This window comes from Sorghum bicolor, chromosome 5, assembly GCF_000003195.3.
Source record: "Sorghum bicolor cultivar BTx623 chromosome 5, Sorghum_bicolor_NCBIv3, whole genome shotgun sequence".
Taxonomy (NCBI): Eukaryota; Viridiplantae; Streptophyta; class Magnoliopsida; order Poales; family Poaceae; genus Sorghum; species Sorghum bicolor.
In genome coordinates, this window is record NC_012874.2 from 55512753 (window position 1) to 55649587 (window position 136835).

The 136835-nt window shown below is 46.2% G+C and overlaps 5 protein-coding genes and 2 long non-coding RNA genes across 18 annotated transcripts; 4 read left to right on the forward strand and 3 right to left on the reverse strand.

Moving 5' to 3' along the window:
• LOC110435959 (elongin BC and Polycomb repressive complex 2-associated protein-like) lies at positions 17081-17764 on the reverse strand. The gene has a single exon (XM_021462075.1). The coding sequence runs from the start codon at positions 17762-17764 to the stop codon at positions 17081-17083; it is 684 nt and encodes a 227-aa protein (XP_021317750.1).
• Positions 39140-39577, reverse strand: LOC110435960 (DNA-directed RNA polymerase 3, chloroplastic-like). The gene is made up of 2 exons (XM_021462076.1): positions 39489-39577; positions 39140-39362 (listed from the first exon to the last, which is right to left on the reverse strand). The coding sequence occupies exons 1-2, from the start codon at positions 39575-39577 to the stop codon at positions 39140-39142; spliced, it is 312 nt and encodes a 103-aa protein (XP_021317751.1).
• Positions 72760-77303, reverse strand: LOC110435363. 7 transcript variants are annotated; one of them, XR_002453017.1, is made up of 8 exons: positions 75937-77297; positions 74952-75001; positions 74610-74775; positions 74495-74524; positions 74308-74369; positions 73567-73659; positions 73394-73457; positions 72760-73056 (listed from the first exon to the last, which is right to left on the reverse strand). It is a non-coding gene; the product is annotated as an uncharacterized LOC110435363 (long non-coding RNA). The 7 variants fall into 7 exon arrangements; XR_002453016.1 differs by having other exon boundaries at positions 74610-74705; positions 75937-77296; XR_002453020.1 differs by having other exon boundaries at positions 74610-76095; positions 76877-77303.
• On the forward strand, positions 79637-86771 carry LOC8083121 (acyl carrier protein 4, chloroplastic). Of its 6 annotated transcripts, none has more exons than XM_021461299.1 (6): positions 80357-80736; positions 81339-83270; positions 83374-83501; positions 84038-84472; positions 85964-86065; positions 86178-86771. In XM_021461299.1, exons 4-6 carry the CDS (start codon positions 84407-84409, stop codon positions 86445-86447), a joined length of 438 nt encoding a protein of 145 aa, XP_021316974.1. In that variant the 5' UTR covers positions 80357-80736; positions 81339-83270; positions 83374-83501; positions 84038-84406; the 3' UTR covers positions 86448-86771. The 6 variants fall into 6 exon arrangements, 3 of the variants coding, with proteins under 3 accessions (XP_021316973.1, XP_021316974.1, XP_002449552.1); XM_002449507.2 differs by having other exon boundaries at positions 80404-80736; positions 85970-86065; XR_002453368.1 differs by lacking the exons at positions 85964-86065; positions 86178-86771 and having other exon boundaries at positions 79637-80736; positions 84038-84403.
• On the forward strand, positions 102009-102968 carry LOC110435537. Its single transcript, XR_002453255.1, has 3 exons — positions 102009-102371; positions 102473-102548; positions 102882-102968. It is a non-coding gene; the product is annotated as an uncharacterized LOC110435537 (long non-coding RNA).
• Positions 103656-104553, forward strand: LOC110435961. Its single transcript, XM_021462077.1, has 3 exons — positions 103656-104030; positions 104215-104277; positions 104455-104553. Exons 1-3 carry the CDS (start codon positions 103761-103763, stop codon positions 104551-104553), a joined length of 432 nt encoding a protein of 143 aa, XP_021317752.1. The 5' UTR covers positions 103656-103760.
• Positions 107646-113710, forward strand: LOC8083123 (RNA polymerase II C-terminal domain phosphatase-like 3). Its single transcript, XM_002449509.2, has 11 exons — positions 107646-108632; positions 108731-108875; positions 108952-109007; positions 109097-109157; positions 109246-110517; positions 110825-111394; positions 111481-111627; positions 111713-111981; positions 112065-112176; positions 112255-112559; positions 112686-113710. Exons 1-11 carry the CDS (start codon positions 107989-107991, stop codon positions 112744-112746), a joined length of 3642 nt encoding a protein of 1213 aa, XP_002449554.2. The 5' UTR covers positions 107646-107988; the 3' UTR covers positions 112747-113710.

Sequence of the window (136835 nt, forward strand, 5' to 3'; positions counted from 1 at the left end):
ATGAAGTCCTCATCCTTCACTTTCTCACCAAGGCCCTTGATATCATTGATGATGACTTGGAGCCTATAGAACATCTCCGGTATAGACTCATCATCCTTCATCTTGAAGTTGGATAGCTTGTCCTTGAGCATATACAATTTGGCACTTTTTACCGTTGTAGTGCCCTCATATGTTTCTTCTAGTCTTGTCCACACTTCACTTGCCTTCTCAAGATCTTTGACTTGTTCAAACACCTTTGAATCAATGCCATTATAAATTATGTTGAGAGCCATGGTGTTACATTGCTTGTTTGCTCTCTCATTGTCGGTGGGGTTGGCGGGGTCAAGGATCACAAAGTCATTCTCCGTGACTTCCCACACTCTATCATTGATTGATCCATGGTACATCTTCATTTTTCTCTTCCAATAGTCAAAGGAACTTGTGCCATCAAAGAATGGTGGTTTGCCCCCAACATGGTTGAACACTATTTGAGCCATAATTTGAGCACCGAGGTTGTTAAGCCTTCACAAACGGTGACCAAGGCTCTGATACCACTTGAAAGGTCCTGATATGGCTAGAGGGGGGTGAATAGCCTATTTAAAAATTCTACAAATTCACTAGAGCAAGAGGTTAGTAAATAACAAAGCGAAGCTTTTTGCTCTAGCTCTAAAGTGGTGTTTGCAAGCCACCTATCCAACAATTCTAGTTGATATGATCACTAAGCACACAAGAGCTATGTCACTACTTACACTAGAGTGCTATCTAAAGTTTCTATACAAGTAAGTAAGCTACTCTAGTTTGCGGGAATGTAAGAGAGAAGGTTTGATCTTTATACCGCCGCATAGAGGGAATGAACCAATCAATAATATGAAGTTCAATCACCGGGAGAAATCCAATCAATAAACACAATGGAGACAAGCATTTTTTTCTCCTGAGGTTCACATGCTTGCCGGCACGCTACGTCCCCGTTGTGTCGACCAACACTTGGTGGTTCGGTGGCTAAGAGGTGTAGCACAAACCTCGTCCTCACTAGGACACCACAAGAACCTACCCACAAGTGAGGTAGCTCAATGACACGAGCAATCCACTAATGTTGCCTTTGGCACTCCACCGAGGTAGGCACAAACCTCTCACAATCGTCGGGAGATGGCCACGAACAATCACCAACTCGTGCCAATGCTCCTCTGCTGCTCCAAGCTGTCTAGGTGGCGGCAACCACCAAGAGTAACAAGAAATCCGCAGCTAGAACGATCCCCAAGTGCCACTAGATGCAATCACTCAAGCAAATGCACTTGGAATCACTCCCAATCTCACAAAGATGTTTAATCTATGAAGGAGATGAGTGGGAGGTGTTTGCTTAGGCTCACAAGGATGTTATGTATGCTAGAATGCCAAGAGAGTGAGCCCTAAGCTGGCCAACACGTATTTATAGACCCTCACACAAATAGAGTCGTTGGCTCTTTCACTGGGCAAAACTCGGGGTCACCGGACGCTCTTAAAGGGGCACCGGACGCTCAACACCAGCGTCCGGTGTTCCAACATCAGCCGCGTGTCAGAGTCTAACGGTAACCTGCAGAGCACCGGACGCTGAGCACCGGACTCATGCGTAGAGAGTTCCGCAAACCTGTGGGTCACCGGACGCTAAGCACCGGTAGCGTCCGGTGCTCACCGGACCCATGCGCAGAGAGGGTCGCAAAAACGCCCGCACACCGGACGCTAACCACCGGACGCTCCCTCAGCGTTCGGTGCTTCCAGTCAAACACTCTGGCCGAAGTCAGATAGCACCGGACGCATGAACAGGAGCCACCCTGCGTCCGGTGAGCACCGTCTGGTGCTTAACCCTAGCAGCACAGCACACCGGACGCAAAGCCTCTGCGTCCGGTGCCTCAACGGCCAGCGTCCGATGAGTGTTTCTCAGCGAGAAACACTCCCGCGACTTCTCCAAAAAGTGTGCCAACACCAAAGCGAGGAACCCATCCTCTCTCTACCCTTCAACTTCAACTCCCTTCACAAAGTGTGCCAACACCACAATGTGTAAACCAACATGTGCACGTGTGTTAGCATTTTCACAAACATTTTTCTTTGAAGGAGTTAAGTTAGCTCACTAGGTTCTAAATGCATGCACATGAACAATGACACCTAGTGGCACTTGATAACCGCTTAGCCAAAGAATTCCCCTCTTTATAGTACGGCTATCTATCCTAAATGTGATCACACCCTCTATGGTGTCTTGATCACCAAAACCAAAACCCTAAGCAATACCTTTGCCTTGATCTCCATAGGGTTTTGTTTTTCTCTTTCTTATTTTCCAAGTTGAGCACTTGATCATCTTGTGGTCATCACCATGATCATCACTTGCTCCATCACTTGGCATGTACCAACCTTATTAAGTCTACACACACTTAGCATAGAGGTTAGTACTAGGGTTTCATCAATTATCCAAAACCAAACTAGGGCTTTCACCAAGTGGTGCCTCAGAGCTGGGCCCACGCCGCCTATGGTCGGATCTGGCGGATGAGTAGCCCCCCCCCCCCGCCTGGAGTCTTCTTCGAGGGTTCCCCAGGCCTTCTCTGGCAAATCCTCGATCGTAGTCCTAGGGAGTGTGTTGCCCTCAACGACTCGGAGGATCTCTCGGACCTAGAGGACTCCCTGTCCGTAGCTCCTTCATCGCCGCCGCTGCAGCCATTGGAGAAGGGGAAGGTGGTAGCGGAGACCTCCCGCAAGCGCAGCAGGACTCAACGTCACCGACCGCGAAAGCACAGTGCGGGCATCATGGTGGATGCAAGGGAGGCCTACTACACACAACCGCCGAACCCTACACGGATGCAGCCGGCTTCGGTCATCGTTGCACCACCACCGTCTAATACAGCGACTGAGGGGAGTCCTGCCTCGCCACCTGCGGCTCACCCACCCCGTGAGTATGGCGAGCCAGACGGGGATGGCTTCTTCAACATTCGCAGTAGGCGATTTGGGTGCCAACGTACTCTGCCGCACCCGAGATCCCCCAAGAAGGTGCCCCCAGAGCTACAAGGGAAATGCTTCCGCTACCTCCGCGACAACCACGACAGAGTGCAATGCACATTTTCGGCTAGGTGCTACAACTGCTAGGTCGAGGGACACCGAGCGGTGGCATGCCCCTTGCCACCGTGCCATGAAAGAATCGTGAGCGAGAGCGGCGCTAAGCGGCCGCGCTCTCCTCCGCAGCAGGCGCCACGACATGTTTTTCATAAGATCGAGCGTGGAGGTTGCAGCTAGGGCTTGGCGGACACTGCCTCTCCGACTTCGGCTTTGACAGACCGCTCCTTGTCGCCCCCTCCCTCCCCCAAGTGCCTGGAGTGTGCCCCACCCTCTGTCGCAAGGACATCCTCGACGCCCGACCCCAGAATGTCCTACTACGCCGCTGTCGTCGCCACGCTGGCCTGGCGGACCTTCAGTGACAAAGACATGTGCACAGGTTGGGCCTTCCGTGCCGACTCCACCGTCGCCGCCGCTGCCCTCACCGCCACCTTCGCCTCCGCCGCCACAGGCATAGCAGAACACGGAGGCCCAGGACAGAGACGGAGACGTCATCGACCCCCTTCTACCTTTGATGACAAGTCGGAGTTTCACAGAGATGGATTGGGACTCGAAAAGTCTAAAGGCGGGGCACTATGCGCACTTGCCAACCATGGTGGTTCCGTGCTCGCCTGCAATCCAAGCAGCCGATGATGAGCTGGGACACGCTTTCACGATTATGGTGGGGGGAACGAGGCCTATGGTGTCCGTGCTTGAGGTCGTGGACTTCCTGCGGCGCCACTTCGAGCTCAGCGGCGACGAATTTGATGTATGCCACCACTATCCTGAGGACTTCATCGTCCACTTCTGCCATGGGGTGAATAGAGAGTGGGTGCTCCAATCGAGGAGGAACATCACTTGGTCACCTCTCATCTGGAACCCTTGGCGGCACACCACGCTGGGGATTTATGACAAATTCAGATTCAAGGTGATTGTGGCCTTGGCCCGCGTTCCTCTTCAGACACGCAACCTCAAAGTGGCACAGATGGTTCTAGGGCCGGCATGCACCAAGCTTGATTTCACTGAGCTAAGGGACAGGCCTTTAATCGACAATCATGAGTTTTTCATTTCGACATGGTGTTATCATCCCCGTTTAATTCCATAAGAACAGATTGTCTTCATTCGTGACCCCACGGCTCGTGGGATTGCACCGCCGGACGACCACCTATCGGGCATCAGATATCTGGTGTGGGCAACAAGGCTGGTAGCCTATCAAGACTTCTTTATGCCACTGGGCTCGCCATGCAATGGCGGCCGTAGCAGCAGTGGGGGTGGACGGGATGGCATGGGCGGTGACGATGACGTTCCAGCCGTCTGTGGACCTAGGCCTAGTCATGCGGTGGATGCCTAGGCCGACGGTGAGGTGGATGATGCCACTACAAATGGGACATGAGGCTACCAGGGGAGGCACGACCCTCGCAGTCGGTGCTGTGGCCATGATTATAGTGGGAAGCGTCCGCTACTCTTGGCCCGCTCCCCCCGCAACTGGTGGCTTTGTCCGCAGGATAACGGACAAGCAGACAGCCATGCCGCAGGGGGTCACGGCGACGCCTCTGCGGCCGGTTGTCCATTCGCAGCTGTAGACATCGACCAGGCCTTCCTCGAGAGGGTGCCGTCTTCGACGATGCGGTGACATTGCCTCCGCTTCCCCGGAGCTGCTTCCTCCACACCACTAGAGCACCCCATGGCAAGGGTTGTCAACGGCTTCATCAACATCACACCTCTACTCCTGGAAATGGGCTGCAGCCGCATGTCCCCTCCAAGACCCATGCGTGCGGACTCGTGGGCTGACATGGCGGATTCTAAGCTTTCACTTCGCAGCACCAGCTGCTGTGTCCACCACCCCTTCTGCCCTTGACTGGTGGGCGGACATAGCCGTAGGCGAGATGGCATCTTTGGCGTGTGCGGCCCAGGGTGACGCCCGGTTCATGGCTGATTCACTGATGGCGCTAGACCTTCCTGATGTCCAAGCAACGACGGAGGAGGTAGACGTTGATGCCATAGTCGATGCCATGTGCCTGCCTCTATGCCATAGTCGATGCCATTTACCTCCTCGATGCCATATGCCTACCTCTACAACAGCCAATTTTGTAGGAGATGCCACGGCCGTATGTGCCGAGATCAATAATGGCCGAGAATGATGACGACTGGATTCCTCACTGGAGCAGTAGGCTGGCCGAAAATTAGCATGCGGCGACCCCAACCCAAAGTGACAAGCTAAGAAGATTATGCTCAGTAAGTGGACAGGGCAGCCGGTCCTATCCATCCACGAGCTCACCATCAACGAAGACTTCTGCAAGGCTTTCGTGGATGCCCCCCTATCAACCAGGAAATAGGCAATGAGGGTGTTGTTCCCCCAGCATGGTGGTCGCTACGCGCAGACGGCTGCAGGGCAGCACTGACCGCCTGACCGGCAAAGATGTGCATCCTTTCTCCATGAGTGCTAATCACTTGCTCATTTGGAATGCACAGGGTCTCAACAGCCGTGCACAGCGTAGTGTCATCCACTCGATTGCACCGGAGCAGAGAGCCTCCATCATCTGCATCCATGAGTCCAAGCTTGTACTATTTGATAACTCTCTAAACATTGACCTAGCAGGGTTCGACTATGATTATGCGTATCTACCCTCGGTGGGTTATTCCAGTGGATCGGTTTTGTGCTGGCACAGGACCTGTGGGGCTCCTCAGACATCACCATGCGGTGCTTCTCCATCTCCATGAAGCTCACTCTGCTCGGGTCATCTGGTGATCCATGGTGGATCTCTAATGTCTACGACCCACCTTCAAGAAGAGACAAACCGGCCTTCTTGTAGGAGCTTAGAGACATCAGGGCAGTGTGGGGATTTTAACCTCATTTACCATGCCGCGGACAAAAATAATGGCCGACTCCATAGGGGACAAATGAGGTAGTTCAAGAGCGTCATCGATGACCTACTCCTCGACGAGCTACACCTCCATGGTCGCCTCTTCACCTGGTCCTATCGGAGGGAGGTGCCGACCTTGGAGCGCCTTGATCGTGCTTTTGGCTCCATGGAGTGGATCCAGGCACACCTGAGTCACCATCTACATTGCCTGTCTTCTGATTCTTCAGACCATGCTCTGCTTTTGTTGATCCTATCCACCGATCCTTGGTCGGTGCATAGATTTCATTTTGAGCATGCTTGCACCAACATCGAGGGCTTCTAGGAGGTTGTGCAAGCGTATTGGGGTCTAGTAAATTGGGATTCTAGCCCGTGCCACGTGGTGGACTAGAAACTTAGGTTCGTGGCACATGCGTTGAAGAGTTGGCGCGCTACCTATGTGGGTGATGTGCGGCTACAGCTCACCGCCGCTAGGGCTGTGGTCTTTGAGCTCGACACGGCGCAATAAACAAGGGCGTTATCTCCTAATCAACAGGAATGGCATACCGAGCTCAAGGCCAAAATTCTGGGGCTAGCTTCCCTGGTGAGAACGATGGTACAGGTAGAGAGCACGATGCCATTCCCTGCGTAAAGGGGACGCCTGTACGAGATCCTTCCATCTCTAGGCATGCCATCGAAAGCGAAAGAACCACATGATGGTGCTACTTCACAATGGCCAAATCTTCACGAAGGAGGATGTGAAGCAAGGAATCGTTCATGCCTACTACAGCGCCCTAATCGACACGCCCTTCCACCGCACTAATGCAATAGACTTCACCCCGCTTGACATGCTTAGGTCAGATCTCTCTGATCTTTGTGCTGCCATTTTCTATGGACGAGGTGCTAAGGATCGTGCACGAGACCCTAGCAGACCGTGCTCCTAGACCGGACGGGTTCAGCGGTGCGTTCTACTGTCTTTGCTGGGAGACCGTGGCGCCGGACATGCTGCGTGCTTTCCAGGCGTTCTAGGAACTTGACTTCAAAAACCTAGGGGAGGTGAATGGGGCAACGATGGTGCTCCTGCACAAGACGCTGGCACCGGAGGGACTCAAGGATTATAGGCCGATCAACTTAATGCACTTGATTGGGAAGATGTTTGCCAAGGTCCTCGCCATGCGGCTGGCAACAAAGATGGTAGATATAGTGCGGCAGAACCAGTCGGCCTTCATCCATGGGCTGTTGGTCAATGGCCGACTCGGTGACATCCATGACAATTTCAAAACTGTCCAACTAGCATGTCGTTGGCTGTACAGCAAGCGATCCCCAGTGGTACTACTCAAGATCGATCTGGCCAAGGCGTTTGACATGGTCGCCTAGCCATTTCTACTAGAGGTCATGGAGCATCTAGGGTTCCCTCACAGGTGGATGGAGTGGATTTTGGCCTTGCTACGTTCGGCCAGCACTCGGGTGTTGGTCAATGGCCGACTCGGTGAGCGAATTTGTCATGCCAAAGGTTTGCGACAAGGTGATATGTTGTCTCCTTTGCTCTTCGTCATCGTGATGGTCGTACTAAACTCCATGATCACTGAGGCTGACCGTCGTCATACTCTCACCCCTCTGCCTGGCCCGGTGAGTGGATTTCGAGTGTCGCTCTATGCAAATGACCTCGTCGTTCTGCTGGTGCTACGGGCCTCAGACTTCTGTGCCATCCGACGGCTTCTTGAGGTTTTTGCAATGGCGTCCGGCCTCTGGACCAACATTGACAAGTGTACAGGGTCAGAGACAAAGACTTAGCCGCCGTCCTTTAGGTATTCTTATGTAGGGTGGAGGAGTTCCCTACAAAATACCTAGGGGCGCCATTGTCTATTAGGAAGCTAGCCCGAGACAAAGAGCAGGCTCTAGTTGATTCAGTGGTAGGCCAGATTCCTGCTTGGAAGGCCAGCCACCTGAACAAGGCGGGCAGAGCGACGCTGACGTGAACTACTCTTTCCGCTATCACAGTACACGTTTCCATCTGTTGTGCTTTAGCTGCTTGGGCCATCGACGCTTTCGACAAGGCCCGAATAGGGTTCCTTTGGTGTGGAGAAGCTCAGGTCAAGGGGGGCGGGAATGCAAGCTCGCATGGCCAGTCGTCTGCGCTAGGGAGCTTGGGCCTCCCTGACTTGCGGATCCTCGGATTCGCACGGAGCCTGCGATGGGAATGGAATCAGAGGGATCGCTAGAGGCCACCTGGGCGCAGTTGCCAGCCACGGCAGAGGCCAAGGTAGCAAGCATGTTCGACGCTTCCACTTCCTTTGTGATTGGCAACAGGGAACTCGCGCGTTTCTGGATGGACAGATGGCTTCTACAAGGATGTATCTCCCAGCTAGTGCCGTTTGTATTCAACGCCGTGCAGCGTCGCCTGCGTCAGCGCTCTGTCCTGGAGGCTTTGGAGGACAACCAGTGGGCTTGGGACGCGGTGGCTGCCTCGACATTGACGTTCATGTCTCAGTTCGTGCGCCTGTGGACTATACTCCTAGAGGTGCAGCTTAATTTGTCTACCCCGGATAGGATGGTCTGGAAGTGGACTCCCAACGGTGCATACTCTACCTCCTCAGCCTACCAAGCCTTTTTCATTGGCCGCGTTCACCTCGCCGGGGCTGTCGAGCTTTGGAAGGCTTCTTCACCTCCCAAGGTGAAGTTTTTCTTCTGGGAGGCGATGCATGGCAAGCTTTGGACCGCAGAGCGGCGGCGAAGGCACGGGCAGCAGCAGAATGACGCCTGTGCCCTCTGCGATCAGGAGCCTGAACGATCAGACCACCTGCTCATTTCGTGTTCTTTCTCTCAGGAGGTTTGGATGCGTCTTCTCAGCCGCTCGCGGAGTAGGGTTCCTACGCCGCAACGGCGAGGATTCAACGCGTTGGTCCTTTTGGCCTCCTAGATGCTATGGAAGGAGCGTAACAAGAGGACATTCGACAACGTCAGCGCAACTATGTCTATGGTTCTGCTCAGGATCAGGGAGGTGGGCGACGAATGGATCGCCGCCGGTTACAGGGCTTTGGTGAGAGTGTTACTACCTTAGAGCAACACCTGAAGTTTGATATAATTTACTTGGTAAATTAATAAATCTAGCAAGTTAATAAAAAATAGGTAACCTTTATATCTTGTCTTCTCCAACAGTTTTGTATAAGTCGCGTAGCCTTTTTCCAGTAGCGAAATTAGTTACCAACTTAGTACAGCCATCGAAGCTCCGCCGTTAAAACCGGTGTGCCTTGTGTGTAAGTGTGTTTCCAGCGTATCCTTAGGCATCTCGCCATAGAGAACGACGGGATGTAATTGACCATTCCTTCTTCTCTTAATGAGGTACGTGCGGTGCACATTTTCGAAAAAAAGATTAAAGTTTCCAGAAAGGACGAGTGCACTCTGCTTCTTACATGTGAAGGGTTCGGGAGGTTCGTGACGTTTATTTGATCATCATTTCTGTAGGTCATGTTAATCATTTGAATATGCCGACAGAACATCATCCATGACCATAGATTATTTTACTGAAAAATAAATTATTATTCTTCACAGTAGAAATGACAAAGGATGACACTCTAAAACAGTGATGAGAAAAAAACATTACAAGAAACCAATGACGACATTCCAAATAAACAGTGGTTGTCAGCACTCGGAACTAACTGAAGACATACAATTTATACATTCCAAATGCATTTGTTGTAAAACAAGCAACGGTGTAAACTAGAAAAATATATAGCAAGCATAATCACTGGCAAGGAGGTTGAAGATTTTACTGCAAAGGTCCTGACAAAAGGTTTCCTGACAAGTCCAACGTGGTCAGGCTAATTGGCATGGGAGGTATTGGACCAGTTAATTGGTTTGAACCAATCAAGAGTCGTTCTACCGACATGTGCTCCATATTGGCTGGCAACCCTCCGCCGATTTGATTGTTGGAGATGTTCAAATACCTGGCCTTTGAAAACGTACTGCAAAACCAGTGTGGAAGACGGTCGTTTATACCTGTGTTAGAAATATCAAGCCAATTAATATCCACCATCAATTTAAGCCAAGAAGGAAATGCAGGTCCCATTCGACAAGATGCAAAATCTGCTTGTTGTAATCTGAAGGGTGGTTGCCACTCCGAACTGATCTCAATCTTCAAGGAATTATAAGACAGGTCTAACCACCGTAAGCTCTTCAGACTAGCGAAGTGTTCCTCTGTGATGGTGCCATCCAGATTGTTACTAGTTAGGTCCAGATTTTCCAAATTTCTGAGCATGCCAATCTCACGTGGCACCTGTCCAGTCAGACGGTTGTACGACAGGTCAAGGTAACTCAAGCCGGTAAACTCCCCAACAAATGATGGTAGAGGTCCAGTAATGTTATTATAAGTGAGAGCAAGATATTCTAGGCCCGTCAACATCCGCAACGAATCTGGCAGCATTCCACTGATATTATTCTGTGACAGATCAAGGTAACCTAAACTGGTTAATTGCCCCATCCAGTTTGGTAGTGTTCCACCAATATTGTTGCCATACAGGTCAAGGCTTTCCAAGCTGGTCAATGGCCACATCTGGTTTGGTAGTGTGCCGCTGATGTTATTTGATTCTAGGTTCAATTCTTGCAATCTGTTGGGTGAACAACGTGGCAGACTTTCAAGGATCTCTGTTATTTCTCCGCATAAAGTATACCGTATGCATAGGGTTTCTAAACTACAAAGGTTTCTTAGGCTTGTTATGAAGATACATTTATTTAAAAACGATGAAATTGATGATGAAATGCGAAGGTCTTCGAGATACTTCATGCCTCCTAGTGCAAGGGGAAGTGGACCATACAAATCCGTGGATTCAAGATCTAGGTGCTTGAGATGTGTTATGTTCCAAAACCAACATGATGCAATTGGATGGCCAAGTAAGTTGCCAGAGAGATCGAGCTTCTCAAGGTTTGTAAGATTAAGGCGTGGGAGAGATTGCTCTGCATTTGTAAGTGAGCAGTAACAAAGTTCAAGGACCTTGAGAGAAGGAATCATGTTGACTGCAAGAGCCCAGTCACCAACTGCGCTGAGGTTTACTCCATAGAGCCTAAGATACTGAAGGAAGTGCAGGTGTGTTAGCCATGACAGATCTGTTGATCGAAGCAAACTGTCTTGTGTAGACGAAGAAAGGTGAAGATATTGCAGGTTTGACAAGTTGCCGAGCTGAGAAGGCACTCTACCAGAAAATGGTACATCAGACAGGTCCAGATACTTTAGGCTGTTCATAGAGCCCAAGAACTCTGGAATACGACCAGCCGATGAGCCATTGAGACTATTCCCGCTCAGATCTAGGTGCTCTAGATGCTCCAGTGAAAGCAAAGAGTGACTTATCTGGCCAACCAGAGAACAGCTTCCAAGTTGAAGCTTGAGGACATGGCCGGTGTGGTTGCTGCACACGACACCGTTCCACTTACAGCAGTCTTCGCCACCTCGCTGCCACAACGTGAGGTTGCCCCAAGGATCCCTGATGATGCCTCTCTTGAAGGCCAGCAGGGCCTCCCTCTCGTGAGGTATGCAGGAGGTAGAACCAGAACTAGAAGCTACATGGGCAGCAACAGTAGGGAGTTGCGCGGCTACAAGGACAAGCAACAAGCTGGCAAGAGTATTATGGACTATGGCCATGGGTCGTCTTGGTAGCCTCTATCTGTGTGAGGGCTCATGTGGTGCCACACCGTGGGGATTATAAGACGATCCAGTCTCCGGCCAAGTCATCGCCGTCCACTACCGGCTTTTTAAAGGCAAAGACGACCACTACATGGCCATGGGGGTGATGGTAGCCTCTGTCTGTCTGGGGGTGATGGTGCCGCCCATTATGGTGGCCATGGGGGACGAAGACGATCCAGTCTACGGCCAAGTCATCGTCGTCGTCGTCCACTATTGGCTTTTAAATTAAAAGGCAAAAACGACCACTAGGGTAAGCTACCAGAAGTCGTCAAGCCTTGGAGGCTTTCAAAACTTAAAAACAGCAGACTAAACCTATCTTGCCCAAGAGACCTTATTGATCCCGAATTAACTGCGTGAAACAATTTGTTGCCCGGTATTACTAATATAGAGTTCACCCATGAATAAGATGGTTTCACTAGAATTTAAATCCAAATGAAAAATTCTCGGTGAAGTCACACTATCAAGCGTTATTATATAGAGAATTTTTACAATGGCTGTCCAAAAATAGACGGCTCATGAGCACCGATCCAACGGCTACGAAGGTAGAGGAACCAAGAGGAACCAATTGGAGAGGCACCAAATGCATACTAAATGGTGAGACCATATGCACTACGCACTAAGTTCTTACTAAAATTGGTGGGATCGGTCTTCTAAAAAAAGATGAGATAATTCTATTTTTGATTTTTTTTATATAATTAAGGGTAGAATAATAAATGTATAATAGAATAACAATATGTGAGTAGTATATGGATGACTAAAATAATATAGTTGCATTATGTTTCGCTTCGAAGTTAGATTCAGTGTGTCACATCTTTTTTTTAAAAGTTAGGTTGGATGTTTGATTTAAGATGCGCGTGTAATGCTACGGCTTTGTGTTATTCTGTCATGGTTATATGTTGGTCATGGTTATGTATTGCTCTGTAGCTAGCAGAATCACCATGAGTGACATTTTTAGATCAAGCACAGGCAGTCAGAAAAATTTCTTCTCTAAAAGTTTTAGCCATGTATACCTACGGTTCTAGTTGATGTCTGCTTGTAATTATTATTTTTCTCGCCTGATGCGTTTTTTTTTTTTTGAAATGAGCTACTTTGGCCTGATGCTGATCGACGGCCAAGTGAAGTGGATTGGATTTTTGCAGAGGCATCCATCTTTTCGCACAAGCATGACCATCTTGAAAGTTGGGTTGAACTAGATGAACCTTTCAGTCTCTCCAGGTTTGCGTGTTATACAGGGAAGGAATAGCTTCTTCCGTGGCACATATAGAGGAATTTGTTACAACAAGAACTCTCCTATACTTAGTCTCCAAGATCTGCTAACAACCCAAGATTACATGCATGCCGTTCAGCAGTCTGGGCGCATGGCCTGGCCTAACAACCTAGGCTAACAATAAGCTAACAACTCTATCGTCTAACACATCTTTCACTTGAAATCTAGCATACAGAGTCTCATACACTGGGAAAATATGTATAATATGCCATCATGAGATGTCCTGACGCTTACAGGACATATATACTGCTTGAAACGACCTAGATTTTTTCCACAAAAGGGAAAAATCCACAGATTCGAATTATAATGTGATAATTTAAAAATTGAGCCATCACATTATCATATATCAGCTGTTATCATAGTCATACATCGTGAAAAATAAGATTACAACACATTTACTTTACAACTCTTGGTCAACAAGCCTACTACATCGTTTTTCTAGCGGAAAACACACACGGGTCTATATCAGAGTTGATGTAGCACGTCAGCGGTGAAGGCTCCTCCTTCACGGGCAATCATCAGAGTCGGCGTAGTTTATCAGCGGGCGTAGCCTTCATCTCCGAACCAAACTTGAGCGCAGGAACGAGACCACCTAATCCTTCTATTCTCCGTAGTTATCGTCATGAACCACGTTCAAAACCTGCTAAACAATTTTCAGTACGATTTGTACTGGCCACTGGCTCCCACCCTATGCTTTTGCATAAGCTTTGTGGTAAGTGGAATGCAAATGGTAGATTAAGAGGCCTATATATATGGTTGTAGTTTTCCCTATGCAAGTTCATCAATATTTAATAATAATAATTCATCAGGTTTTAATCCATCTCAACCACACATCCATCCATCCATCCCATCACACACATCTCACCACACTCTCACTCTCTAGGCGGCAAGTACGACTCCCGCTCGTGCCTTGCCTCAACGGCCATCGCCGGATCCAACACAAACCCAGGGGAAGGTAGAAAGGACTCCTCTCACTAGTCAAGTGAAGCTGTACTTAGGAAAGGTCCATAGCCGACGAATCAGCATATGTATCGATCGATCAACCAAAACTCTGCAGAGGTTTGCAATAACCACAAGATCACCATCATCGACAAAGGCCCTCGTCTAGGCTGATTCCGGGCTATCTTCCAACTAAACACGATGCCACCCTACCACTCAGAACTGGGACCCTACCGGAGTACCACAGGTACGCTGAGACTGTGAGGCGTAGTACCGGGCCCCAAAGGTCACTACGCTGTCTTAGGAGGGTGTGGGTCCTCATGCCCGTACCTCCCTACACTATCCGCTAACAACCTAGTAGTAGTGACACCGCTCTAGCTGGTCGTACATCCGTCTCCTCCCCATAAGAGCGAGTGGGGTGCAAGGCTTCCTAAGACCCGGTCCACAGAACATATCAGTCCTTAGGGTGACCAAACAGGACATCTTCACAAGGGGCCAACCGATGCACCGCTCGTCGGGACATCCGGCTACCCCATGCTAAACAGCACCTCCCATCCCGGTGCTTCGTCCCACGAAGACACTCCACTCCGGGACCTCTCCCTGTCACATGTACCCGCCACAGGTATCTCTCATGGAGAACGCCCAGGTAGCGTCCTCCGGCAAGACTTGTCCCAAGACTCGTCGTAGATCCTGCTCGGTCGACTCAACCCTCACCACACACCCAAGACACACGCCAAGATCTCCCCAAATCCATTATCATCTCCTTATCCAGTTATCGGCTCCACGTGCCTTATCCACTCACATCCAATCTCGCACATTGCATCACATCACAGATATAATGCGTAGTAGAAGCAGTAGCAAGTAGTATGCAGCTTCTGACCTAACAGCGGGTGTGCGAGGGTTATAGGTTGCAACAAGGCAATGGCTCACAAGCATTTCTACCATGCAACCTATCTCAGTTCATTTGCATAAAAGTAAAGCGCTAGCATCTACATTATTGCATGTCTAATAGGATTCTACGAGGTTGGGTGGGACGTGGCACCTGTCGAGTGACATTTCCAAGATCCTCAGTTCACTGGTAGTTGTACTCATCCAAGGTCCTCCTTTCCGCATGTCCTTTCTTCAACGGGTCCTGATCCGATCCACGTTAACCGAAGCAACTACCTCGAAAGCGACAAACAAGGCGAAACAATCAAACCACTAGCCCTATAAAGACTAAGAAAAGAGGCGACAAAACACTGAAGGACAACTACACTGAAAGAGCACCGAAAGGAAAACGGCTTAGCCCTCTCGGCGGATGTTCGATCCCTGGGCTAAAAGGAACGAGAATGGTTGTTTACTAAGTACCAGCTGGAGTCTTCGCCTAGCCGTTACTTCCCGGGTCGGTCGTGTCGACCTGTACGGCTTTAATAACAAAGGCGTAGACTCTAACTCATTTTAAGTAAACACCATGGCTTACGAACTTTCGATCCAAGCATCATAGAGATTGACGAGAACCAAACGGTTGTAAGCACAAGAACTCTGATCTCTCTCCACCCGTATGCCATTATGATTGACGAGAGTCAAGAGAGGGTGGAACAAAGAGAAAAAAAAAGGGGAGTGGTCTACTTCTTCCCATCCACTCGCCATGATAAGAGACGGGGAATTAGAAAGAGTGACACACAAAGAACACGAGTGCTCAAACTACTTGTAGGGTACCACAACCTTGGTGCACTAAATGCACTAAGACATCACAAGGGTTCTTAGCGGTGCGGCTGTCACCGCGAGAACCAAAGAAATGCTACAGTTGAATAGGTACAAGCATACAAGAGTTTAAACACGAAGAACTAAAAAGGCAGGAAAAGACACGGGTTTCACTTCCCATTGATCCACTTGCCAATGCGACGACGGGAATCACGGAATCGGAAACAAAACATCGAACAAGTAAAAGGGGCTCAATCCACGTCTTACTGGATCGACGGGGATTGAGAACAAGAGAGAATAAGAACGAAATCACACTCTTTCAACCAACTCGCCATGGAACAAACGACAGTTGGAGAAATAAACACGACCCCATGAACTACACCAACTCATAACACTTCTCGACCTAGGTGCTTCTGAATTGGCACAGGGTCATTCCTATAGTTTCAGGCGATGCGGTTGTCACCGCAAAAACTAAGGGAAATGTCCGGGTCTAGGTGGCATAAGCATATGAGACGAATAAGATAAACATGCGAGAAACTAGGTAAAGCCCGATGACCATGGCGAGGTGACTCGAGGCCATGAGCTCCACCTAACGAGTTGGCTTTCATAAGTCCCACGATCATCGTCCGCTAATCCTCCCACTAAACTAGGTCACGAGTGGCTCACCAAGTGCGGGTAGGAGGCACACCGACAATGAGTCCATGGTAACCACGCCTGTGGGTCGAAAAAGGGTCGCTAACAATCATAGCACTAGAGAGTCAATTAAACGTGGGGAAACGAGTTACGTTCAGCATCACGATCACGGTGGGACGAACCCACGATCAAGACGATCAAACAAACTATCATTTCTCCAACCGGCTCGAAGGCTCAGTCCTCAGGCAAATACCAAAAGAAAGAACAATGACTACACGAGAGAAGGGACATGCTTAGCATTACGACCATGGCAAGACGAACTCGCGATCGCAACACTCAAACATATCACTCTCTCAACTGGCTCGAAGGCACGGTCCACAGACGACGATAATCACACAAAGAATCATGACTCGACCGCTAACAACACAAAGACAACGATGACTCGGAGTAGCACATTCCAATGGCACAAGATAGAGATAGATAGATAGATAAATAGACCGGCACGAAGGCACGGCACAGGCATGGATATAGATAAATCATATACAGATGATAGATAATGAAAAGGCAAGTATGAATAAGATATGAATTAATATGAAGGAGTTTCGTCAACGTCGATTAGGGTTTAGGGGTTTCGACCTTGCAGTTGGTGGGCTTCGGGTCGCGGACGTGGAGGATGGCGTCGGGGTGGTCCTCCGCTCGGCGTCGGGAGCAGATCGACGGGCCCGTGTCGCGGTTCGGCTCGATGGTCACGGGCTCAAAGTCGAGGACGGAGCCGTGGACACCGAACGTGGTCGTGGTGCTTGGTCACCGCAGCGACGTCGCGGCTACCACGCTGCTGCCGGGGTGGTGACCGCGGCGAGCACGTGGCCAAGGGCTCGGGCGACGTCGGGGTGGCGCTCGGTGCTGCGTGGCTGCGGGCGACGTCGTGGTCGGGGCGAGGTCGGTGTTGCTGTCCTGCTGCTCGGCGTCGCGACGAGGAAGTGGACGGCGGTGTGGCCGTGTCAGTCGTCAAGGTGAGGGCGCCGTCGTCTCTGGCTCTCGATGGCACGGCGGCACGGGCTCCTGGTGACCGTGGCGAGGACAGGACGAAGCTTGGCGCGGCGAGCGGCTCTGGCGCATGAGCAGGAAGGAGCTCGGGGGAGAGCTCGCGGTGCTGGCTCGGCTCGACGTCGCGCACCACAGCGAGGTCCATGCGCATCGTCGGGGCACGTCGTCGTGGCGGACAGGGTTGGGTTGGTGACCGCGGCGAGCTCGGAGCCGCGGTCGGCTTGGTGGCACGGCTCGACGCAGAGGCAGACCGGGGCGTCGGGGATAGCCGGGCTCGGAGCAGACCACGGCGAGGACGTCGCGGAGGGGCGACACGCTCGTGGTGGCACGACGAGGACTGCGTCGAGGCTTCGCTTGCGGTGGCTCGGCGAGGTCGTGCACAGGAGCTCGACGCGGCGGGCGGTTCCGGTGCGAGGACGGCATCGCGGGGTTGGGGCTCTGCGCGGCGAGGGCGCGGAGCTCCTGCTCGACGGCGAGGGTCGCGGGCGGGGATGGGGACGCCGCGGGCTCCTGGGCAAGGTCACAGTCGAAGCTCGGCACGGCGGTGCTCGGCGTCGCGGGGCACCGAGGGGGCTCGGCAGCGCTGTGGCGCCCGTGCGGCCGGCCGTGGCCGTGGCCGCGGCTGATGCCGAGGTGCAGGTGCATGGGGGCGAGGGCTCCGAGGTGCTCGGCAGCGCTGCAGGCAGGAAAGGAAGAGGAGACGGGGGTGGTGGCGGTGCCATAGCTGGGAGCGGAGCAAGCATTGGCGGTACGATTCTTATAGCGGTGCGATGCTAGGGTTCCAGGGGCAGCGCGTCGATCCTCAGCGTCCGTGCAGTGGAGGGCCGCGTGGCACACATCCAAGAGGCGCACGGAGGCCAGGGCGCTGGCATCGGGGCGCTGGCGTCGGGGCGATGGCGCTCTCCAGCAGGCGGGCGGCGGCTGGGTGCTGGGGTGCGCGCCCCTGCTCGCTAGGGTTGGGGGAGCTCGCGCGCTCTGGGCCTGGCGACCTGGGCCGTGGAGGGGGATGGGGAGCAGGCTGGGCCGCGGGGTTTCGGGTGGGCCGACTGCTGGGCTTGGCAAGGCTCCTGCGCGAGTTGGGCCTAGCGAGGTGGATGGGCCAAGAAGCCAGGCCGGGTGGGTGGTGCAGGCCACGCAAGGGTGATGGGCTGGTGCAAAGCGAGCAGGCCGGCTGGGCAAGAGAAGAAGGAAGGTTTTTCCATTTTTGGATTAAGCACAAAGGAATATCACAAGATGGATTCAAAGAGGGGATTTAGGAAGGGAACCAAGTAGGTGAGAAAGATCACAAAGGGTTAGAAAGGAGTTTGGAAGGAATTCAAAGGAGTTTGAGACGTACTCCAATAGAAAGGTTGAGAAGGGATTCGCTTCGCCTTTGAGATAGGCTCAACGGAGATTCGGGAAGACTTTGCTACAGATTTTGCACTCCAGAAGAAACTCAAAACCATAAACAAGACCCAACTTAAGACGACTCACGAACAAGAGCACTCGTCTACAAACAATTCTAAATGAATGTGACGTTTTGTTAGCGGGTTAAGATCGAGTTAGATCTAAAAACTATATGCTTCTCACGATCATAGGAAAAAATTTAAAAAGCTCGTATTTTTGGTTTTCGTAAAAATCCGGGATGTTACAGTCCACCCTCCTTACAGGAATCTCGTCCCCGAGATTTAGGCGTTGCTCGGTCGGTGAAGAAATGAAGGTGTCGTTCCCAAAGCCTTTCTTACTTCTGAGTTGTTTCCTCTCAGTGTGATCGCTCCACAAACCTTTTCCAAAATAGGAGTGAGTCATATTCTGGGTGTATCCAAGGCTTAGTCGCGGGTGTTGGGTATCCAAATTTTTACATCGAGGCGATGGGTATCCAAGAATCGCATCGGGTTTATGAACATCTGGCTCTCAAGGGGTGCATGGCAGGCTTAAACATAGCTAGGGTTGTTGGCTTTCATCAGCTGTTTTTCACGCATCACCCTTTGGAAAAGGCTTTTGAAAGAAGGGAGTTTTGGGAAACAGGTTTCAAAAATAGAGGGAAAGCGCTTTTACAAAGTCAAGTTTTTTTTTGAGACTTCAAAATGAAGAGAGCCTTTGAAGAGGGTTCAAATCAATGCAAGTTTTGAAAACCACATCTTTTGAAGGTTTTGTGATAAAAGATTCTTAATCAAGAGATTTTGAAACTCTTTTAGTTTTCAAAACATGGCGTTGTTTATTTTTTTGAATTAAACAAACTAGTTTTGGAAATGATTAGAAATCATTCCTCAATTTTGAAAGTTAAAGTTTTAACAACAAAAGCATTTTCTTTTAAAACTTGTAAGTTCATTTTAGTTTTGCTAATTTTTATTTTATTATTTTTTTTGAAATGATACAAATAAAATCTTTTCACAATGGTTTTGTTTAATAAATCACTGTCAATTTGCTTTTTCCCTTTAAGACAAGGTTGCCTTTTGAAAGGAATTTGGCTCTCGAGATGAAATCAAAGACATTTAAAACAAAACTGGGCCAAAGATCTTTGGTTTGAAAACCACTTTGTTGGTTGAAGGTAAAACTTTTGATTTTCAGAAGAGGATTGGTAACACCTTTTGAAAGATAACTTGTTTTTAAATCATTTCATAGGTAGATTTTGGAATAAACTGGAGTTGAGAAAGGAGTTAGAATTGCTTTCTTTGTCAAAAGGAAGAACATCGAGAGAGTTTTGAAATACTTTTTCCTTCGCAATAGAGATGCTTTTGCTAAAGAGGGGACTTTTTCAATCGAAAGGAGGGGTAATTTTGAAGACAGGTTTATTTGTAAGCCATAAACAGTTTTGAAATAGATGGGCAATACAGGATGCAACAACTTTACCTTACTTTTAACTCGGTTAGTCAAGGTCGACTATCTAGTCTCGGGACGGTCTTAGGTTTAGCCGGCTAGGTTGGACGGGATCCAGAGTCTTACTCGCATAAAACAGGTTCTATGACTTACACTCAGACAACAAGAAGCCAAAGAAATGCAACAACATAAGATCCAAGCACTCAAATAGCGTTACAACTCCTAATGCATAGTGTTGACTTGAGGCGACTCACCGACCTTCAAAGTCTCACACGACTATCGATCTAGCGTGGGCGGGTATGGGAAAAGATTCCAACGGTCATCTTTATGAAATAGGGAGGTCAGTTAGCAGCAGAATTCAAGGCGGAGGGGGAAAACAAGTGTTAGCATCTATAACTCTACAAAAGATAGAATGTTTAGCTTCTAAACTAGTGTTTGGTACAAATGGTCTCGTCCTAGGGTCAAGTATGGCTCTGATACCAACTGAAACGACCTAGATTTTTTCCACAAAAGGGAAAAATCCACAGATTCGAATTATAATGTGATAATTCAAAAATTGAGCCATCACATTATCATATATCAGCTGTTATCATAGTCATACATCGTGAAAAATAAGATTACAACACATTTACTTTACAACTCTTGGTCAACAAGCCTACTACATCGTTTTTCTAGCGGAAAACACACACGGGTCTATATCAGAGTTGATGTAGCACGTCAGCGGTGAGGGCTCCTCCTTCACGGGCAATCATCAGAGTCGGTGTAGTTTATCAGCGGGCGTAGCCTTCATCTCCGAACCAAACTTGAGCGCAGGAACGAGACCAACTAATCCTTCTATTCTCCGTAGTTATCGTCATGAACCACGTTCAAAACCTGTTAAACAATTTTCAGTACGATTTGTACTGGCCACTGACTCCCACCCTATGCTTTTGTGTAAGCTTTGTGGTAAGTGGAATGCAAAGGGTAGATCAAGAGGCCTATATATATGGCTGTAGTTTTCCCTATGCAAGTTCATCAATATTTAATAATAATAATTCATCAGGTTTTAATCCATCTCAACCACACATCCATCCATCCATCCCATCACACACATCTCACCACACTCTCACTCTCTAGGCGGCAAGTATGACTCCCGCTCGTGCCTTGCCTCAACGGCCATCGCCGGATCCAACACAAACCTAGGGGAAGGTAGAAAGGACTTCTCTCACTAGTCAAGTGAAGCTGTACTTAGGAAAGGTCCATAGCCGACGAATCGGCATATGTATCCATCGATCAACCAAAACTCTACAGAGGTTTGCACTAACCACAAGATCACCATCATCGACGAAGGCCCTCGTCTAGGCTGATTCCGGGCTGTCTTCCAACTAAACACGATGCCACCCTACCACTCAGAACTGGGACCATATCGGAGTACCACCGGTACGCTGAGACTGTGAGGCGTAGTACCGGGCCCCAAAGGTCACTACGCTGTCTTAGGAGGGTGTGGGTCCTCATGCCCGTACCTCCCTACACTATCCGCTAACAACCTAGTAGTAGTGGCACCGCTCTAGCTAGTCGTACATCCGTCTCCTCCCCATAAGAGCGAGTGGGGTGCAAGGCTTCCTAAGAACCGGTCCACAGAACATATCAGTCCTTAGGGTGACCAAACAGGACATCTTCACAAGGGGCCAACCGATGTACCGCTCGTCGGGACATCCGGCTACACCGTGCTAAACAGCACCTCCCATCCCGGTGCTTCGTCCCACGAAGACACTCCACTCCAGGACCTCTCCCTGTCACATGTACCCGCCACAGGTATGTCTCATGGAGAACGCCCAAGTAGCGTCCTCCGGCAAGACTTGTCCCAAGACTCGTCGTAGATCCTGCTCGGTCGACTCAACCCTCACCACACACCCAAGACACACGCCAAGATCTCCCCAAATCCATTATCATCTCCTTATCCAGTTATCGGCACCATGTGCCTTATCCACTCACATCCAATCTCCCACATTGCATCACATCACAGATATAATGCGTAGTAGAAGCAGTAGCAAGTAGTATGCAGCTTCTGACCTAACAGCGGGTGTGCGAGGATTATAGGTTGCAACAAGGCAATGGCTCACAAGCATTTCTACCATGCAACCTATCTCAGTTCATTTGCATAAAAGTAAAGCGCTAGCATCGACATTATTGCATGTCTAATAGGATTCTACGAGGTTGGGTGGGACGTGGCACCTGTCGAGTGACATTTCCAAGATCCTCAGTTCACTGGTAGTTGTACTCATCCAAGGTCCTCCTTTCCGCATGTCCTTTCTTCAACGGGTCCCGATCCGATCCACGTTAACCGAAGCAACTACATCGAAAGCGACAAACAAGGCGAAACAATCAAACCACTAGCCCTAGAAAGACTAAGAAAAGAGGCGACAAAACACTGAAGGACAACTACACTGAAAGAGCACCGAAAGGAAAACGGCTTAGCCCTCTCGGCAGATGTTCGATCCCAGGGCTAAAAGGAACGAGAATGGTTGTTTACTAAGTACCAGCTGGAGTCTTCGCCTAGCCGTTACTTCCCGGGTCGGTCGTGTCGACCTGTACGGCTTTAATAACAAAGGCGTAGACTCTAACTCATTTTAAGTAAACACCATGGCTTACGAACTTTCGATCCAAGCGTCATAGAGATTGACGAGAACCAAACGGTTGTAAGCACAAGAACTTTGATCTCTCTCAACCCGTACGCCATTATGATTGACGAGAGTCAAGAGAGGGTGGAACAAAGAGAAAAAAAAGGGGAGTGGTCTACTTCTTCCCATCCACTCGCCATGATAAGAGACGGGGAATTAGAAAGAGTGACACACAAAGAACACGAGTGCTCAAACTACTTGTAGGGTACCACAACCTTGGTGCACTAAATGCACTAAGACATCACTAGGGTTCTTAGCGGTGCGGCTGTCACCGCGAGAACCAAAGAAATGCTACGGTTGAATAGGTACAAGCATACAAGAGTTTAAACACGAAGAACCAAAAAGGCGGGAAAAGACACGGGTTTCACTTCCCATTGATCCACTTGCCAATGCGACGACGGGAATCACGGAATCGGAAACAAAACATCGAACAAGTAAAAGGGGCTCAATCCATATCTTACTGGATCGACGGGGATTGAGAACAAGAGAGAATAAGAACGAAATCACACTCTTTCACCCAACTCACCATGGAACAAACGACAGTTGGAGAAATAAACACGACCCCATGAACTACACCAACTCATAACACTTCTCGACCTAGGTGCTTCTGAATTGGCACAGGGTCATTCCTATAGTTTCAGGCGATGCGGTTGTCACCGCGAAAACTAAGGGAAATGTCCGGGTCTAGGTGGCATAAGCATATGAGACGAATAAGATAAACATGCGAGAAACTAGGTAAAGCCCGATGACCATGGCGAGGTGACTCGAGGCCATGAGCTCCACCTAACGAGTTGGCTTTCATAAGTCCCACGATCATCGTCCGCTAATCCTCCCACTAAACTAGGTCACGAGTGGCTCACCAAGTGCGGGTAGGAGGCGCACCGACAATGAGTCCATGGTAACCACGCCTGTGGGTCGAAAAAGGGTCGCTAACAATCATAGCACTAGAGAGTCAATTAAACGTGGGGAAACGAGTTACGTTCAGCATCACAATCACGGTGGGACGAACCCACGATCGAGACAATCAAACAAACTACCATTTCTCCAACCGGCTCGAAGGCTCAGTCCTCAGGCAAATAGCAAAAGAAAGAACAACGACTACACGAGAGAAGGGACATGCTTAGCATTACGACCATGGCAAGACGAACTCGCGATCGCAACACTCAAACATATCACTCTCTCAACTGGCTCGAAGGCACGGTCCACAGACGACGACAATCACACAAAGAATCACGACTCGACCGCTAACAACACAAAGACAACGATGACTTGGAGTAGCACATTCCCATGGCACATGATAGAGATAGATAGATAGATCAATAGACCGGCATGAAGGCACGGCACAGGCATGGATATAGATAAATCATATACAGATGATAGATAATGAAAAGGCAAGTATGAACAAGATATGAATTAATATGAAGGAGTTTCGTCAACGTCGATTAGGGTTTAGGGGGTTTCGACCTCGCAGTTGGCGGGCTTCGGGTCACGGTCGTGGACGATGGCGTCGGGGTGGTCCTCCGCTCGGCGTCGGGAGCAGATCGACGGGCCTGTGTCGCGGTTCGGCTCGATGGTCACGGGCTCAAAGTCGAGGACGGAGCTGTGGACGCCGAACGTGGTCGTGGTGCTTGGTCACCGCAGCGACGTCGCGGCGACCACGCTGCTGCCGGGGTGGTGACCGCGGCGAGCACGTGGCCAAGGGCTCGGGCGACGTCGGGGTGGCGCTCGGTGCTGCGTGGCTGCGGGCGACGTCGTGGTCGGGGCGAGGTCGGTGTCGCTGTCCTGCTGCTCGGCGTTGCGACGAGGAAGAGGACGGCGGTGTGGCCGTGTCAGTCGTCGATGTGAGGGCGCCGTCGTCTCTGGCTCTCGATGGCACGGCGGCACGGGCTCCTGGTGACTGTGGTGAGGACAGGACGAAGCTTGGCGCGGCGAGCGGCTCTGGCGCATGATCAGGAAGGAGCTCGGGGGAGAGCTCGCGGTGCTGGCTCGGCTCGACGTCGCGCACAACAGCGAGGTCCATGCGCGTCGTCGGGGCACGTCGTCGTGGCGGACAGGGTTGGGTTGGTGACCGCGGCGAGCTCGGAGCCGCGGTTGGCTTGGTGGCACGGCTCGACGCAGAGGCAGACCGGGGCGTCGGGGATGGCCGGGCTCGGAGCAGACCACGGCGAGGACGTCGCGGAGGGGCGACACGCTCGCGGTGGCACGACGAGGACTGCGTCGAGGCTTCGCTTGCGGTGGCTCGGCGAGGTCGTGCATAGGAGCTCGACGCGGCGGGCGGCTCCGGTGCGAGGACGGCGTCGCGGGGTTGGGGCTCTACGCGGCGAGGGCGCGGAGCTCCTGCTCGACGGCGAGGGTCGCGGGCGGGGATGGGGACGCCGCGGGCTCCTGGGCAAGGTCACAGTCGAAGCTCGGCGCGGCGGTGCTCGGCGTCGCGAGGCACCGAGGGGGCTCGGCAGCGCTGTGGCGCCCGTGCGGCCGGCCGTGGCCGTGGCCGCGGCTGATCCCGAGGTGCAGGTGCACGGGGGCGAGGGCTCGGAGGTGCTCGGCGGCGCTGCAGGCAGGAAAGGAAGAGGAGACGGGGGTGGTGGCGGCGCCATGGCTGGGAGCGGAGCAAGCAGTGGCGGCACGATTCATATAGCGGTGCGAGGCTAGGGTTCTAGGGGCAGCGCGTCGATCCTCAGCGTCCGTGCAGTGGAGGGCCGCGTGGCACACATCCAAGATGCGCACGGAAGCCAGGGCGCTGGCATCGGGGCGCTGGCGTCGGGGCAATGGCGCTCTCCAGCAGGCGGGCGGCGGCTGGGTGCTGGGGTGCGCGCACCTGCTCGCTAGGGTTGGGGGAGCTCGCGCGCTCTGGGCCTGGCGACCTGGGCCGTGGAGGGGGATGGGGAGCAGGCTGGGCCGCGGGGTTTCGTGTGGGCCGGCTGCTGGGCTTGGCAAGGCTCCTGCGCGAGTTGGGCCGAGCGAGGTGGATGGGCCAAGAAGCCAGGCCGGGTGGGTGGTGCAGGCCACGCAAGGGTGCTGGGCTGGTGCAAAGCGAGCAGGCCGGCTGGGCTAGAGAAGAAGGAAGGTTTTTCCATTTTTGGATTAAGCACAAAGGAATGTCACAAGATGGATTCAAAGAGGGGATTTAGGAAGGGAACCAAGTAGGTGAGAAAGATCACAAAGGGTTAGAAAGGAGTTTGGAAGGAATTCAAAGGAGTTTGAGACGTCCTCCAATAGAAAGGTTGAGAAGGGATTCGCTTCGCCTTTGAGATAGGCTCAACGGAGATTCGGGAAGACTTTGCTACAGATTTTGCACTCCAAAAGAAACTCAAAACCATAAACAAGACCCAACTTAAGACGACTCACGAACAAGAGCACTCGTCTACGAACAATTCTAAATGAATGGGACGTTTTGTTAGCGGGTTAAGATCGAGTTAGATCTAAAAACTATATGCTTCTCATGATCACAGGAAAAATTTTAAAAAGCTCGTATTTTTGGTTTTCGTAAAAATCCAGGATGTTACACTGCAATTATAAATTTCAGGCTGATAAATGAGATCGGGAACCCCAACAAAAGAAAAACAATAAACAAAGCGAATTCTACTGTGAATCTGCAACAAAAATAAACAAAAAAATTAGAGTAATTAATAAGGGACAGGAAAAGGTGAGAGGATCAAGCAAAAGCTTTGTGCCAGCAATGGAGCAGAGGAGAGGCCTCTCTCTCAAGAATCAGTAAAAGAATGCTTTGCGCGGGAGGATCAAGCGAATGCTTTGCGCGCGGATGAGGGCAGGCCTGCGGCAGCACTGTGCAAGGCCGAGGACAGGCCTGCGGCGGCACCGCACAAGGCCGTGGGCAGGCCGGTGGCGGCTCTCTACCGTGGGTAGGCAAGCGGCGGCGCACCCCGCGCAAGGCCGAGGGCAGGCCGGCGGCGGCGCTCTGCTGAGCCCAGTCCAGCCCTGGATAGTTGAACAGGCAAGGGGTGCATGAGGGAGGTGAGCCACAATTACAATACTGACCTTCCACTCAAAAATTAATTAGCACTGATAATTTTCTTAGGAACCCATAGGAACCAAAAATACCCCCAACCACCGTAAAAGAGCTCATATAGAGACATTAACAAACTCATTTGGAAAGTAAAAACCTCATTAAAAAATAAATAAAATTCTTGTCATACCTATGATGAGAAGTTATGTTGACAAAGGATAACCTAGTAAAGTGTAATTGACAAGGTAGTAAAACTTGTTGCTTTTGTCACAAAGAAGAGACAATTAAGCACTTGTTTTTTGACTGCCAATTTGCTTGTTCAATTTGGTCTTTTATTCAGGTTGCAACGGTCTTTTAAAACCCCACAATACAAGTCAAATGTTCAATGGCTGACTAGGTGTCAACAAAGATGTCAAGCTTCTACTGCTGTTAGGAGGAGCTGCGACTTGTTGGTCTATTTTGGCTTAACAAAAATCCTGTGCAGGTTATCTATTTGCTTATCCACTAGTCATGCACTTGGACTTTCCTACACAAGTCAGATTTGCAAGATACAGGTGCAACAGTATCACAACAGTTGACGCAGGTGACTAAGAAACCCCCCCCCCCCTAAGGCACATGGGTGGTACCTGTGGTCAAGTTTACGAATTGATAGTCACTAGATTATGCCAGATTTCTTCTCTTTCTTTGGTTGTGTACCACTTCTTAGGTACAGGTCCGAAGTTGCCCTCTTTAATTTGTATCAACTCGAAATATTGCTTCTGAAGTTTTAATAAAAGCTTCTTTTATCCAAAAAAAATAGACCAACAGAATAAATTACCACAAGCCGTCCAATATCTGATGGAACTGCACGTACTCTAGCTCCATGTTTGCTAGGGCAGAGGATATGCTACAATGTAAACATCTTTGTCCTCCTTAGTATGCTATTGAATGACGCGTTGTGTAAAAACTACCTCCTACTTAAAAAAACTAGTATAGTGCCTGTGCTAATGCTGTGGTGGTATTTCAAGGATGCACATAAAGACTACCAAATGGTATTTTTCCCATAGTTCAAGTTTCACTCAAGGAGCTACAAGGTTCAGAAATCTCTCTTTCAAACTAAAACACGAAGGTTCAGTGAGCTTATGTGTTCTAAATCATATCTATCCATCACAAGTTAGATCACAAAGACTGTCAAGGGCAGCAAACCCCTGACTGGCTGGACCGCGGCTACGGAGCTCGTAGCCGTCGGCCGTCTTCTCCGGTGAGGTTATACCCCTCTACCGCAGGCTTACAGAGAATAGAGAGAGATTAGGGATAACTTCATTGCTTGATTAATCATGACCTCTAGTACAGTTTATATAGGCCCGTGGCCTGCCACACTTGGTAACAAGAAAATAGATAATAACTAATTAGGAATGAATCCCCTAGACTTAAGGCCAATCAATCATCTAATCAAATCAGCCACTTTCCCTAGCCGCACCTTCCTCCTGATCTCCTGCGCCTGCTGCCTCAGCGCGTGCTGCAGCCCGCCTGACATCACGGGCCCTCCGCTGACGTGCATAAGTGCGGCCCCACATGACATCGCTCCCCCCTCGAGAGTCAGCTCGTCCTCGAGCTGGAAGTCTGGAAACTGCTCGCGGAAGGATTCAGCATCTTCCCATGTGGCCGACTCTGGAGGTTCGCCGCGCCAATGGACGAGCAGCTGACGAACGCCACGCGCCAAGCGAGCACGCTCAACCCTGCTGGGTTCTGGAGGCACCGTACCATGGTGAATGTGTGGCAGAGCCGGTGGAACGTCTGGGGGGTGCCAACGAACTTCTTGAGGGTACCTACATGAAACACATCATGTATGCGAGCTTATGGGGGAAGCTCCAGACGCACAGCCACATCATTGATGATCTCGCAGACGCGGTAGGGCCCGATGTAGCGCGGCTTCAGCTTGCCGGTCTGCGCCTGAGGGAGAGGCGCCATGGTGCGCTGTCGAAGACGCAGTAGCGCCCAATCGCCGACCGGGTAGTGCACCGGGCGATGCTGCTGGTCGTAGTGGCGCTTCTAGACACCCTGCGCCTGCTCCAAGCCGTAGCGAACATCAGCGAGGAAGGCATCGCGCTCCTCCATGCCGCGCGCCACTGCTGCAACTCGCGTCTCACTAGGCTCGTATGAGCGGATGGTGGGCGGGTCGCGGCCGTACACCACGCGGAACGGCGTCTCCTGAAGCGAGGACTGATAGGCCGTGTTGTACACGTACTCAGCCCATGGAAGCCATCGCAGCCACTGCCGGGGTCGGTCACCTGTAAAACAGCGTAAGTACATGACAATGACCCTGTTGGCCGCCTTCGTTTGGCCGTCGGACTGGGGGTGGAAGGCGGACGTCATGTGCAGCTTGGTGCCCATGAGGCGCATCAGCTCGTGCTAGAACAGCGAGGTGAACACCGGGTCTCGGTCGGACACCATGGACTGCGGCATGCCATGGAGGCGCACGATGTCGGTGAAGAACGCCTGAGCCACGAACTCAGCCGTGTACGGGTGTGCCAGGGGTATGAAGTGGCAGTACTTGCTGAAGCAGTCGACGACGGAGAGGATCACCGACTTCTCATTCACCCGGGGCAGCGCTTCCACAAAATCCAGGTCAATGTCGGCCCAGACAACTGTGGGAATGGGCAGCGGCAGGAGCAGCCCGGCTGGATGAAGGTGCTCTGACTTGTACCGCTGGCAAGTGACACACTGGCGCACAAAGTCCTGCACACATTGACTCATGTTGGGAAAATGGAAATCGCGGCGGAGGCGGTGCAAGGTGCGCTGGACACCCTCGTGCCCATCGTCGTGGACGGCCACCAGGATCTCTTGCAGTAGTGGTGATGACGGCGGAATGTAGAGGCGGCCACCGTAGGTGACCATGCTGTCGGCCAATCCCCAGGGGGCGGCGCGGGTGCCCGTGCGCAGCTCGTCGTGGATGGTCACCAAGGCGGGGTCGGTGGCCTGGGCCTGGCGTAGGCGGCTGATGAAGTCGAAGCGAGAGCCCGAGATCGCCATGAGTGCAACCGCCGGGTCCTCGTCGGTGTCGCGGCGCGAGAGGGCATCCGCCACCGTGTTGGTTGCCCCCGACTTGTACTCGACAGAGAAATCGAAGCCGAGTAGCTTCCCGACCCAGTGATGCTGTGGGATCATCGTGAGGCGCTGGTCGAGGAGGTACTTAAGGCTGTAGTAGTCCGTCTTGACGAAGAAGCGACGTCCTCACAAGTACGGCCGCCAATGCCGCACAACCATGACAAGACCAATGAGCTCCCGCTCATATGCCGCGAGGGAGCGGTGTCGTGGCGCCACTAGGCTGCTGAAGAACGCAAGCGGATGCGCCTCCTAGATGAGGACCGCCCCGAAGCCGTAGGTAGACGCGTCGCACTCGACGACGAAGGGCTTGCTGAAGTCCGGAAGTGCCAGCACAAGGGCTGATGTCACAGCCACCTTAAGGGTGATGAAGGCGGCCGTAGCGTCGTCGTTCCACGTGAACCCCTCCTTCTTCAGGAGCGCGGTGAGGGGTGCGGCGATGGTGCCGTAGTTGCGGATGAACTTCCGGTAGTAGCCCGCCAGGCCGAGGAAGCCACGTACAGCACGCGCAGAGCGAGGCTGTGGCCAGTCATGTATGGCCTTGACTTTTGCGGGATCCATGGCGACGCCGGCCGCGGAGATGATGTGGCCGAGGTAGCTCACGGAGTCGACGCCGAACGAGCACTTCGACCTCTTGACGAAGAGGCGGTGGTGGCGTAGTAGGGCCAAGACGACGCGGAGGTGCCGGAGGTGGTCCGCCCAGCTGTAGCTGTATATCAAAATATCATCGAAGAAAACAAGCACAAACCGACGGAGGTAGGCACGCAGCACGTCGTTCATGAGTGCTTGGAATGTTGCCGGGGCATTGCAGAGGCCGAATGGCATCACCAAGAACTCATACAGGCCGTCATGGGTGCGGAACGCCGTCTTGTGGATATCCTCGGGCCGCATCCGCACCTGGTGGTACCCCGACCGAAGGTCGAGCTTGGTGAAGAAGCATGCTCCGTGCAGCTCGTCCAGCAGCTCGTCGACGACGGGGATGGGGAAGGCGTCCTTGATGGTGACGGCGTTCAGGGCACGGTAGTCGACGTAGAACCGCCACGAACCATCCGCCTTCTTGACGAGGAGTACCGGCGAGGAGAACGCCGAGTCACTGCTGCGGACGATCCCCTGGGCAATCATGGCGGCGCACTGCCGCTCGAGCTCGTCCTTGTGGGCCGTCGGGTACCGGTAGGGGTGGACGGCCCCCGGAGGGGTGCTAGGTTGGAGGACGATGCTGTGGTCGCGGGCGCGTGGCGGTGGCAAGCCCGTGGGCTCGGTGAAGATGTCGCTGAATGTGGCAAGCAGCTCCTCGAGGAGGGACGCGCTCGGCGCCTCTGATGTCGTGCTCAAGGCTGTCACCGAAGGACAGGCCAGCCGGTCCACGCGACGGGGCAGCCATGGCGCTGGAATGACATGCGCCGGCTGCCAAGGTCCCAGACGATGGGCCCCAACTCGCCGAGCCACCGGGTGCCGAGGACGACGTCGTACTCGGCCAGCGGCATGACGTAGAGATCGGCCGGGAACGCCTCGCCATCGACGAGTAGGGGCGCGTCGCGGATGACCCCTACGCAGGTGACCCGCTCGCCATTGGCAACCAAGGCGGTGAGGCGAGGCCGCTGGCGGAGAGGTAGACCGGAGCACCGAGCTGCCTCTTACGAGATGAAGTTGTGCGTGCTGCCGGAGTCCAACAGCGCGACGAGGGCCGCGGTACCGAGCACCACGGCGATCTGCATAGTGCCGGCCACGGGGACCCCAGCCACTGCCTGTAGTGAAAAACAGGGTGCCTCGGCGTCGTGTTCCGTGTCGTCGGCGACGTCCGGCGCGTCCTCAATCTCCACGCCTTCCACGAAGAAGATACGCCTACAGAACCGATTGTGGCCATGTGTATATTTTTCATTGCAATTGAAACATACACCCAGACGACGTCGCTCCGCCATCTCGTCCGGGGTGAGGCGCCGTTGATTTCCCTCACCGCGGCCCTGCTGGGCGGCCGCTGGTGGAGCCGGGAGCGCCAATTGCGCTGGGGGCGCCGGAAGTGCTGGTCGTGGCGCGGGCGCGGGCAGGCGGCCGTGCGGTGGCGCGCGAGCTAGGGCCGGCGCCGGGCGATTGGCCTCCATCAGCTCCACCTGGCGGGCCAGGCTCATTGTAGCCGCCAACGTCTCGGGGTTGTGGATGCGGACGGCGTTGCTGAGTGGTGGCAGGAGCCCGCTGGTGAAGAGTTGGACGCGCTGTGCCTCCTCCAGACGACCCGCACGTGGCAGGAGGGCCTGGAAACGATTGGAGTACTCCTCCACTGTACCTGTACGCCGGCACTCGGTGAGCTTGAATAGTGGAGCCGAACGGAGGGGAGGCCTGAACCGGAGGTTCAGGAGGTCCTTGAAACGCCCCATGGTGGCGTGCCCTCATCTTCTTGTAGCTGGATGTACCAGAGCTGGGCGACGTCCTCCAGGTTGTACGAGGCCATCCAAACTCGCTCCTCCGCCATGGTACACTGCTGGCGAAAGTATGATTCGCATTTGTTGATGAAGAGCAGCGGATCGGTCTTACCATCGTAACAGGGAAAATCCAATTTCTGGAATTCAGAGGGCGATCAAGATCGCAGCCGCCGACGCTGCTGTCTGTTGATGACGACGCCTTGTCCTTCATGGCCGCCACGTCGGACTTCATCATGGTCATCTCCGAATTGAGGGCCTTCAGCATCTCCATCACATCGGCCATGGTCGGCTCACTCATGGTGGCTGGGTGCGGCGCGGACGCGGTGGATGCTGCTGGTGATGGCGGGCTGCTGGGGTGGTGGGCGGCAGCTGTGGTGGATTGGGTGGAGCGGGTGGGCGAGGATTGCTGGGAACGGGAATGCCTGGAGGCTGATACCAGGTTGTCAAGGGCAGCAAACCCCTGACTGGCTGGACCGCGGCTACGGAGCTCATAGCCGTCGGCCGTCTTCTCCGGTGAGGTTATACCCCTCTACCGCAGGCTTACAGAGAATAGAGAGAGATTAGGGATAACTTCATTGCTTGATTAATCATGACCTCTAGTATAGTTTATATAGGCCCGTGGCCTGCCACACTTGGTAACAAGAAAATAGGAAATAACTAATTAGGAATGAATCCCCTAGACTTAAGGCCAATCAATGAGCCAATCAATCATCTAATCAAATCAGCCACTTTCCCTAGCCGCACCTTCCTCCTGATCTCCTGCGCCTGCTGCCTCAGCGCGTGCTGCAGCCCGCGTGACATAACGGGCCCTCCGCTGACGTGCGTAAGTGCGGCCCCACATGATAAAGGCTATCTATCATGAGTTAGATCACAAGACTCACCTCAGCAATCCTTGGGACAGCCCTGGCTTCTGCAATTTCAATAGTCACCAATGCGGTTGCCGGACCTGGTCACTTTTTAGTTTGTACTGAACACTTTTGTTCCAAGAATGCAATAATAGTCACCGTGCAATATTAATGTACACTGAGAAAGCATGGCTACAAAACACCACTATACAGATTTTTACTATCAGATAAAACAAATTGTTTACCTTGTCGAAGATGATATACAATCGTGCATTCATTGTTCAACAGAAAATTTAAAACAAACCAAATGAAAGGTCATGAAAAATAAATGTAGTATAAAAACACCAGGACATACATAGATGTCCAGTTTCCAGAAGGTCGCACTGCAAATCATGGACATAATAAATGTGTAACAAGTTATGCATGATTTGATCTTGTCGGTGAAATTAATAACAGCACTGAAGGCATTCTTACCCCCATCTGTGAATTTTGTTAGCTTTTCAAAATGTTTCACTACTGCACTAAAATCACCTGTGCTCTAATAGAGGAAAAAAATAGAACCTAATTACATATCAGGAAAACAACACAAATTTATCTTCTTGCAGCAGCACCATCCTCCTTCCAGCCTCCAAATGCATCACTGGCCTACAAACGCACATATAAGTCAAATCTTGACATACAAGGCAAGAGCACACAGATTTTAAACAATTAATAGATCTTTGCATCATTTGGCGCAGCTAGCCTGAAATGGTAACTCCTTAGGGAGTTTACCATTTAAGCCTAATTAGTTGAAGCATGTGCAGCACAATTCACCAAGCTAAGCTACAGGAGGAGGCTAGGCAATTAAAGTTCCCCCAAAAAGTTCAGATAATAATAGTTTAGATATTCAAGGCTTCAGGGGAGGTTGCGCAGGAAACAAAGGCAAAGAGTTTGGTGACCTGATCTCTCATCCAAACTTTAAAGCTGCAGAAATTATAAACGGTATGGACTCGACTCATCGGCAAGATCCTCCCAGCCACAGAGCAGCAACGTGCAACCTTGAATCACCAATCTGCGGCACCAAAAAAAAAAAACAGAGATCCATAGAGAGGAATCCTAGCCCGCTCAGCCTCTAGAGCTGGGCTGCAAGGTTGTTGTGGCCTAATGCGTGGTCGTCGTGGTGACGGGGTTATCCTTAGTTTTTTATATTTTGCAAGCGTCCCCTCAATATTTGGTTTGGCACTGAACTAAGGCCTTGTTTAGTTCCCACCAAAAACTTTTCAAGATTCTCCATCACATCGAATCTTACGGCATATGCATGGAACATTAACAGTTTGTCTGTAAATCGCGAGCCGAATCTTTTAAGCCTAGTTACTTCATAATTGGACAATGTTTGTCAAATAAAAACGAAAGTGCTATAATAGCGAAATCCAAAAAAAATTTCGCAACTAAACAAGGCCTAACATTATGTTATTGCCCAATACAATTATGACAGACTCATAAATTGGCATGCCTTGCATCAAATTTTAGGAGGAAACATATGTTATTTGTGTAAGGTATAAGATGTGCTAGAAACCGGCATTAAAACTAAAATCAGACAGAGCACATGTTTTCTAGTTTTTTAGCAGTAACATAGTGTATTAACTGTAGAAGCAGGTACTTGGCGTAGACGTGCTTGATCTGCTGTTAGCAATAGGCAAGGGAAGGAGAATTAGGGAAGCAGAAGAAGCAGACAGATTGGCGAAGAAGGATGAGTGCTTAGGCAGTTTAGAATTTAGGTTTACAACTTTCTGAATGATCCTCTCCCTCTCCCAATGCCAAGTCTTATACGGTCACACCCCGCTCGTGCACGCAGACACGCTACACCCATTCCGGGCCGGCTAAACGGATGTTGAGCTTTCTCACGCGGGCTCGAGTACTTGGCCCATGGGCTACTTCTCTTGTGGCATCGTCAGGTGGGGAACTGCTGACACCTGCTTCCATCGCTACACGTACCGGTCACAGGTGATGGCCTCCTGCAGTGACTCAAACCAGCCGACGAAGAGCGACTTGTCATAGAGCAGCACCAGCGCGAGCCTACGGTCGAGCTTCTCCCTCTCGATCTTGCGGTACTCCTCGGCGGTCCGCTCCCACGCCTCTGTCTCCACTTTAACCTGCCGCTGCCGTAGCCACCGGTGCTGCGCTCTTCGCGTCGGCTTCCGCCGCCAGAGAAATGATCTGCCAGGCCGAGGCGGGCATTGGTAAAGGCTGAAGTAAGCCAGGTAGGCGGGCGCAATCCAGTTTTGCTCGTTGACAAGTCAGGCAAGACTCAACAAAGGAACGGATTGAGGATTTCATGTCATGCCAATAGAACATCTGTTTCATGCGGCATAAGTGACTGGAAACCCAGAGTGACCGCCCAAGGCAGAAGAGTGAGTGGCTTGGATAATCCGTTGTTGGAGAGGAGGGTTATCACCAATCCACATTTGTGTCCCTCGGCGAAGTACACCATCCCTCAATGAAAAACCAGATACAGCCTGAGGATCAATCGACAACTTAGCAATCAAGTCCAGAGTGGCTGGGTCCTTATCATAGCCTGAAGTTACGTCCAGAATCCAGGAGGGCGTGACAACAGACACAGCAGCACAGACAGAGTCATGAGATGTCTTCCTGGATAAAGCATCAGCTGCACGATTTGAGGAGCCGGGCTTATAAACAATACGAAACTGAAGACCAGCCAACTTAGAGAATAATTTTTGTTCCCAAGGAGTATGTAACCGTTGGTCAGTGAGTTGAACCAGGCTTTGTTGATCGGTATAAATGAGGAACTCAGCCAGTTGAAGATAAGAACGCCAATATTGAACTGCCAAGAGTACTGCCATGTATTCTTTTTCATAAGTGCTGAGACCATGGCTGCGAGGACCCAGCACCTTGCTTAAGAATGCTAGAGGATGGCCATCCTGAGACAACACAGCGCTGATACGGTAATAGCCGGCCAAGCCAAGGAAGCCGCGCAATTCCTTGAGGTTGGTAGGAGAAGGCCATCTAGTGACTGCAGAAATTTTCTGAGGATCCGTAGCAACACCCGCCCCAAAAATCACATGCCCCAGATAAGCAATACTGCGTTGGGCAAAATCGCATTTGGACAACTTAATCTTCCAATCATGAACTTGTAACTGTTGGAAAACACACTGAAGGTGCTGCAAATGTTCTTCGTAAGACTTGCTGAAGATGAGGATGTCATCAAAAAAGGCAACGGATTTGTGGAGGAAAGGAACCAGTGTAGAGTTCATAGCCTCTTAAAATGTGCCTGGGGCTCTAGTGAGACCAAATGGCATTACCCTGAACTCAAAACGGCCGAAGTGTGTTTGAAATGCAGACTTGAATTCCTCCCCTAGTTTCAGCAAAATTTGATGGAATCCCGAGCGTAAATCCAGCTTAGAAAACCAGGTAGCTCCCCCTAATTCATCCAGCAATTCATCGATGATGGGTACTAGATATTTGCCTTTCATAGTGATAGCATTAAGGTGGCGATAATCAACACAAAAACGCCAAGAATGGTCTTTTCTTTTGACTAACAGCACTGGCGATGAGAAAGGATTGGAGCTCTTTTGAATAATCCTATAGCCAACATTTCCCTGACCTGACGTTCCACTTCGTCCTTGATAATTGGTGAAAACCGATATGACCGAGTATAAACTGGTGTAGCACCAGAAACAAGAGGGATAGAATGATCACAAGTGCGTGAGGGTGGAAGCTTGTTAGGTGTCTCAAACAAGGTAGAGTAATGCTGAATGAGGGCCTGGATTTCAAGAGGCCAAGAAGACTGATCTGGCTCGGTTGGAGGCGTAATCCCAACATACTCAGGTAAAATACCCACCAACTGAACTGAATGACCTTCATAATTAAATTGTATCCATGGGCTTCCAGCCAATCCAGGCCTAATATCATGTCATAGGAAGACAATGGCAAGACCTTAATGTCAGAAGTGAACTGACAATGTTGGATAGACCACTGAGCATCTAGAATATGAAGTGAGCATTGCAACGACTGACCATTAGCCACCTGAACCGTCAATGGAGTAGCCATAGGTTGTAGATTGGAAACTTGAGAGGCCACAACTGAGCTGATGAATGTATGTGAACTGCCATAGTCTAGAAGGACACGCACCGGCTGATTACCCAGATAACCCCAAAAACACATGTTACGAGGTGCTACGGATCCAGAGACAGCTACAACAGACAATGTAAGGAACAACTGCTCGTCTGACTGTTCAACAGAATCTGTATCAACCTCTGGAGCTTCATCCAGTTGCAAAACATCTAGGAGCTCCTGAACCACATGAAGTTGCACTGCTTGAGGACATTGATGATCCCTCGACCATTTGCCACCACAGCGCATACATAAACCTTGGGCACGCTGGGGCACACGAAGATCAGACCAACGCTCTTTGGTTGATGGAGCCCGTCCACCTTCAGTCATAGCTTTTGCTTCAGGGGCCGGTAATGCCAGCCGAGTAGGTGGTGGTGGCAGCGGCAACGCTGTCCTGAAGTTAGGACGCATCCCCACTATGTTATCCCATCACTTCACGCCGTGCCTCCTGGCAGGGTCCGCGACATCCTCCTGCAAGCGAGCCTGAACACACGTAGTATTGAACGTTTGGTGATGATGTAAAGCGACATCAGCTTTAATGTAATCTTTTAAGCCATCAACAAATCTCATAGTGTAAAACAAGGGATCAGAAGAGCCACCATGAGCAATAAGCTGGTCAATGAGAGGGGTGAATTGAGTAATGTACTCATTGACAGAAGCAGTTTGGCAAATCTGGAAAAGTTGTCTAAGCAAAAGTTCTTTCTCATCCTGGCCAAAATGTTCGAGGATCAAACTGGTGAAAGTGGGCCAAGAGCAATTTTGTAAGGTGGATTCAACGGATGAGTACCAACACTTAGCGTCATCCGTGAAGTTCGTTTTAGCAACTCAAACCCACAGATGTTGGTCAGTCCCAAAGAGTTCGAAATAGTCCTTGCACTAACTGAACCAGTACTTGGGTTAGGAACCATCGAACTTAGGGAAATCAAATTTGGGTAACTTAGGACTCTGGAAACCATTATGACCAACACCAGTAGAACCGCTACGAATACCATGATCTATGGGTGGTGGCATAACATGCGAAAGGGGTGGTGGCATAGAAGAAACGGGGGAAAATATAGATGGAGGTGGAAGCGTACCCGTGACTGCAGAATGAACCAGGGTGGAAACCACCACAAATCCACTATCCCAGTTACTGTTTTCAACGCAGTGCCCGTTGGGCGAAGTTGCTGGAGCGCCCACAGAGGGACGATCAGCGTTGCCGGAGCAGCAGCGAAGACACCCGGCGAGGTTGCCGGTTGGTCGAGGATTGCACGCTCCCAGTTGTAAGAAATCTTTGAGATCTCGAGCTTGGTCTTCGAGATCTCCAGCTTGATGTCGTTGACGGTGCCTTGAATGGATGGTTGCCACTCGTCTAGGGTGGCCATGATGCGCTCCAACTTCTCCATGCTGACCGCCTACACCGCCTCTAGATCCCCGATCTAGCGCGAGAGACGGGCCTCCTAATCCGCGAATCACGAATCCCACTTCGCATCGTGCTCGTTGAAGCGCTTGGTGAGTTCATCCAAGATGAGGTGCGTCTCCGGATTCATCATGCCGAGTCGATGCTGAGGATGAGTAAAATGATCGTGGGCTAGGGGTGGGGAAGTATCCAGATCGAAGGCATCCACAAACCGATTCATAGCGGGGATTGGAATTACAGCATTCCAATCGCTAACAGCAGCTCACTGCTAGCGATCGAATCAAGCCGACCAGATCCATTGCCAAATCTTGATGGATTGTGTGCGATCAGATTCAGAAGCAACCCCAAAATCGGTGTCTCTGATACCAATTGTTAGCAACAGGCAAGGGAAGGAGAATTGGGGAAGGGAACTAGATGAACAGCAAGCAGAAGACGCAGACAGATTGGTGAAGAAGGATGAGTGCTTAGGTAGTTTAGAATTTAGGTTTAGAACTTTGTGAATGATCCTCTCCCTCTCCCAATGCCAAGTCTTATACGGTTACATGGGCACTGCCCCGCTCGTGCACGCAGACACGCTACACCCATTCCGGGCCGGCTAAACAGATGTTGGGCGGTCTCACGCGGGCTCGAGTACTTGGCCCATGGGCTACTTCTCTTGTGGCATCGTCAGGTGGGGAACTGCTGACACCTGCTTCCATCACTGCACGTACCGGTCATAGGTGATGGCCTCCCACAGTGACTAAAACCAGCCGACGAAGAGCGACTTGTCATAGAGCAGCGCCAGCGCGAGCCTAAGGTCGAGCTTCTCCCTCTCGATCTTGAGGTACTCCTCGGCGGTCCGCTCCCAGGCCTCTTTCTCCGCTTTGACCTGTCGCTGCCGTAGCCACCGGTGTTGCGCTCTTCGCGCCGGCTTCCGCCGCCTCTCATCTCTCGGCGTGCTTCTCCATATCCAGTGTTCCACACTACCGACGATTTACTATATTCCCCGGTTTCAGATCTCGTGCTTCTTCGTGGTCGCGTGTGTTCGACATCGCCACGTCCAAGCCATGGGCGCCCCCTCACCAACTGCTCATCGCCAGCCATCTCACATCCGTCTGCGGGTGGCGGCTAGCCAGATGGCCTCCTTGGCTGCGCTCCCCTCGTCTACATGGTGGCTGCTGGCCAGGATGGATGACATGGCCGCGGATCCTGTGTGGGATGCGGGGCGCCGACTCCGGCCAAGATGGCTACGGATCCTGCGTGGGAAAAGCTGCAGCAGTCACGACCAGTGTTTTCTGGTGAGGGGTCTCGTGAGGGGAAGGAACGTGGAAGGGGTTGAGAGTTTGATGCAGGCTTCAAACTTTCCTCTATTGCCGTTGGATTCGGTCCTGGTTGATTTTGATGAAGACAAAACTCTGTATGTGTTTTCTTGGGTACACAATGGTTTAGACATTCTGTGGGGTCTTTTTTTTGGGGTGGACAGTAGGGGGAAGAAGTGTGGAAGGGGTCGAGCGTTTGATGCAGGCTTCAAACTTTCCTCTATTGCCGTTGGATTTGGTCCTGGTTGATTTTGATGGAGGCAAAATCATGTATGTGTTTTCCTGGGTACACAATGGTGAATGGTCCTAATATGGCTAGAGGGGGGGTGAATAACCTATTTAAAAATTCTACTAAACTCACTAGAGCAAGTGGTTAGTAAATAACAAAGCGTAGCTTCTTGCTCTAGCTCTAATGGGGTGTTTGCAAGCCACCTATCCAACAATTCTAGTTGAAATGATCACCAAGCACACAAGAGCTATGTCACTACTAACACTAGAGAGCTATCTAAAGTTTCTAAGTAAGTAAGCTATTCTAGTTTGCGGGAATGTAAGAGAGATGGTTTGATCTTTATACCACCGCATAGAGGGGATGAACCAATCAATAATATGAAGTCCAATCACCGGGAGAAATCCAATCAACAAACACAATGGAGACAATCAATTTTTCTCCCGAGGTTCACGTGCTTGCCGGCACGCTATGTCCGCGTTGTGTTGACCAACACTTGGTGGTTCGGTGGCTAAGAGGTGTAGCACGAACCTTGTCCTCACTAGGACACCACAAGAACCTACCCACAAGTGAGGTAGCTCAATGACACGAGCAATCCACTAATGTTGCCTTTGACTCTCCGCCGAGGTAGGCACAAACCTCTCACAATCACCGGGAGATGGCCACGAACAATCACCAACTCGTGCCAAAGCTCCTCCGCTGCTCCAAGCCGTCTAGGTTGCGGCAACCACCAAGAGTAACAAGAAAACCGCAGCTAGATCGATCCCCAAGTGCCACTAGATGCAATCACTCAAGCAAATGCAGTTGGAATCACTCCCAATCTCACAAAGATGAATAATCTAAGAAGGAGATGAGTGGGAGGTGTTTGCTTAGGCTCACAAGGATGTCAAGTATGTTACAATGCCAAGAGAGTGAGCCCCAAGGCGGCCAAACACGTATATATAGCCCCTCAAACAAATATAGCCGTTGGCTCTTTCACTAGGCAAAACTCGGGGTCACCGGACGCTCTTTAGGGGGCACCGGACGCTCAGCCCCTGCGTCCGGTGCTCCAACGTCAGCCACGTGTCGCCTTTTGAAACTCTCATGTCAGAGTCTAACGGTTACCTGCAGAGCACCGGACGCTGAGCAAGTTGGCACCGGACACGTCCGGGGCACACCGGTCTTAAACACAGAGAGGTCTGCAAGTTCATGAGGTCACCGGACGCACACCACCGGACGCTCCAAGCTGCGTCCGGTGCTCACCGGACTTAAACTCAGAAAGCTCTGCAAAATGCTCAGGGCACCGGAATCACACCACCGGACGCTCCAAACTGCGTCCGGTGCCTATCGTCCGGTGCCTAACCCTAACCGAGCCAGGCTGCCTGCTCACCGGACGCACAGGCATAGCGTCCGGTGCTTCTGGGCCAGCGTCCGGTGAGTGTTTCTTAGCGAGAAACACTCCCGCGAGTTCTCCAATTTTCCCACCGGGGCAATAGAAAATATGCACTTCATGTTCCCAAAAGCGCCCGCCGAGTGAACCAACATGTGCCAACACCACAATGTGTAAACCAACCTGAGCACGTGTGTTAGCATTTTCACAATCATTTTCTTCGAAGGAGTTAAGCTAGCTCACTAGGTTCTAAATGCATGCACAAGAACAATGACACCTAGTGGCACTTGATAACCGCTTAGCCAAAGAATTCCTCTCTTTATAGTACGGCTATCTATCCTAAATGTGATCACACCCTCTATGGTGTCTTGATCACCAAAACCAAAACCCTAAGCAATACCTTTGCCTTGAACTCCATAGGGTTTTGTTTTTCTCTTTCTTCTTTCCAAGTTGAGCACTTGATCACCTTGTGGTCATCACCATCATCACCATGATCATCACTTGCTCCATCACTTGGCATGTACCAACCTCATTAAGTCTACACACACTTAGTATAGAGGTTAGTACTAGGGTTTCATCAATTATCCAAAACCAAACTAGGGCTTTCAATCTCCCCCTTTTTGGTAATTGATGACAACCCTTTTTACGAAGATTTTCAATAAAATTTTCTTGGATTCATGTTGCTTGCCCAAGCATTTTACCATGTGAAAAGGTTATGGACAAGTTTCATAAACCCAAATTGGTAGCAATTGCTCCCCCTACATATGTGCTAAGAGTTTGGATTTGAAAGCTTGCACATATGCTTGAATAGGAAATATAGGAGTCAATTTCTACCAAATGATGCTAAGGTGTAAAGAATGGACCTTTGAAGCGTGATACCAATCGGAGTTGCCAATATACACCATCCTTAGCACCATTAGTAACTAGAAATTCACAAAACTAGAACACCCCGTGAGATCAATATTATAAACAAGGTTCTAGTACCACTTGTGAAGCAAATAAAGGTCTAGTTACACTACCTATGCATGCTAGTTCTTCATTTCATCAGTCAAACTTACAACTAGCATACACCACACAAGCAAGGCATTGGAGAGAAAGCTTTCTAAAGCTAATGCAAATGCAAGCGACCATATGTGATGCACATACAAATGCAACATACAAGTTTATGAGCTTGCTCCCCCTACTTGTGTGATTCAAAATTTTAATTGATCCCCTTCTTTTATCATGTTACTCCCCTATCTTTGTAGCTATATTTGTACTTCTCCCCTTTTAGCAAATCTTTGGGAAATTCTCTCCCCCTTTGTCATCAATGACCACAAAAGGTGAGCTCAAATTTTAGATAGGTTAGTGTGAAACCATGTGAAGTGAGATCATTTTACCAAATTGGTTCAATCTAGATTACTTGCCTAAGATATTTAACTCGGTTTGATCCAGGGACAAGCTTCTTCACACCTCCAAATAAGGGTTATCTTGTACCATGTTGAGTTAAACACTTATAGCTCATATTCTAGATCAAACACTAGGATTGCAAGCCCACAAACATGTCATATGCTACCACTAGATCAAGTCAAGCATAAAAGCAATAGTGGTACCATACAAGCATCAAAATCATTTGATTTTCATGAATGATCCTAAGACATGTAAGGAACGACTAGATGTACTAAACAAGTCCTTAGCAAAGATGGATGACATGTCAAACAAATTCACCTTGCTTTGCTCGAAGGAGAGGCATGTCATAAAGTGGGGGTGCATCAACACATATTTGAGAAGTCAAGTATGTTCAATTCATTCCTTAGCTTGCAAAACCTCTTCTCATCAAGTGGCTTGGTGAATATATCAACAAGTTGATCATCGGTTCCTATACTCTCAATGCAAATGTCCTCTTTTTGTTGATGATCTCTTATGAAATGATGGCGGACATCTATGTGCTTTGTTCTTGAGTGTTGAACCAGATTGTTGGTGAGCTTCACGGCACTTTCATTGTCACATAGCAATGGCACTTCTTTGAAATTGATTCCAAAATCCTTCAATGTTGCCTTCATCCATAGGATTTGTGCACAACAACTACCGGCCGCAATGTACTCCGCTTCAGCGGTTGATAGTGCCACACTATTTTGCTTCTTGGATGACCATGAGACAAGTGATCTACCCAATAGTTGACATGTGCCCGATGTGCTTCTTCTCTCAACTTTGCATCCCGCATAGTCTACATACACTAAACATGACATCCGGTCTTGATGCGGTCACATAGAGTAGGCTTCCAATCATAGACCAATACAACTTTTGATCCACCATATTTCCACTTGTATCACTATCTAGGCTTCCATTTGTTCCCATTGGAGTGCTAATTGATTTTGCATCATCCATACCAAATTTCTTGAGCATGTCCTTTATGTACTTGCCTTGACTCACAAATGTGTCATTCTTCAATTGCTTGATTTGAAGACCAAGGAAGTAACTAAGCTCTCCAATCATTGACATCTCAAACTCATTAGCCATCATGTTTCCAAACTCCTCACAAAATTCTTGATTGGTTGATCCAAATATGGTATCATCAACATAGATTTGCAACACAAACAAGTCCTTGTTAATCTTCTTGGTGAAGAGAGTGGTGTCAACCTTGCCCATCTTGAAATCTTTAGAGAGTAAGAAATCTCTCAATCTCTCATACCATGCTCTTGGTGCTTGCTTCAAACCATACAATGCCTTTCTTAGCTTGTAAACATGGATGGGTTTCTTGTCATCTTCAAAACCGGGAGGTTGCTCAACATAAACTTCTTCATTGATATAGCCATTGAGAAATGCACTCTTCACATCCATTTGGTATAGCTTGATGTTATGAGCCCAAGCATAGGCCAACAAGATCCTAATTGCTTCCAATCTTGCAACTGGGGCATATGTTTCACCAAAGTCAAGACCTTCAACTTGAGTATAGCCTTGTGCTACCAATCTTGATTTGTTTCTTACAACTATCCCATCTTGATCTTGTTTGTTGCAAAAGACCCATCTAGTACCAATGACATTGTGATCACTAGGCCTCTCAACTAATTCCCATACTTGATTTCTTTTGAAGTTGTTAAGCTCTTCATGCATAGCGTTAATCCAATCAACATCTCTCAAAGCTTCATCAATCTTCTTTGGCTCAATGTGAGACACAAAGGAGAAATGCTCACAAAATGATGCTAGTCTTGATCTAGTTTGCACTCCTCTTTGAATATCACCAATGATATAATCCAATGGATGATCTCTTGCAATATTGGTTGGTTGGAGTATTTGCACTTGATTGCTTGCACTTGGTTGATCATGAGATGATGTACTAGCTTGTTGATCTTGCACTTGTGTACCACTTGTACTAGCTTGATTTTGATCATGAGAACCACTAGCTTGCACATTAGAGGTAGGAAGTACTTGATCTTTATCATCTTCAACATCAATCACCTCTCTAGGCCTTAAATGACTAATATCCATATTCTTCATTGCATCTGCCAATTGAGTGCCTCTCGCATCATCTAGATTCTCTTCTTCCTCTTGAGAGCCATTGGTTTCATCAAACTCAACATCATGCACTTCCTCAAGAGTACCACTAGCCAAATTCCAAACTCTATAAGCTTTGCTAGTAGTGGAGTACCAAGCAAAAAACCTTCATCACATTTCTTTTCAAATTTACTCAATCTAGTGCCTTTCTTCAATATGTAGCATTTGCAACCAAAAATCCGAAAGTATGCAATGTTGGGCTTTCTACCATTCAAGAGCTCATATGGTGTCTTCTCCATCATTGGGTGACAATAGAGTCGGTTGCTATAGTAGCAAGCCATGTTGATTGCTTCAACCCAAAAAGAATAACTCACATTGTACTCACTCAACATTGTTCTTGCCATGTCAATCAAGGTTATATTCTTCCTCTCAACAAGACCATTTGATTGCGGAGTGTACTTGGCTGAGAATTGATGCCTAATGCCAAATTCATCACAAAGCTCATCAACTCTTGTGTTCTTGAATTCACTTCCATTGTCACTTCTCACTTTCTTGATGGTTGTTTCAAACTCATTGTGGATTCTCCTGACAAATGATTTGAAAGTTGCAAAAGCATCACTCTTGTCACTAAGAAAGAATACCCAAGTATATCTTGTGAAATCATCCACTGTCACAAATCCATATTTATTTCCACCAATGCTTGTGTATGTGGTTGGTCCAAATAGATCCATGTGCAACAACTCAAATGCCTTGCATGTACTCATGATGCTCTTCTTTGGATGAGTGTTGCCAACTTGCTTTCTGGCTTGACATGCACTACAAAGCTTGTCTTTATCAAATGTGACATCTTTGAAGCCTCTAACAAGATCATGCTTGACTAATTTGTTTAATTGTTTCATTCCAACATGACCAAGCCTTCTATGCCACAACCAACCCATGCTAGATTTAGTTAGCAAGCATGTTGACAATTGAGCTTCACTAGCATTGAAATCAACCAAGTATAGATTCTCATATCTAAAGCCTTTGAATATCAAGTTAGAGCCATCTACACTTATGATCTCTACATCATCAACTCCAAATATGCATTTGAAACCAAGATCACAAAGTTGATCTACGGATAGCAAATTGAAGTTCAAGCTCTCTACTAGTAGCACATTGGAAATGCTCAAGTCATTAGATATAGCAATTTTGCCAAGCCCTTTGACCTTGCCTTTGCCATTGTCACCAAATGTGATACTATCAACACCATTGTCATCATTTGGATTGATTGAATTGAACATTCTTGCATCACCGGTCATGTGTTGTGTGCACCCACTATCAAGCACCCAATGGCTTCCTCTGGCTTTATAGTTTACCTACAAAACAAATCAATGTTTCTTAGGTACCCATACCTGTTTGGGTCCTTGGAGGTTAGTGACTAAGCTTTTTGGTACCCAAATGGCCTTCTTCTTTGGACCCACAATTGGTGTACCAACAATCTTAGCATGCACACCCTTCTCACCCTTGGTAAGTACATAACAAGAATCAAAAGGAATGTAAGGTACATTAGCAATTTTCTTATTCTTGTTCATTTTGTTGCAATTAAGCTTTAGGTGCCCAACTTGCTTGCATCTATGGCAATATCGACCATTGCTCTTTACAAAGCTAGGCTTGTGAGTTGCAAAGGCCATCTTGCCTTTCTTGGGGGTATAGCCTAATCCCTCTTTGTTGAGAGAAAACCTTTGGCTACCCAAGCACTTTAGCAAGCGGGCCTCACCACCATAGGCCTTGCCTAGGGCGTGAGTGAGCTCATCCACCTCTCTCTTGAGAGTCTCATTCTCAACTTTTAGTGAGGTATCACAAGTGATACTAACACTAGAAGTAGAGTTAGAGTTAGTGGTGGTGGATGAAGACCTACAAGAAGAGTTAGTGGCAACAACAATAGGTGGGTTGGGTGATTCCTTAATTAAGTCACATGTTGTGCCCACATCACATGATACAACAACCTTTTCCTTGTTCTCTTCTAACAACAAGGAGTGAGCTTTCTCAAGCTTGGTGTGAGCCTTGCCAAGCTTCTCATGGGCTTCCACTAGCCTCTCATGATTAGCATTGAGCTCATCAAAGGATTGCTCAAGAGCTTTTAACTTCTTGGCCAATTCTTTGCACTTCTTGTTTTTAGAGTGAATAAGTGAATCGGCTTGTTCTAGCATGCCCATGAGTTGTTCATTAGTGAATTCATTTTCATCATCACTATCACTATCCTGTTCATGTTCACTTTCACTCTTATCATATTGTACCTTGTGGCCCTTGGCCATGAAGCATGAAGGAGTGTCGAAGAGTGATGGCTTGTTGATAGCAATGCTTGCAAGCGCCTTCTTCTTGGATGCCTTGTCATCATCACTAGAATCATCATCCGAAGAAGCATCACTATCCCATGTCACAACATAGGATCCACCCTTCTTCTTCTTCTTGAAGATCATCTTCTTGTCCTTCTTTTCTTTCTTCTCCTTCTTGTTCTTCTTTTCATGCTCATCATGATCACTATTGTATGGACAATCTGCCACAATATGATCAGGGCTCTTGCACTTGTAGCATAGCCTCACATATTCCATGTTCTTGGAGTTGTCCCTTCTCTTTCTTGTATGGTAGCCCTTCTTCTTCTTCTTGCCAAACTTGCAGACAAAGAGCGCTAGTGCTTCATCATCACTATCATCATTGGAGCACTCCTCATCACTTGATTCTTCTTTCTTGGCCTTGCCCTTGTTCTTGCTCTTGGATGAAGAGCTAGCTTTGAATGCTACACTCTTCTTCTTCTTGTCATCCTCATCCTTCTTCATGACCTCATCATCATCATTATCATTGTATTGATCTTCGGTCATGACATCTCCAAGTACCTCATTTGGAGATACACCCATCAATCCACCTCCAAAGATGATTGTTCTCAATGTCTTGAACCTCTTGGGCAAGCACATCAAGAACTTGTGAATGAAGTCCTCATCCTTTACTTTCTCACCATGGCCCTTGAGATCATTGATGATGACTTGGAGCCTATAGAACATCTCTGGTATAGACTCATCATCCTTCATCTTGAAGTTGGATAGCTTGTCCTTGAGCATATACTACTTGGCACTTTTTACCGTTGTAGTGCCCTCATATGTTTCTTCTAGCCTTGTCCACACTTCACTTGCTTTCTCAAGATCTTTGACTTGTTCAAATACCTTTGAATCAATGCCATTATAGATTGTATTGAGAGCCATTGTATTACATTGCTTGTTTGCTCTCTCATTGTCGGTGGGGTTAGCGAGGTCAAGGATCACAAAATCATTCTCCGTGACTTCCCACACTCTATCATTAATTGATCCAAGGTACATTTTCATTTTTCTCTTCCAATAGTCAAAAGAACTTGTGCCATCAAAGAACGGTGGTTTGCCCCCAACATGGTTGAACACTATTTGAGCCATAATTTGAGCACCGAGGTTGTTAAGCCTTCACAAATGGTGACCACGGCTCTGATACCACTTGAAAGGTCCTAATATGGCTAGAGGGGGTGAATAGCCTATTTAAAAATTCTACAAAACTCACTAGAGCAAGTGGTTAGTAAATAACAAAGCGTAGCTTCTTGCTCTAGCTCTAATGGGGTGTTTGCAAGCCACCTATCCAACAATTCTAGTTGAAATGATCACTAGGCACACAAGAGCTATGTCACTACTAACACTAGAGAGCTATCTAAAGTTTCTATACAAGTAAGTAAGCTACTCTAGTTTGCGGGAATGTAAGAGAGATGGTTTGATCTTTATATCGCCGCGTAGAGGGGATGAACCAATCAATAATATGAAGTCCAATCACTGGGAGAAATCCAATCAACAAACACAATGGAGACAAGCAATTTTTCTCCCGAGGTTCACGTGCTTGCCGGCACGCTACGTCCCCGTTGTGTTGACCAACACTTGGTGGTTCGGTGGCTAAGAGGTGTAGTGTCACACCCATATTTTAAGAACAAAATAGGATGCATAAAAGACTCATATGTGCCCCAGAAACAGTCGCACACATAAGTAGACAAATCTTAAATGTACCATTGCAGTGTTTATTACATAGCGGAACATAATAAATCACATAGTCTTATACAAGAATGATAATAAGATTAAACAACGCTCTCAACGGAAGCACCACACAGGGACACTATTGACTGGTTGACTCCAAGCCTAGTACTCATAACAGTAGTCCTCATTCCAATCATCATCATTAGCATAACCTGGGGTGCTGGGAAATTGCAAGAGTGAGCACATATCGTACTCAACAAGTATAACCAGGGGTTCATGAGGCTCAAATAAGCTGACACTGGTTTGACTGCATTTAGCTTTTATATGTAGATAGCATATTTATATTTGGATAGCAAATGTCAAGGTAGCATGAATAGATCCCATAACCACATGATCAATTGTATACAAGAATTATGAATAACACATATAAACAATATAATTAACCATCCTTTATCAGCATTAATCATGTTCATCAGTGTCCGTCAATTCCGTCAGATTTCCGGGCCACCCGTATCCGTGGGCACGGCTACTATACCAGATTTAACACTCTGCAGAGGTTGTACATCTTTACCCATGAGTCGTGATTTACCCTTTCGCCCGAGGTTGCAAGTCTCTTAACCCCCTTCCTAGGGAGGTCGACAGGGATCACTATGAAGCCTTTCAAAGGTTTCGTCTAACAAGTTAGGGCCATTAGATTCACTCGGCAGGCAGATATAGAGCCCCCTTCCATGGCACATAACCCGCGGCCTATACAAATGGACAGAGGCCGCACTATACCCAACGTGTCTAGCCATTCTTACGCCATTTAAGGTAACCGCTAATAAGCTAGAAAAGATCCTCATACTGAGCTAAAACCAGAGCCATGTAGCCCTCATGGTTGTACGAGTTGTCCCAGCTTTTGCCAAGGGATAAGTTCTTATGGAGGGTCAAGATCCATCTAGCAAAAGCTAGAGTTCTTTCCACCCTTTATATTCAAGTTGCTAGAAAGCTTATTTTATTGGTTATTGTACATTTAAATATTCATGTTACATGATCATGGATTAATAATCAAGCACTAGCAAGAACTACCCAAATGCATAACCAAAGAGGTATCAAGGAATTCAAGATAACAATCATCTATGATTTCACTAAGGTTGTCAAGGTGGACACATGCATATGATATATGTGTATTTATAAGTGTATAGGTAACAAGGATGATCCTAAGTTATACTTGCCTTGATCAAAGCTCTCCTGAGCCTGTTGCTGGTCGTCAAAAGCTTGACCTTGATCACCAACGTATCGCTCACCGTCTATACTCGATCATCAATCAACAAAACGCAATCCAATGTAGACAATCATACACGAAGCAAACAAGCTATAATTAGAACAATACACCAAATAGTGGTAAAACAAATATAAAAGTTTAGCAAAATATTCTACGCAGCGCTACGATCACATAAACGTAAAGTTCACGAAAATCGAAATCAAAACGTAGAAGTTATGAATTTTCTAAGATTTTCTATATAGAAATAATTAATTAAATGCTACTGCGAAAATAAAAAGTTTCAAAACAGAGAATTAATACTTCTAACATGTAGAGCTCATAAATACGAATCTAACAAAATTTGAATGGATCAAATCGGAGTTAAAACGAATATTTTATGAGCAAAAATACTTCCAATGGCAAACTTATAAATCTTGAAAACGAATTTTTGAAACAACCCGGCGTGAAATACGCTTTCAAAGTCAGAAAACGTAAAGCGGGAAGACGTGTTGGACTGCGGGTTCTATTTGGGAAAAACCGAGGGTCTCTTTAACAAATTGTGCACATGAAGGGGTAACTTCTTTTTAGAGCCGTTGATCTTGATCTGGACGGTCACGATTTGCTCCTGGGAAGGCAACGGCGGGCCGGCCGGCCGGCTCCCTGCTCCGGCGCGGTGGTGGCCATGGGCGCCGCCGCGGAGCTCACCGGCGCACGCGAAGAAGACGTTTCCGAGCTCCACTAACTAAACCAAGCACACGGGCGAGCAGAGAAGGACAAGGCGAGCTCACCCAGGGGTTCGGTGCGACCAGGGAAGGAGCAGAGAGGACTCGCCACGGTGGAGATTTTCGGCGGGATCCTGAGCCGCGTAGGTGACGTCGTCTAGGGCTTTGACTCGCGATTTAGATGCAAAAGAAGGTTGCGGCTCCGGGGAATAGACTTTATAGGGCCTCGGTTTGCGAAAAGGGCAAGGAAATCGCGACTCCCATGATTGATTTGGGTGGAAACGTGTTCTGCTCGAACACGGCGCAAGGAGGAAGAGAAGGCGCCCGCTGACAGGTGAACCCGCGCGGTCAGAGAGAGAGAGAGAGAGGAGGGGGCGCCTGGCTGGCCGCGCTCTGGGCCGGAACGGCTGGGCTGCTCGCGACGCGGGGGTGGGAATGACTGGGCGCGGGGCTACCTGGGCCTCGGCCTGGTTTTCCCAGGGGCTTCTCCCCTTTCTCTTTTTTTTCTATTTTATTTTTCAAAGCCCTTTCTAAATGGAATTTTGAACACAATTAACTTCAAACCAAAGTCTCTCAGCACAAAATAAGATATAACCCAACATGAATGCATAGACAAGTTTCTACCTCTATGTTAAATTTTAATTTCAACAAAAATAATTTTATTTACTAGATTAAATGCCCACAAAGTGCTTAAATAAATCCAATTAAATCCTATTAATTCAAAAGCAAATTTTTTGGGTGTTACAAATTCTACCCCTCTTAAAAGAATCTCGTCCTCAAGATTGAGCAGTGCATAAACAAACCACTCTGGATATGACCGTCTCCAATCATTCTCTCTTTTCCAAGTTGCTTCACTTATCACATTCTAATGATCTAACTTCTGGTAACGCTCTGTATTTGTCTCTTAAGTTCTTCTAACTCATTCATCCCATTCTGTAAGGCCTTTCAGCTATAGGTGCATTATCAGGTAGTAATTCGATAATAATAAATTCAATGTCTCTGGTCGGTTAGCATACCTGGCAACTTATCTGAAAACACATTTGGGAATTTATTCACTACACGATCCTAAAGATCAACATCATCATCTAGCTGGTTCACTGTAGCTGTGGGTGGAGCCTGCACTGTTACATCCACACTGATTCTCTCTCCCTTAGGTGTTGTCACAACTACTACTTTCTCTTTGCACTTAATCTTTGTAGTATACTTCTTCATCCAATCCAAACCCAAAATCACATCTATGCCTAAGGTTCTCATAACCATAGGACTGATCGGGAAATCTACCCCCCTTAAAGAAAGACTTGCTGAGGGGCAACAATAAGAAACTGATATAGTCCCTCCCGGTGAGTTTACTAGCATAGGTGTTTTCATGGCAACTAGTGGAATGCTATGAACTCTAACAAATGCTTGTGATATGAATGTATGCGAGGCTCCAGAATCAAATAAAACTGTAGCGGGGATAGAGTTGATACTAAATGTACCCATCATGATTTCTGGTCCCTTCTGAACTGTCTCTGCAGCCACATGGTTCACCTTTGCTCTATGAGAGTTAGACTTTTGATTGTTGTTCTGCTGGTTGAACCTTTCCGGGTAATCATATGACATATGACCTTCTTTCCCACAGTGAAAACACCTAGTAGGGGTATTGGGAGCACTTCTCTTCATAGAGGTGGCATTTGAATTTCCCGAGCGGGGAGTCTGCTGTCCACTCTGTTGTTGATTAGGATTACGCTGAGATTGTTGGTTGCGGTCCCATTGACCAACCGGTCCTTGGAACCTTGTTGATCACCCTGCTGAGAATTGAAACTGTTGATGCAAAACTGATCTGCAAACACAAAGGGCTAATACCCGATTCAAACGTTAAGGCGTGCCAGCCGATTTGACCTTACTATCGGCAAAGGTGATAACTCGAATACTTTAGTCCTGACAACAGCGATGCGCCCGGATGTCACGGCTAAGAGGTACTCACGCGGAACTCGAGAACACGCCGAGCTTAAGTCGACGAATTCCTAAGAACTCGTAATAAAAGGAAAAAGTGTGACGAAGTCGTCGAAAAGTAGATGCTGGAATATGAGTAAAAACGTGTGTTTGATTGATTTCTTGATTGATTATTACAAGACCCTAGGGTCTATATTTATACCCTGCTCAAAGAGCTACAACCAGACACGATTAGAATTCGAATTCCAAATTACACGGAATCCGTATACAAAACGATGCAAATAATTAAGGAAATAATAAAACTATCCCTCGTGACAAACCGAAACTCCTCCACATAACGACCGGCAGCTTCCACACTCCTCCTTTGCATCATCGGCAGATCCTTTGCCATAATCATCGGCAGACTTTCTTATCTAGCCATCGGCACCATATTACTGCCTGCCACATTCAACTTCTCCCTCATCGGCAACCATCCTCATCGGCAACCTGCTTTGTAAACATCGTACTGCTACCTTATCCTGCCATTCTAGACACGTGCCCAAAAACGGTGTCAACACATGCCCCCCAGTTTCAGAGTATAAAACTATTAATGCTCCGAAATTCTCTGCAGTAATGATGTCTTCTCCCGCAATTAATGCTCCTAATCTGGTAACCGACAACCTCAATCTGGACAACTCTGATCCTAATCCCCCGCAGATTCCTCGAAATCCCCAACTTCCTAAACGGGCATCTTTCTTGGTCGTACATCGGCAACAATACCGTTACAAAGATCTGCCGATGCTCTGACCAGGATATTCGCAAAAACGGTTACCTCCCCTCTATCCGCCCATCGGCAAGATGACCGTTACAGAATATCGCCGATGGACCGACCAGGAGATCTCGCACAGTAAAATATCTTTAGATAATGACCGCTTCCCGTCAAATCACCTGCACAATCCCTGGATTACCGTGCGAACAGTTACCATATCCACCTGAGTACCCTCAGGCTTCTCGGATGCGGCAAAGAGATAAGTCGGATTTGCCCTTGCCCATCTTGTCCTATAAATAGTTCCTTCTTGGGTACTCCTCCCCCATTACACCATTCTACTATCCAACTTTGCTTTTCCAGCGGCGGCGCCATTTACAACCCTCAAGATCTCCGACAAGCACTCCTCTTCATCAACTCCGGTGCCCTCCAACGTCCTCTTCACGACAAGATGGCCATTGGCTTCGTCGTCCCTGAGGTCAGACTTCCATCTCATCTCCTGTACCTTTTCTCGCATTCCTGTTCATCTGCGATTCATCTTACTGAATATCTTCCTTTTCCTTTTTCTTTGTATTTTTATTCCCCAAAACACTAGGAGTTGTCCAACAAAATTGTCATCCCTACCGATCAACCACACCTTCAGTGCCTCGGCCCTCTAGGGAATCCAGATCCAACCGACCTTATCAATGCAGAAACCAACAGGATTCCCTTTAGAGCCGAAAACTTTTCTTTAGATCTGTGGAAAGACACCTTTCGCTCTTGGCCCAGCCCTACTGTAGGGTGGAAAGATTGGTTCTTGAGGGTCAGCAATTCTTATGAAGTCCAGTGGAGTGAGAGGAAGCTAGCTCAATGCATTAGGCTATCCATTGCCGATATGCACAGGAACGAGTCGCTGCTGATAGCTGCATCCTACTTTTGGTCAGACACTCTCAATGCTTTTGTTTTTGGCCACGGCCCTGCTTCTCCTACCCTTGCCGATGTAGCCATGCTCACTGGGCTAGATATATCTTCTGCCGATAGCACCCACTTTTTTGATACTGCCCCTAGTGCCAAAGTGGAGACTCGCGCTATCGGCGGTTGGTCAGGGTACATCCAGAAGTACCGCGGGAAAGGGCCTGTCACCATAAAGGAGCAAACCACCTTTCTGAACATGTGGCTGGACAAGTTTGTATTCTGTGGTCGATCGGCAGGACCGACTTCTGTCTATCTATCGGCAGCAGAAAGACTGGCTAGCGGTGGCCAATTTCCTCTCGGCCGATATTTGCTCGGCGCTGTTTACCACCTTCTTCATCAGGTAGCCCAGAAACTCCTGCTTGGCCAATCCATCGGCAACTTAGGAGGCCCCTGGTGGTTTATTAATATGTGGCTCAATCTGCACCTGCATAAGCGCCTTGATTTCAACTTGTTCTCACAGCACTTCCCAAGAGATATAGCCGAAAATCATGTGTTGGGTGAAGAGGAATCGGCAACGCGTGCCCCCTTGAACTTTGGCGAGGCCGTTATAGTCTTACCCGGTTCAGGAAACAATTCGGATCAGATCGGCCGATTCTTCGAGATTCTGTATGAGGGTCTGGCCAGAGATGAACGACCATGGCTGGCTTATGACGACCCAGACAGTATGCTCCCTCTGACCTTCAATCCATTTGATGAAGCTCTCGACAGGGACAATGAGGTGATGATGGCAATTGTGACTCCCAGAGCCATACCAGTGAATTTCTTCGGTAGCACAAAAACCTCTCCCCAATCCTATGAATTTTATAATCCATCGGCATTAGCTCGCCAGCTAGCTTTCGGCCAGTTGCCGATTGCACTTCCTTATGCCGATGTGATAAAGCCCAGAGAACCCATCACCAACCTTCTCGAGTGGACTCGAGTAGCCCAGCTACCACCAAATGCCGATACAGATGTAGATCTGTCAGAATGGGTTCCAGCTGCCTTTATCACTCAGGCATACAAGCTATGGTGGGCAGAATGGAAAGAGAATCTATTCTGCAGATCGGCCCTCTCATACCGCAGCATGATCGACCCCGAATACGAAGTCCCTGATGACACTGTAAGTATTTTAAACCGATGTCTCATTTTCCAATACTATTTCCATCGATAACTTACCCCTGTATTCCTTTTGCAGGTTGACAACACCCCCCCCATCGGTTAGCAGGAGTGGCAAGCCGATCGACTTGTTCCCATCAGGCCCGATCTCCTCAATCGGCCACAATGCTCCCACTCTGGCTTCCATCGTGCATCGGGGTGCGCGCCTCAAGAAGGTTACCACCAGGAAAACTCAGACATCGCCAACGGTAGCTGCTTCTACTCTGGCGCAAGCTTTCAGGGCAATTTGTCAAACCCTTTTCATTTATGCTAACTATCTTTGTATCGGCTATCTGTGCTCATAAACTCCTTTTTGTTGTTGCAGCAAACTGGTGCATCGGCAAAAGCCAAACGCTAAGGTACCGATGCCCCCCAGTCTAGCCAGCCAAAGAGGAAGGGCACCCAAGGTGCTAAGGCTGGAACAAAGCGCCAGAAAGTGGCAACTCCCCCTCCTCCTCCGGTATTTCCAATCCTGGTGGAATCTTCCCCTTCTTCTCCAGAAGTCCAGACACAGCAAGCACCATTTCCCCAACCAATGCAGGAAGCACCACAGATGGAAGAACCCCAGCAGGAAGAACCTCAAACAGAAGGTACATCAGCTGACGTGGGTGAACAAGCAACTGGCCCGGCAGGTCCAGTTATATCATCGGCGGTTTCCCCGATTCAGATAACTGTTGTTCCTCCTCCGGGTAACATATCTCAACAATACTTCCGCCGATAAACTTATTCTCATTTAGTCTCATAACCCTTCCTGTCTTCTTTCAGGCGATATCGTTCCATCGGCAACATTTGCCGATCAACCTGTAGCTCCATCGGTATCTTTGAGTCAAAGGCAAGAAATTGCCTTGAAACAAGTAAGTCATCCAATGTTTCCACCAGCATCGTCTGCCGAAGCTTTGACCATACAAATGACTTATTTCATTCTCATTTTCAGGAACAAGATTTTCTCGATAGCTTATTCTCCTTCGCCATTGATATCTTCGAAGAAGAAGGTGAGGAAGCAAGCTCCTCTCGGGCAATTGGGACTGTATCGGCAGAAACCAGGGCTAAGCTGGAGGAGCTATCGGCCATACTTCATCAAGACACAGCTCAACTGGTCAACGATTCTGACCCAGCCAAGGCCCTGTTCAAAACCCTTAGAGGCCAAGTTCCTGCCGATGCTGAAGAAACCCTCTTCCATGCTGCACACCTAGAAAGCCGCCAGCTACAGTACCAGAGAGCCACTCGACGCCTTGCCGATAGAGCCGCTCAAATCCAGCTTTCCAAGGAGATGATGAAAGAAAAACTCTTAGCCGATGAGAAACATAAGAACATCGGCACCTTAAAGTCCTCAGGTGATGCACTGAAGCAGAAAGTATCTGATCTATCGGCAAAAAGAGAAGCTCTACTGGCCGAACTCAAGCAAGTAGAGGATGCTCTGTCCCAAGCCCAGCAAGAAGAGAGTCAACTGCCGGAGACCATCAAGCACCTTGAACAAGAACGAAACGTCCATGGTCGCAAAGCGCTGCAGCTGAAGAGGAAGCTGAAACCGATAGAAGGTTCTGCCGATGATGATATCAAAGAGATAGAGACAGCCAATCAGATTCGGCTGCGCGCCATATCAGCAATCCAAGCGCTGCTGAACATCTGAAGCTTTCATCGGCAACACACCTTTGTTTTTCCGCTTTTAGCTTTTAGTCTAGCCGATAAGACTGTTATCGGCATCTTTTGAAACATTAAGTCTGCCCCCAAACATTTAAATCCAGCCGATAGGAGTGTTATCGGCACTTAAACTTTTATGCATCGACCCATATGCTGGGGTAGTACTTCTTTAAATATTTGCCATTTAATGCTCTGGGAAATTCAACTCCTTCGAGAGTTTCTAGAATATAGGCATTACCAGGAGCCGAGTGTCTTATCCGATAAGGACCTTCCCAATTAGGAGACCACTTCCCAAACTTCGAACTTTTAGTCCCGACTGGCAAAATCAACTTCCATACCAAATCCCCATCGGCAAACTCCTTAGCCTTTACTTTCTTATCATACCATCTAGCAACTCTCTTCTTATTTTCTTCTATACTCATTAAAGCCTTTAACCGATGCCCTGCTAAATCATCTAACTCATCGGTCATCAAAGTGGCATAATCATCGGCAGCCAATTGATCTTGAAAAGATAATCGCCTAGATCCAGCCTTAATCTCCCAAGGCAACACTGCATCATGTCCATACACCAATTGATAGGGTGACACCTTGGTTGATCCATGACAAGCCATCTGATAAGACCATAGTGCTTCATTTAACAATGTATGCCACCACCTAGGATTTTCTTCAATCTTTCGTTTAATAAGCTTGATAATTCCTTTGTTAGACGCTTCGGCCTGCCCATTGGTTTGAGCATAGTAAGGAGAAGAATTCAACACTTTAATTCCCATACCGATTGCGAATTCATCGAACTCCCCCGACGTGAACATGGTGCCCTGATCGGTAGTAATCGTTTGGGGAATCCCAAATCGGTAAATAATATGCTCCTTCACAAAATCAATCATATTGGCCGATGTGACTTTCTTCAAAGGAATAGCTTCGACCCACTTAGTGAAATAGTCAGTGGCAACTAGAATGAACTTATGCCCTTTGCTAGATGGTGGATAAATCTGGCCGATCAGATCGATGGCCCATCCCCGGAACGGCCAAGGTTTTATTATAGGATTCATAGCCGATGCGGGTGCTCTCTGGATATTACCGAACTTTTGACAACCTTGACATCCCTTGAAATATTTAAAACAATCTTCAAGTATGGTTGGCCAAAAATATCCATTCCTTCGAATCATCCACTTCATCTTAAAAGCTGACTGATGCGCTCCACACACTCCTTCATGGATTTCCCCCATCAAACTTTTGGCTTCATCATCACCCAAGCATCGGAGAAGAATTCCGTCGACCATTCGATAATACAATTCATTTTCAAGGAGCACATACTTGATTGCCTGAAATCGAACCCGTCTTTCAACTTTTTTGGATGGATCTTTTAGATAATCAATAATTTCTTTCCTCCAATCACCGGCACTGACTGCCGATGTCGTATTAATCATTGGCTGATATCCCGAGGCATGCTGGGCTAACCGATTAGCGTCTTCATTATGCAATCGGGGAATATGCTCCAATCGGAAGTCCTTGAATTCCTTTAACAGTTGCATACTTCTCTCGAAATAGGTTATGAGAACTTCACTTCGGCATTCATAGCTTCCGGCCAATTGATTTATAACCAACATAGAATCCCCGAATATTTCAACAGCATCAGCACGAACTTCTCTTAACAACTCCAATCCCTTGATCAGAGCTTGATACTCAGCCTGATTATTTGTTGATGTAGCAACAATCGGCAAGGAAAACTCATACTTCCTCCCCTTAGGAGAAACTAATACAATGCCGATTCCTGCCCCCCGGTCACAGGTAGATCCATCAAAGAAGAGCGTCCAGGGTGCAATTTCCAAGGTTTCCACTAGACCACAATGCTGAGTCACAAAATCGGCCATAATCTGCCCTTTGACTGCCTTAGCCGATTCGTAACGCAAATCGAACTCCGACAGCGCTAAAATCCATTTACTGATCCTACCACTCATAATCGGCATAGATAGCATGTATCGGACCACGTCATCTTTGCAAACAACAGCACATTCGGCCGACAACAGGTAATGTCTCAGCTTGATACATGAAAAATATAAGCATAAGCACAGCTTCTCAATGGCCGAATACCTGGTTTCAGCATCAATCAACCTCCTACTCAAATAATAAATTACCCTCTCTTTCCCTTCAAATTCTTGAACTAAAGCTGAACCGATAACCGATCCATCGGTAGATAAATATAATTTGAAGGGCTTCCCTTGTTGAGGTGGAACTAAAACTGGAGGATTCACTAGATACTTCTTGATTTCATCCAGAGCCAACTGCTGTTCTTCTCCCCAAACAAACTCTTGATCGGCTTTCAATTTAAGAAGAGGACTGAAAGCACGAATCCTCCCAGATAAATTCGATATAAATCTTCTGATAAAATTCACCTTGCCGATCAAGGATTGGAGCTCGGTTTTATTGGTAGGGGCCACTATTTTATTGATGGCATCAATAGATCTTCGACTAATTTCAATACCCCTCTGATGTACCATGAAACCAAGAAACTGCCCTGCCGATACGCCAAATGCACACTTGTTGGGATTCATCTTCAATCCATGCTTCCTTGTGCACTCCAACACTTTTCGTAAATCGGCAAGATGCTTTGAGAAATCTCCAGACTTAACCACCACATCATCAATATAAATCTCTACGAGCTTGCCGATGAACTCATGAAATATAAAATTCATAGCTCTTTGATAAGTAGCACCAGCATTCTTTAACCCAAAAGTCATGACTATCCATTCAAATAGTCCAACATGACCAGGACACCTGAATGCGGTTTTTGGAATATCCTCCTCTGCCATGAATATTTGATTGTAACCTGCATTACCATCCATGAAGCTGATGACCCGATGGCCAGCCGCAGCATCAACCAGTAGATCGGCGACAGGCATTGGGTATCCATCCATCGGTGTAGCTTTATTGAGATTCCTGAAATCAATGCACACCCGAAGCTTCCCGTTCTTCTTGTAAACCGGAACAACATTGGAAATCCATTCGGCATACCGACACTGCCTAATAAACTTAGCTTCAATAAGTTTAGTGATTTCGGCCTTAATATCAGGTAGAATGTTAGGATTACATCGGCGGGCTGGTTGCTGATGTGGCCGAAATCCAAACTTGATGGGTAACCGATGTTCGACAATTGATCGGTCTAAACCAGGCATCTCTGTATAATCCCAAGCAAAGCAATCTTTATATTCCTTTAACAAACTAGTCAATTGTCGCTTACACTCAGGATCTAATTTAGCACTAATAAAAGTAGGCCTAGGCTTATCACCACTACCTATATCTACTTCTACCAAATCATCGGCCGATGTGAAACCCTGGCCTAATTTTCCATCATCGGCGAATCTATCCATTAAAAACCGTCGTCAGAACCGACTGCTTGGATCGGTGGAATCTCATAATCGGCAACTTTGAGAAAATCTTTCTCCCAAACTTCTCCTGAAATGCACCTAGTCCTTTCATAAGTATCCGCTTCTGCCGATGCGATAACATAAGAAGAATCCCCTGGGACGATCTCAATCTTGTCACCTACCCACTGAACCAAGCACTGATGCATTGTAGATGGGACACAACAATTGGCATGAATCCAATCTCTCCCCAATAATAAATTGTAGGCACCTTTTCCGCTGATCACGAAAAAAGTTGTCGGCAAGGTTTTGCTGCCGATGGTCAACTCTGCACATATCGCCCCCTTGACTGGAGACACGTTTCCTTCAAAGTCTTTGAGCATCATATCGGTCTTGGTCAAATCTTGATCCCCTTTCCCAAGCTTCCGATATACTGCATATGGCATAATATTAATAGCAGCTCCACCATCAACTAGGATCTTAGTCATTGGCTGCCCATCAACCCTTCCTTTGAGGAACAAAGCTTTAAGATGCTGCCTCTCGTCATCGGCAGGTTTCTCAAAGATAGCCGTCATCGGATCCAGAGCCAACTGAGCTATCTGATCAGAAAATTCCAGGTCATCGTCACTGGCTGGTGCAAGAAACTCCATCGGCAACATGAAGACCATGTTGACGCCTGCCGATGGACCTTCCCTCTTAGTGTCTGACGGCTGCCGACTTCCAGAGTTCTCTCCTTTATTTAGCTCTTCCTGCCTTTCACGTTGCAATCTCCTTTTCTGTGTCTTGGTTAATCCTTCAGGGCACCATGGAGGAAGTGGCTTCTGCCTTGCTGCCGGGCGTCGGTTCTCCCTTGACTCCATACGATGTGTGTTAGCATCTCTGCAAAATATGAACTCATCGGGAACCCGCGCATTAGCCATCTCCTCGAGCTCTTCCTGGTTCCTAGGAAAATACTGGACACGGTTACCAAGCCGATCGTGAACGCTAAGCCTGCCCCCCAGCCGATCATGAACTGACGCCCTTCCTCTGATTGGCCCATTAAATCGCCGTTCATCATCATGATAACGCCGATCGGTTCTATCGCACCGATCATAACCGTTGCACTCAGGGCAGTCTCTGACAGTAGGAAGCTTGATATTTTCCTCCCAACAATGGATGAAGAATGGACAATTCCAATGATCCCTGTGCCGATTCCACTCCTGTCGGCATCTTTCTTCTTCCAGTCGATAATCTTCCTGCTGGCGCCGATACCGATCTTCCCGTTGTTGCCAATTTTCTCGTGGCCTTCTATGAGTTATGACGATACCAGACCGAGGAGGCCTTCCTGAGCTAGTTCCTTCCTGGACCAAGCCCTTACTTCTTGCATCAGCAGTAGTAACTTGATGCTGAGGATCTACCGATGCACTCTTCTCAGCTGTCTCCGACGTTAAGACCTTAGCCTTCCCCTTAGCATCCAACATGTTTGTCGGGAAAGGATGTTGGTCTATCTTCATCGGCTTCTGGGCTTTGGAACTGTCAAACTTGATTCTCCCGGACTCTATAGCCGATTGCAGCTGCTGTCTGAATACTTTGCACTCGTTGGTGTCATGTGAAGTTGCATTATGCCACTTGCAATATCTCATCCTCTTCAACTCTTCTACCGATGGGATCACATGGTTAGGTGACAGTTTGATTTGACCTTCCTGAAGTAGAAAGTCAAATATCCTATCGGCCTTGGCGGTGTCAAAGGCAAACTTCTCTGGTTCCTTCTGCCCAAAAGGACAAGACATCGGCTTCTTGTTTTTTACCCACTCTGCCAAACCGATTACTGGTTCCTCATCGGAATCTGAGCTTGTTGCTTCATCAACAAATGACACTTTCTTATTCCATGTCCTCTTAGGCTCGAAAGGCTTGATGTCTTGATCAGATATCCTCTGCACCAAATGACTTAAACTTTCGAACTCCTGAGAGGCATACTTATCCCTGATATGTGGCAACAAACCCTGGAACGCCAAATCGGCCAGCTGCCGATCATCCAGAACCAGGCTATAGCATTTATTCTTGACCTCTCGTATCCTCTGCACAAATCCCTCAACCGACTCATCATTACGTTGCCTCAACTTGACCAAGTCGGTGATCTTCTTCTCATGAACCCCCGAGAAGAAGTATTTGTGGAATTGCTTCTCTAGATCGGCCCAAGTAATTACTGAGTTGGGAGGTAATGATATGAACCAAGTAAAGGCCGATCCAGACAATGATGATGAAAATAGACGAACCCTCAATTCGTCCCTGTTACCAGCCTCTCCACATTGAATAATGAATCTGTTGACATGCTCCATGGTTGACGTGTCGTCCTGTCCGGAAAACTTTGTAAAATCCGGTACCTTGTACCGATGTGGAAGCGGGATCAAATCATACGCTGGAGGGTACGGTGTCCGATAAGAATAAGTGTTGACTTTGGGTTTTATCCCAAATTTTTCCCTCATTACTTCAGCAATCTTATCGGCCCAATACGCATCGGCATCTTGCCGATGAGGCGGCTGCGGATCTGGCACTTGGTGGCGAACCTCCACGTGTCTGTTCGGGACGTGACCTGCATGGAACATTGTATTGGTCACCTGTCCTCCAATCTGCGGACTACCAAACTGCTGTCCACCGATTGGCTGTCCTCCGAGTTGCTGTCCAAAATTTATTGGCTGGTTGGGAATCCCCTGACCTTGGAACCCGGGATAGACCTGCCCTTGCTGGAACCCTGTAGTCTGATAACCCTGCTGGGGCGATTGTGGAAAGGCTTGCTGTCCAAGCCATCCATTATTAGCGTTCATCGGCATAGGTGCTGCCGATGATTGGTAATTGGGTACCGTCGTTGAATTGACATACCCCGACTGGGCCATAGGCCTCTGTTTGCATCAGCATTGACTCTGCCGATGCGTGGGGCATCTGAAACATTGAATCTTGAGGATTCCCAGTGTGAGGCCTTGCAGTAGTAGTTGTGGTATACCGAGGACTCTGGTTCACCGGCGCATTGGGAGGTGCCGATGTCATAGGAGTTTTGCCCCTCATGTCAGTTATTTGTGATGTTCCCGGCGTCAACTCTGGAGGCATACCATAACCCCACCAGTTGGGAGGAAGAGTTAACCCTGACATTGCCGATGCCAACATATCTGTTGTCAGTTTATGCTGCCCAACTGAAATTTGTGGGTTGGTTGCCATCGGCATAGATAGTGCACCAGTAGTCTCCAATGTACTTGGAGGGACGGCAGACTGTGCACTTGCATTCGTCAAGGCAGCCGATGGAGCCGTGACCTCTGGTGCCGTTGGCTGATGATGGGAGGGCCCCACATAATCTGGCGGGATTTGTCCTTCCTTGAAAGTTCTTGCCACGGCGTTGAAAACCGTATTAGACAGTACACCAGCTTGGTTGATCAACGCTCGATTGATGGCATTGTCAACCATATCTTGAAGCTTGCCAGGATTGGCGTCAAAGGTGACCTGCCGTGGTGCCGGCAGTGCATCTTTCTGGACCACTTCGCCACTCCTGTTTATGCTGAAAGACCTCAGGCATTGCTGCTTGAACTCTTCCATGGCTTGGGCAATAGCTTGCTTTTGCTCATCCTTGAGGTTGGCCTCCGTCACGGGGATGACGTTCTCTTGATCGAGGTCAGAGATCGACATGTTGATCTTGATCTTGAATCTGTCCCACCGGGCGTGCCAAAAGATGTGTTGATGCAAAACTGATCTGCAAACACAAAGGGCTAATACCCGATTCAAACGTTAAGGCGTGCCAGCCGATTTGACCTTACTATCGGCAAAGGTGATAACTCGAATACTTTAGTCCTGACAACAGCGATGCGCCCGGATGTCACGGCTAAGAGGTACTCACGCGGAACTCGAGAACACGCCGAGCTTAAGTCGACGAATTCCTAAGAACTCGTAATAAAAGGAAAAAGTGTGACGAAGTCGTCGAAAAGTAGATGCTGGAATATGAGTAAAAACGTGTGTTTGATTGATTTCTTGATTGATTATTACAAGACCCTAGGGTCTATATTTATACCCTGCTCAAAGAGCTACAACCAGACACGATTAGAATTCGAATTCCAAATTACACGGAATCCGTATACAAAACGATGCAAATAATTAAGGAAATAATAAAACTATCCCTCGTGACAAACCGAAACTCCTCCACATAACGACCGGCAGCTTCCACACTCCTCCTTTGCATCATCGGCAGATCCTTTGCCATAATCATCGGCAGACTTTCTTATCTAGCCATCGGCACCATATTACTGCCTGCCACATTCAACTTCTCCCTCATCGGCAACCATCCTCATCGGCAACCTGCTTTGTAAACATCGTACTGCCACCTTATCCTGCCATTCTAGACACGTGCCCAAAAACGGTGTCAACAGAAACGTTGGCGGTTGTTGCCTCCAGAACCTTGCGCTAGCATCCTCCTCTTCTTGTCCTAACCTTTGCGCACGTTATCCAACACAATAGCACGATTCACCAGAGCGTGGAAGGTAGGATAAGTGTTTCCAGCCAGTTGCAATCTAAGTTCGTAGTAAAGACCTTTCATGAATAGATGTTGCTTATCAGCATCTTCTCTGACTTCATTTGGGGAATAGCGGGCCAACTGCTCAAACATGTCATGATACTCAGCCACAGTCATAGAACCCATCCTAAGAGATCTGAATTCTTCCTGCTTGAGCTCCATCATTCCTTCATTAATGTGTCGTGCGCGGAAGTCTCTGTAAAATTCTAGCCAAGTGACAGGAGGAGCATTGTTGGGACGAGCAGCTTGATATGACTCCCACCAGGTCTGAGCTGCTCCCTGAAGTTGTCCAGAAGCATACAACACCTTCTCCAAGTCATTGCATTGTGCTATGTTCAATTGCCTCTCCACAGCACGTAGCCAATCATCTGCCTCCATAGGATCAGCTGAGTGTGTTAACACCAGAGGTCTTCCCTTCATAAACTCCCCACGCTTGTCCCTCACATGAACAGGTGGCGGTGGTGGTGGAGGTTGCTGCTGTAGGTGCTGCATGAAAACGTGCATCATCTCATTCTGAGTTTGCATGAGCTCTTCCACGGTAATTGGATCACTGGCACCCATGCCATGGCCTCTACCTCTGCCTCTTCCTCTAGCTGCCATCTGCATTCCAAGGTATAGAATCATATCTTAGTAACATTCGACATGGCAATTACAAGAGGTAATGAAATCTGGAATTTTTCTAGGTAATATCCACATCAGCAGATCAGAAAATCAGTTATATCTCGAATTCCAAAATCCAAATGGATACATGCTATATACTGTTCTAAATATAAAGGAATTATCTACAACTTTCATTTGGTTCATATTAACAGATTCTGTCTTTGAATTAGTCAAAACTGGGCATAACCAAAACTGTTCCAGAATTCCAGACTGCGCAGAAACCTCAACTTTGAACAGCCATAACTCACAGCTCATAACAGATAATAATGTCATTCTTGAGGCATTGGAAAGATATGAAAGTCTACTTGTTCCCAGAAAAATTTGGTGAACTTTGCACGAACATATTTTGAGAGGTACCAGATTTATTGCAGACTGCTCCAGAAAACAGCAAAGGACAGAAACAGGATTTTAACCAAACCCAACTATTTAGTTCATTAATCCTTATACCTTAGGCCTATAAACCAAATGAAATTTTAGAGGAAGTCCACAAGATCATTACACTCATTACAAATATCCAAATCAAGCATAAGCATAATAACAAACCAAACCAAGCATCAAAGGTTCACACTTCAACCATTAACTCAACTTGCGGTACTATCGTTCTCTTCCTATTAAGGGTAAAGATCCTATAACTCCTATTTCAATGATGCTAGAAGGTGGTAAGAAAAGGTTCTAAAAGAATATCAAGCAAGGAGTGGGGATGAGAACAAGTCTTTAAAATAAGCATCAAGGTGAAGATGAATAGCAATGAAAAGGATATAGTATAGGAGAAAATATCAAGGTTTATAGAACAAGGATTTAATAGCAATTTCAAAACCATAAGACGACCAATTTCTAACTAGGCTTGTGTCCGACAGTCAACCAAGCTTTGATACCAATTTGTCACATCCATATTTTAAGAACAAAATAAGATGCATAAAAGACTCATATCTGCCCAAGAAACAGTCGCACAAATAAGTAGACAAATCTTAAATGTACCATTGCAGTGTTTATTACATAGCGGAACATAATAAATCACATAGTCTTATACAAGAATGATAATAAGATTAAACAACGCTCTCAACGGAAGCACCACACAGGGACACTATTGACTGGTTGACTCCAAGCCTAGTACTCATAACGGTAATCCTCATTCCAATCATCATCATTAGCATAACCTGGGGTGTTGGGAAATTGCAAGAGTGAGCACATATCGTACTCAAGAAGTATAACCAGGGGTTCATGAGGCTCAAATAAGCTGACACTGGTTTGACTGCATTTAGCTTTTATATGTAGATAGCATATTTATATTTTGATAGCAATGTCAAGGTAGCATGAATAGATCCCATAACCACATGATCAATTGTATACAGAAATTATGAATAACACATATAAACAATATAATAAACCATCATTTATCATCATTAATCATGTTCATCAATGTCCGTCTATTCCGTCAGTTTTCCAGGCCGCCCGTATCCGTGGGCACGGCTAGTATACCAGATTTAACACTCTACAGAGGTTGTACATCTTTACCCATGAGTCGTGATTTACCCTTTCGCCCGAGGTTGCAAGTCTCTTAACCCCCTTCCTTGGGAGGTCGGCAAGGATCACTATGAAGCCTTTCAAAGGTTTCGTCTAACAAGTTAGGGCCATTAGATTCGCTCGGCAGGCAGATATAGAACCCCACTTCCATGGCACATAACCCGCAGCCTATACACATGGACAGAGGCCTCACTATACCCAACATGTCTAGCCATTCTTACGCCATTTAAGGTAACCGCTAACAAGCTAGAAAAAGATCCTCATACTGAGCTAAAACTAGAGCCATGTAGCCCTCATGGTTGTACGAGTTGTCCCAGCTTTTGCCAAGGGATAAGTCCTTATGGAGGGTCAAGATCAATCTAGCAAAAGCTAGAGTTCTTTCCACCCTTTATATTCAAGTTGCTAGAAAGCTTATTTTATTGTTTATTGTACATTCAAATATTCATGTTACAAGATCATGGATTAATAATCAAGCACTAGCAAGAACTACCCAAATGCATAACCAAATAGGTATCAAAAAATTCAAGATAACAATAATCTATGATTTCACTAAGGTTGTCAAGGTGGACACATGCATATGATATATGTGCATTTACAAGTGTATAGGTAACAAGGATGATCCCAAGTTATACTTGCCTTGATCAAAGCTCTCCTGAGCTTGCTGCTGGTCGTCAAAAGCTTGACCTTGATCACCAACGTATCGCTCACCGTCTATACTCGATCATCAATCAACAACACGTAATCCAATATAGACAATCATACATGAAGCAAACAAGCTATAATTAGAACAATACACCAAACAGTGGTAAAACAAATATAAAAGTTTATCAAAATATTCTACGCAGCACTACGATCACATAAACGTAAAGTTCACGAAAATTGGAATCAAAACGTAGAAGTTATGAATTTTCTAAGATTTCCTATAGAGAATTAATTAATTAAATGCTACTGTGAAAATAAAAAGTTTTCAAAACAGAGAATTAATACTTCTAACATGTAGAGCTCGTAAATACGAATCTAACAAAGTTTGAATGGATCAAATCAGAGTTAAAACGAATATTTTATGAGCAAAAATACTTCCAATGGCAAACTTGTAAATCTTGAAAACGAATTTTTGAAACAACCTGGCGTGAAATACGCTTTCAAAGTCAGAAAACGTAAAGCGGGAAGATGTGTTGGACTGCGGGTTCTATTTGGGAAAAACCGAGGGTCTCTTTAACAAATTGTGCACGCGAAGGGATAACTTCTTTTTAGAGCCGTTGATCTTGATCTGGACGGTCACGATTTGCTCCTGGGAAGGCAACGGCGGGCCGGCCGGCCGGCTCCCTGCTCCGGCGCGGTGGTGGACATGGGCATCGCCGCGGAGCTCACCGGCGCACGCGAAGAAGACGTTTTCGAGCTCCACTAACTAAACCAAGCACACGGGCGAGCAGAGAAGGACAAGGCGAGCTCACCCAGGGGTTCGGTGCGACTAGGGAAGGAGCAGAGAGGACTCGCCGCGGTGGAGATTTTCGGCGAGATCCCGAGCCGCGTAGGTGACGTCGTCTAGGGCTTTGACTCGCGATTTAGATGCAAAAGAAGGCTGTGGCTCCGGGGAATAGACTTTATAGGGCCTCGGTTCGTGAAAAGGGCAAGGAAATCGCGAATCCCAGGATTGATTCGGGTGGAAACGTGTTCTGCTCGAACACGGCGCAAGGAGGAAGAGAAGGCGCCCGCTGATAGGTGGACCTGCGCGGTCAGAGAGAGAGAGGAGGGGGCGCCTAGCTGGCCGCGCTCTGGGCCGGAACGGCTGGGCCGCTCGCGACGCGGGGGTGGGAATGACTGGGCGCGGGGCTGGCTGGGCCTCGGCCTGGTTTTCGCAGGGGCTTCTCCCCTTTCTCTTTTTTTCTATTTTATTTTTTAAAGCCCTTTCCAAATGGAATTTTGAACACAATTAACTTCAAACCAAAGTCTCTCAGCACAAAATAAAATATAACCCAGCATGAATGCATAGACAAGTTTCTATCTCTATGTTAAATTTTAATTTCAACAAAAATAATTTTATTTACTAGATTAAATGCCCACAAAATGCTTAAATAAATCCTATTAATTCAAAAGCAATTTTTTTTGGTGTTACATGTAGCACGAACCTCGTCCTCACTAGGACACCACAAGAAACTACTCACAAGTGAGGTAGCTCAATGACACGAGCAATCCACTAATGTTGCCTTTGACTCTCCTCCGAGGTAGGCACAAACCTCTCACAATCACCGGGAGATGGCCACGAACAATCACCAACTCGTGCCAAAGCTCCTCCGTCTAGGTGGCGGCAACCACCAAGAGTAACAAGAAAACTACAGCTAGATCGATCCCCAAGTGCCACTAGATGCAATCACTCAAGCAAATACACTTGGAATAACTCCCAATCTCACAAAGATGAATAATCTAAGAAGGAGATGAGTGGGAGGTGTTTGCTTAGGCTCACAAGGATGTCAAGTATGTTAGAATGCCAAGAAAGTGAGCCCCAAGCCGGCCAAACACGTATATATAGCCCCTCAAACAAATATAGCCATTGGCTCTTTCACTGGGCAAAACTCGGGGTCACCGGACGCTCTTTAGGGGGCACCGGATGCTCAGCCCCTGCGTCCGGTGCTCCAACATCAGCCACGTGTCGCCTTTTGAAACTCTCATGTCAGAGTCTAATGGTTACCTGCAGAGCACCGGACGCTAAGCAAGTTGGCACCGGACACGTCCGGTGCACACCGGTCTTAAACATAGAGAGGTCTGCAAGTTCGTGAGGTCACCGGACGCTCCAAGCTGCGTCCGGTGCTCACCGGACTTAAACTCAGAAAACTCTGCAAAACGCTCAGGGCACCGGACTCACACCACCGGACGCTCCAAAATGCGTCCAGTGCCTATCGTCCGGTGCCTAACCCTAACCGAGCCAGGCTGCCTGCTCACCGGATGCACAGGCATAGCGTCCGGTGCTTCTGGGCCAGCGTCCGGTGAGTGTTTCTTAGCGAGAAACACTCCCACGACTTCTCTAATTTTCCCACCGGCGCAATAGAAAATATGCAAATAATTTTCCCAAAAACGCCGAATCCCACCGAGCAAGCTCGGCGGGAGTGAGAGAGGAACCCATCCTCTCTCTACCCTTCAAACTCCATCTCCTTCTCAAAGTGTGCCAACACCACAATGTGTAAACCAACATGTGCACGTGTGTTAGCATTTTCACAATCATTTTCTTCAAAGGAGTTAAGTTAGCTCACTAGGTTCTAAATGCATGCAGAAGAACAATGACACCTAGTGGCACTTTGATAACCGCTTAGCCAAAGAATTCCCCTCTTTATAGTACGGCTATCTATCCTAAATGTGATCACACCCTCTATGGTGTCTTGATCACCAAAACCAAAACCCTAAGCAATACCTTTGCCTTGAACTCCATAGGATTTTGTTTTTCTCTTTCTTCTTTCCAAGTTGAGCACTTGATCACCTTGTGGTCATCACCATCATCACCATGATCATCACTTGCTCCATCACTTGGCATGTACCAACCTCATTAAGTCTACACACACTTAGTATAGAGGTTAGTACTAGGGTTTCATCAATTATCCAAAACCAAACTAGGGCTTTCAAATGGTTTAGACCAAGCATAATTTTATTAGGTCAATTATAGTAGAGATGTGCAAAAATTTTGTGCATTTGAGCAAAAACTCCCTTCATCAACACACAACTGACTCTGTACCTCACTTGTCTGAAAAGTTATGACTGAAACTACTGTTCGCTGATTTATTGTGAGAGAAAAACACCGCTAAATGGCTGGCAGATTCGACAGATAAGTTCAAGAACAAGCTCAGATAGGAAAAATAACCCTCAACAAAAGATAGAAAAACAAAGGAACAATGAAAACATAGAGCTGCCATATTTCTCTAAACCTATGGAAATTGAAAGTGAGGGCCTTTGGTAGTACCTCATGTAAATCAAAGGAACCTTTGATGCTTCCATTTTCTTTTTAATTTGAACGATGAGCCGTTGCAACTGGTGGTGCGTCTATATGTCTACACACATGCTATATATTACAATACGTTTGCATTTGCATTTCATAGAAACTCCACCGTAACGACCAACTCAACTCATGTGCGCGTCGAGAGACCTGACCAACCACTTCGTATGGTTAGTCATAAGTCTCATAATTTATCATTCCTTTGTGTATGCAATTATTGAAAGTGAAAGTTAGTTGTTTGTTGCACATTTCAAATACTACATCTAGTAGAAACATAAAATCTTGCGCAAGAAAAGTCGAAACACAAAATGATTTATAAGTTTATTTTATTTAGAGTAAAATGCACTAGTGGTTCTTGAACTTATACGCGTGTGCCATATAGGCCTATGAATTTTGAAAATGCATTTCTGGGTTCCAAAACTTGTCAAGCAGTGCACCACAGGTCTATTACAGCCATGTATACATTTATTTGCTGATGTGGCATGCTTAAAAGGTCCTAATGGCAAGAGGGTGAATAGCCTATAAGAAATCTACAATAACACTTAAACAAACTTGTTAAATTGGCCTTGTTTACTTGCAAAATATTTTGCAAAATGTGAATAGTATCAATTTCGTTTGTATTTGACAAATATTGTCCAATCATGGACTAACTAGGCTCAAAAGATTCGTCTCGTCAATTCCGACCAAACTGTGTAATTAGTTTTTATTTTCATCTATATTTAATACTCCATGCATACGTCTAAAGATTCGATGTGACGGAGAATCTAAAAATTTTTACAAAATTTTTTGGGAACTAAACAAGGCCATTGGCAAAGCTAGTGTTACACTAGCCTACTAAAGAGCAAGCACCTACCAACAATTCTAATCAATTAAAAACACCAAGCACTCAAGAGCTAAGTCTCTACTCTCTAAACTAGTTGAGCTAGCCTAGAATAAGGCTTTGTTTAGTTTCCAGAAATTTTGCAAAATTTTTCAGATTCTCCGTCACATCAAATCTTTATACATATGCATAGAGTATTAAATATAGACGAAAATAAAAACTAATTGCACAGTTTGGTCGGAATTGACGAGACGAATCTTTTGAGCCTAGTTAGTCCATGATTAGACAATATTTGTCAAATACAAACGAAAGTGCTACAGTATGTATTTCCCAAAAATTTTTGGAACTAAACAAAGCCTAAAGAGCAACTAGAAAGCAACTACACAACTAGTTACACAACTAGTTACAGCAACCACAAGCTAGGTACACAAAATAATACCAGTGGTAGTAGTAATATACCGCATCGTAGAGGAATGATGCAAACAATCACAATATAAGTGAACTAGTAGGAATGGCGCGCCCCTGCGCGCCAATTGGGAAAGTACTACGGTAATCTGTGCAGAAAGAAAGTGGAGTGTTGCTGTGTTAATGCATACATGCGTTGGTGAAAGTACTACGGTAATCTGTGCAGAAAGAAAGTGGAGTGTTGCTGTGTTGATGCATACATGCGTTGGTGTACTTACAGATCGAGCAATTCATGTAAACCAGATGCAGGTGCTCTTGGCACGAATACTCTTGCACATATCAGTAAACAACGACCATGGCAAAGTGTGCCTATTTCTGTTAGGATACAGGTAAGCAATCCATATACATCCCAGTTACTGTATACAATAAGAGTTTGAACTGCTACTTTTCGTTGATGTGTAAAGTTCTAGCAGTTCTATATGAGGAAATAATAGAGGCAATATTCTACAAATATTAGTTCATAAATAGGTGATGCCAATTAAAAGCTATGAAGTTCTTGAGGCATGTCATTCTGCAAAAGAAGATGACCCACGTTTAAGATGGTGGCGCACCCTGCGATAGCAAAGAAGAAATTGTTCAAGGGATTTAGGAGTATTGTTGACAAGGCACATTTATGAGTTATTACGAAACAATATTATTAGGAGTTAAAAATATCTGAGGTTGTAAAAATAGTGTACACAAATTAGATTGAAGGTGAGTAACTAAAAATATAGCATATAAATAATATGTGTACATGAAGTGGAGCACTAAAATGGTAAATTCGAGTGTTTGATATATTGTCTACTCTAAAAATGCACATGTTGTGTAGGTTCCAAGCACACATATATGTATTTATACATGTATTTTTTGTTTATTTAGTAATGAAAGGACCCAGCTATATTTTTTGTACCTATTTTGTTTTCTTTGCTGAACCAGACCTCTGAGCTCCAGCCTCAGATCCATCGGTCTTGTGCCTAGTTATTATTGTTGTCAATAAATCAGGGTAGGATGTAAGTGTGTTTAGTTGTGATATGAGAAGATTTTGAAATGCACAACTTGGAGGAATGAAGTGACTTCGCTTACCTTTTAGCTTTTAGGTCTCGTGGCAGGTGAGGTGGAATAGTTTCATCATTCTCAGGGAGATCATCAGACTCAATTTTCATCAGAAATGGAACCCTACAATATAATATAAATTAGATAGGGGATGAAGAGCTTGGTAGCCAAGATATTCGTAGTTCATATCAATAGGTGAACCAAAATGAACCTGCACATAAAGATGAGAGCATATAGATTATTGTGAAAAACTTGATCTATGCCCATATTGATAGTTGATGTAGGATCTACTGGATGGATAGTATTTGTGGGGGTGTTGTTTCTACGGTTTTAGACACGAGAGGTGATGCTGGTTGGTACATAGATATGAACAGATCATTGTTGCCTTTTAGTGAGGACAATACGTATAGGTTTCGTTAAGACTGTCTATGGACATACTTTTGTAGAGAATCAGTGTCTGGTGTCTCAACAGGCTTTGCACTATCATTTTTGGTATTTGTGGTTGTTCTTGTATGTGTAAATTTGCATCAAGTTTTATTTGATATCTGAAAGGCTAGATGAGAATAAAGGAAAGGTTGATTAATGGCAGACTGTTTCTATATTGGCATCGGATGTAAACAACAATCAACAAGCGGATGGTTTTCCTTTGTCCATGGTGCTCCTACTGTGACTGATAAGCAAACAATATATGTTAGAAAATAAGAACGGATTAGAAAATGCACCATTGTTTAAATTAGATAGATGTTGATATAATTGCTAAAAGGAACAAACCTAGTAGATTCAGCTATTCTTGGCATGCCATCATTTCCAAGTCCTAGCGGAGGTGTTTGTTGCTAACACAGAAGGGGAGGAAATGTGAGAGGAGAATATGACTAAGCAAGTATACAAACAGGTATGAATATAGAATACAGTCTGTGACTCCACAATTATGGGAAGGTGGCCTAGAAAGTAAGCGTACATTTTTTCCTTTCCAAAAGCCGGCAACCATCTACATCAGACAAATGTAACTATTTTATAAGTGTGTCCATTGGAGCCTACATTGGAGCAGCAAAATGTGAGGCAAAACTTTATACCTTGCTGGAATGGTAACCGTCTAGAGAAAAGAGATTTTTTTTTAACCATCAAGGAAGACCAAATAACACTGTCTTTCCAGTGCAACAGAGCCAACACTGTCAATGTGGAAAACACATGGGATAGAATGATGATAACTGAAAAGAACTGCATCTCCATGACTGAGAGCTGAAAGAATGCAAGATATAGAATTGACAACTGTAGATGAGCCTTTGAAAAAATAGAATGGTGTTTTGACAAATCAACCACTATCATTATTCTCCAATCATATGAGTTAGCTCAGGTGGTCTTTTATGTAATCCATGACTTCTATTTCTTTCACTACAGGAAGCAAGGAAACTGACCCATTCTTTCTGCCTGTAAGCCGCCACTATCGCCTTGTCCTCCCGCGTGCCTACAAAATCACAGAAAGAAAGGCCCAGTTCTTCTTTCAAATCTCAGGTGAAGAGCCCTTTGGAAACAAAATGTCAATATTTGATTATGTCACCGTGAAATGGAAAAAATGTGAATAGTTTATTATATCACTGTGAAATGAACTTGAGGCCACTCGCAAAAAAAACGAGGACATCAACTCCATCTGCATTTGATAATGTCATAAATGCATACACGATTGTACACAATATGATACAACAAAGAGGATGGTTAATACATGCATGTATGGATTTATGTTGCCATTTCTGTTCATCTTTGTTGCTGCAAGCTTGTCGACCATTTCCTCAATATTTAATGCACGATAGATAACTGTGCATTCTAGCTGGTTAAACTAAGCAGATCATCACATCCAAGCACTGAATTTTCACATTAGCTTTAAACTTTTTCATTGAGACCATACCTATGTGAAAAGATATGACCATTGCACAGAGCAAAGAATGAAAGCAAATAATAATGCTCCCTTTACCACAACATCTAATCTTGTGAGATGTCCTGAGCCACAAAACTAAAATGGACAGCAAAAAACAAAATGTTGCACTCAGAAGTTTACTTAACCCGCTGAGAAATGGATTGATAGACATAATCTCTCTCTTTCATCTATGGAGGTACATTATCAATCTAAAACTATGGTGAACCATACTTTGGGATGTTCTTCACAGTATGTCTGTTACATACCAATCATTCAATGCATATCATGAGAATATGATTTTTCAGTTAAGCATAAAGAAATTTCTAGTAATATAAGGATGACTATAGAGAGCATATTTTTTGAGAATAGGGAACCTACAAGGCAGCTGAGCAACTAATGGAAAAAAATTTGGTTTCACAAGTTCACAAATCATTGTTCATATAAAGAACAGAGCATCACGAAGAACAAGGGACTTATAGATTACTCACAATGCTGCCATAAATAATTAGTACTCCTAGAAACAACCCCCAGCATGCAGTTGTATTGGCTGAAGAACTATTTTTTTTCTTTTTCACTTAATTGGAACTTTTTGAAGTGAGAACCACGAGATGAATCAGAACTAAATTGCAAGGACGCATCGTGGAAATCTGCAAAAGAATAATTTTGTAATTAGCATACAGGAACAGGTAATTAGGTAGTCATGAGCTATGAAAGATGCAACCAAGAATAGAGATTGCTTAGACAACAATAATAAATAAATCGACTCTTGCATAGTGCGCAAATTAACATGAAAATATGGCAGATGCAATCAAGAATGGAGATTGCTTAGACAACAATCATAAATAAACTAATCAAACAAAGAAATATTAAATATCCCTTAGAACTGCAGATTGGTGATGGCCTCTGTCACTACACCACAATGGTAGTCTCTTCAATTAAATTGGTCAATTGTATGAATAAGAAACAAATAACCAAAGATACGCATGAATTAATAAGTATGGACTACCAATTCCACCAAACCTGTAATAGAAAGTCAATGGAAATTAGAAACGACAAGGTACCAATGCACACGTCACACGAACTTTTGCAACGACCATGTTGGAAGAGAGAAAATTTGGTTAAAAGGATCAAATAGTCAGGGTTAATAAGAGCAGCACAGACACGCTGTACACAAGTGAACCTTGTCATGACCTTCCAATTCAACGGTAGAGGCAACAAGAGCTCCAGGAAAGTGGCCGCAGCAGAGCACCTGGGGTGGTCGGAGATGCGGAGCGGGTGGCATCTGCGGGGTATAGCACCGGTGTAGTAGGCGAACGCGAGGACACAACAGCTGATCGTCGTCCACAACGAAGGGGAGGGATCCTCCACGAGCGCTGGAAGAGGGAGATCGACCAGAAAGAGGTAAAGAGAAAGAGAGGGGTACCAAACCTATGAGGAGACGGCGCGAGGACCGTCGGGAGAAGGCCCCGCCGGGGGGCCGCCGCGCGTTGTGGCCAGCGGCAGGGCTCTCTCGCGCCACGCCGTGCCAGGAGCAGCCATCGCCGGAGCTTGCCGATGCGGCCGTGCGGCACACCGGCGGCACCGCCGCCCAGGCCGCGCGCAGCGCGTGGAGGTGGCCGCGACCGAGCTCGGCTGGTGTGCCACCACATGGAGGGAGAGGTAGAGAGGGAGAAGGAGAGGAAGGGGAAGGGGAAGCAGTGGCGTGGGCGGCGGCGGGGACGGAACGTAGCGCCACCGTTGGGGACGGAGGAGACGAGGGCAACCGGCGACGGGGAAAGACCGAGAGAGAGGACGGGGTCGCGTGCGTGTGTTTTTTCTTTTCTTTTTTCTTTTCTTTTTTTTAGGACTGCCCCGACCCAACTGTGTGCCGAGATGGAAAGCGTTGAGGTGGGCCCGCGAGATGACGTGGACGGTACGACGTTGCGGGAAGCAGCTTAGGATTGTTAAATACCAAATAATGCCAGTCACCTCGGAATCAATAATAACATAATGATTTTTTATCGAGGTTTATTTGCTTAAGCTAGTCGTCGTTGTGGTGATACACTTACCTGGAGGTTCACGAGCTAATTAGCATCACACGCCAAACTATCACTAGCATACCGTACAACCAACATAATATGAGGATCATAAACCACGAGCAATCTACTAGGGAACCTTTTGACTTTTTACGAGAAAAAGATCAAGAACCACTCACAATTGCTACTAGAAACTCTTGCACGCTTTGTGCGCCCTACCATCAGAAGATGATAAAGCACATGCCCAACAGCAATTTCAGGTCAGCAAAAAGAAAAGAGTACAGTTTGCCACTATAATATAGGGCATGACAGATTGAGTTATGAATTGTTTGTATCTTTATATGCCGCATAATTCCATTTGTTATACATGTACAGCTTGTATTTGTATGTTCATGTTCTTTAAGGTATAGGATACGACATATTATACACCGGCTTCACCCGACCACATATTACTTAGAAGTGTCTAGTCCATGCTGAGCTCTCTGCTATTAGCTCAAACAACGACACGTGCCTCGTACACCTCTTTTATTACCACCGTGTACACCGTGCATATGCGCACGCATCTAGCCCAACTTGAGTCAGAATATGCACAACAAAGAAACAAGAACCACGAATAAGTGGTTATGCATTGACTTATCAGGGTGAGAGAACTGTAAAGACTAAAGAGATCACAAAGCCTCATAGAGAAACAAGAATCATGAATCAGTGGTGATGGACTGACTTACTGGGGCGAGAACATAAAGAGATCACACAAAGCTTCATAGATTGGGTAGGATCATCCTCGTCAAAACCATTCTCCGTAGCAATAATTACCTAATTACATTTAGCAAACCTGGCCTTAATTAGAGTATTAAAAAAACAATGCATATACAAAAGTACTCGACAACGTGCAAGTCCAACTGGATCAACAAAATATATATGAAGATAATGAATGTCATCACTGTCGATATGCCTCAGTTTATAAATAAGAAAATAGACAATCATAAGAGCAAGTATTATGGTAGGCTGTAAGCCGGCTAAAAGCTGAGGTGGAGGAGAAAAGTGAGGAGAAAGAGGAGAAGCAGGCTGTAAGCTTACGGCCAGCTTAGGTACAGGAACCAAGAAACTCTGTGAGAGAGAAAAGTGGGTCATGTATTAATAATGAATAGCTAACTATTGTATGGGTGGGATAAAAGAAGGCTGTAAGAAACCTTACAGTCAACAAGTGGGCTATGTTATTAAACTTGCTCTAACAAGAATGGTAATCATCATTGCATTATACCTAATGCCTCGGATCAATAGGAGGAGAACATAGAGATCATCAAAGGAATAATAAATCATAGACTATGTATACAGAGATTATGTGAACAAACATATTTGTGAAATAAAATTATTGGCCATAGAAGAATTATAACTCTTTGTATCTTTGTGCTTGTAGCACCTAGTGGCATAGGAAGCATAGCTAAAACTGTAATTGCCAAAATAGATAAATTCCTAAATCTTTTCACGCAAATAAAAAAAAATAACAATGTGTCAGGGAGACGTCAATTCACCTAGCAGACATTGCGTCAATCTAATTAGGAATAGTTTGTACGTGGCCCTGTTTAGTTCCCTACGCACAAAATTTTCATCCGTTCCATCGAATCTTTGGACATATACATGAAACATTAAATGTAGATAAAAAATAAACTAATTACATATTTTGGTTGAAAATCGCGAGACGAATCTTTTAAACCTAGTTAGTCCATGATTAGCCTTAAGTGCTACAGTAATCCACATGTGCTAATGATAGATTAATTATGCTTAATAGATTTGTGTTACAGTTTTCAGACGAGCTACGTAATTTGTTTTTTTATTCAAAGTCAATGATTATGCTTAATAGATTAATTCACATAGTGCTGTAGATTTGGCATGGAGAAGGAAGACCATGAGAGAGACATGTGCAAAGGTATGTGTTCGATTGAATAGAATTCTCGGGTCCGAGGCCATGCTCCAACTAGCTAGATGCTCTTTTCTACCTTACGTCGCTGCCTGTGGGGTCGTATGGAAACAGGATCAAAGGGTCCACCCGCAAGTGACAGCACTCATGTTAGCCATGCTCGGACTCGGTCGCTCGAGGGTAGCCACGCGAGAGCCCTGCCACACGTCGACGTGCGAGGACGTCTGCAGCACCGTGAATCGCTCTGGTCCCAGCAATCCATAGTAGTCTCTAAGGAACCTGACGATCGGAGCTAAAGACAATTACCAACCTCCCCTTGACGATTCTCGCTGCACCAAAAGAGTCGGCAAACTTCAAAAATAATAAGCGAATTCTGCAGTGAAACACAGTCATCAAGTGCCTCTAGGTTCCATTTCCGTTCTTTATTTCGCTAGCTGTTCCTATTCCTTCGTCGCGGTTTGTTGGGTGGTGCCCGATGGACGTCGTGACGGGGGCGGTGAGCACGCTGCTGCCCATGATGGGGGACCTGCTGACGCAGGAGTACCAGCTGCAGGCGAGCGTCCGGGACGACATCGCGTTCCTCAAGGCGGAGCTGGAGAGCATGGAGGCCGCGCTCCTCCGGATCTCCGACTCCGAGGCGGCGCCGGCGGACCGGCACCGGCCGCCCGACGCGCAGGACAGGCTGTGGGCGCGGGAGGTCCGCGAGCTCTCCGGCGACGTGGAGGACTGCGTGGAGTCCTTCCTCGTGCGCCTGCACCACCACCACGCGCCGGCGACGGCGCCGCCCAGGAACCTGAGGGGCCTCATCGACAGAGGGCTCGGCCTGCTCAGGCAGTCAGGCGGGCCAAGATCCGCCGCGACATGGGCGCTGAGGTCAGGGACATCAAGCGACGCGTCGTGGAGGTCGCCGAGCGCCGCGTCAGGTACAAGGTTGACGGCGTCCCGGCGACGGCGAAGCCCGCGGGCCGTGGCCCGCCGGCGGCCGACGGTGGCCTTCGGCTGTCGGCTCTGTACGCCGCGGCGACGGAGCTTGTCGGTACCCAGGAGAGGAGCCGTGATTTGGTCCGGTTGCTGATGGCGGAGTGCGATGGGAAGTCGGATCGGCTGCTGAAGAAGACGGTCTCTGTCGTTGGGTTTGGAGGATTGGGCAAGACGACTCTCGCTAGGATTGTGTACGAGGAGCTGAAGGGGCAGTTTGATTGCGCGGCTTTTGTTTCAGTCTCTTACAATCCTGACATGGAGAAGGTGTTCAGGGACATGCTCTGCCAACTTGACAAGAACCGTAACACTGACATTGCAATGTGGGGCGAAGCTCAACTTATCGAACAACTAAGGGAATTCCTTCGAGACAAGAGGTGTGTAAATTGTATCGAACAACTAACGGAATTTCCCTTCAATTTATCGAACAACTAAGCACAATCAGTGTGTAATAGTCACAATTTATCGAACAACTAAGGGAATTTACCTTCATCTTCAGAAATGCTTGTTACACTTTGACATGTATTAATTCATCTTAGTTCCTGCTTGTAAATTGTATGATCCTCTTGAATCTGTTTTATGATAGATGCTTCGTACACTTTGACATGTATGTATTCCTCTCAGTTCCTGCTTGTAAATTGTATGATCCTCTTGAATCTGTTTTATGGTAGATGCTTGGTACACTTTGACATGTATGTATTCCTCTCAGTTCCTGCTTGTAAATTGTATTATCCTCTTGAATCTGTTTTAGATATTTAGTCTGCAAACCGGTAACAGAGTGTCTTTTATGACTATTACACACTGATTGTGCTTAAATTTGTTATTGCCTCATTACCTCCGTCTCTTTAAACAAATCAGATAGGTGTATAACCATGAAAGAGAGAAGGTCACTGGCAGCTGATTTTTTTTTTCATGTTAACAGAATAAATTTTATCATGAACTTTACTAATTAACATGGTTCTTTTGTGCAATCCAACAGCTACTTCATTGTCATTGATGACATATGGAGTTGTTCAGTATGGAACACAGTCAGGCATGCTTTTATTCAAAATCAATGTGGAAGTAGAATAATCATGACAACTCGCATCCTTGATGTTGCCAAGCAAGCCAATAGCATCTATGAACTAAGACCTCTTTCTCCTGCTGACTCAAGAAAGTTGTTCTACCAAAGAATATTTGGCACTCAAGACGGAGGTCCTCCTAGTCACTTAGCTGAAGTATCAGAGAATATTTTGAAAAAATGCGGCGGTGTACCTTTAGCTGTAATTACAATAGCCAGCCTATTAGCAACTAAAAGGAGAAAGGAAAACCCAGATAAGTACTGGTATCAAGTGTATCAATCCATGGGTTCTGGACTTGAAAGCACGGATGTGAAGGACATGCGAAGGATACTGTCTATCAGTTACTATGATCTGCCGCCACATTTGAAGACTTTCTTGTTGTATGTGACTTTGTATTCAGAGGATTATGGTATAATAATCGAAGAGGTGATATACAAATTGATAGGTGAAGGAATTATCCAGAAACAACATGGGCAAACTTTTTACGAAGCAGGTGAGGATTGCTTTGAAGACCTCATCAATAGAAGCATTATCCAACCAATGATTTTAACCATGGGAGTAAGGTATGGTCTTGTTGTGTGCATGACATGATGCTTGATCTAATTGCTTTCATATCGGAGGAGGAGAGTCTTTTATAAGCACTTGGTGGTTCCCAGACGATGTATGAGCCAACAAGAAAGATCCGCCGATTGTTCCTCCAAAACATGAAGGTCGAAGATGTCAAGAAGGTGGTAACCATGAACCTGTCCCGTTGGAGATCACTAACGGTGTCATCGGAAGCATTCACTCTGTTGCCTACCCTGTCCAGCTTTCCGATCATACGTGTGTTGAATTTATATGGCTGTACTCAGGTGGATAACAGTCACTGCAAGCACATCTGCAATTTGTGTCACCTGAGATATCTAAAGCTATCTTTGACATCCATCACTGAGATACCAAATGAGATTGGGAACCTACAGCTTCTCCAGTTCCTGGACTTGAATATGACCAACATAAAAGCGCTTCCACCAACATTTGTCCAGCTAAGAAAACTAGAGTTCTTGTGTGTCGACAATCGGACTAGACTACCAGAGTGCCTTGGGAACTTAATTTCTCTACAGAAGTTATCACCACGTATAACAATCAGTTCCCCAACAATGCTGTGTGAATTGAGCATGCTGACTGAGCTGAGGCGTTTGATGCTCCGCTTTGACGACTGGGACGACGAGAGCTATGAGGAAACTTTTGTGCAGTGTCTATCCAACCTGGTCAATCTTGAATCCCTGCAGATATTCGATTGCCACAACGGCCTTGGCTCCAATTCCAACATTGGCATGCTGTTAACAACAGGGCCTCAACAGCTTCGGTCCATGAACATAGGGCCTGGCACTGTACGTTGTGTGCCAAGATGGCTGCCATCGCTCTTTGCCCTTTCCGCCCTAGACATCACACTGCTGACACTACAAGAGGAGGACCTCCAGGTCCTTGGCAGCATACCATCACTTCGCAGCCTCTACATATGGGTGAAGGAGCACAGAAAAGACAGGTGCAAAAGGTTGGCCATCGGCAGTGACGACTGCCCATTCGGCTGCCTAACGAAGATAAGAATCGGGCCTGGCGCCATGGAGGTGCAGTTTGCGGCAGGAGCCATGCGGAAGCTCCGAACCGCTCGTTTGGACCTCCATGTCCGGCATACCCTGGATCAGTTTGGCGACTTCCACTGTGGCCTGGAGAGCCTCTCCTCGCTCGAGCGCGTCATCGTTCATATGAACTGCTACCGTGCTGAGCTTGAGGAGGTGGAGGCGGCGGAGGCTTCGATACGTAAAGCGCTGGACCTGAATCCCAACAGACCCTCATTTGAGTTGGAGAAGGTAGTATAATTCAGCATACCTTATATGTTTGGTTGCTCGTTTATTTATTTCATCTCGTTTATAATGCTTCTTACTTATTATCTGCGTAACTTGTCAACTGAAGCATGGTGGTTCATGGAGGTCTGGCTGATGTGGAATCTATAATGCGGATTTAAGCTGATATTATACTGTCATGGATCAAATGTGGAAACTGAAATGTGTCACTGTTGAGCCTCCTCCTTCATAGTACTGGTATGCTTTGCAGATTGCCTGCTGTTATAAGTAGTAAATAGCTTAAATAAAAGCAGCTACACTTGGTAGTCTGAGTTTTATTGTTCTGCTCCATCTTTGGAATTTACTACAAAAACAAGCTGAACTTTAACCATTAGCAACATTTGAGCTCATTCCAGTAAGGCCCTGTTTAGTTTGAAGAATAAAATTTTTTGTGTGTCACATCGAATATGTCGGAAAGATATCGGGAAGGGTTTTTAGAAACTAATAAAAAAATAAATTACATAGCTCGTCAGGAAACTGCAAGACAAATCTATTAAGTATAATTAATCTATCATTAGCACATTTGGGTTACTGTAGCACTTAAGGCTAATTATGGAGTAACTAGGTTTAAAAAATTTGTCTCGCGATTTTCAACTAAACTGTGTAATTAGTTTATTTTTTTATCTACATTTAATGTTCCATGCATGTGTCCAAAGATTCGATGGGATGGATGAAAATTTTTTCGATGAGTAACTAAACAGGGCCTAACTGAAACCAGAACTTGTGTTTCTTAGTTCAGATTCAGAATACAGGTAGAGGGTAAGACGAAGGAGCATATTCAGAATTCAAAGTGCTGTGCTGGGCCCAATTCCCTTTTCTGAAAACCACCAAAGGTTAGTAGCTCCTGGGCCCACATGCAGAGATAACAGGAGCCAGGAGCGTGAGAGTGTATGTAAGCCGGAGCGGGTGGCCAGAATCGCGCCACCTCGGAGCCCAGGATTTAATCTAATCCAAAACCCCTCCTCCGGTCTCACTGCCCTGCTCCATTCCATTTGCTGCTAGTTTCCTCTGCTTCTCCTCCGTTCGTTCATTCTTCCGTGCACTTCCAGTTCCAGCAACCCCATCATCTGCTGGCTGCTCTAACCAGCTGCAGAGCTGCTCCAATGGCCACCTTGTCCGCCATCTCCGCCAAGGCCGGCTACTGCAAGGCACCAACGCTGAGCTGGAAGGTAATTACTGAAATACTAGTGTTTACATATTTATTACATCACTTCTCAAGCTGTGTTTTGGTTGGTTGGTGGACATTATAAGCAGTTCGTCTGGTTCGTCGCAAAGTTTTTTACCGAACTTGAGTTTGTAGTTCGTGTGCCAGTGTATGAAATCATATATTCAGATAACTGAACTGCCAAGGCAATGTGTGGACGACACTGAAGCTAGCTAGCACTGTGGCAGGCGTGGGTTTCAGTACGTTTTCTGTAGGTTTTGCATGCGCCAGTAGAAGCGTAATCAGCGAGGCCAATGTCGATGGTTACATTTTACATGAAACAGGGGAGAGATTCAGAGTCATATACTGTAACATGTGTGTAAAGCAAGGGTGTAACGGAAAAGCACCACCAGCAACAAAAGCGTAGCTAGTAGGTAATCCGTGTAGATCCCGCGTTTTGTCGGCCACTCAACAGGATATTGAACGTTCCCGGTAGCAGCTATCCCCTTCTCCAGATCCTTGTCCTGAAGAGGTACAGGTCAGCTGGGGTGCAAATGGTACTAGTAATTGGTACATCCTCATTCCCTTTTTGAGGTGCAAGCATGCACCTACACAAAATAATATTGGGTACTAGTACTGTTTGGGTTCAGCATGCTCGTAGTTTGGATGAAACCTCGCTGTCCAACGCCGTACTTTCTGTTTGCACATTTTTTTTTTACTTTCCTGATTTCAGATCTACTAGTTGCATTGCATATATATATATACACCATTTTTTGTTATCGAAAATACTAATAGAAGAACGCGCACACTCACGCGGCTTGAGCCCGCACACCCGTCCAAGCCCCCGACACACCTTATCCCCTCCCCGCTCCGTGCTCTCTCCCTCGCTCGCTCTCTCTGTCTATCTATCTCTCTGTCTCTCACCAACTGTTGGTGACCGGAACGCTCCTCTCCCTCCCCCGTGCCCTGCCTTGCTCCATGCCTACGCCCACGGATCCACCCCAGGTAGGCCTACCCTACTCTTCCTCCTCTCCCCTCTCCTCCTCCAACTCCGATAAGAGGTTCCGACAAGCTCTCCCTTCTTCTCCCCTAACTCTGGTGGACTATAGAATCGCCGGCTAGGGAGAAGTAGGTAGGTCAAACGATGGGGATGGTCGATAGGCGGCTTAGGGGAGCTAGCGGCACTAGAGGTGGTCAGGCTAGGTGGGCGGAGGCTCGCCGGAGCTGGAGAAGATAATGGCTGTGGGGAGAGGGGAAGAGGGCGGCCGCCACGGGCGCTAGGGTTCGCCTGCGGTGGGGCGGTGGCTAGCGACGTGGGCGAGGGCGTTGGAGTCGGCGATTCCTAGATCTGTTTGTTTTGTTTTTTTTCCATTTTTGGCAACAAAAATAATTTCTTTTCTAAATTGGAGTGTGCAGTTGAAATGGTGGACTGCACGCGCAAGCTGTAGTAAAATCTTTTGGTTATTACACTCTAACTGAATGGCTGAATCTATTCTCTACCTCTTTTAACTGAAACTTGCAGGGAAGCAGAGTTTCAGCCCGGAATGTGGTCTCCATGGCGACCACCCGGAGAGGAGGCCTCGTCTCCCTAAGATCCCCTCGGTTTCGCGTCTACGCGGTAATTAACGTTTTATTTGAATCGATTTGCTGTGCCGCACGTCTTGACCTGCTGCAATCCAAGTCCAAGACAATATAATATATATGAACTGCATGTACTGTATGCATTGCAGGCAAAGGCGGAGACGGTGAGCAAGGTGATGGACATCGTGAAGCAGCAGCTGGCGCTGGCGGCGGACGTGGGGCTGACGGCGGAGTCCAAGTTCGCGGACCTGGGCGCCGACTCGCTGGACACGGTGGAGATCGTCATGGCGCTGGAGGAGGAGTTCAAGATCACCGTCGAGGAGGACAACGCCCAGAGCATCACCACCATCCAGGAGGCCGCCGACCTCATCGACAAGCTCGTCGACCAGAACCCAGCGGCGGCGGCGCCGCCGGCATGATGAGACGAGACAACATCGAAACCTCTATACATGAGCATTATTGGTTGATCGATCTCTAGCTAGAGACAATCTGGACGGATGGAAGAGCTGATCGTTGCCAGGATTTTTTTTGTTTCATCTGTATTCCAGCATTAGCTAGCGTCGTTGATGTTCGACGACAGACATTATAGCCAGCTCTCCTTTCAATTTCCGCAACTTTTTAGCTGTGTGTGGTGAGTGCGTGGGTTCTTTTTTGTTAGGAGAAGATGATTGATGAACATGTTATGCGCTAAAATGCTTCCAACTTTTTTCCCCAGCTAATTAACCGGAATTGGTCGACATGCACGAACGTGTTCATGTACTCCCATACTCCTGCTTCGCAGTAGTGACCTGTATGCTAACCTGTGTCAGGCTCCAATTATTGCCCTGTTTGTTTGGACACTGTTTTGATGATTTGTTGTAAGAAAAAGGCGATATAAACTGTGTCAGGCTGTCAGCTTTGTTTCTTAATGATTCAAGAATACCTTATTTTTGGCAGTGATGCATGCCCCTACGGGCTACGGTGAGCCAAATACGGAGCCGGATGCAACCCTTTTGGCCAGCATTGTGGCTTTTGAGGGGAGGTGCAGCGGAAAGCTCGGCCCAGTTCCTCTCGCAAGGAATTGGACACTGTAGCTGTTTTGGTTCCCCTGCTTGGATTGCCTTAATTTCTGTATTGGCAAGAAAAGACTTGTTGCCCTGAGAGAGTTGGCTCGCTTCATCTGGTAACCTTCTCGTGGAACGTGCCGTCGAGTCGAGGTGAGGCGAGGCGAGGCAAGGTGAGTGAACCAGGCAAGACTGATACGGTTCTGAAGTTGTAAAAATGTTAGTTTATATGGTTGGAGACCTCAAGGACTGACCACTATCACAAGATTTAATTTATATCCTATCATCACACCACTCAATCATTTGTGACTATACATATGATGTAGTCATTTTATGCTAATATGTACGAATCTTATAATCAATATTTTAACTCTAAATGATCTTAAATAGAAAAGTTTTCAACTACAAAGTTTTAGAGCTCATCAATCACTATAACTTTTGATAGAGTGTATCTCTATCCAAGTCATTTGAAAACTTCAAAATTCAAAAACTAATAACTTAATTTATATAGGGAACTATAAATGATCTCAAACAAATCTTTTTGCCAACTACAAAGTTTTACATCTCATCAAGCTATAGAATTTTAATATAAATTTTGTCTCCATCCGACTTTATTTTGAAAAAGGTTATGAATTTATTTGTATCGTAGCTATTTTTAAGGACACTTGACTTAGTCAACTATCCTTATAAATCGATTTCGGACAGTGGTCTTAAAAAATCGTCCCTAAAACTCACCTATTTTCATAGACGGTTGACATCAGCAACTTTACTCAGGGCCGATTTCTTTTAAGTCGATCATCACTGAAAATATTTCTATTTTTAGGGGCAATTTGTAACCTTAGGGGTGAAAGTGGTCGAAAGGTCCTAATATGGCTAGAGGGGGATGAGTAGCCTACTTTTAAAAAAAATCTACGAACTCACTAGAGCAAGAGGTTAGTAAATGACAAAGCGAAGCTTTTTGCTCTAGCTCTAATGGGGTGTTTGCAAGCCACCTATCCAACAATTCTAGTTGATATGATCACTAGGCACACAAGAGTTATGTCACTACAAGCTACACTAGTGAACTATGCCACACAAGGCAAGACTAGCAACTAAACTAATTATACTTTGGGGTAAGTAAATGGAGAGGAAGAGATATTTATACCGCCGTGTAGGGGATGAACCAATCACCAATATATGAACAATCAAGCACCGGGAGAATGCCAATCAAACACAATTGAGACATCAATTTTTCTCCTGAGGTTCACGTGCTTGCCGGTATGCTACGTCCCCGTTGTGTCGACCAATACTTGATGGTTCGGCGGCTAAGAGGTATAGCACAAACCTCGTCCTCACTAGGACACCGCAAGAACTTACCCACAAGTAAGGTAGCTCAATGACACGAGCAATCCACTAGAGTTACCTTTTGGCTCTCCGCCGGGGAAGGTACAAAACCTCTCACAATCACCGGGAGATGGCCACAAACAATCACCAACTCGTGCCAATGCTCCTCCGCTGCTCCAAGCCGTCTAGGTGGCGGCAACCACTAAGAGGAACAAGAAAACCGCAGCCAAATCGATCCCCAAGTTCCACTAGATGCAATCACTCAAGCAAATACACTTGGAATCACTCCCAATCTCACAAAGATGGTTAACTTATAAAGGAGATGAGTGGGAGATGTTTGCTTAGGGTCACAAGGATGTCAAGTAGTCAAGAATGCTAAGAGAGTAAGCCCCAAGTCGACCAACAACTTTTTATAAGCCCCTCAAACAAATAGAGCCGTTGGCTCTTTCACTAGACAGAAATCGGGGCCACAAGACGCGCAGCAGGTCAGCCACCGGAGGCTCGAACCCAACGTCCGGTGCTCCAGATGACAGCCACGTGTTAGCTTTTGAAACTCGCGCTCCGATCTTTAACGGACACTTTTAAACCACCGGACACGGTCAAGTGGGTACTGCAGAGAGGGTGTTTTTTGTGCGGGGTTACCGGACGCAGACCACCGGATGCTCTCCTGCATCCGATGTCGTTTGTCAGAAAACAGACGCTTGCGTACATGCTGACGTCATGCTTCACCAGACGCTGGAACAGTGTCCTGCCCGCGTCCGATGCTCACTCTACACCCGCGCTAGAAACTGATAGTACATCGGACGCTTGGGCCAGCGTCCGATGCTGCCAAAACCTGCGTCCGGTCCCGCGACTTCTCCAAATTTTTCACCGGCGCAATACAAAATATGCATTTTATTTTCTCAAAAGCGCCGAATCCCGCCTCTCAAGCTCGGCCGGAGGGAGAGAGGAACCCAAATCCCTCTCTACCCTTCAAACTCCACCTCCTTCTTAAAGTGTGCCAATACCACCATGTGTGTACGAACATGTGCAAGTGTGTTAGTATTTTCATAAACATTTTCTTTGAAGGAGTTAAGTTAGCTCACTAGGTTATAAATGCATGCATATGAACAAGGACACCTAGTGGCACTCGATAACCGCTTAGCCAAAGAATTCTCGTCTTTATAGTACGGCTATCTATCCTAAATGTGATCACACCCTCTATGGTGTCTTAATCACCAAAACTAAAACCCTAAGTAATACCTTTGTCTTGATCTCCATAGGGTTTTGTTTTTCTCTTTCTTCTTTTCCAAGTTGAGCACTTGATCATCTTGTGGTCATCACTATAATCACCATGATCATCTCTTGCTCCATCACTTGACATGTACCAACCTCACACACACTTAATATAGAGGTTAGTACTAGAGTTTCGTCAATTATCTAAAACCAAACTAGGGCTTTCAGTGATGTGGATAACTCACCGAATCCATAATTTTAGGATATGGAGAAGACTTTTTAATGTCCATGTGGATCTAGATAGTTCGAATTTGATTGTGTGCAAATGTGAAGTAGGATATGCAATAGACAAAATGCATCAAATGTGGATTGTCCACAGTGCAGATTATCTGATATTTAAAATAGGATATCCAATATTTTCTTTCGCTAGACTAAACCAAGAGGAATGAAGGATTTAGAAAAGACTCGTTAGTAGAAAATACTTATTTTGTATAGTTGTTTGACGTTCTAATTTTTGAATTGAGAATTTGCTAGATATTATTATTTATTGGTTAATAACTTATCATTTGTCAGTGAAGATACCATGTTAGTAGCTAACTGTGTCGGTGTAATAGCAAACAACATGGAATGCAACAAGATTATTATCCATTTCTTATTCTTGGTTCTTTACTAAGTCATTTCTTGATAAGCATAAAATTCTCTATGTGTACACATATTACTCGACTATTTGAATATGTCGCGGACCACTACATATTTATATCAGCCCTGACATTCAAAAAAAAATATGCATCCGCATCCACATCGTGTATTATCCACTGCATTTCGAATGTGACAAAGAAATGTGGATTAGGATACGGGGGCATTATTTGCTCCAATCTATTTTCATTCCCAGTAAGCCACAATGCTCATAGAGCTAGTTAAAAAAAGTTTGATGTGTAGAGCATCTTTGCAAAAACAAAAATAGAGAAAATTTTCTATTTGACACAAATAAACGTTGTGCTTTCTTATTTGACACTCACTCAAGATCTTTCTCATTTGTCCATTATCTCAATTTTTCTTTCCTATATGATATTTTTGTCATGTCCGTTGGACTTCATTTCAGTCTGTTCGCTTGGCTGATAAGTCACGGCTAAAAGTATTATTTTTTGTTGAGAGAAAAATACCGCTAAATCACTGACAGATTCAAGAATAGGCTGTCCATACGCTGTCGAACGCGTTTTTCTGGCCTCTACATGCTCAGCAGCTACTATCCTGGCCATCTAAACAACCTTGAGATATGTGCAGCAGGAGAGAAAGTGCAAAACACTAGAAAAAAAGCGCTAAACACAGGAGAGAGTGTGCTGCAGCACAAATCTTAAAGCACTTTTGGATGGTAGTAGATAAACACAACTGAACGGCCACATGCTAGGGTACATTATCGATGCACTGTCCATGCTTGTGCAGGGGTTCTCAGCCACCCAGTGCGAGGCCGGAGTGCGTGGTGTGGGAGCTCAGCCGTTCGGCGCGGAGCCAAAGTCGTCTGGCCCGGGGGCTCGGACGGCCAGGTGGGTGTCGGATCCTCCCTGCAAGGGGGCACAGGGATAGAGTAGTTCCAAATTTTTTTGGGAAACAGCCACTGTAGCACTTTTCGTTTGTATGTGACAAATATTGTTCAATTATAGACTTTTTAGACTTAAAAGATTCATCTCACAAATTAGAGATAAACTATGTAATTAGTTTTTATTTTCATCTATATTTAATGCTTTATGCATGTGTCCAAAGATTCGATGTAATAGGGAATCTTGAAAAATTTTGGGATTTGGGAAGGAACTAAACAAGGCCTTAGGCACATCTCATTGGACATCTCATGTTACATGTGAAACTTGGATATTTTTGGGCATCTCATGTTACTGCCTTTTTATGCATCAAATTGGTTCATATTAGAAGATGATGTTGATGCTTTTAATTAATGAGAACAAGCAAATAAAAAAGAGAAGGGTGAAGGGTTGAGATGGCGGACTAGAGGGGGGTGAATAGTCCTTTCTAAAACTTAACGCGCCGGCTAACCGAAACAAATGCGGAATTAAAACTATCGGTCTAGCCAAGACTATACCCCTCTATCTAAGTTCTCTAGCACCTTGAAAAGATCCTAAACAAGCAAACAAGGTGCTACCTTAGCAAGAGCTCACCTAACCAATTCTAGGAGCAAGGTCACACAAACCTATGCAACTAGTACTTTGCAAACCAGGGGAGCTCCTACACAAACTAGTGAGGCAAAGCGCACAAAGCCTAAGCTCACTAGCAAGCTCAATAACAAGGCAACTAATGCCAAATTAGAGAGCGCAACTTACTTAGCTACACAAACTAAGCAATGTGACTAACAAGGTTACACAAACCAAATTAGTCACGCAAGGGAACTACTTCTAGCTACACAAGCAAGAAGGTAACTAGCAAACTACACAAGCTAACTAATTACAAGAGCAACTACACAAGCACAAGTATATGAATGTAAACACAAGCTTGTGTTAGGGACATGCAAACCAACGGGAAGAACAATGTTGACACGATGATTTTCTCCCGAGGTTCACTTGGTTGCCACCAAGCTACGTCCCCGTTGAGACAAGCTCCATGGTTGCCGACGGTCCTCTTGCTAGTGGTGACCCGCAAGTCACACTCTCCCACGTGGAGTGCTTACCACAAGCTCTAGCACTTGACTCGGCCGGACCACTTGTCGCTCTTCACGTCTCGCTCAACTAGAGTTGCTCTTCGCGATCCCCGCGGGGTGAGCACCGTACCCCTCACAATCTCTTCTCCGGAGCACCGCACAATCTCCTTGCGTGCTTCGACGGAGTCACAAGCCACCAAGCCGTCTAGGAGGTAGCAACCTCCAAGAGTAATAAGCACCACCGGCTTGCAACACGAACACCTAGTGCCACTCTATGCAATCTCTCAATGCAACGCACTAGAATCGCTCACTCACACAATCGGATGATCACTATCAAGCATATGTGAGTTTGAGGCTTTACTAGCACTCCCTAAGCATGGACACTAAGTCCCAAGGGTGCTCAACGCTAGCCAAGGCCGGCCACCACTTCTATTTATAGCCCCAAGGGCTAAACTAGCCGTTGCCCCTTCACTGGGCAAAACACGTGGGCACCGGACGCTCACAGGGAGCCACCGGATGCTCAACCCCCAGCGTCCGGTGCTCAGTAGACCGCCACGTGTCACTAGCCGTTTGAACTCGGCCGTTGCCGCCAACGGCTACTGCGCACGCTCGTGCCTGACACAGCACCACCGGACGCTCAACTAGACCACACCGGACGCGTCCGGTGCTCACCGGACTCGTGCGCAGAGAGCTCCGTAAACTCGCAGGGTCACCGGATGCAAGCCACCGAACGCACCCTAAGCGTCCGGTGCTCACCGGACTCATGCGCAGAGAGGGCCGCCAAACTGCCCGCACACCGGACGCTGAGCACCGGACTCTCTCCGGTGCGTCCGGTGCACTCTGCTGCACCCGACAGCACATCGGATGCTAAAGGCCAGCGTTCGGTGAGTGTTTCTTAGAGAGAAACACTCCCGTGACTTCTCCAAACTTCCCACCGGCGCAATAGAAAATATATACTTAATTTTTTTAAAAGCGCCGAATCCCGCCTCGCAAGCTCGGCGGGAGGGAGAGAGGAACCCACACTCCTCTCAACCCTAAGAACTCCACCTCCTTTGAAAAGTGTGCCAACGCCACCAAGTGTACACCACCTATGTGCAAGTGTGTTAGCATTTTCACAAACATTTTCCCAAAGGAGTTAGCCTCTCAAACTTGCCACGCCACTCGATCCTAACACGTATGCAAAGTTAGATCGCTCAAGTGGCACTAGATGACCGATATGCAAACAAGTTTGCCCCTCTTGATAGTACGGCCATCTATCCTAAATCCGGTCATAAACTTCTCTACACACCTATGACCGGTGAAATGGAAATGCCCTAGGTTATACCTTTGCCTTGTCCATTCCATCTCCTCCAATGTTGATGCAACACATGCACCAACCAATCACCAAATGATATGATCCACTTCATATCATCATGTGACCATATTGGTTCATCGATCTTAACCTCACTTGCTCTTCACCGTTGCCTCGGTCCATCGGCGCCAAGTCTTGCTCAAGCTTCACCGTCACACGCGGTCCCTCGCTTCAAAGCCTCCAACTTGCCCTTCACTCTTGCAACTGGTCCGTCAAGCCAAGCCTCATCTTGATCTTCTCCACCTTGGTCACATGACTCCATGTCATGTCTCATATGCAATAAGCTCCTCCATCATCACATCATTACCTGTGGACTAATCTCCTGTGTATCTCACATAAACACTATTAGTCCACCTAAGTTGTCACTCAATTACCAAAACCAAACAAGGACCTTTCAAAGGGTTCATTTTTTTTAAAAAAATGCCACGAAAGACAGCCCCAACCAACATATGGGGGAGACAATGTGCAATAACCATCTTGTGAGTGCAACGTCATGACCAAAAAAACCAAGTAGGGGCAAAATAGTCTTTTTATATGGGATTTAACACCATCACACTAGGTACTGATAAAAATGTCATATAGAATTGAAAAATTAAGAGAGTGAACAAGTAAGAAAGATTTTTAGTCTAGGTGTCAAATAAAAGAGCATAATTTTTTTCAGGCCTTGTTTAGTTCACTCCAAAAACCAAAAAGTTTTCAAGATTCCCCGTCACATCGAATCTTGCGGCACATGTATGAAGTATTAAATATAGACAAAAAAAACTAATTACACAGTTTAGCTGTAAATCACGAGACGAATTTTCTGATCCTAGTTAGTCCATGATTGGATAATATTTGTCACAAACAAACGAAAGTGCTACGGTACCGAAATCCGAAATCTTTTCGGAACTAAACAAGGCCTCAGTGTCAAATAGAAAAATTTCTAAAAAAATAGAAGACGCCTATAAAAATAGTTTGGACCAGTGACCTATGATTTTCATTCATGCTTCGATAGAAGTTATTTATAGCAAGTTTGGCCGCATCTTGTTTCGAAACATCAAGTATTTGTGAACCCTAGAGTAGTTGCATCCCGACCATCAAATAACTTTTTTTTCTTGGAATAACGAAGAACTAGGTAGTGTGCCCGTGCGTTGCTACGGGATAAATAAACTCTTTTATTAAAGAAACAAAAGTCGCACCATAAGATAACAATATTGTGAAATTAAATACTGACAAAGTGACATTTAATCCAAAAACCAAAGTTGATGAAATTAACATAGTCATGGAGAGCACAACGTCACAGGCTCACTAAGTATAAAACTTTCCGTACGTTGTAACAAGAACAAATAATACCATGAAATTTTTAATTTGGACATTTACACTGTTAGTAAAAAATAATTTTTGAATGTGATGAGACTACCATTCTACTCTTGCTGCAGTCTACTATGTTTTGTCAACACTTTGTCCACTGTTTCTTCAACATCAGCATTGCACAGGACACAAGAATATGAAGGCAGATACATATTCTTCCTATTAAGCATGTTTCTAGTGTTGAGCTGATCCAACACAAACAGCCAAAAAAAAGATTGTGTTTCCTCGGCACCCACTTTTCCATAACCATGAGAACTGCTGCACCTTGATGGACTGTCCCAATAAAGATTTGTATTTTGTTTACATGTGAAAGAAATTCCCCACATATAGCTCCATTGATCCATCTGCTGATCAGTCATTGACAAAGTTAAAAGCTTTTCCTCTAGAAGAATAAGCTGCTGGGGGTAATCATAGAGAGGGTCAGAAAAAAATCCTGCTCCACATTTCTCTATATAAAAGCAGACACAAAAATTATGGGGTCTCTAGCAAATGAGTATATTGCATAAATTCAAGTTAAGCAACCCGAAATTCCACACGTCTTCCTTGGGCTCTTATTATTCCTTCTCTAAGCTCATAAGCATGCTGCAGGAGGTGATTGCCTTATAGATGCATTAATAAATAATAACTCACCTTAACAGGTCAAGTTTCATTTATAGATATCAAATAGAGTTCTAGTATAGAAACATATTTAAATCTAAACAATAAAAAGACTAACTCTACACTGGAATTAGAACTATTACATGCATGATTAAAATGACATACATGTTAACCTCAATCAGTCGGAAGCTACTATCAGCTCCGGTAATGCATAACCTAAGTGGCTCATCCTTCCTTGTTCGGGTTGACAACCAATCAAGCTCCAAGACAAGGGTACCAGGAGATTGCGGTTGAAGAAGGGCATTTGCCAAGGGGTCTGGACTATCCTAAAACATAGTTCCTGAAGTCAGTACCATATGAGACAGTTGCATATTCCTGCTGAAACATAAAAGGACAGCAATATTGGAAACAAACAACAAATCATGCATGAATTACATTGAGGAATAAGGATGTACAAAGAATGCAACCAAGCATCATCTGATAAAACAATATTAGGGCAGTCCTACACAATCTTTTTTTTTAATCAAATGACAAGTGGTTGCTATATATCAATATCGAAAATACATGCAACAGGGTGATCGATATAACATCATTTAGAAACAAACATTGAAATCCACTAACGCAAAACCATACTCCATGGGTATTATGTATGAGATCTAGAAGAACTGAAGATAATACTTACCAGGTCAAATATTGAAAATGTATTATCATAGAAAAGCACAGTGATGCGCCCTCTGCTTCGATCACCATGAACAACAGGAGAAACTTTATCCTCCTGATGCCTTCCCTGTGAGTGCTAAAAGAAGAAGAAAGGCCTGTTGTAACATCCCACCATCTAATGTTGCCTGATCGATCCCCCATTACCTATAAGATAATAGCATCTCATCAGAGTTTCCCAAGATAACATGCCTTGCAGATAAAAAAATATTGGAAATGGAAGTATGGACCTTATAAAAGAAACACAATGCTAGGCGATAAGCCATAGCAGTAACCAAACCATCTGAAGATGCAAATGATGATGAGGGCCACTTTGGCCTGCAAAACAGAAATGAAGGCCATGTGCATCACAATATGGTGATGATAATGTATAAAGCAGAAAGTCTAAATGCTTCATTTCTAGTCTTGCTACGTTAAATTTCACAGTTACACTCAGTCTCAAGTCCGAAATCATAAATTGTATATAATCATTAGCTTTTTAGTTACTGTCATTCCTCAAATACCAAAGCTAATCATGTTCTCTTACGTCTCATTCTAAATGCGCCAAGCATAGGCATCATTTGGGCAAGTACCAGCACATTGCACGATTTTATCACTTGTAAATTGTAATCAATGTACACACAAAAATCAAATGCCACGTTTCTGTTTCCTGCATTAAAAGTGGAAAAACAGAAAAGAAAAAAAGATCATTTTATGGTTGCCAATTTAACGGCTAGAGATAGCTGCAGGCATATCATTTTTTTTCCAAATACATAAGAGATGTGTACTGTTCTGAGCCTGGTAATACATACTATGTTTACTGTTCTGAGCCTGGTAATACATATCATATTTTTTGGTCTATCGAAAAGAGTGATGTACCAATGCTAATGCTCTAGTGGAACAAAGTTGATGACTATATAAATCAGATGGTGCATATCTAATGACACATGCTGGAGAAAATGGATGTTGTATGTCTTCTGATTTAAGCTGCATTTGATTCTACTTTAATTGCTGAAAGCTACAAGGTCAGAAACTGGAGTACCTAAAATCTCGTATTCGCCGCCCGTGCACTTCAAACACACCAAGAGCACCATTGACTAATGCAAAAGTAAAACTTTCACATGTTTCATCAGAGTTTTCTGCACCAGAAGCCTCTGCAGACACAAATAGATCATGTCATCTAACAGTATAGTCGGTGAATGTTTGGTCAAAAAGATCCTGATAAGAGCTGAAGAATTTATCTTTAATAATAAACTGATTAAGAAGGCAATCTATCCAGTCTATATAGTTTTGCTAGTGAATGAAAATTACACCTGCTGATTGCTCCTTGGAGGTTGAAGACTGCTTAGATGATGCATTTTGACCTGGCCGAGGTGCAGCTGGCCGTCCACTCTAATACTGTAAAAGGAAGCGCCAAGGACCTAAGCTACAAGTGCAGAACAATCATGAATACCATACTTCTTTCGCTAAAGGAAAGAACTGATTTGAATGTATATAATATAAAACAACAAAAGGGAGGCCATTTTAAGAAGAGTAACTAATAACTGTAACTCCAGCCTTCTTTCTGGCAGACAGTAGCTGAACTTACATTTCGGACTACACTAACTTTTGATTCCCATTATCATCTTGAAGAACAGTGTTTAGCACAAACCAATTGCTCATTGCAACAGTCAACTTGGTAACATAAGGCTTTGCTTTTTCTTAGAAGAACCAAGTTTAAAAAAATCATCTCAATTGTCAACAGTCATTTCTTTCCATAATTGCATAAATACAGCCATACAGGCAAAGGAAGTAGTACCATCATGGAGTTCTTTGTCATGGCCCACACTTCAACAGGAGCATCGCGAAACAGAATTAGAAGGTACCTAAGAAAGAATATTATGCTTGAGAAATCAGAAGAAACGTAGTACTGGTACATATGCATAGTTAAGAAAAATATAGCTGACCGTCCATAGGAAGAAGCCCTCAATGCTCTAATTGGTGCACGTTCAGGCTTTTGGAGCACACGGAATGAGCGATTTAGTCGCTCTCCTTCCCCATCGCCCTGGCAATTCGAGGCGCTTCCCGGGATGGCGGCGCTGGTGGACTCGGACATCACCAGCTCGGTGTGCTTCGTGACGGGGGTGACGAGCGGCGCGCTGTGCGTGGCGCTGGCGGGGTCGTGGGCGTTCGCGACGCACCGGCACTACACGGCCACCGTGTCGCTGCTGGCCTTCTACGTCGGGTACCTGATGACCCGCATCGGCCTGGCGCTGCCGCAGGCGTGCGTCGGCTGCTACTACGTTGTACGCCGAGAACCCACGTCGCGGCTCTTCGACGGCACCATACCCGACCGGCTGAACAAGATGCAGGAAGACCGCGACCCGCTCGTGCCCACGCCGCGGTTCCCGCACCAGCACGGCCCGGAGATCGGGACACGCCGCCGCCGCCGCCGCCGCTGGCGCCCAGCCCCACGGCGCCCACGCGAAGAGATCGGGACGCGCCGCCGCCGCTGGCACCCAGCCCCACGGCGCCCACGCAAAGACGAGTGAAGGGAAGGGGAGAAGGCGAGTGAAGGGAAGGGGACTCACCGGCGACGAGGGACGACGCCACCGACGACGAGGGACTTGCAGATCACGGAGGAAGGGGATCGGGGGGGCTCTCTGGTGCGCGAGGCGGTGATGCGGGGTGGGATCGGGGGCGCTGGTGCTCACGGTGGGAAAGGGGGAGGTGATTACGGAGGGGGGGGGGGTTTCCAAGTCAACCCCGCAGCGGACGCACGACCGACGGGCAGGCTGACGAAAACCAAAACCGCACCAAAAAAATGTCCCAGTTTTAGTCTTTTTAGTTGTAGGAGATATAGCTCTCCCTATCAAGGAAAAAGGAAGTTCACTAACATAAGCCTCATCAATAAAAACAAGATGCTTGAGACACCGGAATAATTGAGGAAGGTTCATTCTCCTATGTCCCTTTGTTTCCGTTTCAAGAAAAGGGTTGTGGTTCAGTGGAATCCTAGAACAAACTGGAAGGTTCATTCTCCTATGGTCAGGAAAACTCTGTCTACAGTGACGTATCTATTGATTCTGTTCTCACACTTTTTTTTTCTCAAAACAAAATACGAAAGCATATGTTCATATACACATGTGCATAGTCACATCATCATACAACACGCACACTCTACCTTTAACACCTTAGGTTGACAGATCTTGGCATCTTGACGTTGATAAACTTAATTAAAATTCTTTGTTGACAAGTATGTTTTTCTACCACTGAAAAAGTAATAATTAGCCAAAAATATGAACTTCTTTCTCGAACTTGGTTTTCTCTTTTATTTTTTCTTAATTGATTTGCTTGTCATTTTTTCTTGATTTATTTGTCTGTCAGGTTGCACACCTACTCCGTATGTCTGAGCTCGATTAATAAGCATCCTAATAGAAGTAGCAATGTAGATTTACCTTCTTCTGTTCCTGTTCTAAGGATATGGAGCCAACCTTCCATCCAAACACCAGCACTAACAGAATGTTTCATATAGATGAGCCAATAATCATTGAGCTTCAGTCAGGTCTTCTACTGCTGCGTATACTACAAAGTTAGTGGTTCGGTTATATATGAAGCAATGTTGTGTGTGATGTTGCTAGTTCCCAAGCTGCCTATACTACAAAGTTAGACATTCATGTAGTGGGATGGAACCATATACCCCTCTTTATAGACATGGGAGCATGCCTACGAGACAATGCAACCGCAACCATGGTAGAAAGCCCCATATTTGAAGACGAACACTGATAGAGGATTATATAGGCATATATAACAAAGGTTGGGTAGGGAGAGAGTTGTATCTGTTGAAATAGGGAATAAAGTAGTCACTTTGTTGAGGACACCAACAACGACGTTGAAAATGACACCCGCACCTGATGCCCTCCAATGTCGAGCGATTGTGCTCCTTGGCTCTAGTGAAACCGCAATCAAGGACAAAGAGGATTAGGTTGACTCAACCAAAAAAAAAACTGGTGGATTAAGTCAACTCAAAACCAAAAACAATTTGAACCATATACTCCCTCCGTCCCTGAAAGCTGCAATTTCTAGAGTTGTCTTAAGTCAAAATTTTAAAACTTTGACCAAATTTATAGAAAAAAACACTAAGATTTATAGTACCAAATTAATACCATTAGATTTATCATTGAATATATTTTCATAAGATACTCATTTTATGTTATACATATTGATGCTCTTTTCTATAAAGTTGGTCAAAGTTAAACAAGTTTGACTGGCACGGATTCTAGGAATTGAAGCTTTCAGGGACAGAGGGAGTAGAGCATATGAAAGCAAACTCTAAACAAATAATCGGTAATAATGAGTTCGATGCATCTATTCCGCAGTTAGTGTTTGTACAACATTTTTTGTGTGAGAGATATGTAGCCAAAATGATTAGGTACGGAACGGGTCTAATGAGGTCTTCCCTAACGTTCCGAGTTGGGCCTTGTTTAGTTCAAAAAAAATTACAAAAAATTTTAGATTTTTCGTCACATCAAATCTTGCGGCACATGTATGGAGCATTAAATATAGATAAAAGAAATAACTAATTACACAGTTCCCATGTAATTTACGAGACGAATCTTTTGAGTCTAGTTAGTCTATGATTAGACAATATTTATTAAATACAAACAAAATGCTACAGTGTTTATTTTGTATATTTTTTTGGAACTGGCCTTGGCTAGTAGTCTCAGCCCCCACGTTTGCAATAGTTGTTGAAATCAGAGAAGGTTGAAACCACCGCTCAAAAGAGTTAGGGGCAAAAAAGCAGACTACTCCCTTGTCCCGAACTATATAATGTTTTGACTTGTAGACATCTCTTTTACTGTTTGTTTTATTCAATTTTTTTATACAAATATTTTTATGATTTATTTTATTATTAGAGATACTCTAATAATAACTTATCTATTTTGTTATTTGTAAAAAAATGAATAAGATAAATAGTTAAATATAATATCTAAGAATTAAAAATGTTATTTATTTTGAGATGGAGCGGGTATCTCTACAACTATAAAAACTCACAAGTCATCATCAGCCCCACGCGCTAATCGCCCACCCTCGCGCTAATGCTCGCGCTAATCGCCCCCCCTCTCGCGACCCATCGCCCTCCCCCCACACGCAACCGTCGTGGCCTCCAGCTAAACTCCCACGCCGCATCCCCTCTCCCACGCCGCATCCCCTCTCGCTGTCCTCCATCTCCCTCCTGCGGCCGGCCACCGACGTCGCGCCTCCCGCCGTGGGAGCCCTAGGCCAGCTCCCGCCTATGGATGACAACGACCTGGCCACACCTACCCATGGTACCTCCACTGGATCTACGACCGAGATGCCGTCTGGAAGTCGTCATCGAGCAGCGAAGAGGTGGAGGCGGCGCCCGTGGTCTTCCACCTCGACCACGGCGGGGAGACGCCTTCCACGATCAACAGCGAGAGGCAAGGTCCCAGTCGGCTCCCTTGCCCCAGCCCCGGCGGTTCCTAGGTGAATCGCCTCATCTTTGGAGATCGGTGTCCCAGACTGTCGTGGCCCCAACACCTCGTGAGTTCCCCTCTGTTCTCCCCTCCATTCTCTTCCTGTTAGCAAGATCTCTTCTGGTCATGCAGTTTCCCAGGTAACCTCCCTGTTCAAGACCTCACTTTAGATAGTACAACATTCCGAGGTTCAGAGTTTAAGGGAGTTGACATTTAGAGGTCCAGTGATTTGTTTTCGTCACTCGTCCAACAGCCAGGCCATCAATGCCTACCGCCGGACACCCGGAGGCAGAGTGCGAAGAGGCCCTCAATGATGCCATGCTAAAAGTCAAGCCGACTGCAGCTGCTTTATTAGGTGTGGTTTATGATTTCATCCTATTATGGATGATAGACTTTTTTTTCTTTAATTTTCTTACTTAGCGAATGATTTCATGTTAATCGGATAAGCATGAGAAACACTATTATAAGATGATCAATGCATATTTAAGATCATGCAAATTTGTTTAATCATGTTCCTGTGTGAACGAGGTGCTATTGGAACCTGCTCATATGACTGCGTCCTCCCATGCCTTGCATCGTTTCTGGCTTGCATCTCCCAAGGTCGGATACTCATGGATACTTAGATAGCTCATATCACTGCCGCCAATCAAGTAATACTTCATTGACGAGGTGATATACTAAGATGTCATATTCATAGATGAGGTAATTTCTGAAATTAATTCTTTTTGTGTTTCCTTTAATTAATCTTCAGATCCTTGGTTTGAGTCGAGCTCGAGCACTCCGGAGTTGGGATTGAACGTCCAGAAACAAACATTCATGCCATCAAGGTAGAATCAGTAATGCAGCACTGGCATCTTGATTTTCTGTGCAGCCAAACAATATCTGAAAAATGTATTTCTTACATGTCCTGGAACTTGAATGCCGAACTAATTTCTATCAGTCTACGTAAGACAATTTATTTGCAATATACTCATGCTGAACTAATGAATAATAATCAGTAATAATCTTTTAGTTAAACACCTGGCCTTAGGTAACCAGCGGCATAAAAGGAACAAAACATTATTGTTTCTGAAGTCCTCACACTGAATAGCATACTCTGTTTTCCTACATTTTCAGATTTGAATGTTTGCTTATATACAATACATTCTTATTGTTTGCAGTCCTTATGCCTCCCAGACTTCCAGTCTCTCAATTCTGATTAATCTTGGTGATCATTCTGATTAATCTCAGTTATCTCTGCTGGCTCTTGGGTGACGACTGACGAACAGTTCAGGTACTACCACATTTTTATTGTAGTTACATATAGATACTTTAGTGTTGACAAACAATGCACTAATGCTATATTTTTTCTCTTCTTTGTCTCATGCCACATGCCACATTTCCTGTACAGTATATGGCAATAGGTGCCTAGCAGCCACATGAGATTTTTCAAGGAGTCAGAACGATCTCACTATTTTCAGGTAATAGGTGCCTAGCAGCCACATGTGATTTTTCAAGGAGTTATATATACAGTCACATATCTCTACTCTAATCCTGAATTATGTATTTGGTGATATCATAACCCATTATTCTCCAAATTAATAATTTGCCTACATCCCTGAATCCCAGCCTCTACTCAAATGCATCTTTTTGGTGTTGAAAGTTGTCTGTTAACTTTCAGAATATTCAAAGGTGTATCTGAGGTCATAGTACAAGGAGTAGTATGTTCGAGCCTACCCGAATTGCATTGTTTTGCTTTGCAAACCACCTAGGAGTTGGAATTCGTTAGGGTTTTGCCGCATCTCTGAATTTTCATGTTGCATCTTATGGTTTGTTCTGAATTTTGATTGATGCAAACTTCCCTAAATGTAGGATCCTAAAATGGTCAAAATTTTTTGCATTGTGTAAAAAAGATTTAGCAGTATGCAGTGATAGATCAATTAGTATTGTCTGAATGTTCAGTCCATGGGAAAATGCTCGTATCACCCTTGTAAGGGCATTGGAATCATGATCGATAATCATGAATGGTTAAGATGATTCTTTAGTAGCATCATATAAATATGTCACCCTTAAAACATGATGTCGGCCTACTGAGGTGGTCATACATTATTTTTATTCTCGTTGCAATGTACGAGCAGTTACCTCTAAAACATGTCGAAAATAATTGTTCACAGGCGAGGCGATCCCTAGCTGGCTTGCATGCCCGCCCGGCATCGCCCACGCGCTCGCTCCCGTTCCCGTACCAGCCCCACACCACGCCCGAGCAGCCATGGTTTGATCCCTCAAAAAAAGAAAACAAACCCAGGCTCCGCATCCACCACGCCCCTGTTGTCAGTAACATGTTGTTTTTTATACTTGATCATTTTCAGCTAGCAAGTGTTGGGCAAGCCCTCTTGTGGCTCATTTGGGACCTGTTCTATTACTTATTTGATTTGACTGAGCTATGGAGATTTTTGTGCGTCTTTTTCTGCGACCATATGAATTGTAAATCTTTTTGTATTGATATTTTTGTAGTTCTTACTGCTTGTTTGGATCATGATTTTTGACTTGGCGCTCGATCCAAACCTGGTATTTCAGGTATTCATTTTTTGTAGATGGTTTAAGATTGAAGCTACCTCAACTATGATCTAATAAGAGTTCTTTAAGGTGCACAAGCTCAACAAGCTCGGAGGCTGGAAGGGCTGTGCTTTCAATTTGATTCCTTCCGCATTCATTATGTAAGTGCTTGCTACAACTTTTTCGTGTAACTAATAGGAGTATACTGTGGTGTTCATCGCTTATTCAATGCACTGGATAAGAAGGCTTGCTAAAGGGGAACAGTTTTCATACTTCAGTTTATTTCATTGGCCATAATGTAATGAACTTGGTGAGTTTGCCAGCACATCTAGCGGCCAGCAATGTTACATGCCTTTGTCAAGCCTGCCTGTCCTCGCCACCGAACAGGTAGAGAATATCTCAAGTGCCACTGCCAGGAGACTATTCAGATGACATGTGGTTCAGTTATTTCCTGAAAAAAAAAAGATATTCACGCAATCATCTTTCTTAGCAGATTCTATTCAATCAAGTCATGAGCATGAGTCCTTTTCAATGTGGAAAAAGGCCATTCAGAAGGAACACAGAAAACAATGATTATCTTTTGTGGAAGAAGTTCTTGGAAATGACCCAAACATTAGTGGAGATTTTATTGTGATAAATTTCTTCACTTTGGTAAGGAACTAAGTAATTTCTTAGCCCTATTCCTTTCACAGAGGGTATTATCTATAATTATTTTTATTTGTATATGTTTGCAGTCCTATTTAAGTATGTTTATGGAACATTACTGAGGTCAGCTCTGCAGGATCCAGTAACCAATCTTTCTTTCCGGCATGTACTAGAGGAGTCACCTTTATTATTGTTACTATCGTGCCTTTGATAATAAATATTGTGATGGATTGATGGACCAGATTAGTTCCCATGATTACAGCTTTGATTTGATTATATTGAATTAGGATAAGCTGGAGTAGTTTAGTGGTTCTGCCACATGCTTGGTCCACTTGTACAGTCGAAGGCTTGACAACATGGTAATGGTCAATGTTTAGTGATAATACTAGCTTTACAGAACTGATATTGATTTGTAATTTTGATACTTGTGTAAAATAAATAAATACATTGTGTGACAGTATTGTGTACCATCATAGATCATATAAGTCACTGAATAGTTTGCTTGGTTGTGGCATTCATCAGACAAAGATACTTAACATGTAAAAGCTTTTTAATTGCTTTGCTTTATTCTAATTTTTAGAACCCGTAGCAACGCACGGGCATTAACCTAGTGCTATGAAAAAGAAGAAACATGCTACAACAGCAATAAAAACTGTAAACCTGCAGAAGCAATGACGTGACTGTACAACTGCCAACGAGGCCTTGTTTAGTTTCTAATTTTATAATTTTTTTAGATTTTTTGTCACATCAAATTTTTAAACGCATGTACGAAGTATTAATTATAAACAAAAATAAACTAATTATACAGTTCACTTATAAGACAAATCTTTTAAGCTCAATTAGACCATGATTGAATAAATATCTGTTAAATATAAAAAAAAAATGATGTAGTGTCCAAATTTTTTTAAAAAAAATTGGAACCAGTTTAGGCCTTGTTTAGTTCATCCAAAAATAAAAAACTTTTCAAGATTCCACATCACATCAAATCTTGCGGCACATGCATGGAGTATTAAATCTAGACGAAAATAAAAAATAATTGCACAATTTGCGTAAAACGCGAGATGAATTTTTTTGAGCCTAGTTAGTCTATAATTGGACAATATTTGCTAAATAAAAACAAAAATGTTACCGTACCTCAACCCAAAATTTTTTGGAGGCCTTGTTTACTTTCAAAACTTTTTGCAAAATATGAATAGTATCACTTTCGTTTATATTTGACAAATATTGTCCAATCATAGACTAATTAGGCTTAAAAGATTCATTAATTAGTTATTTGTTTTATCTATATTTAGTGCTTCATGCATGTGTCACAAGATTCGATGTGATGGGAAATGTGAAAAAAATTTGCAAAATATTTTGAGAACTAAAAAGGCCCAAGGCCTTAGCATGCAAGGTCTTGTTTAGATGCGAAAAGATTTTAGATTTCGCTATTGTAGCACTTTCGTTTGTTTGTGGTAAATATTGTCTAATTATAGACTAACTAGGATCAAAAGATTTGTTTCGTGATTTACAGGTAAACTGTGCAATTAGTTTTTATTTTCGTCTATATTTAATGCTTTATGCATGTGCGGAAAGATTCAATCTGATGGGGAATCTTGAAAATTTTTAGGGCCTTGTTTAGTACCAAAAAATTTTGAGAAATGGACACTGTAGCACTTTTGTTTATATTTGACTAATATTATTCAATTATGGACTAACTAAACTCAAAAGATCCGTCTCGTCAATTCCGACCAAATTGTGCAATTAGTTTTTATTTTTGTCTATATTTAATACTTCATGCATGCGTCTAAAGATTCGATGTGATGGGGAATCTGAAAAATTTTGCAAAATTTTTTGGGAACTAACAAGGCCTTGGGCCTTGTTTACTTCCAACCCAAAACGTAAAATTTTCCGTCACATCGAATCTTTAGACATATGCATAGAGTATTAAATATAGATGAAAATAAAAACTAATTGTACAGTTTGGTCGAAATTTACGAGACAAATCTTTTGAGCCTAGTTAGTTTATATTTGGACAATATTTATCACATACAAACAAAAGAGTTACTGTAGCAATTTTGCAAAAAATTCCCTAAGGCCCTGTTTAAGATTGTAGATAAAATTTTTTTAGTTGTCACATCGGATGTGTCGGAAAGATATCGAGATTGATCTTTAGAAATTAATAAAAAAACAAATTACATAGCTCGTGAGGAAACTGCAAGACAATTCTATTAAGCACAATTAATCTGTCATTAGCACATGTGGGTTACTGTAGCACTTAAGGCTAATCATAAAGTAACTAGGCTTAAAAGATTGGTCTCGCGATTTTTAACTAAACTGTGTAATTAGTTTATTTTTTTATTTATATTTAATGTTCAATGTGTTCAAAAATTCGATGGGATGGATAAAAAATTTTTGGACGAGAAACTAAACAGGGCTAAACAAGGCCTGGTTTTCGAGGTGAACACTGGTTGTCCTGAAGAAAATGGACAGGTGATGCAAAGCGGAGAAGCAGTGCAGAATCCAAGCCGCAGGACTGGCAGGGGAATCCAAGCCTGGAGGCGTGACATCAGCCTATAGCCGCGCCGCCATGTCGTACGCGCAGTGTGTAGCCTTGTACTCCTACTCTGCTGCCTGTGCACCCAACCCAACGCCAACAGCTCCGGCAAGACGACGACGTGTCCGCATCGATCACCGTCCAACTCAAACCCCAACGGCCGGATCCCACCCGGCGTGCTCTACATATCCGTCCCGTCCCCTCCCCCCACCATTCCCCTCTTCCTCTTCGCTTTTTTCCCCCAAATCTCGCGTGCTGTCCGTCTCCGTGTCCTGCTCCGCCCCGCGGCTCGCTCCCCCTCCCAGCGCGTGCGCCTCCGATCCGGCGGGTTCCGGCGCTGCGCCCGTCGATTGACGCGATTCGTCTGGCAGGGTACCGGCCGGCGCCTGCGCGCGCCGCGGATCGAGGACTGGGGTCGCCGGATTCGGGCGCCGCGGACGAGCGAGACCTAGCTAGGCGCCGGAGTCTGTGACGGAGCTAGCTTCGGCGCGTGGTTGGTGGTGGTGGAGGAGGAGGAGGAGGAGGAGGGGGAAGGGAGCGGTCGGTCTCATATGCGCGTGACGGTCACGCCCAAGGACGAGGAGAGGCTGGTCGGCTTGATGGCGCGGGAGCGGCCGCGGTCCACGGTGGTTGCGGCGGGCGGAGATTTGGTCACTGCTCCCGGCGGCGGCGAGGGGTCGGATGGGGACTCGGCGGGGTCGATAGAGGAGATTTCAGCTGACGACTTCAGGAAGGACTCGTCGTCGGCGTTGGGCGGCCCCGCCGCCGCGGCGGCTGCGGGGCAGAGATCTAGGTCTTGGGTGGGTCCGCCCGCCGTGGGTTACATGGCGCGGAACTTTGGGCACGCCTTCAACAGCTTCGCGTGGTCGCAGGCCGTGCGGAACAAGCCGCTGGGGTTACAGCCGCCGCCTGCCTCGGACGAGGACGAGGTGGAGCATGCCGTGGACGCGTCCGACGGGGAGAAGGAGGAGGGCGAGATTGAGGAGGGGGAGGCTGTGGAGGCCGAGGCATCGCCTGCCCGCGCACAGCCTGAGACCATCGACTTGGACGCGGACGCGGACGCGCTGGAGAAGTCAGAGTCGCTGGCTGGTGCTGTGCCTGCCTCTGCTGCTGAGGAAGAGGAGGTGAACCTTGATCAGCGTGTCGGCAGTATACTGGAGGAGCTTGAGATGGTCTCCATTGAGGAAGCCGAGAAGTATGGACAGATGCTGCTTCATGTTATTTGCTGAAACAAATGCTTCGTTTTGGATGAAGACTGAGAAAACCGGTTGTAACTGCTGCAATGTTGCGCAGGTCTTTTGAGGGTGCATGTGGACGACTGCATACCTGCTTTGAGAACCTGAAGCCGCTGTTCCAGGAACTGGAGAACGGGAGCCCGATGGCTATACTTGAACCCCTCATGCAGCAGGCGTTCATTGGAATTGACACACTCACCACTGTAAGGCCTACACCAAATGTCGGTCGGTTCCCTCCCTTGATGTAGGGCTGATGCTTGCTGCATTGCATTACTGCAGGTGGCGATTTCGTATAACTTGCCGAGGAGTGAGCAGAATAAGACAACGCTTTTGAAGTATGCAATTGGTCTTCAGCTAATTATTTGCAGATGGAAACTGCCACCACCACTTTTGTAACTGACACCATGCCCATTGAATGATGCAGGTCGTTGTTCCACATAAAGAACAGATATTCAGACATGCTGACTCCCGAGCAGCGAGACGAGGTTAGTAGTGTCTCCATTCCGTTTTGTTGCTTATGTGCTGAATGCTGAAGCCGCAACCTCAAATTTCTGTCCTGTTCCTGTGTATCAGTTGGACAGCCGCGTGAGGAAGTTAGTTTTTGGAGAAAAAGACAATGTCAGTGACCCAAGTACAAGTAGTGGCACCAATGCGATAAATGTTTTGGCTCCATCTGGGCAGGTCTCATCCTCAGGAGGACTGCCATTTGAATCAGGTGCAGCAAATCCATTTAGTAGCTTGCCGAGGTTGGAAGTACCTGCCAAAAGGATTAGTCCCTTGTTGGATCTTCATGCAGATTATGATGAAAACAGCTTACCATCGCCAACCAGGGATAATGCACCGCCTTTTCCTGTGCCAAAGCCTATTGGTTTTGGAGCATTTCCAATGGTGCCTGAGAAATTATCTTTCCCAGAAAGAGTTGAGCCTGCAAAGAATTCGTTATATCCATCCTTAAATGATCCTCTGAAGGCTGTCTCCTCATATCAGCAGAAGTATGGGCAGAAATCTGTATTTCCAAGTGATGATCTGCCAAGTCCAACTCCATCTGGTGATGAGGGTAAATCTGCAGATAAAGGTGGTGACATATTTAGTGAGGTTTCCAGCTTCCCTGTTCCAAAGAGTATTGCATTGCCAAGTACAAGCCAGATGCCTGCTTCTCAACCTAGCACAGTCAGCAGCAGTGGTATTAGTTATGCATCTGGTCCACCTGGTTTTGCTAAACAAATTGAGCAGCCGGTTGCAGGTCCAAATCACGCAATAAAGGCAGCATCGAAAAGTAGAGATCCAAGGCTCAGGTTTTTGAACCGTGATTCTGCTGGTGCTACAGATGTGAATCGGCGCGCAAATTTTTCAGAACTGAAGGATGGGAACTTGGGTGGAGCGTCAGTTGGTAACCGTAAACACAAAGCAATTGATGATCCTCAGGTGGATGAAAATGTGTTAAAAAGATTTAGGGGCGGAACTGCAAATCCGAGAGACTTGCAACCTACAGGGAATCCTAATCAGCTTATGAACATTAGGGCTCCTACAAATAGTAGCGGTATCAATATGAAAACTTTGCAGCCCCCTCAAACTACTGCTCCACATGTCAGTGCAGCTCCTGCTGTCCCAGTGCCTTCTATGTTGTTAAAGGACATTGCTGTGAACCCAACATTGCTTATGCATTTGATCCAAATGGAACATCAAAAGAAGTCAGCATCAGAAACTCAGGGTGGCATGTCTAGTGGGATGAGCAACAATGGAATTGCAGGCATGGTTTTCACACCTGGCAATGCTCCAAAGACCACAGAAGCTGCACAAGTCCCCTCTGTTAGGCCACAGGTTCCAGCGCAGACACCTTCTTTGGTAAAGCCCTTTGTACTGTAAGCGTCTTCTGTTCATACTTTTATACATCATTTATTTGCTTGATAGCTATTTCCTTTGGATCATTACGTTATGTATTTTTTATTGTGCTTATTAAGGGGTTAAATGATTAGAACCTGGGATTGTCTCTTGTGATCCCATGTTATGTTGTGTTAGACAATAATTTTGTGTGCTATCTTTACATTTAATGCCAGCTCTTTTTAGAGTATTTTATTGTGTGCTATCTTTACATTTAATGCCAGCTCTTTTTAGAGTATTTTACTAACTTCAACTTTTGCTATTTCTGTAGAACTCACAAAATGATGGTGGAATCCTTCGCATGAAGCCCCGTGATCCACGACGCATCCTACACAATAACGTAGCACAGAAATCTGATGCAATGGTCTTGGAGCAAGTGAAAACTAATGGAATTACCCAGCCAGACTCTCAGGGCACCAAGGACCAGACTAGTTCAATGCCTTCTCAACCAACTTTGCCATCTAGCGTTGCAAGGCCATTCACAAACACAAAACATGTTGATCCTGTCTCTAATTCACAGTTAGCTGCTACAGCTATAATGGCTCCTACACAACAAGCTTTGGGCAGCATAAATAAGGTGGATCCAAGACTAGCAGTTGAACAGAATGGGCAAAATGCTGATGCAACAACAACTGATGCTTCTGCAACAGAACTTGAAGCTACACAGCCTGTTAGCCCATGGGGTAATCTTGATCATCTCCTTGATGGATATGATGATAAGCAAAAAGCTCTGATACAGAAGGAAAGGGCAAGACGAATAACGGAACAGCACAAAATGTTCTCAGCGCGAAAGCTATGCCTGGTGCTTGATTTGGATCACACCCTTCTTAATTCTGCAAAGGTATATTGATATTTTGGCCTGTGCAGCTATGAGTTTAAAGTTGCTTAATTATTTTTTTTTTGTTCATGCGGCCCATACCTTTTCAGTTTATAGAAGTGGAACCCATTCATGAAGAGATGTTACGGAAGAAAGAGGAGCAAGACAGGACTTTGCCAGAACGTCATCTCTACCGTTTTCATCATATGAATATGTGGACGAAGTTGAGGCCAGGAATATGGAACTTTCTTGAGAAGGTTTGCTGTGTGTGTGTATGTTTTTGGTGCAGAATTAAGTGTTTTTGCTCTGCTGCTAATTTTTGACCTGTGATGATTTGTGCAGGCTAGTAACCTATTCGAGTTGCATTTGTACACTATGGGAAACAAACTGTATGCTACTGAGATGGCCAAGGTTCTTGATCCTACTGGAACCTTGTTTGCTGGACGAGTCATATCAAGAGGTGATGATGGCGATCCCTTTGACAGTGATGAGCGAGTGCCGAAAAGTAAAGATTTGGATGGGGTACTGGGTATGGAATCTGCAGTCGTGATCATAGATGATTCTGTAAGAGTCTGGCCTCATAACAGGCACAATTTGATAGTTGTAGAAAGGTATGCATCAATGTTTTCATTCTTCCTAATGAAGTGTTGTCAAATACATCTGCCTAATCCCCTTTCCATGTGATTTTCTGCAGATACACCTATTTCCCCTGCAGCAGACGTCAATTTGGCCTTCCTGGACCATCACTTTTAGAGATTGACAGAGACGAGAGGCCTGAGGATGGTACCCTTGCTTCTTCACTTGCGGTATGGTACTTTTTTCTCAACATATGAACCAACGTGTGAACTTTGATTATATTTACGTGGTTCCCATTCTGGAAATAGGTCATTGAGAGAATCCACCACAATTTCTTTTCACATCCTAACCTCAATGAGGCTGATGTGCGGAGCATACTAGCATCTGAGCAGCGAAGGATCCTTGCTGGTTGTCGTATTGTCTTTAGCCGGGTTTTCCCAGTTGGCGACGCCAGCCCCCACTTGCATCCTCTGTGGCAGACTGCAGAGCAGTTTGGTGCGGTCTGCACAAACCTGGTTGATGATCGGGTTACTCATGTTGTTGCCAACTCCCCTGGGACAGACAAGGTGAATTGGGCATTATCCAAAGGCAAATTTGTGGTGCATCCAGGATGGTGAGGAATATTGCTACTTCTATTTACTTGAGTATTTTCTTTTCTATTTTATGACCTTATTGTTTCTAACTTGTCAAGATAACCCATCACTTGATTGAAATTCTGTATCATGTTTGCCATAAACAGGGTAGAAGCTTCAGCCCTGTTGTACCGGCGCGCCAACGAACATGACTTTGCAGTCAAATAACACCCTCCCTGAGCCCCAATCCATCATATAGGCTCCAGGGAAGAATTCTTCTCGGGATGGGATATGTTCATGGTATCCTAACATGACTAAAAAAAAGCATAACAACAAATCTAAAACCGGACCATAGTAAGAAGGAAAACCACCACCACCAAAAGAATTACAGGCCTTAAAAGAAATGGTAACGAAGAAAACGCTTTATGAAGGCCTGGAAGAGGGGACTGGGTCTGTGTTGGACCTCATTACCTAGGTGGTGAGTATTTGGTCAAGATGTCTTTTTGAAAGAGCCTGCAAAGATGCGCGAAAAGGTAAAGATGAGCAGATGCTCACCGCCTCATCATCCTTTTGTAACATGTAGTAGTAAAAGAGGTGCAATTTTGGAAGAGTCCTAGGTTCAGAAATGTTGCTTCTGGCCAAAGGAAGGGGGGTTTTTGCCGTTTTGGTAGCAGCCGCTGGTCGCCCATCAAAAGTGTGATCTGAACTGACAACGGCGGCTTGAATCTTCGGGGCAGGGCATTTTTTATAGGATGGGTTTGCTATGTCAGTATTTGTGTGTGTTAGCTGGGGTGTAAAGCTGGTTCCGTCTGTGCCGTCGAACGCTGGAAAAGGCACGTGGACAGTGGTACCTGGGGCTGCGCCTGCTGCTCCCCTAAACGTACTGTTTTTTTTTTCGAAACTGAAGGCCCAAAAGAATCTTTCAGTTGGTTCAGGTAAAAGGGGTTGGAGAATTCATGGTTCAGAGAAGAACCAGTTGGTTCAGGTACGGGTTGAAGAATTTATGGCGTCAGAGAAGAACGCTCAGGTTGTGATTGTGGAAGGTTGTTTATTCCGAAAAGGAAACGCGTGACAGGGTGTGTCAGCGAATCTAGGGCATCGTCATGAAAAAACCGACTTCATCTCCTTCTAACCGAAAAGGCCGAAAACGTTATGATTTACGTATATCCGAGAATTGATTTTTTTTGGGGTTGATAATTGCTGCCGTTTTTTTTTTCAAGTGTTTGTTTTCCAAACTGGTTTGGCATTTTGGTTGTTTCAACTTTAAATGGGATTTCGAGAACGGGCATCCGTGCTAAAACTTTTCTTGCAACTTTCAACTTCATAGGTAGAATACTTGCGATCTTTTGAACGACATAAAGACATTTTTCCTGTTATGAGTAAAATAAAAATGCTATTTTCCAAAAAATCTCGTCATTGAATCTAGGATCTCCACTTTTGCACCATCGTTGACCATGTAATGACTATTTACTAGTCAGATACACTTATATAGTAAAATATATACTTTAGAACCATTTTTTAGTTACTGCTTGACGGGACTATAAATAACTCACCATTTTTTGAACAAGTCATGGTGATACTTTCCTTAAAAAAATGTTAAAACTTATTGTTTCAAATATTAGTAAACAAGTATTCACATAAAAATATTAGCATAAAATGAATATGAAACAATTATACTGCATGTACATTATTTAGCGATCTATGCAAAATTCCAGTTGTAATATTAAGGGTTTGTTTGGCGGGGATCCTACCAAACAGTTTAGGAGCCGGAACTGTTTCAAGCTATTTTTTTTAATAGAAAATGAAGGAGCTCGAGGAGAAGCCCTCCCAAACACACTCTACAAGTGTATCCAATAGTCCTTAAACTTTGTATCTAAATTGTCATTTGTAGTCATTTGTATAAAAAATTATTCTCTATCTTTCCACCTTCAATAATTTTCTCTATTTTGGTCTTGTATGAAATCCGAATAGAGGTATTTGACATTTGATTTAAAAAGTTGCATGATATCCTTTTATCAAAATCTTTGTTCATATTAATTAGGAAGAATATAAAATGCTATAAGGGCATGCAGAGTGCATAAGGTAGAATTAGACTCCAAGGGTGTGTTTGATATCCTTTCCCTGACTGGCTCGGGCGACTGGCTTGGTTGTGGCTACCTAAAGCCTAGTTCCTATAGTGGTTGTGGCTACCTAAAGCCTAGTTCCTATAGTGCAACCCCGTTTGTTTGATTTCATGTTTGTATTGAGGCAGGCCGGGTTGGGATTGTGTTTGATATGGTGTACAGAAACATGGTGACCTTACCTCCCCCCTCTTTCTCTTGTTGGCAATGCATCAAGCACTTGCTAGGCACTGATTGGGTCACTAGAGTGGTGGCGAGGAACATGAGCAAGACCAGCACCACCGCGTTGAGCTTGGAGTCAACAATGGCAGAGGCAAGTTTGGCGGTCATAGAGGTGGAGGAGGTGCTTGATCTTGAGCTCGCGTGGCAGAGGTGGAGGAGCGTGTAGTGGATGAGCTAGTCAAGTTTGCTTCTTGCAAACGACGTGCACTTACCAGCACATGAGGTGCTCGCCACTCGCGAGCATGCGACACGCGTCCCAACTGGCGTCTGCTCTCCTAGCATTTGCTTCCCTGGCGCCCTCCATCTTTGTCGGTGTTCGCTTCCCTAGCTGATGTCTGCTCCCTCTCTCTAGTTCCCTCCATTCCACTAGTGTCTGCTCCCCTTGTGCCCACCATCTCTGCTGGTGTATGGTCCCATGACCGTGAAGGGGCCTGGTGCCAGCGGCGCCTAGGCAGGAGGCTAGCGTGGCTGTCCTGCTGCGGAACACGAGCACCACGCTTGAGAGTGCTTTAGCGAGCTGGCCCGAGAAGAAACGAACCTCAATCTCGTTTCATGGGAGCCATGAGGGTGAGGATGATATGCACGGGATGGGCCTAGCTCACTGGTAGGCTTGAGCTATCAAACATGAAAAGTTGCACATAGGGCGTGTGGTGGTCGATGGGCCATCCTTTCAAACACGCCCTAAAGGAGCGAAGGGTAGAGTCATCCCACCTGAAATATTTGGAGCATATTTGGATGACTCCTGTCCGATAATACTTTGACATAGATGTCCGGCCGATTCTAGACGTGGCACCACCTCACTCAACCTCCCACCGCTCACTCGTATCTGCATGCGGCTCTCCTCCACTCATCTCAAAATATCTCCGCCTTCTACTACTTGCTTCCTCATCCTCTCTCTCTCTCCCTCAAAAATCAACCGCAACCTTCCTCCACCCAACCCGCCCAGGAGACACCAACCTGTGCGCCGCGCTCCCCCATCTCTCTCCTTAGACGGAGCTCGAGCATGCAGCAGGGGATCCATGGAGGCAACATCCTCTACCCATCCTGAGCCCGATGTGCCTCCTCCACCCTGGCACGTCGTCCCCCACCTCGACGGCGGCCATGATGGCCTTCCCGTGGTGGATCCATGGAGCACTAGTTTTCTTGTGGTGGATCCATGGAGCATTGACCTTCTCATGGTGGATCCATGGAGCACAACACAGATCCAGCAACGTAGTGATCGCCTCCACCTAGCAGGCGACGACAGCCCATCCCCCATCCCATCCATGGAGGGTGGCTCGATCTGCACCCTGATGGCGCCTCCAACCCATGTCTCTCCCCTCTTTCCTTTATCTTGCCTCTGTAGTAGATTTTGTGGTGTTGCAACAGTTTATTTGATATGTTTCAGTTGTTGTTCTTTTATTGTTGCAATAATATGTTTCTTTGTGTTTCAACTTCTTTATCTCAATGTTGCAGCTGCTTTTTTTGAGATGTTGAAGTATGTTTCAGTTACTTCAATCTCATGTTGTAGTAGTTGTTTCATGTTGTTGCAATAACATATTCACGATGTTTAACTGGTTCAACTTATTTGTTGCAACATTTTATTTGGTGTTGTTACAATAAGTTGTTCATGGTGTTTCAACTGGTTTAACTTATTTATTGTAGCAGTTTTGTTCGGTGTTGTTGATGTTTGAGTCGTTTCATCCTATTGTTGTAGCAGTAAGCGGGGAAAGGGGTTGGGGGCTATGGCGGCAAGCTAAGGATAGACAGAGGTGCTGGGGCCGACGAGGTTGGGGGTGGTGGATCCCATACACTAGGGGATGGGGGTAGGTTCCTTGCATGGGGAGTAGAAGTTGTTCCTTTATTCTCCGTGCGGGGCTAGGTGGAGTTGTGTTCCCATCTCTACTTTCTTCTTTTTTCTCTGAATGCAGGGCGGGTGGAGGCGCGATATGTAAGATGCGCCGTTTGGACGCTAGTGCCCGGATCAGACGTCCGAGCGCTAGCAGTACCGACTCCTGTCCTCAGAATCGAGGGGAGAGAGTCATCCTCCATTCACGCTGTCTAGAAAACGAGCAGAGGGGTAATCATCAAGTCATCATGGGTGCACAACTGTGTGGGGAGAAGAAGATAGGGGGCATAAGAGTAGGTACAATAATGGGCTTATAGCCAAGCTATTGCTAACGTGGAGGAGAGAAGATAGGAGAGAGATGATAGCTTGGCTCTTATGCAAGCACCTAGCGAGGAATAGGAAATAGAAGTTGTTTTAGCGGCAAGTATGAGACAACTTAGTGTATAACTTAGCTCTCGACGAGCTCGGTGCATTGGTCAGAGCAGGAGAGGCGGATCCAAGCTTGTGGTTGGTGAACTCTGCACTAGGGAAGGGCAAGGCCGATGAGCAGGAGAAGCAACAGAGAGGCGGCACCTAGTGTGGGTGGCAGAAGGGTGGCGGTGGGCCCAGGAGCAGAGGGTGTGAAGGCTCCTCCTGGGGGCCCGAGCTCATGGCAAGATGTGGAGGAGCGGCGCTTCACAGAGAAGATGAGATGTGGTAAAAAACTCACTTAGAGTTCAACCGCAAAGTTGTGACCAGAAAAAAATAAACTAGAAAGTCACAGGAGACAATGGCAAGTGCGGTCCACATATTGCTAGATTGGTCTACACGTGATGTCTACTAGCGGTGTTAAAAATTGGGTCATCCCATTGCTAGAAATCCTGTGGATGATAGGTGGGGCTGCCTAAAATAAAGTAGGACACCGTTACCTGCTTTTTATCGGTCTCAAATCCAGTATCCATTCCATTTCCATTTATCCCTTCAATCAAAGGTTAATTGGATCTGTGCCATTATAATTCTCCCATTTTTGAAGCGCACCATTGCTATTCATCTAACTACTCTAGTGCCATTATAATTCTACGCTTGTTTGAGATACGCCACTGTGTATGCCCAACGCTGTCTTGGCCCCACTAGCAGGCGTACAGGAGGGAGCCGTATTTCTGTATGGACGATTTTGCCCTGCCACAAAAAGGATAAGGTTGCCCACGCTCGCTTCCTCCAGCCAAATTGGCTATGCCCATTCCCCATTCTGGTTCCCAATCCCTAACCCTAGAACACTCGCGCTCGTCTCCGCCCTCTGTTCTTCATCGGTGAGGGCACTCTCCATCGGCTTCTCCGCTTTGTTCTTGGGAGATGGCCAGCGGCGCATCGTCCAATAGGACTTAGTTTCATGAGCTCCCTAGGATCGACTACCCCAAATGCGGCCTCAAGGTGATAGGATGTAGGAGCAAGAACAAGGACGTGTACTACAAGTGCCCTAACCACTTCTCGATTTGTTTTGCGCTAGCAACATTTGTTAGCTTCAATTTTCTGCGTTTGTTGGTTTGAGAAAGGTTTTCTATTGTTGCAGAATGATAGCAAGTGTCCACACTATTTGTCGGGTACCGTAAATTGGGGTACCCTAATCTAGAGGAAAAAAAGTGGCAAAGAAAGACCTTAAGAACAACGACGCTCACTTCCCCTCGGCCCAGCAGGGAGGCCTGGTTGAACAAAGCAAAAAACAACTCGTCGAGGCCCTGGCCTTGAGTGCAATCAGCGACTCGCCCGAGCCATGGCCTCGAGCGCAATCAGCGACTCGCCCGAGCCCTAGCCTCGAGCGCAATTACCGCCTCGCCCGAGCCCTAGCCACGAGCGCAATTGGCGCCTCGCTCGAGCCCTAGTCTCGGTGCCAGGCTTCTCACGCACGACGACCGTACCACTGACGTGACGCAGACCATGCCTTCTCCCATGCCGCGGCAGGAGATGACCCTCACTATTCCAATGACTCCCGTCCCTGTTACACCTTACCTACGCTACTGTGGGTACGGCCGGATAGAAGAAGGGATGGGAGATGTTAACTCACGCCACTGTCACCATACTCAGGCAGTCACTATTCCTCAGTAAAGGATAGGGGACGAGGCCTCGGAAAGGATTGCCACGACTCAGAACAGGGCTCGACAACACCTTCAATAGGGGACAACCATGCTGCTGCCATTACTTCAAGGACGCGACGACCAGTGACTACAGTCCCGACACCGTAATCCCTCTATGCACCAGGAGTAGTAAATAAGACTTACACATGTAAATCCCACCTCCCCTTGTGGCTATAAAAGGGGAGGCAAGACACCAACTAGGGAGGGGTCCAACAAGATCAACACATCCACCAACTCAAGCACAACACTCACACGAACACTCTGTCATCCTCCAAGATGAGACCTGGGACTCTTCCCTCTCTCGCAGCTAGCTTGTACCCCCTACTATGAGCACTCTCAGGTGCAAGATAATACAGGACCCGATCCCCTCACTCGACGTAGGGTAGCGCTAGCCTAAACCAGTATAAATCTTCTGTGTTCTTGCATTACCATCTGGGTTAGGGACATGCAGACTCGTTACTTGTCAGTGTCTGACACCGACTGTTGGCATGCTAGGTAGGGGCCTTCTGCGTGTGACACCCTTTTGAAAGGTTCTAATATGGCTAGAGGGGGGGGGGTGAATAGCCTATTTAAAAATTCTACAAACTCACTAGAGCAAGAGGTTAGTAAATAACAAAGCGAAGCTTTTTGCTCTAGCTCTAAAGGGGTGTTTGCAAGCCACCTATCCAATAATTCTAGTTGATATGATCACTAGGCACACAAGAGCTATGTCACTACTTACACTAGAAAGCTACCTAAAGTTTCTATACAAGTAAGTAAGCTACTCTAGTTTATGGGAAAGTAAAAGAGATAGTTTGATCTTTATCACCGGGAGAAATCCAATGAACAATCACAATGGAGACACACAATTTTCTCTCGAGGTTCACGTGCTTGCCGGCACGCTACATCCCCGTTGTGTCGACCAACACTTGGTGGTTCGGTGGCTAAGAGGTGTAGCACGAACCTCGTCCTCACTAGGACACCACAAAAACCTACCCACAAGTGAGGTAGCTCAATGACACGAGCACTTTACTAGAGTTACCTTTCGGCTCTCCACCAGGGAAGGTACAAGGCCCCTCACAATCATCGGGAGATGGCCACGAACAATCACCAACTCGTGCCAAAGCTCCTCCGCTGCTCCAAGCCGTCTAGGTGCCGGCAACCACCAAGAGTAACAAGAAAACCACAGCCAAATCGATCCCCAAGTGCCACTAGATGCAATCACTCAAGCAAATACACTTGAAATCACTCCCAATCTCACAAAGATGTTTAATCTATGAAGGAGATGAGTGGGAGAAGTTTGCTTAGGCTCACAAGGATGTTATGTATGCTAGAATGCCAAGAGTGTAAGCCCCAAGCCGACCAACAACTATTTATAAGCCCCTCAAACAAATAGAGCCGTTGGCTCTTTCACTGGGCAAACTGTAGGGTCACCGGACGCTCTTAAAGGGGCACCGACGCTCAACACCTGCGTTCGGTGCTCCGAAGTTCAGCCACGTGTCCGAGTCTAACGGTAACCGGCAAAGCACCGGACGCTGAGCAAGTTGCCACCGGACGCATCCGGTGTACACCGGTCCTAAACACAAAGAGGTCTGCAAACGCGCAGGGTCACCGGACGCTGAGCACGGACCGTTCGGTGCTCACCGGTCTTAAATCCAGAGAGGTTTGCAAAACACACAGGTCACCGGACGCACACCGGTGCTTCCAGTCAAACACACCGGCCAAAGTCAGATAGCACCGGACGCATAAACAGGGGCTACCCTGCATCCGGTGCTCACCGTCCGGTGCTTAACCCTAGCACCACAGCACACCGGACGCACAGCCTCTGCATCCGGTGCCTCAACGGCCAGCGTCCGATGAGTGTTTCTCAGCGAGGAACACTCCCACGACTTCTCCAAAGTTCCCACCGGCGCAATAGAAAATATGCACTTCATTTTCTCAAAAGCGCCGAATCTCAAAGGGAGAGAGGAACCCATCCTCTCTCTACCCTTCAAACTCCACCTCCTTCTCAAAGTGTGCCAACACCACAACGTGTGATCCAACATGTGCACATGTGTTAGCATTTTCACAATCATTTTCTTTGAAGGAGTTAAGTTAGCTCACTAGGTTCTAAATGCATGCACATGAACAATGACACCTAGTAGCACTCGATAACCGCTTAGCCAAAGAATTCCCCTCTTTATAGTACGGCTATCTATCCTAAATGTGTTCACACCCTCTATGATGTCTTGATCACCAAAATCAAAACCCTAAGCAATACCTTTGCCTTGATCTCCATAGGGTTTTGTTTTTCTCTTTCTTCTTTTCCAAGTTGAGCACTTGATCATCTTGTGGTCATCACCATAATCACCATGATCATCTCTTGCTCCATCACTTGGCATGTACCAACCTTATTAAGTCTACACACACTTAGTATAGAGGTTAGTACTAGAGTTTCATCAATTATCCAAAACCAAACTAGGGCTTTCAATCTCCCCCTTTTTGGTAATTGATGACAACCCTTTTTACAAAGATTTTCAATAAAATTTTTCTTGGATTCATGTTGCTTGCCCAAGCATTTTACCATGTGCAAAGGTTATGGACAAGTTTCATAAACCCAAAATGGTAGCAATTGCTCCCCCTACATATGTGCTAAGAGTTTGGATTTGAAAGCTTGCACATATGCTTGAATAGAAAATATAGGAGTCAATTTCTACCAAAAGATGCTAAGGTGTAAAGAATGGACCTTTGAAGCGTGATACCAATCGGAGTTGCCAATGTATACCATCCTTAGCACCATTAGTAACTAGACATTCACAAAACTAGAACACCCCATGAGATCAACATTATAAACAAGGTTCTAGTACCACTTGTGAAACAACTAAAAGTCTAGTTACACTACTTATGCATGCTAGTTCTTCAATTCATCAATCAAACTTGCAACTAGCATACACCACACAAGCAAGGTATCAGAGAGAAAGTTTCTAAAGCTAATGCTAATGCAAGCAAACATGTGTGATGCACATTCAAATGCAACAAACAAGTTTATGAGCTTGCTCCCCCTACTTGTGTGCTTCAAAATTTTAATTGATCCCCTTCTTTTATCATGTTACTTCCCTATCTTTGTATTTCTTTGTGATTTCTCTCCCCCTTTAGCAAATCTTTGGGAAATTCTCTCCCCCTTTGTCATCAATGACCACAAAAGGTGAGCTCAAATTTCAGATAGGTTAGTGTGAGACCATGTGAAGTGAGATCATTTTCCCAAATTGGTCCAATCTAGATTACTTGCCTAAGATATTTAACTCGGTTTGATCCAAGGACAAGCTTCTTCACACCTCCAAATAAGGGTTATATTGTACCATGTTGAGTTAAACACTTATACCTCATATTCTAGATAAAACACTAGGATTGCAAGCCCACAAACATGTCATATGCTACCACTAGATCAAGTCAAGCATAAAAGCAATAGTGGTACCATACAAGCATCAAATTCATTTGATTTTCATGAATGATCCTAAGACATGTAAGGAATGACTAGATGCACTAAACAAGTCCTTAGCAAAGATGGATGACATGTCAAACAATTTCACCTTGCTTTGCTCAAAGGAGAGGCATGTCATAAAGTGGGGGTGCATCAACACATATTTGAGAAGTCAAGTATGTTCAATTCATTCCTTAGCTTGCAAAACCTCTTCTCATCAAGTGGCTTGGTGAAAATATCGGCAAGTTGATCATCGGTGCCTATGCTCTCAATGCAAATGTCCCCTTTTTGTTGGTGATCTCTTATGAAATGATGGCGGAGGTCGATGTGCTTTGTTCTTGAGTGTTGAACCGGATTGTTGGTGAGCTTCACGGCACTTTCATTGTCACATAGCAATGACACTTCTTTGAAATTGATTCCAAAGTCCTTCAATGTTGCCTTCATCCATAGAATTTGTGCACAACAACTACCGGTCGCAATGTACTCCGCTTTGGCGGTTGATAGTGCAACACTATTTTGCTCCTTGGATGACCATGAGACAAGTGATCTTCCCAATAGTTGACATGTGCTCGATGTGCTTCTTCTTTCAACTTTGCATCCCGCATAGTCCGAATCCGAATATCCAACAAGTTCAAACTTTGCACCTTTGGGATACCACAAACCAACATTTTGTGTATGCTTCAAGTACCTCAATATTCTCTTTGTTTCTTTCAAATGACTTTCTCTTGGTGAGGCTTGAAATCTTGCACACATGCATACACTAAACATGACATCCGGTCTTGATGCGGTCACATAGAGTAGGCTTTCAATCATAGACCGATATAACTTTTTATCCACCATATTTCCACTTGTATCACTATCTAGGCTTCCATTTATTCCCATTGGAGTGCTAATTGATTTTGCATCATCCATACCAAACTTCTTGAGCATGTCTTTTATGTACTTGCCTTGACTCACAAATGTGCCATTCTTCAATTGCTTGATTTGAAGACCAAGGAAGTAACTAAGCTTTCCAATCATTGACATCTCAAACTCATTAGCCATCATGTTTGCAAATTCTTCACAAAATTCTTGGTTGGTTGATCCAAATATGATATCATCAACAAATATTTGCCAATCTTTTTGGTGAAGAGAGTGGTGTCAACCTTGCCCATCCTGAAACCTTTAGAGAGTAAGAAGTCTCTCAGTCTCTCATACCATCATCACCATGATCATCTCTTGCTCCATCACTTGGCATGTACCAACCTTATTAAGTCTACACACACTTAGTATAGAGGTTAGTACTAGGGTTTCATCAATTATCCAAAACCAAACTAGGGCTTTCACCTTTCCTCCCGGAAAACCTAGATGGCAAACAGTTTTCGCCCGCTTCGCCTCGACACTATCATGAGGTTTGGGAGTTTGGAGTTCATGTCTCTCGGCTCTGGCTACGACATGGTCCTTCTCCCACCACGTGACGATGCTGAGCCTCGTCCTGAGCCTCTCGCGCCCTAGTCGGTGCGCGAGAGGCGTTCAAGACATCATGTTGAGGGCGCCCGACGTGGGCGACAGAGATCCAGGATCCTTGATCTGTTGCTGGGGGCGGGATACCCCAGGCTCTGCCCCCGCATGTCCCTCATTAGATGGCCCATGCCTCTGGCCCACGACGAGCCAGGGGGAAATCTCATGGAGCCACAGGTTCTGCTCCTTGGTTCGACAGGGGGACGACACAACCTCCTGTCCCACCACGGCCGTAGGGTAGGGCACCTGCTCTGCTGTAGCCCAGGAAGGAAGACTCAGGGGCCTTGACTTCGTAGCTCCTTCCGCCATCGCCCTCAGAGCCTGAGGTGATGGAGGAAGGACCCGCGACTGCATCCTTCATGCTCTCTTATGGGCTCAAGAATGTAGCCCCGACTTATGCCTCTTCCGCAAGCACTTCGTTAAGTGCATATGCAGATCTTCTAGGCCACCATTTGAGGTCCACCCTTGATCTCATTGCCACCACACTGTCACACCTGGATGTAAAAGAGCGTTCGGGTGCCAAATCACATGTGCGCCAGGATCTCAAATTCACACACATGGATCGACATCATCAATGGTACAAAACACAGTGTTCAAACGAATTACATAAATGAGTATAAATGTACCATTATCACAAGCCAATGGATAAAAGTACGAACGGAAAGCATAAACTAAATTGTTCCATAACCAAACGTGAAACTAAAGGCGCCGAGGTAGCAGGACCACCTTGCCACAGGAAGGTCGACGGTAGAATCACACGAGCCTAACAACCAGGCGACTCAGGGTAGTCCTCAGGGAAGTCACAATTGTACTCTTGTTCGTCCGAGCAACCTTTAATGATTATAGCAAGGGTGAGTTCATGTCGAACTCAGCAAGCACAGACGGAAAGTAATGACATGCAAGGCTTGAAACAAGGTAAAGCTGACATGGTTTGACTGCGGTAGCATTTTGGTTGATCACTTTTAATTATAACTCTATTATTAGAACAACCTGTTACTAATTGTGAGTGGCAAAATCCTCACCCTTAATTAGTGTAAGTAATAATTAGCGTCTTTTAAATGACTATCGTAATAGTTATTGTAGTCCGGGGATCAACCCCAATTAAGTACACAGGATAGCAATCCTGCCAATGCGGAATAGCCATTCCGCCAAGCACGAGGTAGCAACCTCAACAAGTTCCATCTCCAAGTATCATGTGAATCCAATTTGCTCATCATGTGAGAGTCTGGGCCGCTCATGACTGTGAGCACGGCTGATATATCAATTTTACACTCTGTAGAGGTGTGCACTTTCACTCCAAGTCGTGATTCCCATTTGCCCGGGGTCATGACTCCCCAAAACACTACCAAGGTGAGCAGGCAGGGTCTCACTACGAGACCTTTCACAGGGTCCTACTAATAGGATGCCACTCACAAGTTTTGGCCGGGGCGCTCGGCAGTCGGTACCCATAGCCATGGCATACCGATCAACCGACAACTTAATATTCATTACCCAAGTTACTTCCTCACGCCTACCCAGAAAGTAACACCCTACTAGTGGAGGTCCTGCTAATTAGTCAAGCCAGAGCCATATAGCATAGAGCTGCACAGTATGTCCTAGGGGGCCGCTCCATGACTAAGTCCTTACGGAGAGTAGAGACGGGTACGCCCGGCAACCGGACCAACCAACAGTACCCGCTCCCCCTGTCACCACCATCATGACGATGCTCATAAGCATCCAACATCGCCATCACCGTAGTGACCAAAGATTCAACACAATTTAAGCATCAAGTTGAGTAGAGAATATTTCTTGTTTAAGTATGTGTATAAGGTGTGTAGAGCAGCTAGGCATCACTACTAAAAACCCTAGTCTACCCATATACATAACCCCAGGTGCACAAGGAATAGTAAGTAAAGCTAGTCAGGTCCTTAGGGTTTGCATTCATTGGAAACATGCATAAAAAATAAATGACATTAATGAGTAGGTTCAAAATGATCAAATGGTGTCTGCACTTGCCTTGATCGTAGTCGGGTTGCTTGAACTCAGCGGGATCCTGCTCCTCTTCCTTTACGAGCGTCTCGTTGGCTATACGCGACAATCATCACACAAAGGAGCAATACATGCAAGCAAACAAGCTTAATTAGAAATAGTACACCAAAGCATTCAAAAACAAAAAGTAACTGCGCTACTGTATTCTACTCGTCGATACGAAACTATAGAGACCAGAATCACCTAAATCGGAGCTAAAACACAAAAGTTATGGCTAAAATAAGTTGGGTGGCAATTCTGTAATTTAAACAAACTATTTTTTGCATTTTAAATAATTAAAACTGAATTAAAAAGGCAATTTGGATTAAATATATAAATTCTAACTTCCGAGGCCTAAGTGCAAAACTGCCGGGGTCAGCTGCGGGTGCGGCCAGTTTGGCCACGTGGCGGCTCTGGGTTGGTGGGTCCACGGTAGGGGCTGCGGCATTGGACCACCGGTTCACGGTGGACCGGGGCTCGGGACGGGGGCTGCGTGCGGTGGCGCCATGGTCGGCCTCGCGGTGAGCTCGCTACACAGCGCTGCGGGGCACGGGAAGGCGAGCCGAGGGTAGGGGCGGGTTGCGAGCAGCGCAGCGGGGCCAATGCGCGCGTTGGTCACGGCTGGGGGAAGGCCGGGGCGCGCGGTCAACGCAACCGGCGGCACGGCGGTGACCGCGGAACTCTGGCGAGGGCTTGCACGAGATAGCACTTGGAGCTCGCGCTAGGGCTTTGCGTGCGTGATTGGAGGCGGATAGGGTTGCGTAGGGGGTGTGCGGGCGGCGGTCGAGAGCTAGTTAAAGGGCACGGGGAACCTTGGGGCGCGTGCGGCTCGGATAGGGGCGCTGCGCGCAGAAACCGAGGCGGCGGTTGCGCCCCGACTCGGACTCGTCCGGAGGTAGTAGACGACGGTGGGTCCCACCCGCGGGGCCCACCGGTCAGTGGGTGAGGGCGCAGGCACAGGGCTGCGGTGGGAGTGCGGGAGAGGGGAGGCGTGCGGGGTGGGCCGCGGTGGCCTACGCGGGGAGAGAGGAGGGGGTTGGGCCGAGGGAGAGGGGAGAGAGGGGAGCCGACCCAAAGAGAAGAAAAAATTGCTTTTCTTTTTATAAAAGCATATTTGTATTCCTTTTCTTGCTTTCAAATTAAACCAAGCTCAAATAATCAATAAAACAAAACAAACAAAAATCAATGCAGCGGCATGAATGCATTCAAACATGTTTCTACCTTATATTTTATTTTATTTATTTTTATAAATTATTTAATACTTGCCTAACATTTCAAACCCTACCAAATTTAAATCAAATTTAAACTAAAATTGTAAATTCAAATTTCAGAGTGTTATAAACCTACCCTCCTTAAAAGAATCTCGTCCTCGAGATTAGGATGAACCAGAGAACAAAAGAGGGTATTTTGATATTAGATCATCTTCTCATTCCTAGGTTGCCTCTTCCTCTGAATGATGTTTCCATTGTACTTTACACATCCTGATAGTCTTACTCCTGGTAATCCTCTCTGCTGTTTCCAAAACTTTAATAGGACTCTCTTCATATGTTAGATCATCCTGTAAATCCAGTTCTTCTAGTGGCAACTGTTCCTCAGAAACTCTCAAGCATTTCTTAAATTGAGAGACATGGAAAACATTGTGCACATTGGACAGACTAGAAGACAACTCAAGTTGATAAGCCACTTCTCCTTTCCTTTCCAAAATCTTGAAAGGACCAACATATCTAGGAGCTAGCTTTCCCTTGACTTTGAACCTCTTTAGTCCTCTCATCGAAGACACCTTCAAGTATACATAATCACCTGCCTGAAACACGAGTTCTCTTTGTCTCACATCTGCATAACTCTTCTGTCTAGACTGAGTAGCTTTCAGAGTTTAATGGATGAACTGAACTTTCTCCCCGACTACTCTCAACGAATCATGGCCGAACACTTGTCTTTCACCCGTCTGGTTCTAGAACAATAGAGTTCTACACTTTCTTCCATACAAGGCCTCAAAAGGAGACATCTTAAGACTAGTTTGATAACTGTTGTTGGAGGAGAATTCAGCATAAGGCAAACTAGTATCCCAACTATCCCCATACTGCAACGCACAAGACCTTAGCATATCTTCCACTATTTGGTTGACTCTCTCTGTCTGACCATCGGACTACGGGTGATAAGCTGTACTGAATCTAAGTTCTGTTCCCATAACATCATGTAGCTTCTCCCAAAACTTTGATGTGAACTGGGTACCCCTATCAGACACAATCCTCTTAGGAACTCCATGCAAACACACAATTCGTTCCATATACCTCTTTGCTAACTCCCCTCCATGGTAGGTAGTCTTGACCGAAATGAAATGAGCGACCTTAGTCAATCGGTCCACTACAACCCATATAGAATCATAACCTCGCTGAGACCTAGGCAATCCCACTATAAAGTCCATGCTGATCTCATCCCATTTCCATTCAGGTATCTTCAAAGGTTGTAACCATTCTGCTGGCCTCTGATGTTCTGCCTTCACTCTCTGACAAGTGTCACACAATTCCACATATTCACTGATATCTTTCTTCATACCAGGCTACCAATAATTTTGCTTCAAGTCCTGGTACATCTTAGTACCTCCTAGATGAATAGAATAAGCAGACTCATGGCACTCCTTCAGCATCACATCCTTGATTCTCTGAATATCGGGCACACACAATCGGTGCTTGAACCAAACATTCCTTTCTGATCAACTCTGAATCCAGGTGCTCTACCTTCCTCTAGCAACCTAAGTATCTTTTTAATCTCCTCATCCTCCTTCTCACCCTTCCTAGTCTCTTGCTCAAGGGTTGGTTCTATATCCATAAAAGTACCTTGGGTGTTGGCAAAAAACCCCAAATTGAGATATTCAAATTCTGCCAGCAGTTCCATTGGTAACTCTGTGGCTTCCAACATATTCACTTGGCTCTTTCTACTCAGAGCATCAGCAACTACATTAGCCTTGCCAGGGTGGTAATGCATCTCCAATTCATAATCCTTGATCAATTCTAACCATCTTCTCTGCCTCAGGTTCAAGTCATTTTGAGTGAAGATGTATTTCAAGCTCTTGTGATCCATGTAAATGTCACACTTATGACCCAGAATACAATGCCTCCAGATCTTTAGTGAATGGACCACAGCTGCCAACTCAAGATCATGGGTTGGATAATTCACCTCATGCTTCTTCAATTGTCTAGATGCATAGGCAATCACTTTTCCTTCTTGCATTAGTACACATCCCAAACCTTGCTTGGAAGCATCACAATAAATAGAAAAACTTTTGGTCACATCAGGCAAAGTCAGAATTGGTGCAGTAGTCAACCTCTTCTTCAACTCCTCAAAACTAGCCTAACATCACTCCACTTGAATGGTTCACCTTTTTCTAACAGAGCAGTCATTGGCTTAGCAATACTATAAAATCCCTCAATAAATCTCCGATAGTAACCTGCCATTCCAAGAAAACTCTTGATTTCTCTGACTGTCTGAGGTGGACTCCACTTAAGAACATCTGCCATGTTCTTCGAACTAACAGCAACTCTACCATTGGATATGACATGACCCAGAAAAGATACTTCCTTCAACCAGAAGTAACACTTACTCAATTTGGCATAGAGCTGATGTTCCCTCAATTTCTGCAGCACAAGTCTCAGGTGTTCCTCATGTTCTTCCTCAGTCTTGGAGTAGATCAAGATATCATCAATAAAGACAACTACAAACTTATCCAAATACTCCATAAAAACTTTATTCATCAGGTACATAAAGTAAGCTGGAGCATTAGTTAACCCAAAAGACATAACTGTTGTCGGTGTTTTCCCCTCGGGTGGTCACACCAACGAGTGAATTTGTATTCGTGCTCCCCTTTCCAGATGGTGATGCAAAAAGACACAAAGATTTATCCTGGTTCGGGCAAGAGAAGGCCCTACGTCCAGCGGGGGAGGAGAGTTTGTATTATTCTGCACCTAAGTGCTTGTACAGGGGTGAATACAAGCGTGGTATGAAGTAAGGTGGAGATGGGAGCTCTACTGCGTGTGAGCGTTGTATGTTGTGGTCCATTGTGTGTGTTCTCCCGGGCCTCCCCTTTTATAGTTCCAAGGAGGGGCCTAGGGTATATGTATAGGAGTCAGTGTAGGGATCGGAAGAGGTATGGCGTGCTGACCTACTCGAGGTCTCCGTACCGGCGTGGCCTCAAGCCGTCCCATCATGGTAGCTTGATGATGATCACGCATGCCCTGGTATCCTGCTCTGCGCGCCATCCTGGGCTGGTTTATCTGTTGCATGCTTGTACGTTGTGACTGCATCTGCATCAGAGTGGTTGAGGTGCTGTCACTCGACGCCTGACCCTTCTCCAGGAAGGAAATGTGCCAACTCGAGGGTCTGGCGCCGTATAACGCCTGATTATCTAGAGTGCTGACCTTGGGTGTCTCGAGGGGGCTTTGATTATACACCTCAACCCATTCCCTGCAACCTGCCGTGCTCTGGCTTATTCGGTGGGGAAGGCTGCAAAAAGAACGACGAGACGGATGCCTGTTCCCTATCACGCTTCCCGTGACCTGCGGGTTAGGTGAGAACGTGGCAGGCACATTAAATGCCCTGGTTCCCGTGCCCGCGTCAGGCGGCGGGTTGTGTCCTTGCGCTCGACGCCCTCAGATTCGCTCGAGCCTATTTCCGTATTCGATGGTAGCCAGCGGTCGAGCTCTGGTCGATTCGTAGGACGCCCTTTCCGTGTTCGAGGCTATTGGCCGTTGAGGATCGTACGTACGACTGATTAGAGCGTCGAGTTGGAGGCCTCGACTTGCGTACGGGTACTCTCGTTATACACATCAGTTAGGGTACCCCTTACTGACACCCTCGACAACTGTATACTCATAGAGTCCATATCTGGTGGTGAATGCAGTCTTCGGAATATCACTAGGTCTAATTCTCAACTGGTGATAACCTGATCTCAGATCTATCTTGGAAAACACACAAGCTCCTTTCAACTCATCAAACAAATCTTCTATTCTAGGCAACAGGTTTTTGTTCTTAATAGTGACCTCATTCAAATATCTATAATCTACACATCCTTTGTGTCCCATCCTTCTTTTCTACAAAGATAACTGGAGCTCCCCAAGGTGAGGAACTAGGGCGGATATACCCTTTAGACTGTAACTACCTTAATTGTTTGTTAAGTTCTTCTAACTTATTAACAACCATTCTATAAGGTCTCTTAGATATGGGTGCAGTACCAGGTAATAAATCAATAACAAATTCTATCTCATGTTCAGGTGGCATACCTAGCAAGTCCTCTCGGAACACATCCGGAAATTCCTTCACCACTCGGATGTCTTCTACTGACCCACTGCTCATATGATATGTTGTCCCTTCTCTGCTAGGTGACATGGACACTTTGACCTCAATTCTGTCCCCACTAGGTGCTATTAGAGTAATTGATTTTTCTACACACTGGATAGTACCCTTAAACTTGGCCAACCATCTCATTCCTAATATCATATCTAAACCTTCTGAACCTAACATGATAGGATTGACAGGAAAATCTACCCCCCTTAATTTAATGCTCACTCCCAGACACACAGTATTAGAATGCATCTTTCCCCTAGGAGATTTAACTATCGTGGTGTTTTGCATGGTACATGTGGCTATATTATGTTTCTCAACAAACTGTGCACTTAGGAAAGTATGCGATGCTCTAGTATCAAACAAAATGGTAGCAGGATAAGTGTTGACAAGGAACGTACCAACTACCACATCTGGAGCTTCCTTAGCGGTTTCCAGCTTCACATGGTTCACCCTTCCATATTTATTCTTCTGCCTCTGGGAAAGCATTAGCATAGTGTCCTAGCTGTCCACACTTAAAGCAAGTATTTCCAGCGGGGGTGGGGTTCGCATTGGGCTTCACTAGGATAGTGTTGGAGTTCTGGCGAGATCCTGACGGTGCTGGAGCGTTCTGACGTGGCGCCTGACTAGCAGGGCACTGCACTGGATTGTTGCTGTAGCACTGACTGGACTGCTGACTCTGGTTATTGTACTTGAGGTTTTGCTGCGGTCCCTCATTGACGAACTGATATGCTGGGCGAAATTGAGGGCCCTGCTAGTTGTTGTAGCGGGGACGACTGGCACCAGCCTGCTGCTGAGAGGAATTGTACTTTCTCTTCTTGTCCTCCATCTTGTGGTGCTTGCTCTCAAGCACTAGTGCTCTGTGCACCATCTCTTGGAAGTTGACATACTTGACATTTGACATCATGTAGGAAAAGCCATCATTTAGACCCTCCAGGAAGTGATCTTGCTTGTCCTCATCATTCTCCACCTCATTCGGACAGTACCGCGACAGTTGAGTGAACTTGTCACGATACTCACAGACAGTCATAGAGCCCTGCTTCAGAGACAGAAACTTCTTCTTCTTTAGCTTCTTTAAACCGGCAGGAACATGATGAGCCTTGAAAGCAACCTTGAACTGATCCCAGGTGATAGTGTCTGGGTCTGATGCGTGAAACAGTAAGAGTCCCACCAGTCCTAGGTGGCTCCCTACAACTGTACAGAGCCATACAGGACCTTCTCCCTGTCATTGCACTGAGCAATGACCAGCTGCTTCTCCACAGCCTTGAGCCAGTCCTCAACTTGCATGGAGTCAGCTGAGTGAGAGAAGAATGGTGGGCGTCCTTTCATGAACTCTCCACACTTGTCCCTAGGTGGGGCAAACACGTTGTTACCTCCTTGGTTCTGGTTCTGGTTCTAATTCCGATTTTGTTGCATGTTGTTCATAATATGGGCCATCCCCTGCATCAACTGTGTTTGCATAGCCATCAGCTGCTCCATGGTCATGGGCTGGTTCATAGGAGGAGCGTTGGTATTGGTCCCACTGTGGCTATTGTTGTTGTTGTTGTTGTTGGATTAGCCATTGTTTCCACCGTTGGTACCGCTCCTGGTGTTGACAGGCATCTGACATATAGAAATAATATAATAACATCAGGTGTAGTTCATATGTGTAAGTCTAATCTGGAAATGTAAACTGCAAAGGTATAATTTTTCCTCAAAGTGTGAACTCAGTTGATAGTAACTTCCCTTTTTCAGTTGATATAACATTGTACTTATGACAATTGAAATATATAGATAGTGAACTAACCATGATAGAGTAAGTCAAATATGATAAAGCGATATGAAATATGATAAAGCACAATAAAGGAGACTGAAGATATCCCAAACTAACTAGCTCATAATAACTTAAACTTAATCTTGTTCTTGATGCATTGTGGACATAACCCACAACTCATCACACTCATTCAAAGAACCAAATCACACCAATGACACAATAATAATCCAAGTTCTCACACAGACCAAGCAAATCACTCTAAACAAACCACTAATCACTTGACACACCACAGACTCACAAAACTAAGATCGTGCTAACGTTCTAAGCGTGGCACTATTTACTACATAGATTGGGACAACTCCTATTATATGGTAGTACATGCGCTGGCATCTCCATAAGATGGGTCATCATGGGGCGGGGAGAAGGTAGGCCACTGAGGTGAAGGTGGAGGCACACTAGTAATCTGAGCTTCTAGCTGAGCTATCCTCTTCCTAGCATCATCCATCTCCTGTCGCACCTACTTCAGCTCCACGAGCGAACTGTTGAGATCAGTATGGGTGACCGCCATCAGCTTGACTATCCTATGCATGCGGGGGTTTTTCTCATCAGTAGTAGAAGCTATGGTCATCGCTAACTCTCCACGGCGACGGTGAGGGTAGTAGCGACGAGCGTCCTGGCTGGTGTCCTCGAAGAAGTGATCCCGGTATGTGTAGAAAGCCTGACGAGCAGCATCATTGATGCCCGCCATCTGAGTAGACCTCTCTGCCATAGCTTCGTGAATAGACATGACCCTCAGCGCCCTCAGAGTCGGGTTAGGCCTACCAACGTGTGCCCAGATCTTCTAGAACGCCGGGTATTCAGGGTGGCTCCAATGCTCACTGCGGTACTCCACTGCAAACATTCCATGTCCTAGCTGCTAGTCGAGGAGGCGCGTTAGCTCACGGTGGAAGAAACACTCTCCACCATCTCGGGTGCAAACCGTCACAATCCACCCATCATCAGTAGTGAAGGACCTTCCTGTCCTCCAGGTCCTCTAGGTGCATCCGCATCATCATCATCGTCATCGCCGAAGGGGTCATCTCCTCTAGGGGCCCAGCAAGGCGCCCTTCCATGCACCACCAGGGCCTCGGGTGCTTGCTGTCCTTCATATGGTTCCATGTCCTAGAGATTAGCACCGTCATCGGGGTGCTGGCTAGGTTGGAACTCAATGTTGTCAACGCGACCGGTCAAAGGGAACTCCACAGCTTGAACAGGACGGAAACTGATGATGCTCTTGTGTCAGGTCAAACGTCGAGTCATCTACTTATTCATAAGATCACAGACATGCAGTAAATGATTAATAGATCATGACAATGATAAAGATATCAATAACATAATTGAAGGTAATGGTGTATGTGAAATGAAGATGAATCAAGATTATTCAGTGGATGGTAAAAATGAACTTTGGTGGTATTTATGGTGAGATATGAAAACAAATAATGAAGAAATAAAGTAAAACAAGGTGATGATATTAATGACAAGGCAAAAATAAGACATAATTCAAGTAATAATGAAAACAATGAATAAGAAGGTAATATGAGTAGAATGGAAACGAAAAACAAGGTATAAAAGAGATGTTCAAATAGTAAGTGATAAAATTTGAAAACAAGAATATAATGCAATGTTAAAAGCAGGAAGTAATAATTGATGACAAGGTAATAACTGCAAGGATTAAGTGAATAATGATGAACTGACGATAAATGTAAATGGATAAGGCTAATAGCTAAAGTCTAGTGAGAGACAGGTTAGTAAAGTAGATAATAGATCCAGTGGTGTATTTCACCCAAAAAGGACATACTTTCTAACTAGGCTGTGTGATCCTACGGTCAACACGGCTTTGATACCACTTCTGTCACACCCGAATGTAAAAGAGCATTCGGGTGCCAAATCACATGTGCGCCAGGATCTCAAATTCACACACATGGATCGACATCATCAATGGTACAAAACACAATGTTCAAACGAATTACATAAATGAGTATAAATGTACCATTATCACAAGCCAATGGATAAAAGTACGAAGGGAAAGCATAAACTAAATTGTTCCATAACAAAACATGAAACTAAAGGCGCCGAGGTAGCAGGACCTCCTTGCCACAGGAAGGTTGACGATAGAATCACACGAGCCCAACAACTAGGCGACTCAGGGTAGTCCTCAGGGAAGTCACAATTGTACTCTTATTCGTCCGAGCAACCTTTAATGATTATAGCAAGGGTGAGTTCATGTCGAACTCAGCAAGCACAGACGGAAAGTAATGACATGCAACGCTTGAAACAAGGTAAAGCTAACATGGTTTGACTGCGGTAGCATTTTAGTTGATCACTTTTAATTATAACTCTATTATTAGAACAACCTGTTACTAATTGTGAGTGGCAAAATCCTCACCCTTAATTAGTGTAAGTAATAATTAGCGTCTTTTAAATGACTATCGTAATAGTTATTGTAGTCCGGGGATCAACCCCAATTAAGTACACAGGATAGCAATCCTGCCAACGCGGAATAGCCATTCCGCCAAGCACGAGGTAGCAACCTCAACAAGTTCCATCTCCAAGTATCATGTGAATCCAATTTGCTCATCATGTGAGAGTCTTGGCCGCTCATGACTGTGAGCATGGCCGATATATCAGTTTTAAACTCTGTAGAGGTGTGCAGTTTCACTCCAAGTCGTGATTCCCATTTGCCCGGGGTCATGACTCCCCAAAACACTACCAAGGTGAGCAGGCAGGGTCTCACTACGAGACCTTTCACAGGGTCCTACTAATAGGATGCCACACACAAGATTTGGCCGGGGCGCTCGGCAGTCGGTACCCATAGCCATGGCATACCGATCAACCGACAACTTAATATTCATTACCCAAGTTACTTCCTCACGCCTACCCAGAAAGTAACACCATACTAGTGGAGGTCCTACTAATTAGTCAAGCCAGAGCCATATAGCTTAGAGCTGCACAGTATGTCCTAGGGGGCCGCTCCATGACTAAGTCCTTACGGAGAGTAGAGACGGGTACGCCCGGCAACCGGACCAACCAACAGTACCCGCTCCCCCTGTCACCACCATCATGACGATGCTCATAAGCATCCAACATCGCCATCACCGTAGTGACCAAAGATTCAACACAATTTAAGCATCAAGTTGAGTAGAGAATATTTCTTGTTTAAGTATGTGTATAAGGTGTGTAGAGCAGCTAGGCATCACTACTAAAAACCCTAGTCTACCCATATACATAACCCCAGGTGCACAAGGAATAGTAAGTAAAGCTAGTCAGGTCCTTAGGGTTTGCATTCATTGGAAACATGCATAAAAAATAAATGACATTAATGAGTAGGTTCAAAATGATCAAATGGTGTCTGCACTTGCCTTGATCGTAGTCGGGTTGCTTGAACTCAGCGGGATCCTGCTCCTCTTCCTTTACGAGCGTCTCGTTGGCTATACGCGACAATCATCACACAAAGGAGCAATACATGCAAGCAAACAAGCTTAATTAGAAATAGTACACCAAAGCATTCAAAAACAAAAAGTAACTGCGCTACTGTATTCTACTCGTCGATACGAAACTATAGAGACCAGAATCACCTAAATCGGAGCTAAAACACAAAAGTTATGGCTAAAATAAGTTGGGTGGCAATTCTGTAATTTAAACAAACTATTTTTTGCATTTTAAATAATTAAAACTGAATTAAAAAGGCAATTTGGATTAAATATATAAATTCTAACTTCCGAGGCCTAAGTGCAAAACTGCCGGGGTCAGCTGCGGGTGCGGCCAGTTTGGCCACGTGGCGGCTCTGGGTTGGTGGGTCCACGGCAGGGGCTGCGGCATTGGTCCACCGGTTCACGGTGGACCGGGGCTCGGGACGGGGCCCGCGTGCGGTGGCGCCATGGCCGGCCTCGCGGTGAGCTCGCTACACGGCGCTGCGGGGCACGGGAAGGCGAGCCGAGGGCAGGGGCGGGTTGCGAGCAGC

Excerpts from the sequence above, each read along its gene's own strand:
- LOC8083123 (XM_002449509.2), top strand. The coding sequence starts at position 107,989 with ATGCGCGTGACGGTCACGCCCAAGGACGAGGAGAGGCTGGTCGGCTTG. Across the intron at positions 108,876-108,951 it reads GAATTGACACACTCACCACT|GTGGCGATTTCGTATAACTT; the intron begins GTAAGGCCTACA and ends GCATTACTGCAG. Across the intron at positions 112,560-112,685 it reads TTTGTGGTGCATCCAGGATG|GGTAGAAGCTTCAGCCCTGT; the intron begins GTGAGGAATATT and ends TGCCATAAACAG.
- LOC8083121 (XM_021461298.1), top strand. The coding sequence starts at position 82,080 with ATGTATGAGCCAACAAGAAAGATCCGCCGATTGTTCCTCCAAAACATG. Across the intron at positions 83,271-83,373 it reads CCTCATTTGAGTTGGAGAAG|CATGGTGGTTCATGGAGGTC; the intron begins GTAGTATAATTC and ends TGTCAACTGAAG.
- LOC110435960 (XM_021462076.1), bottom strand. The coding sequence starts at position 39,577 with ATGTCATCCATCCTGGCCAGCAGCCACCATGTAGACGAGGGGAGCGCA. Across the intron at positions 39,363-39,488 it reads GCCGCCACCCGCAGACGGAT|TGTGGAACACTGGATATGGA; the intron begins GTGAGATGGCTG and ends AATCGTCGGTAG.
- LOC110435961 (XM_021462077.1), top strand. The coding sequence starts at position 103,761 with ATGTCACCCTTAAAACATGATGTCGGCCTACTGAGGTGGTCATACATT. Across the intron at positions 104,031-104,214 it reads GCATCCACCACGCCCCTGTT|TTCTTACTGCTTGTTTGGAT; the intron begins GTCAGTAACATG and ends ATATTTTTGTAG. Across the intron at positions 104,278-104,454 it reads ATCCAAACCTGGTATTTCAG|GAGTATACTGTGGTGTTCAT; the intron begins GTATTCATTTTT and ends TGTAACTAATAG.
- LOC110435959 (XM_021462075.1), bottom strand. The coding sequence starts at position 17,764 with ATGCACCTGCACCTCGGCATCAGCCGCGGCCACGGCCACGGCCGGCCG.